Here is a 144,179-nt window from a genome sequence, read left to right on the forward strand (position 1 = left end):
TAAAAATCTTAAAACATTATTGGTGAAATGATAAAACAGAGCTGTTTGTCACACGATACTTGAATATTTCAAGAGAAATTGATGTGTCGATATCTTGAGGCAGTTTGTTCCAGTCCTAGACAGTGTTTACGAAGAAGGACCATCTACAATCTTTTGTGGTTGACTGGAATACTAGTAAGTTTGTAAGATGTTCTGTCCGACTGGAGTTTCACGTTGATTTTTGTAGGTATTTTCTAATGTCTAATCCTACGAAGTCATTTGTTATTTGTAATATGTGATGAGTCGACCGCTTCTTATCGTCTTGTATTTAAGCATTTCCTAGCTCATTTAACATGTTGCTTAAAATTGATCTGTTTTATATGTTGATTTCATATCGTGCAGCTCGTCATTGTATTTTCTATGTGGTTTTGCTGGTATTGGTCACATAATGTCGAGGCATATTCTATTTGAGATCTATCTTATAAGCTTGATCTTTGAATTTTGTGCGACTGTCATACAAGTGAGAGGTCTGGATAGCTATAAAACCAATTTTAATCTAACGTTTTCTACATAAGAAATTGCCTGTTCCAAGTCAGGAATATGAAAGTTGTTATGGCAAGCCGTTCTCGTCAAAACTATGTTTAAACCATTTTTCGAGAAATTTACACACTGAGAATTATAAAAAAACACACTGAGATTTAAAAACTTCAAAACACACACTGAGAATTAAAAATTACACACTGAGATTTCATAACGACGCACTGAGATTACAAAAATGAAAAACACACACTGAGAATTGAAAATTACACACTGAGAATTGAAAATTACACACTGAGAATTGAAAATAACACACTGAGATTTCAAAAAGACACACTGAGAATAAATAAATTGAAAACACACACTGAGAATTTGAAATTACACACTGAGAATTTAAAATGACACACTGAGATTTGTGCGCACTTTTTATGCGCACATATCTAATTAGCATACTTAATCTGAATCTATTACAAGCTTAAAGCAACTAGGGGACAGAACTCGTTAGTCCTGCGATTTGGTTCCAAATTATTCATAAAAAAACTTTAGAAATACAAGGACAAGAAAAATACCTGCTTATTCTCATTACAAAATATTTATACCAAATGGTGAAAACTTTATATTAAAATTATAAGAAAACTTGGAACAATTTGCACTGAAAAACAAATAATGCAGTGAAGTTTTTACTCAAGTGTCTATAATAGCATATAAACGTAACAAAAATATAAAAGATTAACTTGCGAAATCAGGGTAACAGTTGGAAGACTTTTTAAAAGGGACCCATGCTAAAACGGTTTAAAGTCCCGATACACTGGTAGTAATGATATGAATTATAGGCAACAAACTTGTGAATATGAGCGATGTTAAGTCATGAAATTTATTACGAATGTTAATTGGTTGAAGGAATCGCATTTCACTATACAAGAGTTTTTGAGATCAAGATATTAATCTGTTGAATTATTCATCTCATGAATATTCATTAGTAATTTGCATATTAATCTCAGTGTGTATTTTTGAAATCTCAGTGTGTAATTAATAATTCTCAGTGTGTGTTTTTCAGTTTATTTATTCTCTGTGTCTTTTTGAAATCTCAGTGTGTTATTTTCAATTCTCAGTGTGTAATTTTCAATTCTCAGTGTGTAATTTTCAATTCTCAGTGTGTGTTTTTCATTTTTGTAATCTCAGTGCGTCTTTATGAAATCTCAGTGTGTAATTTTTAATTCTCAGTGTGTAATTTTTAATTCTCAGTGTGTGTTTTGAAGTTTTTAAATCTCAATGTGTTTTTTTGTAATTCTCGGTGTGTAAATTTCTCGAAAAATGGTTTAAACATAGTTTTGACGAGAACGGCTTGCCATAAGTTGTCATCCATTCGTTTGATGTATTTGAGCTTTTGATTTTGCCATTTGATTACAGACTTTTCGTTATAAATCTATCGTTTTCTATCTTCTATATTTTTTTTTAGTTGTTTAAATCGTAATATCAGTAGCATTGTTTGATTTCTGTTTCTTTTTGTGAGATATGTCTCTTTGTCTAAGTATTTCTATTTCATGGGTTAACCGAGGTATTAAGTCCTTGGTCTTGCATATTTTGGAAGGCATATACATGTTAATACTGCCTTAAAATCTTTATTAAACATACTCTAGAGTATATTTATGTTCAGATTTTTCTTTCGTTTTGATATTTAATATAAAGCAAATTCGAATCTTCGATCTTTCATGCTGTCCCATTAAACTACTAGTATTCTATAAAGTTGGATTTTTCTTAATTTTAGGTTGTTTGTCTTCGATTCGATGTGCATTTCTGCATATACAATTTCATTGTCTGATATTCCTGGTATGACATCTAGGTTCATCATTTTACTTAGACAGTTGGTAATATGGAGGCCAAGTGTGTGGGTATTTCTCGTTGGCTCTCGTACTATTTGAGTTATTCAATGTCGCCAAGAATTGCTGTAAGCTGGTAATGTTGTTCTGCATGTTGATTCCTTTGGCTTCGGTTTTAGTCACCCCGATCTTTGAACATGCATAGCTTTGCGGACCTCTATTGACAGCTTTTTCATGCAAATTCAAAGTGAGTGGCTGTCTTTGTTTTAATCAATATATGAGAAATCTACAGGCCTTTTGTGACGTTTTGCTTGATTCGTGACAATATTTTTTTTTCACAATTTATGTCTAGTTTCTGTATTTAAGTGCTTATGGCTATACGGACTCAATCCTTTGTGTTTTTTGCCCTTTCTGTCGATGAGATAATCCTAGTTAAATACTTAGTTGTTTGTGTAAATGAATTCAACCATGCAAGTTTATGTTATTAGAGAGATTGTGGATACATGTTGAACATATCTGGGATCCATCATGTGACACAGTTATCTCTCTTCTATTTAATAGCGTTCGTGATTGCATCAATTAAATTTCGGATGATGTTTTCAACAAGGAAATTCTTGATTTGAAAGCGTCTTACAACCAGGAAATCTCTATAAAGGATAATACATGTAGTGAAAGAAAACGCAAGACTGTTATAACCAAATTAATCAAAACTAATTGAAATATTGCCTTGTCTGTCTTCAATTAGCATTATTTGTGTTTAACATAACAGAAATAAACTGTATTTAAAAATCAAACCATTTTAGAATTCATGTTTTAAAAAAACAAGTTCTCAATCAATTTATTTACTGTCAGTTCATACAGCAAATATCAGTTTTAGCTGACTAATCAACATCAATCATGTCTGTTTACTTTCTGAGAATGGAACATGTTGCATAATTCCCATGTTTTAATCTGTATTCCTTGTAACTCTATGTACAACAGTTTTCCTGCTTGTGCAATAATGAAGAAGATAACAATATTAACATTACATACATTTGTGATGTTCATTTATACTCTAGCCATTACAAAAGTAAGAGTTTTTCCATGCTTTTACCATTAATGCCGTAGAAAGTATGATAACTCAATATTGATTGGTCAGATAAGATAACATTTCCAACAGCATTATTTGTAACAAAACTTCTCCAAGGATAAACTACATTAACAAATTACCTTATAGGATTGTAGTACTGTCAAGTAAACATGATTAATCAGATTAACAAATTACCTTATAGGATTGTAGTACTGTCAAGCAAACATGATTAACCAGATTAACAACGTCCTGACTCCAAACAATATAACTTTCACAAGTTTAATCTGGTCAAGATCCAGAATTTTAAATTGATTTTTTTTATGGATAAAACTGTCAAATAAAAGGCGATAAGGGTAAAAATTCTCAATCGAGGGAAATAACTCCAATAAGAGGTAAAACTAATGATTTTGGTCATGATGATTACTTATTTGAAGATCTTATTTAGCTAGAAATTTTTTCCAATTGACAGTTTCTTTCTATGACAGTTTAGTCTATGTGCTAAAGTTTCTGCACAAAATTACCTTTGGTCAAAAGCTACTGATATATAAATATTCAAGTAGTTATTCATTCTTGCTTTCAAAATGTTTTGGTTGAATGTCCTAAAAGGTAAATCGAGAAGAGAGCTTCAGATGCACCAAATTTAACATTTTAATTTCTACCTTTTTTGTTCTTCAGACAATTTGATATATGGTTGATAGATTTTCATTTGAAATGCAAAGAGTCATCAAATTTTATATATATCACTGTTCTAGCACTTCAAGGAACAGGTGTCAAAAGCAAATTTCTCTGATAAAAAAAATCTGTGATTTTTACTTTACAATGCATTTAACTTTTGTTTTGACATTTAGATAAATTCCAGAAAATTTGGTATAAGGAACACATAAAAAAGTAATTCTTTCATCCATTTATTTTTAAGTGCATAAAAAAAACCTGATTGATTGATGGCTGTTGAATGAAAAAAAAAATCCAATCTAGCATCATTTTCATACATGAATGCAAATAATCAAAACTGAATAAATCCAAACAATTTCTGAAAACCTTTTTCACTTCTTGCATAGCCTCCAAATTAATGACGAATCTAAATGAATATGACCTCATGACTTCAGACCTTATCTGATCTTGATTCTAATTTATTTTCTATATACAACGATTCAAATGGATGATATTTTAATTGTAATGAAGTAATAACAAGTATAAACATAAAATAAAAATAATGTGAAAGGCTTATACAAAGTTAAAAGCAAATAGAAATATTTATAAAACAAAGTGTGTTAATTAAAATAATGAGAATGGAACTTTGACATTTTAAACTGATGGAAAATGAACTATCAATATTTACACAGAATCACAATCACAGTATATACTTCTGGTGTGGATCAATTAAATACAAACAATCAGCTTCAATTAGTCAGAATAATACTTGATTATCTTTTTTATGCAAATAGTAAAAAGAATCATTACAAATATTTGTCGTTACGGAATATAGCCACTGTGTTTGTTTTCCACCGTGGTGCACATGTTCGTCAGAAGTCAATTTGCTTCCATTCTAAAATGATTGCACTGATTCTCAATAAAAAGTTAAAAAACATTTTAATGATCTGGAATATTTCAAGGAAATGTTTCTAAAATATTTCATCATCCTTCATTCTGGCATGCATCTGCTGTTAACATCTGATAGAGAAATTGATCTTTCATGCATCCTTCTACGAACTCCTTCTTCGTTAGAACACCGTCATTGTTTATGTCCATTTTTTCAAATATTTTTTCTGTGCGTTCTGCTGGTGTATCTAGTTCGTTATTTGACAAATTTGATCCCAGCATATGGTATATAGCCTATAATAGAAAATCATTTTTCATTTCAAATGAAAATTCAAAAGATTGTTCTACTCTAAAGTCTAGACATACTGTGAATTCATTATTATTGGTTGGATATTAATTTTCATGGATTTCATGGGTACAGATGAACCACAAAATTGAATGTTCAACGAATAACAAATTTCCTATAAATTTGTATGCAGACTTTTGCAAACCCAAGAAATCAAATAGCCAAGAAAAGGCCTATTTTCCTCATTCCACAAAAATTGGTACCCACAAAAATAAATTATCCACAATACTGAGATTTGTTGAAAATGTATATTGCTTGCTAATGTCTTTTAATTTTTGTATGTTATTGGGTTGCTGACTCATTGCCATGTACTCCATTTTCTCTAATTTTCATAATTGAACCTTAATTTATTGTGAATTTAGGAATTGATAGTTTCTTTCAACACTAGCAACAGAATTAGATCTTTCTTTAACAATCCTTATTATGACTTGGCAATGGAATATAAGCTTTAAGTTTATCCATCAAATGAACTTGACAATCAAGCAACCACTTTGATGCCTAAACAACTTCCTGGTAGGTTTGTTTTGTTAAGTAAATTTAATCTCTGCTAGAGACAGTTATGGTCATTATTGACCCGTCCAGTAATAAAATATGTAACCCTGGTGGCCTCAATATTCATATAAAACCAATCTAGTTATTATTTATTGTTGGTTCTTGACACATTATCAGGATGATGTAAATAAGTTTCCGTGGACTTAACCAAACAAAGCAGATATACTACACAATGACATGATTCATAATACAGTGTCTTAAATTATAAAATCCGATATCATCATCAGCATCAGAAACTTAAGCCATTTCTGTTACTGTAAATAACCCATAAAGTAGTCAAATGAATCATTCAAGAGATAGGTACTGACAAAGACAAATAAAAATATAGATTCGTTGACTTTAATAATAAACCAGGTTATTTATATCTTTCTGATCAAATTGGTTTCTGGATGTTTTGTCATACGGTAAGCAATATTTTAGCTGTATTATAGGCAATAAGATAAACGAACAATTTATAATTACAAAAAAAAAAGATCCAAAGGGTGGATTGTGATATCTGATATCTAGAGAGGAGTGGGTTGATATATTTGATTTAAATTTGAAAGGGAGGCAAGATAAAACTGAGAATGAAAACAGAGAATATGTCAAAGAGAAAACAATAAAAGAGCAGAAAACAGTCACCAATGGGTTTTCAACACAGCCAGAAAATCCTGCACCAGAAGGTGGTCTTAAACTAGTCCCTCAACAAAAATGTTCACTAGAAAAAAATGGACATCACACTTAAATCAGAAACATATAAATGAACCAAAATTTAAAAAAACATACAAGACTAACAAAGGTCAGAGGTTCCTGACTTGGGATAGGAGCAAAAATGTGGCAGAATTAAACTCAGCCCCCTATACCTCTAGCCAATGTAAAAATGTTTCCTAACAACAGACAACTTGTAGGTCCCTTATAGAGAGTGGCCAAACATCACAGAGACATTGCTCATCACAATCTAGTCAGACAGTTGAATAATTTTACAGACAAAAGGGTTTGAAAATGGAAACTTAATCTTATCCTTAAAAAATACTTTTTGTATTCCTGCCATTGATGGAACATATAATTTTATACAGTTGTGTGTATGTCCATCCATCAAAACAATGTACAAAATACAAGAGTTCTGAGAGAAGTGGGATCAAATACCATGAAACTTTTATGGACTATTTGAACTGGTTCTTGAAAACAATTTCAATACAATCAGCATATCATAAATTTCGTTTGGAATATTGTTTTCTTTTAAGTTTGTTTTTGGTAGATGATTTTGTATGCATGTGATTATTTATAGTAACCAGTAATTTTTTCCTCATAAGTCTATAGTTTAATTCTACGACTATAATACTTACAGCTATAATTTCTACCATCTCTTTCTTCTCAATGGTCCCATTTCCATCTATATCATACATACTAAAGGCCCAATTCAATTTATCCTGTGGGTTACCACCTGACGTTATATTAATTGCTAACAAAAATTCTTTGAAGTCAATTTTACCACTGTTGTCTTCATCAAATGATCTAAACACATGTTCACAAAATTTGTCCGGATTTCCTGTTGGAAAGAATGTTGTGTACACTTCTAAAAATTTGTTCTTTGATAGAAGACCTTCTGGGCAATCTCGCTGAAATGGAATGAAAAATCAAAATTAAAATTCCTCAAAATCAATAGTTCAAGCAGCTTTTTGTAGTCTTTTTAGACAGTAATATAGAAGCCAGTTATTCAAATGCAGAATATTGCTACTCTGTGTGTTAGATACAATTTTCTTTTTTTTCCATCATCAATTTCTAGTTTTTCAATTTCATTGACTTGTTTATAATGCTAATGTAGTTTTTAAAGTATTCCTATTCTTGGCTAAATGAAATATATGAACTAATTTCTTAGAATATATGTACCTGTTGTGCAATCAAGACATTCAAAACGAAAATATATTATATTTGTTAACAAATGCAGTGTTCCATCGGCCTTTATTAATCTTGGTTGACATAGTCAAATTTATGTCTGATTAAAAAAACCTTATATAACACAAAATCTGTAAAGGGATACATAAAAGATGAATTGTTAAGTACCAAAAACGTCTGCCCTAGTTATTAGATTTGATGCTTAGTGCTGACAAGTCAAAATTTTATAAAATCCTGAAACTATGCATACAATCAGATCAAATTGTCTGGGAATCCATATTTCCTATTGAATTTTGTTTTAAATTTCAAATCATGAAAAACAATGCTATTATGCAGACAGTCTGAAAAACATAACAAATATTTATTTAGATTAAAAACGGAAGCATTCAGCTAGAATGTCACTGTGATAACAGATCTTGGTCTGAATACAGCAAATTGACATTAGATCGTCCCAGATCTTGCTCAAATGAGAAGATTGAACTGATCTTGATATTTATAAGTTATAATCAAATACATTTCAATGGCATCCAGCATTTGTAGGTCAGACCAATCTAAATTCTTAACACTTTATTTGACGGTTTTAAAATTGTCATTCTCATTTCAATTCCGACAAAGTCTTTCAAATGATATTTGTTTGCCGTTACTTGTTTTGATGTCATGCATCTCAAACCCCAATAGATGTCAAAAGAAACCTCAAGTTAGAGCATAGCATGTTTACATGGGACTGATAAATGTCAACCAATTTTACGAGGAAAACCATACACAAGCTAATTAAGTTTCTTGATATTTGTTCCCAATGATTGTTAAAAACAGCTATAGATTGTATTTAATTCAAACCGACCAGTTGTTAGAATATTGGTTTTGATCATACTACTATGTCCAGGAACTCCGTCACTCTTTTCAATTTGGTCTTAAAAATGTTTGACAAAACCTTTTGTGTTGTGGCTTTTAATGAGTTTCTTTGGAATAATTGATATATTCCATTTTGGTATATCTATTCTGTCTGATGTTGATTAAATAATACATCAGGGTTTCTTTTGTTAGAACAACCAGGCTAACGAAAATGTGTCTATAATTAGAATTTATCCGATGGAGCAAACCACTAGCTATCAAACATTGGTCTGGTGATTCAGGAAGTTTCTTCTAAATATAAGGTTAACGTATTGATGTCATCTTTTTTGAAAAATATACTGTAAGCCAAAGCCTTAAGGCTTTTAAAATATCAATCAATTACATCTGGTATTTTTCTTTTCTTTAAAAGTAATGGTCACTGTCTTGATAAAGATTTAATTCCTGATTCCTTATTATTATCTGGAAGTCTTGATCATATGACATTAACTAGAGGCTCTAAAGAACCTGTGTCGCTCACCTTGATCTATGTGAATATTAAACAAAGAACGCTGATGGATTCATGACAAAATTGTGTTTTGGTGATGGTGATGTGTTTGTACTGAACATTCTTGCTGCTTACAATTATCTCTATCTATAATGAACTTGGCCCAGTAGTTTCAGTGGAAAATATTAGTAAAAATTTACAAATCTTATGAAAAGTGTTAAAAATTGACTATAAAAAGGACAATAACTCCTTAGAGGGTCGATTGACCATTTTGGTCATGTTGACTTATTTTTAGTTCTTACTTTGCTGTACATTAATGCTGTTTAGAGTTTATCTCTATCTATAATAATATTCAAGATAATAACAAAATACGGCAAAATTTCCTTAAAATTACAAATTCAGGGGAAGCAACCTAACAACGGGTTGTCTGATTCATCTGAAAATGTCAGGGCAGATAGATCTTGATCTGATAAACAATTTAACCCCTGTCAGATTTGCTCTAAATGCTTTGGTTTTTGAGTTATAAGCCAAAAACTGCATTTTACCCCTATGTTTTATTTTTAGCCGTGGCAGCCATCTTGGTTGGATGGCCGGGTCACCCGACATTTTTTTTAAACTAGATACCCCAAAGATGATTGTGGCCAAATTTGGATTAATTTGGCCCAGTAGTTTAGAGGAGAAGATTTTTGTAAAAGATTACTAAGATTTACGAAAAATGGTTAAAAATTGACAATAAAGGGCAATACCTCCTAAAGGGTTCAACTGACCATTTCGGTCATGTTGACTTATTTATAGGTCTTACTTTGCTGAACATTATTGCTGTTTACAGTTTATCTCTATCTATAATAATATTCAAGATAATAACCCAAAACAGCAAAATTTCCTTAAAAATACCAATTCAGGGGCAGCAACCCAACAACGGGTTGTCCAATTCATCTGAAAATTTCAGGGCAGATAGATCTTGACCTTATGAACAATTTAACCCAGTCAGATTTGCTCTAAATGCTTTGGTTTTTGAGTTATAAGCCAAAAACTGCATTTTACCCCTGTGTTTTATTTCTAGCCGTGGCAGCCATCTTGGTTAGATGGCCGGGTCACCCGACATTTTTTAAAACTAGATACCCCAAAGATGATTGTGGCCAAATTTGGATTAATTTGGCCAAGTAGTTTAGAGGAGAAGATTTTTGTAAAAGATTACTAAGATTTACGAAAAATGGTTAAAAATTGACAATAAAGGGCAATACCTCCTAAAGGGTTCAACTGACCATTTCGGTCATGTTGACTTATTTATAGGTCTTACTTTGCTGAACATTATTGCTGTTTACAGTTTATCTCTATCTATAATAATATTCAAGATAATAACCCAAAACAGCAAAATTTCCTTAAAAATACCAATTCAGGGGCAGCAACCCAACAACGGGTTGTCCAATTCATCTGAAAATTTCAGGGCAGATAGATCTTGACCTTATGAACAATTTAACCCAGTCAGATTTGCTCTAAATGCTTTGGTTTCAGAGATATAACTTCAAATGGCTTATAGTCACAGAGAAAGGATACTACTGTTCTGTGTGCCAAAAATACGGCAGAAAAGCAAGAAACAGGACAAAAACCTGGATCGAAAGGCCTTGCATTCGCAGGAGGAGGGAGTCCTGCAAGAGCCAACTGAAGTCTGTTGTTGTTAAATCCATGCTGATGCATAAAATTGTAAATGAAAGAAGAGAGATAAGAGATAAATTGTTGAAAAAAATCAAATCAAAGAATATTTGACAATTAATATGACTCCTTCTATTTAAGTTTGTTCAACTCAATTAAATACGAATATTATACTAATCTTTATTTTTGTGACCCCCACGTGCACCTACAGTAAATAAAATAAAAAACAGTTGGACATTTAAAAAAAAAACCACCCGGTTGTAAGTGAATTTTTAAAAACACCCACCTTACCCTAGTGAAAAAAGGAAAACACTGTATAAGCCAACATCTACATTTTACCCCTATGTTCTATTTTTAGTCATGGCGGCCATCTTGGTTGGTTGGCCGGGTCACCAGACACATTTCTTAAACTAAATACCCTAATGATGATTGTGGCCAAGTTTGGTTAAATTTGACCCAGTAGTTTCAGAGGGGAAGATTTTTGTAAAAGTTAACAGACGACGCAGGACGACGACAGACGTAAAGTGATGAGAAAAGCTCATTTGGCCCTTTGGGCCAGGTGAGCTAAAAAATCAACTTTGTTGTGAAATTTACATAAAATGAGTTAATTAACAGATACATGTACAGCTTTTTTTCCAATGAAATCCGTAAAATAATGAATTTTCAGTCTTGCTTTCTATATATTTTGTGATGTCTTTAACTGCAGGCCTATTCAAAGTAAGTATTTTGTGGTGTCTTTAACTGCAGATTAATAAATAAGTACTGCTAGAGTCCTTTGATACAATATTGTTCATTATTGTTTAACATGTGTTTTTGTTATGTTTATGAGTTATAATTGCTTTTCCAGTACTGTTTTTATAGTATGTTATTTTATGTTATTTTATGTATCTTTTTTGTTATTTCAATTATGATGATTAAAGAGAGGACGGGTAAAGATGAAGAAAACCCCATTCAGGAACCAAGTAAGATGTTGTCTCTTCTTGTATCTTCTTGTTTTCATTTCTCATTTGTCATTTGGTGAATTTGTAAATGAATTATTTTAGACTTTGGGAAATTTACAAAACTGCAATTGTTACAAAGATCTACATTTTGGATGCTTTTTATCCTATTGATTGGTCATTTTACTCATCATAAAATCACCCATGTCAAATACATGTTAAAGCACAGTACAAGTGTCTTATTATAATCAATTTTACATGTACAGTTTATGAAATAGGAAACTTTTCCTTGATAAGCCAAGAACGTATCATTCCCTAATCCATGTCAGTTTCAATTTTCCATAATTGGATGAAATTTACGCATAGGGACTTCACAGTTTACAAATTAAACATCCCTTGACAAATAGCAGTTGTTACCAATAATGATTATTCTGCAACAAAGGATTGTCTTTCTCAAGGTGATGAAAACAAATCTAAGAAACAATATCTTCTATAGGAAAATGTAATCATAAATGCTTTTTTACCGACTTATGCACAAAAAGATAAAACACTACATCAATATTGACGTTTCATTCCAATACTGCTTTGTAACTTAGACCAGATAAAAGAGGTTTCATATTAACTTCTAATAACTAAAGATATGAGGGCAATGCCTTTATCAAACTTGTGACTAACATAGTGTAACCACAATTATCTTTTTATCCCAGCTTCTCCGCGCTCAATAATTAATCACTGTAATGATTCATGAGGAAACTAGAAGTGATATGGAGAAAATCTTTAGAAGAGTTTAACATGCAACTTGTACAAATGCTTACTAGTGTGTGTCTGAGGATTTCTGAAAGTTTATTTTCCTTTATCTAATTAAATACCTGTTCGAAAATCTAAAAGAATTAACACTCAATTTTTTTGATTTTCAAATGTCGAATATAATTATTTACACTTTTACCCTAAAATGATTTTCTATCAGAATTTTCATTATATTTTACTTTCTCCGCATGTTATTTTGAGTTGGTTCAATGTGAGAAAAGGTTAATCCACACAGAAATGGACGAAACCACTATTCAATTGCAGACTGTTGGCAAAGGGAAATGTTGGACTTGGGAATTTGGGACCCGTCTACAAGTGGTAAAGGGAAACAACTTGTATTAAAGAGTAAAATAAAAGAATCAAATTGGTGATTGGCAAACAGACTATAGGTAACCAAACATCCAATGAAATTTATAAAATAAATTTGCACTTTTAACAAAATGTTGAATATAACCTGCAAATAACTTTGAGTATGGGCTGTTTTTATAATTGTAAACTGCTACAACAAGTTCACATTACAAATGAAAAACCATGAGTTTATCTAACAAAAACTTGGATTAAAACTTGATGATGTCTAGCACTTTAAACATAACACTAAGATTCAAAATGAAAACAATAATCTCTGGAATAATCATTAAGTATAGATTTAATCAATAACAAAGAGCCTTAAAGCTCTGTACATGTCTAACACTTTAGCATATATAGTGCAGATGACTTTTCTATTTTCTTCAATAATCATTTATCTCCAACTTCTAATTTCCTTTTTTCAATGCTGAAACTAAAAGTCATTAAAAATCATGGAAAAGTATAAAGTACAAAAGTGAAACAACCTATTATTTTGAAAAACATTCATTTCTATTTTTTTTTCTAGTAATCAATGATAAGATTAATCTTAAGTATAAGAATTCCATCAATTGTCAAAATGCTTTAATATATGGTAGTTTCTATGGAAATATATAGTAGTTCCAATGGAAAATTGTCAGACTGAATATATGGTGGTTCCCATAGAAAATTGTCAGACTTAAGAATGGTTTAAAATTTATAGCAATGAAGGCAGATAACACGCTCATCAGAGTTTGGTTGTAATTATGTGGAGTAGGACTATCTTTAGGGTTCCTGATTCCCCTTAATTTTATAATTCATGCAGTGGTTTTGTTTTTATGGAATGTTTTGGCACTTTCAATGTTTCAATTTCTGTTGATTAAATGTTGGTTGTATCTGTTAAAAAGTTAGCATAAAATCTTCTATACCTGTCTTATCCCCCCTCCCCCTTCACACACATGTTGGACAAACTGTATCAGTTAAAACATTACCATAAATCCTCTATACCAGTCTTTGATTTCAGTTTTTGTAAACTTTGTATTGTTAACAAGATAATCTAAATCTTCTTTCGATAACTTCTTTTTTGTCTGTTTATTTCCCATGATGCAGTTGTGACGTCAATCTAAAAAATAAAAATTCCAAAGATGATAATTTGACAAAGTAAACATCTGTGGCTGCTGAATGATGATATTAGATACATATCAATTAATTTATTTATGTTCATATTTATTGGCAGAACACTTCAGATTTTCTTCATCATTACAAAAAAGAATCACCATCATATGTATAGAAAGATAATGTATCAGATTCTTTAACAAAATAGCCACTCCTATCTTCTACATATTTCTTGAGCTGGACAATGAACTAGGTATGATCAATCACCTAAAAATTATTTTATAGGAAGGTTTTTTTGAACTGCTTGTCCAACCAAAAAATGCAAGGCATTTTGTTCAAGGTTATGGTTATTTTTTCAGAAATTGTTTAACATCTAACCCCTTGTTTTATTGATTTTGTAATTACATTGAGTCATAGATCAAATTTATTCATTCAGTATATGTTCACTTGTGTTAATATGTCTTTTGAATGAATTAAGCCATTTCAATTGATATTTTATAGAGTGCCTTCTATGTTTTGAAGTAACACTATTGTTTCAGATAAGGGTGAAGATTGGTACCTATTAAAATGTTTATACCCACTGCATTTGTTTGCACCTGTCCAAAGTCAGGAATCCGATGTTCAGTAGTTGTCGTTTGTTGATGTGGTTCATAAGTGTTTCTTGTTTCTAGTTTTTATAAAGATTAGACTGTTGGCTTTCCTGTTTGCATGGTTTCACACTAGTCAATTTTGGGACCCTTTATAACTTGCTGTTTGGTGTGAGCCAAGTTTCCAAGTTGATGACCGCACTTTGACCTATATATTTATGGTTTACCATAACAAATTGTGACTTGGATGGAGAGTTGTCTCATAGGCACTTATACCACATCTTCTTATATCTATTTAGTTGTATAACAATATAAAACTAAGTTTATAAAAGATAGAACTTTTTTTTACTAGTCTTGATTCCTTGTAAATATAAGTAGTAATTAAATGAGAGTGAGACCATAAACATAGAACAGTCCATAGATGTCTTATGATGATGGAATTTTTTAACAACCTTGACGGCTATACAGCCCTCGCACGGTCGGTCATAGATGTCTCAGACGATTTATTGCTTCCGTATGTTTACAAACAAACCAGTCAAATATTCAGATTATCATTTCAAATATTTGTTTTCTCTCTTTAACCAATCATTTGTTAAAATCATAACTGGAGGCTTGATGTATTGTATTTGTACAAATGTAGTTCACTCTACTACTTCTTTTGATCAATAACATAGCCAAGGGACATAACTGTGTCTTCCTATTCTTAATAAATAAAAACTGCCCACAAGACATGAATATTCAATTTACAGAATTTTTATGACAATAATAAAATAAAATGTGTGTTTCCTAGCAACCATACTTTTATTTCAGTGATAAAAACCAACAATTAATTTATTTTCAGGTAGGAACAGTGACCTGTATTAGTGAATCAAGTAGAGTATAATTTTCATAAAGAAAATAGACTATAATATAATAAATCCACTACTTATTTTTTTAAGGTTTTCATTTCCATCAGAAAATAAAACACATTAAAGAATAGATACTCAGGTGCATTCAATTAACTCGAAATTCTATAAAGCAGAATAAATTTACACTTTCAATATCTTAGGTTCAAACAAAATAACTTGTTTATTGTACTAAGATGACCTTTTTTGGACATTGAACTTTCAAAAATTCCATTATTATTATTATTGACTTTATTTCCTCTTATACAGAGATTATGTCATAACATATATATATATATACACATTAGAACAAAACACAAAAAACACATATTTAGACAGTCCAAAACCATAAGATAATATTCTTTCTGAATTAATACCAAATAAAAAATCATGGTCAATACATGCTTTAAGAAAAATACTATACAGTTACAGTCTTTAGATGAGGTAAATGTGTGGTTTTATTGACTTTTGAAAAACTGATATTTACAGAGGCTAATGACCGAGAATGGCAGAAATAAAAAATAGTTTTTAAAAAGTCAATAAAACCATATATTTACCGAAACAAAAAAACAATGTATGTGGACACAAAGTAGTCATCAGTTAGAAAACATGTGACTGTAACAATCCATCGATCATATAAGAGTGGGAAGTCACAGGAGTTTCTCCATATCCTTACAATAGCTTCAAATGATATAACATTTGAATAGAATTAAATGGTTTATTCAAAATAAATATGTATGAATTTGTCAATAATTTAACAAATTACAATTTTATTGAGGAAACATGTCAAAATAATATTTTTGAATACAAGAGATATTGTAACTATTGCCTTTGAAGAAATCATAATTTTAGCAGATAGATAATACAAGGAATTTCATTTATAGCAATAAATTCAGCAAAATATCTGCAAATGTAATAACATCATTTTCTAATGTAAGATAATGTTTTAAAAATGTAGTGTAATGCCTTGTGTAATAACATGCACTGTTTTCTAAATATTGAGAATAAAAAAAAAATAAAAAATAAAAATATCTACTTACATAAGTAACAGTCTTTCTCAACAAGTAAATAAAATAAAATTGAAGGGTCTAGTTGCCTGCAGGTTAAGACACAATCACTATTAAATAGTTGATAATGACGAATAATTTGTGAGAATACAGGTGTATGAATGCCTGTAGGACTAACATACCATTTAGTAAAATATTTCCCATTTAGATCTGATGATGTAATAATTGTCAATTTCTCTAATTAGGTTATACATAGATATTTTTGGAAATAGTGTCAATTGTTTTTCAAACTGTAGAGATTAAAAGATTATATAAAGTAATTAGGATTGGAGACTGTAAATTGAGACAATACTAATTATATTTAGAGGTTTCCTCAGCTTTCATTGAGATTTATAACAATACCTGGAAAATCAATCTATTTGATCCCTCAGTAAGTCAGTTACACAAATCCTGGATTAATAGTTATCTAAAATAAATATTTTCTCTGCATGTTATTATATAAATCCTGGATTAAGGGTTATTTTAAATAAATATCTTCTCTGCATGTAAAGATTACTTTCCAAAATCCTAGAAAAAATATGGGAACATGTTAAAATAGGATACTGATTCCCTACATTCCCTACTTGCAATGCACTATCTTTTTCTATGTTCAGTGGACCTTGAAATTGGGGTAAAAACTCTAATTTGACATTAAATTAGAACGATTATATCATAGGTAACATGTGTACTAAATTTCAAGTTGATTGGACTTTTAACTATATCAAAAACTTCCTGGACCAAAACATTAACCTGAAGTGGGACAGAAACGATGAACAAGCAAATGGACGAATGGACACACAAACTGGAAAACATAATGCCCCTAGATTGGGCATAAAAACATGAACCATTTATTGATTGTTGTTGAAAAACCCTATTTTCAGCACACTCAGAAATATTGTGGCGCCTAGTATTCAGAAGTGGAGAAAGCTGTATTACTTTGACAGAACCACAACCTTTGGTAGGAAAACCGGCAAACCCCAAATCAACTAAGATAGTAACTGAAAACAATTGTCAAATGCAGGGTAACTGGGTTTAAAATCATAACCTCAGCTGAATTGAGAATAACAGTTAACAAATTCTGGATTGACTTTCATCATGACAGCAGTTCAAAATACATAAAAGGAAAAGGAATCAACAAACATATTGAGAACTTTAACCAAAAGACCACACCACCATCAATGGACATTACATTGTATTGTGTTGGTTGTTTGCTGTCCGATTATCATTTACTTCACATCATTATTTATTCTAATACAGGAAATTGTAATTTTCACACCAACATTGAGTAAAATTTACCGTTAAATTACCTTATTTATTCTGATACAGTTATTGTAATTTTCAAGGCCACATTGAGTAAAATTTACCGTTAAATTACCTTATTTATTCTGATACAGTAATTGTAATTTTCAAGGCCACATTGAGTAAAATTTACCGTTAAATTAAACAGAACAGTACCCTTTACTGATCATCGGTTGTTAGATGTGCAGACAGGAATAATGTCACATTTTATTTATTGGAAAACTCCGATTATTAATCTGTTTATAAACCCAACAGAGACTTTAATGCATTCTTAAAGGGTGAAAGGAACAACTTAATAATAGTTGCTAAAGTTAATTATTTTCAAGCAGCTTATGTCACATACTTTGATGAATGGAAGAATTTAACTTTAAACAAATTATTCAAAATAAATTGGTTAATTTACTCCAAAAACAGTTAAGTTGGTGTTATTAAATTTTATCTAAATGGTTTTTGCTTAAAAGGATTTTAATCAGATCTTCCACACTTTGATTAGATATACATATGACTAAAAGAACAAAAAGATCTTGTCATAAAACCATTTTGTTTTTCATTATGTTTTTAGTATGCTGTTGTTTAATAAAACAAATTATGTATAGTCAGGATTGTTATAGATGCCCCAAAACCATTAAATGCAAATCATTTTTACAATAATTATTTTAGAAGCAATACAAGTTGAACTAATGTGTTACAAATTTATACAATATTCCTAAATACAGCTTTTGTTCAATTTTTGTTGATTTTTTTTAAAACCTCATTACTTTTTAAAGTTTTAGGACTTCCTGGCTAGTGGGTACTAAATGTGTGAAATTTACATTGGCATGTCTCATAAAGTAAAATGCAGATTCTCTTGTTCTATATAAGTATTAAGATAATCCAATTCAGTAATGTCAAAATATTATTTATATACCACTGTCACTTAAGATTGCATGTTTAAAAAAAAAGAGACTGTTCTTAAATGGCAAGAAGATTGTTGTGAAGAGTTTTTTATTCACTTTAATAGAGCATTTTTCAATTCAATATGTTAGGCCTTAACTTGTTCCTGGAAAAATATCCCCCCCCCCTTTTTTTTTTTTTTTTTTTAATTATTTTAACATCATCTTAAAACCTGGATTGAGACCCTCCCAGTTACAAACTTATATCCCTTAACATTGCACTCGCTCACTGGGGATTGTGTACCTATTGGTTACAGACTAAGTGTATTTCCTTAGTTTTGAGGCTTATATCCCCCTTATATATTAAGTTCTAAGGCTTGTTATATTAAAACAGTATAAATACTTTTGAATTAAACTTCACTCAAGTTGTTGGAGACTGAATAAAAATCTATTTCTACTCAACAAAAGAACTGTATTACAATGAATTCTTTTACCATAAATATCTCATCCAGTTTGGAAGCTTATCCTAGGACATTATTTTCCAAACCAATTCTATACTGAGGATAGTAACAAAGAATAAAATGCATCACATCAATTTTTCCATTACTTGTACATTAGTAAAATTGGAAACTTCATATCAGGAATACATTCTACTAGATGCCTGTCTATAAGACTGTTCAATATCATGTTAGCTATAAGCATGTATATAAATGATATAGAATGACAGACTATATATACAGATTTGGAAAACTACTGGATAGCTGACATGCAGTAGACATGAAAGCACCTGCTTTTCAGATCATCAATTAAACCACAAGATCTCTGGGTTAATTGAATTTCTGTTCTTTCAAACAAAAAAATAATCACAGATTTTGTGTTTTTATCAAATATTCTACCAAACAGGTTGATATCTCTTTAACTTAGATAAAATTTAAACTGCAAAGTCAGTCTTTTACTATAGATGGTAGTTAAAGTAAAATCTAGCCAACTGTTTAACAATGTTTTTTTCATTTTTAGATTGCAATGCATTTAACATTACGAAGAAGTTACATAACTCCAGAGTTTGTGACTATCAACTAGGAAATAAAATTTATATTTTTACAAGCCATTTGATTCATCAATCAAATTCTTGCAACCAGAAACATATAATACAATTATAATTATATTATATGTCTCTGTTGCAACTTTTCAATAAAACAATAACCATCCAAATCTATTACTGGTTTGATGCAAAACTTATATAATAAAGTCCCATAACTCTGCAATCAAGAGGTCAAAGGTTCAAGGAACAGAAGAATGGAGAGCCATGGTTTAGTGGTTAGCGCATCAGACTACAAACACAAAGGTTCCTTATGTTCAATCCCCGTTCTGGGGAGAAAATTTAAGGGACTGAATTTTCCGCTCTCCCTTGATACCATTTTTGAGTATGGTCTTTAGAAACTATTATAGTCCATAGGAAGTGGACGATAAAGGGCTGACCTGTGGTAAGAGAGATCAATATCATTGCTAGTAAAAGACATCATTGTAGATTTTGAAAAAGTGCAGGTTATTGCTGCTAACAAGGCAGCAATCACACATTTCAAAGCATATTCTGCGAAGTAAGTGAAACCTTCCACGTGGCTTGTACTCCAGACTGTTCATTTATTTATAAGTAAAGCATAATAATCACATTTGACCAATTACTCATATGCATCATGCTTTCATTACATAAATTATTCTATCTTATTTATAATCTTTTGCAACTTCTAATTGTGTAGCTTCTAATTATATCATCCTTTCTCATCAGTTCTTGTGTAAGACATATGGTTCTGTAAATAAATTATCTGATCGGTTCCAACATAAAAGTTCAGTCCACTTTGATTAGATCATACACAATCTACAAGGAAATCATTCCGACATATTTGTCTAATAGATTGAATTGTTTTATTTCGATAGTGGGCAATTTTACCCACAATCCATTACAAATAAATACCTTGTTTTGTCATGATACAGATATCTTAATTGAATTTTCTGTATTAAATGGAGTAACATTGTTATACTTTGTTGTTCAATTACAAGGAAGATGAAAGAGAACGGTATTATGTGATACCAAATGTTATTTGTTTCATTACTTTTCCCAATTTTTTTTCATTTACTTCTGAAAATCATTTTGTTCATAACAGATATCTGCAAGCTTTTTACTCTTTATATTGTCTCAAGATTTTTGTGAATATTATTGAATATTATTAGATGAAATGTTGCTGATTTTAAAAGGTCAGCATGTTATCTATTAACCATATTCACAATCAAATCATGAACTTAAACCCAACTTTGCATTACACTCTTACTTCTGATATATAATGTGCTATGATTCATAAACAAACAGTCAATAATAATTAAAGATGAAGTACATTTCAACCAATTCAGTCATAAGTTATTCTGACTTTGAGCCAGCAAGTCTTTGCTCTGATTCTGAAAACCTCAAGAATCAGTAAAGCAACAGTCTTTGAATTGATTTACATTTGTGAGGTTGTTTTTTTTTACATGTAGCTTAGTATTATAAGTTGTATAAGTTAAGTACTCATCGGTGAAAGCTGTACATCCTATCAGTTGCTAACTTTTACATCCTTAGTTCTAAATTAGCCGACTCATTTAGCAATCATACCTCATCATCTTCTTATTTTAAAACTAATGAAAAGTTTTATTTTTCTTTAATGAGGACCGGACTAAATCTTCTTCAATGGAGGCACTAAAGAGTACCATAAGTAGACCAAAGTTGGTGATATCTTTAGATGGTATACATGGTTCTGCAGAAAATCAATGAAGTTACAAGCCAATTGCTTCGCTGAATCAACTGAACAAGTTCTCTGAATCAACTAAACAAGTAGAAATAAGACAGATTTTATGCAAGGACACAAATGTGTACTTTAGGCCAAGGCCAAGCAAAAACTAGACATTCAACTTACAGCAGATGGATAACCCAGGATTACAAAACGATAAAATTTATGTACGAAAGTTAAAAGCTAATAAATTGCTTTCACATAATAGATTTTCTATACAATGAAGAGATAATTTGCATGAAAACTTTCAAATTATGTCCATTTTATGATATTACCTGTAACATGCATTTACAAGATCCTACAAAGGCAACAATCTATGTTTCTCATTCTGAACATACCTGTCAACCTGTGACGATGAAAATGCAGGTTGAAGAATCAAATCTCAGGTCATAACGCGTACAAACTTTTTCGAGCTGAATTTCAGTATTTATGGTACATTTTCTTATAATGTATATCAAAGATACCAAAACATCAATGCATGTTCACTTGGTTAAGTCATTTTAAATCTTATTTATTATTATTTCATTACACTTTTAAAGATTTTTATTATCTTGTGTATCACAGTCTTATGTCTTTTACTGTTGTCATCATCTAAAATTTATTTTTCAAATGAGTGTACTAGCCTTTAATCTTACCATGTAGAGGAATTACATGAATGAACATTCATCTATCAATTTACGAGGAAATTAGACTATGATAAAATATAGTAATACAGTTAAAGGAAGTATAAATGTAAAAAATAATTTTCAACTTTTTAAAAAAAATTGTATAAAGGTATAAAAATAATGAAAAATTATTTTTCAATATGTATTTGAATTTTATATTATTATGATTTAATCTTTTTCACCCATAAAACGTAAATATAAGGAATAATTTTGAATTGTGACAAATAAGGGGAAGTAACTCTTAGTTGAAATATCTTTGTAAAACAACAGGGCAATTTATTTACGACCTAAAGCTAAGGTAATTGGTGTTAATCAACAGTGTGTTTGACACCAAAGCTGTCAAGTGAAGCCATGCACTTTAATGGGTCACTTAATTTAACAGTTTACATAGCTAGATGAACTGCATGTTCATGGAAGAATTACGAATTTGCCGGTATTTCAAAGGAATATTACTTATGTCATGAAAATCAATCTCAAGGCTAAGAAATACGGGTGAAATCGGGTCATTTTCGGAATTTCCGGGTTATTTCAATGACCCGGCGGGTGATCCGGGTGATCCCTCAGAATTGTGAAAATCTCGGGTCACACCCGCAGAATCCGGGTCAGTTGACAGGTATGCATTCAGAACAATAATCATCAATATCCAAGAGCCATCATTACGACCACTGATTCAACTATAAAAAGTTATACATTTCACTTTCACCTTTCAATTAAATCCTAATTATATTAGGTATTTATCGGCACTGAAATAATGAGTAAGCTACTGTGATTCATTATGCCTTAGTTTTTTTTTTATTTAACCCCTTGGCAGCTAAGTTTAACAGCTATCTTATAATTACATTGTGTTATCCCCTGCTTCTATAGCTGTATCAAATATTATATAGTTTTTGCATGTTATTGAGTGGTCACTGAGGGCTGCTATACTGTAAGGTCCATTGGTTGTCAAATTCAGAGGCAGATTTAGGGGGCCCTGTAACCTTTTTGGAGAAAAAATTGGTTGATTATATAGGGAATCACGGAAGCATGACAGAAGCAAACCCCTCTTTGGCAGTCAGCGAGCCTTTTAACTTATGAAAATTTCTGGATCCCCCACTGAAATTCATGCACACTAAAATGACTCATCTTCTCAAATCTGATTAATAACATACTTAGAGGAATACCATTATTATAAAAGTTTCTCCACTTTTTCAGATGACATTATTTGAATTAAACTGAAAATGCTGAGCACATTCACAATTAATCATCAGATGTTAAATGCAATTCAGGTCCAAACATAGAGGGATTTTAATGTCCTAATTTGGTGATCACTTTTTATAAGATGACATCATTATGAGCTATTTTCTTGTTATTTTTCTATTTTAATTATTTGAGAATCAACAAAATAAATGCATAATTTAAATAACATGAATTTGATTAAAGATATTATGTTTGTATCTTTTTAGATAACAACAAAACTAATTGCATTATTTAAAATATCTCTGATTAAAGATATTTAAGTTTCATCAAATGCCTTTAAGGTAGTACCTAACACTACAGGGAGATAACTCTGTAATATCAGCTAAACGTTTTAATTACGTTGCGTTGTGAAGGCAATATAAAGCTTCTCAATGATCAAAATTAGTGTTTGTCAAACTGCTATATAACCAGTGTATTTTTTCTGATAAAACGCTTGGTTCAAATTTTTTGAATTTTTTATATTTTTGTAAAAGGGTCAAAGTAAATACTTTGTCAAAATTTTAGGAAAATTAAACGAGCCAAATGAATTTTAGTGAAAGTGTTGGGTACCACCTTAAGAAGTATAAAATATTCCTAAATGTGAATTTGTCAAACTAAATGTCATTTGTCAACATGCTTTTCAAGGTCAGACATAATGGATAAAATCAAAATGAACTGCATCCATTTACAGCTTTGAACTTATTATCACATTTTCCTATATCAAATGGTAATAAAGACCATTATAGACAATTATAAATAAATCAATCGGTCAAAAAACATGATTTCTACAATCCATTGATGTATACCCATTTACAAAATTTGCAAGGCTATTATGACAAACTGTAAATAAATGAATTTTCTATTTTGAAGTAAAAGAGCAAAAAGAGCTCATTACAACTATCATACAGATTTGGTTGCTAGACGATGTTTAATATTGATGTTAATACCTGTCAAACCCTAATCAAACTCCCTTTCTTCATTTCTGTATTTATAAAACTTGACCTGCCTAATGGCTGTATTTTACTTTACCATCCACATACCTATCTAAAAATTAACCATCATCTGTATCATATTTGACCTTCCTTATTGTTTCAATTTGACATTTTTCATACCAGTATTAAATTTGACCTTCCTCATACCTGTATCAAACTTGATCTTCGATAAACTTTTTATCAAATTTGACCTTTCACGTACCTGAATCAAACTCATGCTTCTTTATTTCTGTGTCAAACTTGACCTTTCTTATATCTGCATCAAAGTTGAGTTTCCTCAAACCTGTATCAATTTTGACCTTCAACAAACCTGTACCAAATTGAACCTTCCTCATACCTGTATGAAACTTGAGCTTCCTCATACAGACTCATACCTGTATCAAACTTGACCATCATTATATCTGTATCAAACTTGAGCTTATGCATACCTGTATCAAATTTGACTTTCCTTTTATTGGAAATGAATTTGACCTTCCTCATGCCTGTATCAAATTGATCATCATCAAACCTGTATCAAATCTGACCTTCCTTATATTTGTATCATATTAAATGTGACTTTCAATACACCTGTATCAAACTTGGCTGTCATTAAAAACACATAAGTTCCTGAATCAACTTGACCTTTTATGCCAATGAATTTATGCAAAGAGTAATTATCCAATAAATGAAAGACCCTGAAGATGACAAAAACAGTAGACTCTAAAACTGACACAAGTCAGGAGATCTTGAAACTTATCTTTATTCCCCTCGGAATTTCCTATTTTATTTTGTTTCAATAATCAAAAAATATTTCTCTGAATGTAAAGTATAAGCCAAGAAGACCCGTATAAAGTAATCCTAAATAACCCAATTCATAGATTTAACCTGATAAAGAACATGTTTTTCTGATAAAATAACTAGATTTTTAGGATAGGTAGACACAATTACTCCTGGGAAATCATACAGATTCTTATAAACATCTTATAATGTCTCAGCACAATCAGATATCTATCCTCTATATGGTTGTATCTTGGTTAAAACATAGATAATATACCAAGACGTCATAGTAATTTACTCCAGATTTATTCGGATTTATTTTGTGGAAATAATTTATTCATAAGCTTAAAATGAGAGTTTACATGTATATCTAATTATATAGACCAAAAACACAATAAATGTTTCAACTATTTATGAATGTATGATGATTGGAAAACCCATGAAAATATTTATTGATAAACATACAGATAACTCAAAAGAGTCAAGAATATAATAAATTTGCAATGGAATGAACCTCATTTTTTCCATTTTCACATAGAATAGAAAAAGAGAAAACAAATCAAGGGAGATTACTTTTTCAAATAAAGAATTAATTGAGATAACTTGTTCCAATCAAAATATCAAGAAAGATAACTCATTCTAATAAGAATAAAGGGAGATAACTTATTCTAATAACAAAATTCAAGGGAGATAAATCAATCAAATTCAATTTACCAGTAAATAACCTAATAGATAACACTGTAATGAAGATCTCAAAAACAATTAAACTTTTCTGGCTAATAAAAACTGCCAAAACTAAAGTGTATAGCTAGCTACTGATTGTAAGATACCACTGTGGCACATCATTAAAACTAGTAGTACAAACCCAGGAGTAGAGTAAAATAGAAGTCACCACTCAGTATCATGTTACAAAGGTTTTAAAAATGCAACAGATTTTCCTTAATTATTTGAGATTATGGAAAATTATTCTTAAACTGCAACATAAAACATAAGTGATACTTAGTTAAATAAGAAAATCTTACTTTTACAACTTTTTAGACAGGTTTTATGTGTTTCTATACATTTTGGATTTCCATCATTATAATCAGCTTACAAATATTATGAACCCTTTACAGAACAAGAAAAGTGGAAGACATTTACTGTCAAACCTTTCCATTTTGTCATAAGACATTTACTGTAAAACCTTTCCATTTTGTCATGATGTTATTATGTTAACCCATATGAACATGAAATAATGGCCTACCAGTACAATGGTAATACTATCTGCCTCATGATGTACCGTACCATGTATATGTGTATGAACGTAGATAATGAATGTATCCCCAAACTTATTCCAAATCACACATTTTTGTATTAAAATTTGGGTATACTGGTAACGTGAAAACCAAGTTTTTCCTTATTTAAAGTGTTTTATAGGAATTTGGCAATACATGTATAACACATTTTTTACGGAGTGTAGGTTACATAGAACCATATAGGTGGTTATATATAAGACATTACAATGGAGATACAAGGGAATCTAGAATACGTCAAATTTGATACTGAATGTTCCAATTATTATGTCACAGCCAGATATCAATGTTGGTCATTTTCATCACTAGGTCAGTACTGTAGTCCTGTTCATTGACCACTAGGTCAGTACTGTAGTCCTGTTCATTGACCACTAGGTCAGTACTGTAGTCCTGTTCATTGACCACATAGTATCTAAGCGATGCATTTACTGAAATTAATGCCAATGATTGGCATAATAGCATTAAATCGTGGATAACATATTCATTTATAGACATCATGTATAACCATAAGCCATGGATAATTAAATATATACTGCTTTTTAACCCTTAACCTTATTAGCAGTAAATTATCAACCTCGTTACACCTTCGTGTTTAAATCCTATTTTTGCAGTAAAAACCCTATAAATGGCATATAATTCCATATTAAGACTAATATGATTTCTGTGTAATTAACAGTTAGAATTAACAGGCTCATGTTGGAAATCAATGGATAATAAACTGATTGAACTTAAAAAAAACCTCATGCATTACAAAGTAGGGATGCAGTTACGCAACAGATCAACTTTAGTGTCAGTTCATCAAGTTTAATTCTATTAAGTGAGATCTCCCTGTTAACATTTATTCTATTGGTATGGTTACTGTAAAAATTAGTTGAAAATTATTGACAAATTAATGCAAATGGACCTATAATCTGAGTGAGAATACAATCAACAGTCAGCTTTAGGTAAGAAAATCTCTTTGAAGGAGTGCAATTAAGCAATCACCGTGACATTTGATAACAATAAGTGTTAATGAATAAAAGCAAAAACGACTAATGGGCAAACATAATGATTCTATGCTGAGTAAATTCAAGATTCATATTTCATATCATAAGTTATGATGGATTTTTTTTCTCTGAATGCCAGTTTGAATGTCAAATGAATTTTCTTTTTATTGCTGTCTTGAATCAGCTCTCCAATAATTCCTTTATATACTATTATTTTATTCATTTATGCAGTTAAGTATAGCAGTTAAGTGCATGCTGATTAATATTTATCAATATTTATCGGAATTCATTTGGAAACAATATATTTAACTTAATTCATAAGGCAAGCAATCAAAACTTTTATATTTCATAAAGGTATGAAAATGTCAAGGTCATTTTAATGGTCCATTCTATTATTTCATGATGTTAACCTATTTCTATTCAGTAAATTCCGTAAATTATTTCTTTAATTCCTTACAATGTTCTTGTTGACTGATTTAAACATTCAATTCTGATTTTTTCAAAGAATAAAATCCTTCCTCTATTATGAAATTTTCTGCAGAAATTAAAATAAGAAAAAACAAAACAAAAGGGCAATAAAACTCTTACAGAGATGAAATGACAGATAAAATCTGACAATAGTACACTATTCTAATGCAACACAAAGCATATTCACAAATGTTCATAAAGAAAGGGGGCACTGACTGCCCTTAGAGGGGGACAACTCTAGTCATGCTTCAGTGATTCCCTATATGATCATGATCAATCAACCAATTTTTTTCCATGGTAGAGGGAAACAATACTTTGCAATGGGACTGTGCATATAGGACAGGAGTTGAATCAAAAAAATTACGAGCTACATCTCAATAAATGAGAACTTCATTATTCATACTGCTTATATGGACTGCAGAGCTAGTAAGAAAAAGTCAAAATTAGACAATCTCCAATGACAAATAAGTTACAATTCATTGGTTAGAGCTATAATTTGTCTTACTGGACGCATGAACAAAAAGTTTCTATAGGAAGCTACAACAGTAGACAAACAAATCATACACATACATGTTTATATGTAAAGCCGAAAAAAAGCAGTCATATATAAACTGAAGTTTCTGCTTGGAATTGAACAACTTTGATTACAACGTGATAGGAATAAAGCACATCCAACTTATATATATATGTCTAAATAATGTATAAAATTTCAGTTTTAACATTTAAAAACAGATGCCCTGACATGAACTACATCAGCAGAAACATATCCAAAATAAATAAATAGTTCACAATCATGTTGTTAAGTTTAAATATCAATTTGTATAATCATAAACAAGTGTGCAGATACTGTTATAGATCATCACAAAGCATGATTAAGATTGTCTAGAGTGATTCATCCTAACCCCCATTTATTTTTAGTGAAAGAAATTGCAAAAGATACATGCCAAATCATTTTGTGGGACACATTCAAATTCCCCCGTCTAGCTATTTGTTACAGTTTAGATAAGGTGATGACCTAAAGCTATTAATAGCTCATATACTGAGAATTTTCAGCTACTATAAATATATATCATGGACATTAAAAATGTTTACTGTTTAGTCATAATATCTTAAAGCATAAAACAGGTTTATTTTTTATTATCCCATTGTTAAATCATATATTATAATATATATTTTAGGTTTAATTCAGAAAGACAAAAAAGAAGAAAAAATACAGGAGTGTACTATAGTCAGTATTTAAGACAAAAGTGAAATTTCCTAAATATACCTGTGTCAGATACATTCAAAGCAAATAAAAAACACTAGGAAATAAACTAAGCGACAAGTCAAATAAGCAATAATTGAATATTATTGTAAATATTTCATAAAAACCTGTTTCCACAGTTTTTTATCGAGAAAGTTACAAATAAAAAAGGTGTTAAAAAACTTGATCAACTTACCTGAGTTATAAGTTAAGAAAGAAGACACTCCCAAATATTACGTCTTTAATACAGACAAAACCACAGATCGTTTACTTTAAAACATCTCTTCTTTTTAACATATATAATCCCACATAAAACTTCACGTTCATATCACATCAGTCAAAACCCATTTAAATTCATCCTTTTTGTACTAAACGACTAGTACACAGTCCGTCTAATACCCACACAATCAAACAAGAGTAAATTCTTGATACATATTGATTAGGCCAAGCCAGTCAATCATTCCCTGATGCATTACTTCAATTGTAACTGCAGATTTAATAAGCTTCTAAAATCTCTTAACAAGTCTTATAATTAATTCCAACCATATTTGTACAAATTATTAGGTTTTTGTCAGAATGATTTTGAGTAATGAATAAGTAAGTGATGTAACACCTGACCTGTATCTAATGAAACATTCTGATTTAATTAAACAACAGGAGCAGATTCATTCCTACAAATTTCAATTTCTACATTGATAGCATTACCATAAAGGTTGAAATTAATTTGCCTCACCAAAGATCCCAAAAAAGCCGGTTTTATTGTTTGATAAATTGTTACCCCCCCCCCCCCCCCCTTTTTTTTTATCATGTGTAACATTTCTCCTTCATGTGATGCCAAAAAAGCAGGTTTTATTGTTGGAAAAATTGTCATCCTTTTTTAAAATTCATCATGTGGAACAAATCCAACCATGATTTTGAAAGAGTTAATATCAAAAGAATAATTTACATTACCTTTGAAGTTTGATGTGAGAGCACTTATTGCTGATAAAAACTTTACAAATGTTTATTAATATATAGATACAAAGATACAAAGTTATATATACTTTATTTCGTGCAGGCCATACTTGTTATTGCATAGATTTTGAAATACAAGAAAGAAGAGAAAATTGAACTTTTTAACAAACAGATCAATTTAGGGAAAAAGTCATTGACATTTACTGACGTCCCTTATCAATTTCCGTGATACATTAGTAAAAATCGTAGAAAAATGAATTGATAATGCAGAAATTAAGGAACTGAAAATTTTCCTACGTGCAAGAGCATTTATATTTCAGTGAAATTTCAAATACATGTATAACTTTTGATGTGGCAGGGACGAGGACCAACAATAACCTATCATTGAACAGAACAAGTCTGATATATCCCAGTACCTTCCTAATGTTAGTTGCATGTCAGTCTCAACATCTTTTTATTTTTTATGTCCCCACTATTTTTTCAGTGTAACTAGAAATGAATCAAGAATACTGTTGCATGATTTACAGTGAGGGATTCAGAAGATATGTGATCCCCCAAATTTTATCATCATCTACAATTCACAAAGAAAGACCGAAGTTACTGAAACTTTTATCATTTCATTTGGTACTCACAATATCTTTACCATCTTAATTTTAAAGTAAATATAGAATACTGGTACGGCAGTACTATCAATTCAATTTTTGGTATAGAGATGATATTTCTTTCTTAGACAAGTGCTGGTGATCATCCACCAGAACTTGTGGTCATCATATGTTCAGTACTTCAGTACTTTTGATTTTTAGTTTGTATCAATTTATTTAAAGATTCATCATGTTATTTACATGTATATGATAAGGTGTGTGGATAAACATGTGATTTCATGGCAAATACACGCCCACCTTGAAATTTGCATGTTACAATATTGATTGATCACACACAGCAAGTACTTTCACACCAGGATCTTGTGGTGTGAACTTTCATTTATTAAGTTAAACTGAAATGCTGGACACAAAATTCTTCATAGTTGATTAAATAACAACCCAATTAAACCTTATAAATAGCTGCATGCATTTATTAATTTCAAACTGCTGTACCGTTTGCTATAAAATTATTAATATGACTATCACTCGGTACATCAGTACTTTTATGATCTTTTATATCAATCTATAATTTAACCTGCTGTTATTTAAGAAAGCCTATTGACACAGGGTTTTAGGGGAAATAATTAAGGAATTAAGTAATAAACTGTTATGGTAATAGTTAATCTTTTTCCAGTAGTGTACTCAATCCTTCTTGATTTGATTATTTTGATTTTTTGTGTTTTAACGCCACTTTAAGCACTGCTTTTTGGCTATTTCGTGGCAGCCCAGTTTTAATTGTGGTTGAGGAAGCCAGAGTGCCAGGAGAAACCCACCAACCTTCAATAGGAAAATTGACAACCCTGGTCAATAAAGGTCGAGTTGAGTGCACCTGCACAAGCAGGGTTTCGTCCTCACAACCTCAATGTTGACTGGCTAGTGATTACAGATGTAACTACTTATACCACTGAGCCACTGGAAGCAGTATATCATAATCAGTGTAAAAATTCAATGATACCAATTTTCATAGATTATTTGGTTTTCGTGAACTACAAATTTCCATGTAGGCTTGCATGTAAACTTTTGCAAAAACCACAAAATCAAATATCCAAGAAAAAGGAATTTGAGAACTCCCATCCTCTATAGTGAAAACCATGTACTGGGAAAACCTATATAAAAGTATGCTTACACTACTGACGAGAATCAGTTAGACAGTTTGATATAATATCAATCCCAATCCTGTGTGAGCTCTAATTCTTTTCTCAGCCTCAATAACTATAATTTGATTGTCTTTTTTGTCATGATTTATCTTAATTTTTGTTCAATAGTAGACCTCCCTAATATATCTGATCTGTCTTGTGCTACCCTATAATTTCTGGAGATAATCAAATAAAAATAATATATCTCACATGAAACTGGTAGAAAATCTATACTTATCTGGAAACTACAAGGTTTACTCAACCTTTTATTTAGCCTTGCTAAAAATGGGAGAATTGCTATAGTCTTCAAGAAACTGAAAATTTTCTCAGAATTTTCATTTTATTTTGTAAGATAGAAAGTCAATTGCTATTTTCCATTTAATCAGCAGGTAATTCAAGTTTATATAATATATGGTCTATGGATCAAAAGTGCACACTGAATCAAAAGCAAAACTGTTTTTAAAAAGTAACATATGAGGTATGTCATCATCAAACTAATTCTATGATGCAAATTTTAAAGTTTTCCCTTAGTTTGATAGTTTTGTATTGTTCATTATCGTAATAGTAAATGCAAGTAAAAAGTTAACACAGCCAACCTATACCCCTTAAACCTCACATTGATGGATGATACCTTAGCCATTCCCAACATTGCTAAAAAATAAAGTTTTATAAAAACCAATCTTATTAGAATAGTTTCTCCATGCCCTAATATACAGAAAATGTTTTTTTGAGGAAGGCCTTCAACTATCAGATTGGGGTTATCACAGTAACCCTGACCCTGATTTAATGCCCATAACATTGCTGGAAAATAAAATAGTTCTATGTCAAGTGATTTCATCAAGATATCTGCTACTATATATAGCAGGGCAGATCCAGGGAATGGTTCCAGGGTTGGAACCCCCCTTTTTTTGGATGATCAATGCATTTGAATGGGGACATATAGTTGAAACCCCCCATTTATCCTGGGTTGGGAACCCCCTTTTTTAAATGGCTGGACCCCCCTGTATAGCTGTCTTAAACTTTCATTTGATGAAAACTTTTTCTTTATAAGAGTCCATAATGGAGTACCACCTTTTTTTGGGGGGGGACAAATTGGCGGATGTTTCCTTGATCCCGTCTTTAATAAAAATATATCTCAAAGTCTTCAAGAACAGACATGTCTATATATTATATCTAGCTTTAAACTGCAACCAGAAAGCAAGGTTGTAGATATATTCAGCAGACGACCACTTTTAAAGATCTGCCATCAACTCTTTACTTCAAAATTAATTTCATTGATAAAATCACCAAGCATGTTACTTAAGGCTAAAAACAAATTAAAATATACATGTAGGCTGAAGAGTAATTATTAAAACCCCTATTTTTATTAGTGGAAAAATGTATAATTGATATACTAAGTGACTATACATTGAACTAATAGACAAACAGACACAAATCAGCATTATATAAAAACTACATCAGTTCAAACAACCAGATAATGGACATTAAGCAATATATTTTGTTCTTTGAGCCAAATGAATTAAACCGATTTACGCATGAAAAACTCCCATAATTCTTCAGACATGGTACAGAGTTTCCTGGAGAAAATTAATGCCGTGGTATACAGGAATTATCTATATCTCCAATCTAAAAATCCTATGCATGTGTAATCCTTCAAAACTTAGTTGTTTATCAAAATGGTGTGCATTCCATTTAAGGTACTGAGTATATCTGCCAACATTATATCATTCTAAATAGAAAGCATGTCGATTACGTCCCAAGAGACTTGAAAATTGTTCTCGTTAAACAAAAATATAACATCCCTAACAAAACATCGTAGATTTAATGAAACCATTCTCAGGATGGAGTTGATATTGTATTACTTCTATTTTATGATATAATTCTCGCCACTATATCCTGAACAAGGATACTGCGTATGATGAATTCTATTCAAAGTTCGACTAGAAAAAAGATAAATGCTTTAATTAAATCTCTCTTTTTCATCACCAATATTCTGCAGTTTTATAATAATGGAACTAACGGCTTCTGTCCGTAAATTGTTACACAGTTCAATTGATAGTTAAATGATTTACATTCCTATTCCAAAATTTATTAAAACTTCAACAAATTGATCCATAGCCTATTTACATCAAGTTTCTATTAACAAATAGCTGTATCTGACATATTTATGTGGACACTAAAAGTTCCATGTACTAGTTAGCTATGGTCTGGGAAATCTAATGTTGCACATGCCATTTTAAAAGCTACTGCTATAATTCTGTGGATAGACATCGTTATTCACTGTAATTTGAAATATACATAGAAGTTAAAGCATGAACGACGAGTGCCACATGTGGAGCAGGGTCTGCTAAATACCCCTTCCAGAGCATCCCTGTTTTTGGTGGGGTTGTGTTGCTTAGTCTTTAGTTTTCTATGTTGTGTCTTCTGTACTATTATTTGTCTGTTTGTCTTAATTTTTTAACCATGGCGTTGTCAGTTTTTTTTCCATCTATGATTAGATATAAAAAGATGTGGTGTGAGTGCCAATGAGACAACTCTCCATCCAAATAACAATTCATAAAAGTAAACCATTATAGGTCAATGTACAGCCTTCAACACAGAGCCTTGACTCTACGAGTTTGAATGTCCCTCTGATATCTTTCGTCCCTCTTTTATGTAGCAATCAAGGGAATGAGAAAAGTCATAAATACAATCGATATAATTTAAACCAAGTTCTGGTCAAATAGTGTTAGGTCAAATGATATTTTGTTTTTAGTTTTATATTATGACTTGCTAAACCGTCTACATTTAGAAAACTGAATAATTTATTACAGTAGGATTTAGTAAAACTTGCTGTTTGATATATTCTAAAATTAAGCTGACACCTCAATGGACTATTCTGTCAAATAGATTCTATAGTATATTCAATATACTGTGAACTAACTTATTTTTCCAGAATACTTTTCTCCTCTTTATTTCTTGCTTGTAAGGTACCAATCTATTTTGTTGATAAATTCATATAAAGAGAAGATCCACATCTACTGTTTTTAAACACATGAAAGTTGCACACTGTGTTTGTTTACCTTGTGGATACAAAATTTAGCAGATTGTGGAAAACTTGTAACTTCATGGATATTTGATTTTGAAGTTTTACCTTTATTTGGCATACAAGATTAAACTTTTTTTTTTTATCTTTATTAATTATTTGAATTTGTTGTTAAACTTTAACCCAAGAATCTACAAAAATTGGTATTCCACAAATGAATCCACAGTGAATGTGTGATGGTTTACAGTATCCAAGAATGTTAACTTTCACCACAGCTGTAGGTTAAAAATATGACAGCTGTTTTTTGTAATTCTCTGTGTAAGTCTTTATTCAACCAGATAAGGACATATAACCTATTGACTTTTGACTTTTGATCCCTAAAATTATGTCACCAGTACATCTCTGCATGTATTTAAAAATACTAATTTACAAACCAAATTACAACCTTTATAATTATTTCCCTTTATTCATTGGTAAACTAATACAACAATTATTATTAATAACCAATGCTTCATTAGTGACAAAGATGCCTGGGGTTAAGTCTCCACGGCTTCAGATTATGTAAGAAACTTATCAATTTGTCCACATGGATTGGTGGATTTCAATAAAGGAGACTTGTGTTACATATTAATAATGAAATTTCTCATTAACTTTTCAGTAAATTATTTATCACAATGAGTAAGCTTTTCAAAGCAATTTTCACCATTCTCTCAAAACAGTAACAGTAATGGCTGTTCTGGCAGAAATTCATTATGACCTAGATGACATGATGCTTTATGGCTCATTTAAAATGGATGGAAGCCAAATAAAAATAATTTAATGTCAAATGTGGTTTAAGATTTTAAATTGATATATTCAGTATCTAATACAATATAAAGACTTGAAGCTGCAAGCAGTTTCTGTCCTTGACCTAGATTATAATGTTCTACCTACAAGATTATTATTATATTGATGTTTTGGGAGCCGGCTTTCCTGGTATAGAACTATCTACAAGAGGAGGATACATCTCCTTTTATCTGGATTATAATGCACTACTTTCAAGAGTAGGGATACATCTAATCACGTCTGGTACCAATCCACAATGCAGCAAAACCATGCATCACAGGGACTTCATGGATAAAGCCTTCTATTCTTATTTGCTGTTGTTTTTCTGATTGTAAGCCATCTCATGTTTGGAAAGCACAAAGACCATTAATTTTTAAGCATAGTTTCAATAGGGAAAATGAATTATTGATTGATTGATTATTGGTGTTCAACCCACTGTCATATTGTTGTGGTCATTCTTTATCAGTGGAAGTAGCCTGAGTGCAAGGAGAGAACCTGTGACTGACCTTTGTCAGGAAAACTGACAAGCCTAGTCAATTGCAATGTATTAAGATTGGAATCAAGCGCACCCTCAATGTGCAATTTCTAGTTACAACCTTAGCATTGATATGCTATTTTTTTTTTTTACATAAGGAATGATTTTATTTCCTAAAATTTTCAAAGGGCCATCTAAGAAATGAGCAATTTAACATCTGGAATTTAAAGACTTTTAAACTAATCCAATAAGTAAAATCTTCTGATCAATGTCAAATTGAGCAGTTAATGTATATAGTAATTTTCAATTCACCAAATGTGCATCTCGTTTGAATTTTGTCAATCTGTGAAATTCATCAAAGGCAATTGCACAAAAAATACAGTATACTTTTCTATAAAATATCCTTTACAAATCTATTTAATGGAAAAAATCTCATTTATTCTGAAACAGGTTGTTTTTATTAAATTAGAGATAATTTCATTTTACAGGTCTATCTGCGAAAAACTAAACCACAATAAATAGAAAATCAAATTCACATTACATCTAAAGAGCCTTGATTATGATTTTTTTCAATTGAAATCCACTTACAGCTTGTTACAGTGAAATAACAGATATAAGTTGTCTATCCTCCTTTGAACAGATATTGGCAAGTCCGTTATTTGTTACAGAAACCTCACAAATCATCTGATAATATAATGAAATATGAAGCAAACATTATTTAATTAGATTATGAACTTCTTCTGGAGGTTTCAAGAAAATCTAGTCATTAAGGTTTAGAAGCAGTTGCAGATACATTGCAAAAACTGACAAACAAACAAACAGACCGCAGACAACAGAGCTCCACATTCAGAGTGTCTAGTGCTATATTCACCCATTAATTGTGGACCTCTAAATATTGGGTTGCTCAGTCTATTTGACATAATCAAAACATCTCCATGTATATAAAATAATGAAGAATGACTTGTTTAATGTAGCATACCAATAGTACCCAAGTACAAAAGAAAATACACTTTCAAAATGAGTACAATTATATTTTTAAGCTTTAGTCATCAACAATTTGTCATAAGGATTCTAGTTCTATATGATATTTGCCCTAGGGTCACCTAAAGAAGGAAGTTATATGATGAATGTAGACCTTGCTTAACCCGTTATAATAGTATGTCTGGAAGATTCTCTTTAATTAAGGAGCAGCTATTTAACTTTAGATGGGGTTATATTTATGAGTTGACAGTCTAGACACGTTTTTTCTTGCTATATTATATATATCTTTCAATTTTTAACACAATTAGGATTCTTATATTTTTTATGGAATTGTTTGTCTCACGCGTCCTATTGGTATTTTGAATTGCTTTGAAATAAATATGTTTTCTGCTCTTAGTCTCTGGTCAGATTTGTTGTCTCTTTGACACATTTGCTATTTCCATTCTCAATTTTATTGTGTCAAATTATATAAATTATATTTCTGTACATACTATCCAGGAGACCTGTAACACATATAAAATAAAGAAAAAACAAGAGTGCACTAGCTGAAATGTCTCGCCTTCTATACTAATCATTGATATTATGTTGATAGTCCTTAGTAAAAAGCTAAGCTTTATAACAACTGTACCATAAACTTAACATTAACCAAGATAACTAAACAAAGACCAATGAACCTTGAAAATAAGGTCACGGTCAGATGAACCATGCCAGGCAGACATGTACAGCTAACAATGCTTCTATACAACATATATAGTTGACCTATTACTTATAGTTTAAGAAAAATAGACCAAAACACAAAAACTTAACACTGTGCAATGAACCGTGAAAATGAGGTCACGGTCAAATAAAGCCTGCGCGACTGACATAAAGATCATTAAATATTTCCATACACCAAATATAGTTGACCTATGCCATATAGTATTAGATAAAAAGCCCAAAACTCAAAAACTTAACTTTGACTACTGAACCATGAAAATGAGGTCAAGGTCACATGACATCTGCCCGCTAGACATGTACACCTTACAATCATTCCATACAACAAATATAGTAGACCTATTGCATATAGTATGAGAACAACAGACCAAAACACAAAAATTTAACTATAACCACTGAACCATGAAAATGAGGTCAAGGTCAGATGACACCTGCCAGTTGGACATGTACACCTTACAGTCCTTCCATACACCGAATATACTAGCCCTATTGCTTATAGTATCTGAGATATGGACTTGACCACCAAAACTTAACCTTGTTCACTGATCCATGAAATGAGGTCGAGGTCAAGTGAAAACTGTCTGACAGACATGAGGACCTTGCAAGGTACGCACATATCATATATAGTTATCCTATTACTTATAATAAGAGAGAATTCAACATTACAAAAAATTTGAACTTTTTTTTCAAGTGGTCACTGAACCATGAAAATGAGGTCAAGGACATTGGACATGTGACTGACGGAAACTTCGTAACATGAGGCATCTATATACAAAGTATGAAGCATCCAGGTCTTCCACCTTCTAAAATATAAAGCTTTTAAGAAGTTAGCTAACGCCGCCGCCGTAGCCGCCGCCGCCGGATCACTATCCCTATGTCGAGCTTTCTGCAACAAAAGTTGCAGGCTCGACAATAAAAACATGTCAGAATCGAAAAAATTTGAGAGATTGGTTATAATTGTGCAACTTGTTATATCAATGAAACAAAGATTAATCAAAAATAACTTAAATGTAGGCTGAATATAATCCTAACTTGGCAGGCTTATGAACTCATAAAGTAGTTATTGTACAATACACATGCAGTGATATAGGTACATTGTTACTGATCATTGCTTAGAAAAGGACAATTCACTATTTTGAAATTACATGTACTCCTTACTCTTTTGATAAGTTATTGGGTTTCTCAGGTTTTATTCCCACAATTACAAATTAATCCTTGAAAAATAATATAAAATTTGTGAGCTACTCAGAAATTTTATTTCTTACATTTTAAACTTAACAAATTAAAAACAGAAGTGCATGGTTTTCTTTAAAAACTAACCATAGTGACACAGTACATTGACAGTCTTAATGTGTTCTGAGTTGCTTGGATCAACTTTAATGAAATTGACTCCCTGTTTTTCTTCTATACAATGCAGTCAGATTAAATGAAGGATAGTTAATTGATATTATATAACTATATTTTTTTGTATTGATTACGAAGTTTGATAAATTCTACATACAATAGTAAACGACACTTTGTTTTTCCTGTCAGTGCACAAGAAAATTGACTTAATGGAAGGCAGTCCTCGTGAGGAACAATCTCTAATTGCTTGGAAAAGGACACTTCACCTTTGGGAATAGTTTATATAGTTTGCATTATCCTACAAAATACCTCTTTACAAAAGGAACATGCTTATTCCATTCTAATGTTTTCACCCTAGCAATTACATAATTGACATGATAAAACTGTTTGCTATTCAGTATGCATCTTTATCATATCAATTCAACTACATGTACTTCTGATTCATCAATAATTTATCAATTAATGATTAGTTTTTCAAGGGAAAATGTAGTTTCAATGCACAATATCCACAATAGCTATTGTATTTATTCAAATGGAGGCAGTCCACTTTCTAAGAATTTAAATACCGGGTACACTGATCAGCAACAACTGATTCTGTGAAAGATTTTATACCCTACCCAATAACTAACAAGAATTAAATGTGTCAATAGAACATGGATGCCCCACTCCACTATCATTTTCTATGTTCAATGGACCATGAAACTGAGGTTTAAACTTTAACTTGGCAGTAAAATTAGAAAGATCATATCATAGGGAACATGTGTTCTAAGTTTCAAGTTGATTGGACTTCAACTTCACCAAAAACTACCTTGACCAAAGGCTTTAACCTGTAACAAGACAGACAGATAAACAGACAAACAGACCAAAAAACATAATAGTTAATACCCCTAAGTGGGGCATAAGAAACAAGTAAGATTATAAATATACCAGCTCACAGACTGGTGATAAAAAAGATCAGTTCTAAATTATCAGAATCTTGTAACTCTTGAAGAAAAGAAAATAGAACCTGTCACATAGCTTTAATACCTTACAATTAATAGTCACAAGTTTAGGGTAAATTACTACGGTCTCTAAAAACACTGCAAAGGACCTCCTGTGTGCACAGAAGAGCACATAGGAGCACTAAGGACACCAAAGAAGTTTGATAAGAGCACAAAGGACCTGAAATTCCCTATAAAGCATAAAAATATTATGAAAATGTTAAAAAAAATTAAATAGTTTCAATAAAAATTGCGATTATTTATGTACGATTTGGTGTTATAACAGGTATCGGTTTGGAACCGACTTTATATCAGGGCTATGTGAAAGGGCCTGTGTAACACTTACCAATTAAAAGTTTTAAAAAGTTTTGAAATTTTATATATATCTTTTGAATTTTGATCAAAGTTTTAAAAATATCAAAATTCAATTTTGTGTAAAAGTTTTGAAGTTTTGAAATTTTAATCAAATAATTAAAATATTAAAATTCTAAATATAGTTTTTCAATTTGATAATATAGAAATTTGATCAAACTTTAAAAATACTAAACCTAAAGTGCAATTTTGATTATTTCACTTTTTGAAAGTTTGATTTTTAAAATTTTGATTAAAATATCAAATCTGAGAAACGAAATAACAGTGGAAAGAAATGAAAACATACTGATGCTTTAATGTATGTAAGTATTAGCTACATGTAGCACAAAGGACCAAAGTGCACAAGGGAACTGAAATTGTTCATAGAATTGGGGGAAAGTGAAAGTTTCTTTCGAAAAAATAATTATCTAATTAATATATTTAAAAAACAAAAGAAAACTTCAGACATATGCATAATTATAATATACCAGTTTTCTAAATACATATCTCACAAGCGGCAATCAAAGACATCGTCTATTGAAGTATAAAAAATAATAAATGAGAAAACCATTTTACTCAAAATTTTAAAAGAAATATAAGAATAAAAAATCAGAGAGTTCTTCATTGAAACATTCAAAGCTGTACAAATTCAACATGATTCATACTCAATACAACTACTTTGCTTTGTGCAGAATAAAATTTGATAAAACAAAGTGTGTATTGAAATTTCTGAAAAACGGATTGAAAAATTCAAACCAATTTCCTACCTTTAGAATAAATCTCATACTGTTCCCTTTCTGTCTTTTTTTTAAAACTTGGTTGATTATATAGGGAATCACTGATGCATGTTATGAGCACCCGTCCCCCCTCAGTTCAGTCAGTCAGTCAGCTGCCCCACTCCCCCTTATAAATAGTTCTGGATCCACCACTGCAGAAGTGAAAGGTGTTATAGAACTATTCTGTGATGATATGTAGTGCCACTTGAATTATGGGTAGGCTAGAAAAATTGGAGGTACCTATGAATGTTATCTTTATCATTCCTTAACAATAACTAACTGTTGAAAGTGAATGTTGGTGTTCAAAAACTTTTAATCATGTCTATACAAATTAAATCTGTATTTTCTCTTCTATTCTTTTTAACCTCATGCATGAAACATTTTTTTTCTACTGTAAAATCCACTCAGGTTATTACATTTTAATTTGTGTGATCTGACTAAAAGAACATAAAAGTATCAAATTCAAAATCACAACCAGGCAATACATGTACAATCACTTCTGAATATACTGTACAATTGTGCAGAGTTATTTCACTTAACCAAATGTAAGTTTCTGTCTGTTCAGTGTTAAATTCATGTAATGTTTAATGAAAATATTCTGTATTCTAATATTTCAGACAAAAAAAATTACTACACAACTTGACAAAACTCTTAAGTATAAAAAAAGTGCTTTTATTGCTACTCTTCATCACTAAGTCACAGTGAGGTCTTCAACATGGAGCTTCATCAAAACTCAGACCTTAATGAAAGTTCTCAAGATGGCCTTTAGTCCCTTTGCTTGATCTTAATAGAGGTACATATGTCCAATGAAGACAGATAAGATTTTGGTAATACTAAAATGAGATACATAAAAAGAAATAGATGCACAGGCGCGGATCCAGAAGGGGGGGGGGGGAGGGGGGTTCCGGGGGGGGGAACCCCCCTTTTTTTTGGACGATCTATGCATTTGAATGGGGACATATAGTTGGAACCCCCCCTTTGTCCTGGGTTAGGAACCCCCCCTTTTTAAAATGGCTGGATCCGCCCCTGATGCAGTTATATAGTTATTAAAAAGTAACAACAATAATAGCTTAAGTATGGAATATATACTGTAATAATTAGTCCAATGATCTCATTGCAAGTTATATATATATATACTCTTGTGGGTGTTAACCAATTGGGTGTATCCAATTTACACCAAGTTATTATGATTGGATCTTATTTTAGGTAAAGCATGATAAGTGCAGGATTTCCGATTACATTTAATAACATCTTGGTGTAAAATATGGAAAAATGTTAACATTTTCATATGAAAAATGCAGTCAATTAAAACATGATAATTTTTTTAGGTTATTTAAATTTTAATGGATCAATGATTAATGCTTCTAAAAAAACTGATAATTTTTTAAAGTTATTTTTAGCATGTAAGGTCAAATAACAGATATACGATTCTTTAGATTCTAATCTTAATTTGAGAATGTGTTTATTTGTGTTGTTATTTAATCATATACTATAGTAACATTACGTAACTTTAAAAAAAAAAAGGTGTTTAATTTTGACACGAATATGGAAATTGTCCAACAAATATATATAAAAGCATGTAAAACACATCAATTGTCTTTTTGTTTTTCTGTTAGTATGATAAATATCAAATTATTAAACTACAATTTGACAAATGACTAAAATAGTTCATATATAATTATCCATTCTGTTTTTTAAATGGAACTTTTTGTCATTTCCTGTATAGTCTCTTTGTTACTTTATGACTTAGAAAAAAAGTTGTTTCTCATTATGTTCGATAACTGACATTTTGGAATGTAAAATCATTGTATTTCATTATTTTATATTTTGATTTCGATCACATTTAAAATACTGAATTTTAACGGACATGTTTGGATGTGTTACTGTGCCTAACCGATCACCTTTGGGGTATTATAATACCTACAGTGTTACCTGGATAAAAAATTGTCAACACAACTTGTCCATTTAAATTGTATGATAGGTATTGTGAGAGCTCGTCAACAGGTGGTCATTTAACATCCCAGTGAAAAAAAATCACTAAAAGGTAAAATTTAAATGACTGATAGCTAGCTTGCTTTCCTCATGTATCATGACCAATGTCCTGAATAGACTATTCTATTTAGAGATGGGACATTTTAAGCCATTTCTTTTTGTGTCTCTTTACAGTGAAGATGGAAATTCAAGCAGTGAATTTAGTTTATAAAAAATGGAGAAATATGTTTGCTTCATGGTGTTTTAATGTGGGATATATTTTAAGTTTCTGATTCCTGATATATGGAATTAAGTGTTTGTGAAATGGATTTTTTTGGATAGCCCATCTAATTGTGAATTATTCTACAAGATGAATTATGTGTGGCTTGGTGTTCTCTAATGGGATATATTTTCATGTTATATTTAATATGATTCCTGAAATGGAATAGTAGTGATGCTAAGTTTCATTTAATATTCAGGATCTTCTTCAATTGGAATTACTGTGAAAAAATTATTTTCAATATATCAAAAAAAGTACAAATGGCTTAGTGAATAGAAGTTTCAGTGCTTTATTCTTCATTATGAAAGTGGGATTTACCAGCAACGATTTATTTGTGATTGTTAGCAAAACAAAAATTTTACAATAATTATCTTTATTAGTAAGAACAAATTGTGTATTAAATGTAAAATGTCCCAGACCTAAATAGAATAGTCCATTCAGGACATTGGACATGAGGAAAGCAAGCTAGCTATCAGTCATTTAAATTAACTCTGTCAATTTAAACAACCAGGTAAATCTACAGGTAGTTAAATGACCACCTGTTGATTATAGCTCTCACAATACCTATTGTATAATTTAAATGGACAAATTGTGTTGACAATTTTTTATCCAGGTAACACTGTAGGTATTATAATACCCCAAAGGTGATCGGTTAGGCACAGTAATTATTTTCAAATTTTAAGTTTGGACAATACATAATGAGTTTCAATCTGATATCTAAAAAGTAAAATCACAAAAATACTGAACTTAGAGGAAGATCAATTGGGAAAGTCCATAATCACATGGCAAAATCAAATAACAAAACGCATCAAAAACGAATGGACAAGAACTGTCATATTCCTGACTTGGTACAGGCATTTTTAAATGTAGAAAATGGTGGATTAAACCTGGTTCTATAGCGCTAACCCTCTCACTTTAATGACAGTCTCATCAATTTCCGATATTTTTACATTGATGCGTTAAATAAACAGACACAATAAATAAAATAGTCAAAATATGGGTACATCAGTCATCATCGTTTAACAATTTTAAAAGGAACAATTTAACAGAACACAAAAACATCTACTATCTACGAACACATTTATTAATTTGAGTGTCAGAAAATTTTATACGTCACATAAATTTGTCGTTCAATGTGCGTACAAACAATTTTAAAATTTTCATGGGAATGTTAGCATACATTAAACGACATGTTGCCTTTTCCTTATTTGTTGTGTATTTGTGCACCTACTCAATGGAGCTTTTGTTAAACAATCTTAATCAGCACCAGACAAACCCCTCAGGCTAACTATACAAATGGATATTTTAATGCTATATTCACAACACATAAGTTTAACTGGAAGTCACATTGTTGTTATTAGTCAACGACTCTGTATGTGGTTTCTTTGCTCAATTTGTTTGCCAATTTAAGAAATTGATGCTGATGGAAGATCTTGTCTGCCTCTTACCCTAGCTGTTAAAATCATTTGAAACCTGTCATGAGTTGTGAAGGCCAAAGTGGACCTAACTTTTTCTGTTTGAGTTTCTGTTTCATTGAGATTTACCTCTAAACTTATTGAAATGATGGACAGATGTAAGATTGTACAGAAGAGACATATATGTCAACAATGCAATCAGATCTATACATTTGTTAGGTATTATCAGATCAATTCATTCAAGAAATATATTCCTTTAACTCAAAAGACCACCAAGAATTTATTTTAATAAGTTGTTAAAAATGCTACATTTCCAAATACAGCACAGGACTTAAATTTTCTTGTTAAATGAATAAAAGCTTTCAAACTTAATAAAAATATCTTATATGCGTCACATGATTCTGTTTTCTGTCGTGATAGAATAACAGCACTTATTTTTGCTTCACGGTGAAATTTTCCTCTAAATATATAATTTGTGTTTGATTGAATTCCGGTGAGATTCTAAGTAAGATGCTATAGAACTCCCATTATCATCTTTAAAATCAAATTTGTCAGACTTAAAATTTCACCAGTAAGGATAATAAAATTCCCTGGACTTTTCAAATCCTATATACATGTGAAAATTGCAGAATTATTATACATAATGTATTCATATTGTTACTGTAAACACGATTTATTGTAAAACTTATCCGATTTAGCCTGAACGAATGATCAGAACTGAACTAAGGGATAGAAGTTTATCATATTAGAAAGAAATAAAGGCCGTTTATATTGGAAATTCAGAGACAACATTATGCAATAGAAACAATGCCTACAGACTTTTCACTGAGATCAAGGCTTTTTATGGTGAAATCTATTCATTTGCATAAATAATGCATGTTCATTTACACGATCTGCCTAAACACCATATGGAAAAATACTCTGGGAATATTTCAAAACCATATGTGTACTAAAATACCTGTCATTATTAAGAAATCCATGATAAAAGTCATAACCCTTGAGTAAAATACTTCTTATATAGGTATACATCTTTACATGATTTTTTATTAAAACTGAAAATTGGAGAATATATGAGTTATACATTCTGCAAACATGGGAGATTACTCTTAAAAAAGTTTATAAAATACCTGTCATTATTAAGAAATCCATGATAAAAGTCATAACCCTCGAGTAAAATACTTCTTATATAGGTATACATCTTTACATGATTTTGATTAAAACTGAAAATTGGAGAATATATGAGTTATACATTCTATATGAACTAATCAGCAAACAAGGGAGATTACTCTTAAAAAAAGTTTAAACAAATTACTATAATGTTGACATTCATGGCTCAATTAAATTAAAATTGTTCCAATTAGAAAGTTTATTTAAATCAAAATAATGGCAATCACTCAAATTTATTTCACTTTGCTTTCTTCCAGTGGCAAATATCTCGGGCATATTGTATACGAGCCATGGCATGGTCTGCTTAATTGCAACTGCATCTATCACATCCTTATCAAAATTGTAGTATATCATTATTTCAAAATCTTTCTAAGGTTTTTTTCACATTCTTAGTCTATGACTTTTTTCATACAAGTATGATGTCATTTTCCAATATTTAACCTTCCTTTAGCAAGATTTTCTCCTGATGCATTGATTTATTTATCTGTTTCTGTTAATCCTGTTAATTAGGTAGAGACCCTCTTCCTCAAGATACATGTAACTAATATTACCAAGACAATAATTAAAATCTAAATTATTCACCATAACCTTCATACCAAATCCAATAATTACGTAAAAAGCAGAAATCAGGGAAAATAATATAGAACTTATACATAACTAATTACTTTTCCTGTCTTAACTGACACTCTCAAATACCTTTCACCTTTATTTGTAGCTGTTAGGACTAATGCTTAAACATTAACCAAAACAAATAGAAAATAGTTATTTTAGATTTGAATTATTCATCAACATACAGAATACCTAGATAGATCAAACAAACACAATAAAAACTGATTAAAGATACAATTCCAAAGAGAATTATTGAAAGGATTCAATTAAACAAAGACATTTTTTTTCCGTTCATATATTTTTATGAGAAAAACCACTCTTTAACAAATGATGGTCTTCAGACAAAAGCAAAAGATGTACTTCAAAAAATATACTCCAATAATAATGGAGGCTATGTAAAGGGAATGGTATATATATAATACCAAGACAGGTATGCATTAAAAATAGCAGAGGTAACCAAAAGAGAAATGAAAAAATGCTTTGTTGAAGAAAAGGTGACATCACCATGGTCAACTGAAAGATAGGCAGACAAACAACAGTCCACAAAAACACTAAATAGAAAACTAAAGACTAAATAACAGGAATCTTACCAAAGTTCTGAAGTCAGTTTTACAAAAAAACTTACAACTAACATTGATCATTAGTACATGTATACTGAAATGTTCATGACCTACGATCAATCTCAGTCGTAAAGTTTTTTGATGACACTGGGTGCTGGTGCTCAGAAAGGAAAAGCAGTTCTTATTCCACAGATCTTCAAGATTTTTTAAGCTACGGCTTTACATAAATAATATTTTGAGGATTTAAAACCTTCTTCAAATCAAGTAAAAATGTGTAATAACATTTTGAAAATTTATATACTACGGGTCCGTGACTGAATTAAAGTATATAACTATGCCTAAGCCATATTTTAGTAATTGGTATTGTCATCTGATAAAGTCATGTCGATTATAAGATACACAGTTTTCTCTACTTTCAAATCTTTCTGTTTGAACCCGTCGAACTGGAACTTATCAATTATTGGAAATATTAATTATTTGGAAAACAAAAGGTCCAGGCTATCCAGTATAAATGGGGTATTTTTTAATCAACAGCATTGTCCTATATTAGTTATCTTAGAAAGTCTTGCTGATTGCTGAATAAAGCTACAACAGGGAACAATTTGACAATGATTGAATTTAGTAGTGTCAGCCCTTTGATTATGACTCGTGTATATAGCAAAATCCTAAATACACCGTTTGGTGGTGCGCCTGTCAAATGCAGAACGTACAGATAAGGTAATGGCTAACAGGTGAATATACTATTGGTATCAGTATCGGATTAGACCCGGAACTTGTTAATTATTGGCAATATTAATTATTTGGAAAACAAAAGGGTCTGGAGTGGTGTAATTTTTAATCTACACCATTGTCCTATATTAGTTATATATAGAGTTGAATTCTTTGATTTGTCGTTTTTACCCGATGACGGCTGACAAATTGGACCTCGTAATTTTAGTATTATAGATTTTTTATGAAAACTCCAAGTTGATAGCCCATCCCTAGATTTTCCATGCAGTTCAACTTTTTTCATGATAAAATGATGGAAAATGATGGAAATTGTGTTTTTTTCCATGAATTTCCATGGAATTTCATGGAAAAATAATCCATCTCAGATGGAAAAGTTATATGTGTTACTTATTTCATCATTTTCCATGATAAGATGGAAAACTTTCCATGGAATTCCATGGAAAAATACTTTTTGGATGGAAAATGGGATGGAAAGTAGACTAATAAAACTTTGTAGATGGAAAAGAGGATGGAAAGTGGACTTAGAATATTTTTGAGATGGAAAAGAGGATGGAATCTTGACTTAGAATATTTTTAACATGGACAAATTATAGAATCTTAACTTAGAATATTTTTGAGATGGAAAGTCATGGAAAAAATGTACACAAATTACATACATTAATTCTTTATCATCAATTAGACTGTGAAAGAAATGTAAAGTGCCATCTGGTTTTCATTGGTCTTTGTGTAGAAGACAAGAAGTGATATGACCATACAGTGTGAGGCCAAATGTAGGGTAGAACATGAATTTATACATTTTTGTGCAATTATTATTTCTTTAAACATAAAAATGGTAAATAAACAATAAATGGATAATCTTTTATTAAAATATATATAAAATATCCAAGATATAGGTAAATAACAGTATTCAATTGGGGCTCTTTTAAAAGAAATCAGATATCTCCTCATACATCCCCCAACACATTGAAAATTTGAACTTGCAACGGATATGCAGGCAACAAACAAATATGTCTTCTCTCCTGAACAAAATGCAAAATTTATATTGGATTTAGATTAAATAGTTCCATATAGTTCTTGACATCGAATAGTGCAGATTTATTCTCTGATGACTTGCATTGACTGTTGGATTTAGGAGCATATTTTTTGGTAAGTACACTGAATTAGATTCTACCATTTTGAGTGTGTGCAAGCTCCTTTAGTTCAACATAACAACATCATGAAAACACCTATAGTAGATTTTTCACTTATATTTATAATGATTGGGTATTAAGACAAGACAAACTGTATATGGTGTATTATAATAAATAATAATCCACTAATGCATTAATTTGGTTATAAAATTTAAGATCCGTTGAAATTGTTTGCCAATGAGAAATAGATCCATTAAAGTAAAAAAAAGTGTATCTTTACAGCAAACTGCAGATCAACACTAAGTTCTAAATATATATGGAAAATACCAATGAAGACATTTATATACAATAATTATGAAAAAAAATTATTTAGGACAAAGACTAAAGTGGTTAACCATTATTAATAATGTCATTATTTAAAGAATATCTCTTTATTTATAACAGTAAAATTATTTTTAGGTATCATGAGGAAGAAATGAAACTCCAGAAAATGGTTAATGCTGTTCTACGAGATGGAGCTACTGAAGCCTGGTGTTGACATAAGTGACATTTATAACCTTAATTTCTTGATATAAAGGCAGTGCAAACATATACCAATATTGAAAGTTTTTGCTTGTTTATTGTATTTATCATAATACATCAAATGAGTTTGAATTAAAGGTTAAAATGATGGTTGAGTCTATTGCTTATTACTGACCATTGCAAGACTCAAAAGACCTTACCAAACCAAAAAAAGCATGGAATCTAGTTTTTTTTACCTTCATTATTACAGATACGGTTAAACAGGGTACATGTATATTATCAAAAGGTTAATTTGGGCAATTCATTTTAAATGAAAACGATGAAAATATTTCCATGGAATTCCATGGAAAAAGAAATTCTATGTAATATATTTCCATGGAATTCCATGGAAAAACATCATGGAAAATATTTTCCATGGAATTCCATGGAAAATGTTTCAGATGGAAATATTATTAATTCCTTTTTTTCTCTTTTTATTTTCCATGGATTTCCATGGAAAACAGGTTCCAATACTCCATGGAATTATATTCCATGGAATTCCATGAAGTTTTCCATGATAGATGATGGAAAATCTAGGGATGGGAGGTCATTGGACTAGGAAATGTTTTTATATTCTCAAATAATTATTCTTATGTAAATCATTGTAGGTATACTGTCACATTTATGTATACTTAATATTCTTCTAATAAACTCCATCATAATGATCAAGCATGAAAAACATTGTATAAATCTATATATGTGACAAGATATATATTTTAATGTATTTCATATGTTTTGTGTTGTTAGGATTGACAGATTTTATGATGACACATCTTCCCACATCAAACCTTAGAAAATTACTATACTATCATTGAACATAATGTTTACTACTTTACTATTATTTTTTTTTTCATTAAATTTTGCTGTTGGCCTTGGCTCATGTACTAATAGTTTGTAGAACAACAAACAAGTTATGTAAAAAGGCCTATGGGCCCTGTTCGGTGTGAACTAAAACTCTGTGTTGAAGGCTGTACCTTGACCTATAATAGTTTATTTTTATAAATTGTTACTTGGATGGAGAGTTGTCTCATTTGCACTCATACCACATCTTCCAATATCTACCTACTAGAAAACAAGTGATAAGTAGATATGGGAAAATACTTTTAAGGTAATGATGGTTTTAAACCTCATGGCTTTAGCTGAATGCTTTAGATGATAATATTATTATCAGGCCTTATTTGGTTTCAAGACCTTGTTTCACAGTAATACAAATTATGACCATGTTCCTGTTCTTTCTTACTCAATGTATCAAAGCCAACATATTCCAACAAATAAGTTCAGACATTGAGAGATAAGAAAATTCCAAAAGTTGAGATGGAGACAGTAATTACCGTCCGTTAAAACCTTTATCGATTTATCACAATCATTGAATTCCTAGGATTAGCAAAAACTGGTGTTAGGGTTAGAACTCAAATGATAATCTACAAAATTTAAAAAAATGTAAGTACATTGAATAGTTAATATACTGATAATCACAAGAGAGGACAGACTTGAGTTGTAAAATTGAGGATAATTACACATTAAAGAGGATCTCAAGTTTGCATTGCATTTCTTAGAGTGCATTTGTTTCTAACCCGAAATTTTGTCATCGATGACTATCGTTTAGTAAACGTTAAGTTGCTAGAAACAAATACATCGTTTAATAAACTTTATCGACCCCACGTAGTCAGACAGAAATAGATTACACTCACGCACTGTAAACAAACAGGTAAAAGTGCGGGAAATAAATAACCAGGACTTTGCGAAAACAACACGTGCTCGTAATTATTTAAACGACAGATGCAGAACAAATTTATCGTTTACACGTCTCAACGATAAACGATCACGACTACGCCACTATTTTGTGCGTACATCATTTATGTGAACGATGTCAACGTTGACCAAAATATGTAAGTAACAAATGGATTAAACGACTACGCGCGTAATCGTTTACATCGTTTAGGTTAGAAACAAATGCGCTCTTACTGTCTTCGAATCTTAACGTTGTGAAGTCAAGAAAAGACCATCATGCCTGATAATGTCTCAGAGAAAGAATTTGAATTATGAATATCAATAATTAAAAATAAAATTGAAGTTCAATGCCAACATATTGTGTACAAATCATTAAACTATCAAGATTCCATCAATGATCTCATGGGATATTTCTCATCCCTGGATTGTTAATCTCAAATATTTAAAATGTTCAACTGTCTGAATTATCACTCAATACAGTGGTAGAATCTATAGAATGCAAGATCACTAACTTTTTAAGGAACTTAACATGCACGATAAGTATCAGGGGGTCTCATTATGAGGAATTTCTTTATCATTTCTTCAGCATGTCTTAATATATGTTTAAATGAAATATCATCAAACTATAGCTAATCTAGTATGTTTTAATACATGTATACATGAAATATCATCCAACTATGGCTGATCCAGCATGTCTTGATACACATATAAATGTATTAAATATTGTCAAACTATGCCTAATCCATGTTAAAATTAGATTACATAACATTTATTTATTTCAACAGTACCACCCTCTGTAATAGCTTCTTCCAGTCAAAAACTTAATTCAGGCATGAAACTAAAATTCAAAAACCTCTTAATATTTTATGTGTAGCATTTGAATTTATTTCTCTTTCAAGAAATTTAATGTGATACATAATCTTTCATGCTTTAATAGATGCTCATAAATATCTCAAATCTATTCAAAATATGAAACTTTAAAATTTATTTGATTGATATGAATCGTTTCCGGTATTTTTCAATATAGTTTTGTATTGAATTTATTACTGCAAACAAATTAAGTTCTAATAGAATAATTATCATAACAAAACCAACTTACCTTTAATTAATAAATTATCAACTAGCTGATAATTAAATCTCAGAGAAATCAGCCCTATTGTTATCGAACATGCAGTGAAACAGCTCTAACAAGATGTACAGGTGAGAGAATTACAGGTAAATCACAAATTTTCCACATCAACGGCTACAACTCTCTCTTCTATCTGTGCTAACAATAGATTATGGTTTTACATCAGACTGAAATGGAAAAAGAAAAAGATGAAAAACTAGCATTAAGAACCTGTTTATCACGTTTTTCTGGAATCAGAAATATACCGCTAATAAAATGATATGATCGTCATATTTTGTTGCTGTAAAAATACATTACAGGTTTTATTTCTTAAGAAATATTTCATTTTATTATGAATTTTTAAGATTTACTACAATTTTATTTGATAGTTTTAGGCAGGTTTTACAAGCTTATTTCATTAGATAGCCGAAATTTTTACATTAACAACAGACGATCAGGTTTTTTAACATCCCAATAATATCAGACTCATTTAATATCAAGTGGTGTGTCACCAAGGATTTGTACAGTATACTTTACAAATCCTTAGTGTCACAAATCTCATTTGACATATTTTTTTTAAAAGTCAGCTCATGCAAAATTGTTAGAGTAAAAAAGAAAAAGACTAATCATTAATGTATAATATATGATCATATATGCAAGACCTTTAAACCACGCAAAGTTTAAATTGGACAGGCTTCCCAATTCCCAGACTAAATAGTCTAGGCTAAAGGGAAATCACCCAATAACAGTAAAAACAAGTATAAAGACTTTAAATGTTAAAAGCAGACAACTCAACCTCAAGATGAAGCATATAATAAAGAACACTAGAGGCTCCTATGCAGTATGAGCCTCAGTGTTGCTAACCTGGATCAATTTGAATCACATTAAATACCCACTCTTCAACATTGGAGAAGACGTTACTAAGTTGTAAAACTTGTGTCTGATCCTTTTGTCATTTTGAACAATAAAATATGTTTAAACTAAAACTAACATTGTAGACTTAAAAGTATAATTCAAGACTAAAATAGCTTCTGTTAAACTTGTTTTGATTTACAGTTTCTCCCCATCAAATATGTTTCTTTTTACCAAAATGCAACAAAATTGGTACAAAAAACCTCATTAAAGGGCAATAACTCCTAAGAATGTACTGACAATTTAGGCAATGTTGACCTAAAATAAAATTTTGTTTGATGATCATTTTTGCTTTTTGCATCTCCATTTTTTTTAAAGACATATATTTAAGAATTGAATGTTTCCTTTTGTAACTTCATTGGGGTGTAAAAGCGTTTACCGAAGTACATTTTGTATGAAGTGCGGAAGCGCTTCATTCTAAAAATGTGCGTACGGTCAACGCTTTTACAACCCTATGAAGTTACAAAAAGAAGCATTCAATACTTATAATTACATTTTTTACCTAAGATCATGAAAACATGAATTTTAAATTTTTTCTATTTAATATACCTGTGCACTTTATTGTGGGACCATGTGTTATCATAAATGATAAGTTTTATTGAGTAATGCAATTGCTTAAGGAATAACACGTGATGTGCAGTTAGCCAATCAGAATAAAGTATTATAATGAAACATACATCTAATGTAATTATATAGTGATATTGAGTATGTGTACATTGTTAAAAATTGTATGTTACATCTTTTGAATATTTGTGCTGATATTCTGTCTCATTAACATGTATACTAGTCTGGTAAAATCATTATTTATGCACAACATGAATTCATATCTTATGCAATCAATTAATCTCCTACAATACAACAAAATACTTTCCAGTCTCATTCAGGAAAAACTGAGTTGTCCTCACCATTTTAACCATTATTTACGTGAAATTGAACAGTTAAACATAAAATTTGCTAAATTAAATAACAATTAATAAATTACTACCAACCGCCCAAGTGTGCAAGCTTTGTGTTTGTTAGGTTGCAGGCTTGATCCCTAGCAAATCACCTACTCACTAGTCAAACTAATGACTTTGAAATTTTAAATGAATGCTTTACAGACTCTGCCAATGATTGCAGCATTTAAGACTAAGAACATATATAGACCGGACAGCTTGCAGAAAGATAAATGTCTCTCTGTGTAGGCTATGACTCCAGTGTAACTTTTGTACAAGTTAAATGTTAGAAATCAAAACCAATCCCATTAACAAAGCAGATCATACCATGAGGTAAAACTGTAAACATTTTTATTCAAATGATAACAGCATTCTGTCAAATTATTTGAGTTTATAAGAATTGAGAAGAGATTTCCTTGTTTTAATACTTCATGTCTTAAGGGACCCTTCACAACCCGGTCAGCTTTGTTGAAGATGTGCTTTGTCCAGTGTGTTTGTAACATTACAATAGTTCCTCATCATTACAGTCATTACTCCAATATTATCATGCTTGATTACACATTATCCCTTACTTAAGGGACACATTTTTAATAGCCATGTCTTGACCACTAAGTAGCAAGGACATCTAAAAATCAAGAGACTAGAAAAAAAAATATGTCAACCATGTAATTTACCATTAACTTTGATTTCACAGAAATAGATTAAATAGTCTGGGAGGATTGGTTTATGTAAGATAAAAACAATGAATGTTTTTGAGAAGGGAAATAACTCTTTTGATTAATGCCAAAGGGAAGTAAGTCTATTAATTAATGTCAAAGTGAAATGCAATGTCAATTACTGGAATTCAAAACAATTCCTCTGATTTTCTATTTTATCTACAAACCCTGGTCATTAATCTTGTTTCATGGTAAAAACACTTTATAATGAATGTTTGATACCAGAATTGAATCCTGAAAATAGAGAGCAGAGATAAAAGCATCATATGTTAAAAATCTAGACCAATCTTACAGCTGGACAATTATATCCTGATGTACAATGAATGATTCTACAAACCATTCAATACAGCAGACGTTACTGATCATGACCATCATATAAAACACATCTTCTCAGTGTTTTAAAAGCATGTCAAGTCAAACTATAAGGAAAGAATAATATTGATATAGACAGTTGTACTTTAACAGTGTTATATACCATGAAATTTAATTTTCTAAAGTACAGCTCTATTTTCTATTATTTTTTAATAGCTATTTGCACATCAAGTATGTTCTTTAAAATGTAATAACATTAACTGAATTTTTCACGGTAATGTCATAATCTTCCAAACTGATTTATTCTGACAAATCATAGTTTTCGATAGACTGAAGGAGGAAGTTTTAGGAACAATCCTTTGAGGAAATGTTTCTTTTTTTTCTATTCATGTCTCAATCAAACAACATTTGACTGGCATCTTGCATAAACATATTTGATTTCAGTCATATTTGTTGGAATTGTTTTTGAAATTGAATATGTCAGATTATTTTGTTTGTTTACCATTATGGTAAACTTCAGTCATTAGTCTAGAGTGTAATCAATTTTCGAATAAAAGGGACAACAACTCTTTTGGTAAAAACTCATTCACATGTAATCAAATTGTTGGTAAGTTATAGTTGCCATACAATGATGTGACAATAATGATACATAAAGTCAAAGAAAACTACCTTTGAAGTTGACAAAACTTTTAAAGATATATATCCCTGCAAGTCATAGCCTTGGAAAACCCTATGCACATGCAAATCAGTATATTCTGACTTGACAATTTATCTTTTCCAAATTAAACATTCAAAACAATTTATATTGTCAAATATTTCTAAAATAAGATGGGGCGTAACAAATTCTAAATGGTTAAGAAATTTCTAATCCCATCCAGATCTTTGCACCTAGGTACAATAAACCATCTAGGAGGACATTTTCATATAGGGCTTGGTGAGTGCTTGGCTGATGATTTAAATTATATCATCTAGGGCAGATTTCGGTATATTATGTGCTACTGAGACCTAGACCTTTAACCAAGGGACCTAAAAATCAATAATTGTCTTCAATCTTCATCAAATGGGACATTATCACACCATATTTTGTCAGAATAAGACACAAGTTTCAAAAATACATCAATGTGAAACAAAACTTTTGACAAAATTTCAGTCTTTCAACAGCTGTGACCTTGACAATGAACGTATTTATGCCTGAAATAATTAAGAGGGACCTTCCTCACCTCATGAGGCATTATCAAAACAAGTTGCCAGGTAAAATTTATTTGCGACGGTAAAACTACTGACTGTATGCCGTGTCTAAAAAGGTCTGTAGCCCTTTTCACAAAAAATCTTAAGTGTAAAGTTAATCCTACGATAACAATATTTAGTGGAATTGTTAAGAAATATTTTAGACTTACGATAAATTTTACTCTTAAGATTTTTTGTGAAAAGGGCTACTGGTGTTTACATTTGACTCAGGAAGTCTACCAGTACAAATGTACATGCAAAGTGATGCAATGCTTATATTCAAAAGGTAGGCACAAAGTTTCACAGATTTTTTGATGTTTGACAATTTAGAAGCCAAATTAATTTTAAAAAGTTGGACATATTGATTAGCTGTAATAGAATGGAGGTAACAGTATTAAGTTTTAAGCTTGGCCTACATTAAACTTGGTTTTACTATCTGAATTAACTGTTTACTTCATCATCTCTGCTACTTGTCACTAGGTAAACTCAATTTGACACAGTAAAACCTGAATTGGTTTTTTGTAGGCCAAGCTTAAAATATAATATAGTTACCTAAAGGAAGAATAATATTATAGCTAAATAAATTAACTCTTCTTGGTGTTAAATTTAATCAGAATCTCCATTATGGTTTTAATACTGATTTCTCTTTCTTTCACAAATGATAATTGTTAATGAATCGGAGAGGTGGGAGTATAATATTAATGAAACACGTAACCAAAAATCAGAAGTTTAGATGTCGAAAATAGATATCTCATTATAGACCTAATGTCCATATCCCAATACTGACCACTTGAATAATTAAGAAAAGAAGAACTGGCATGATATCGGGTATCACCAGTGAGATAGCAGTATACAACTGTATTTGTGCAAGACAGAAATAATTATAGAATTATTTTTTTAAATTGAATTATAACATGTTACAATACAATACAAAAGTAATTTGCTCTAGACACCCTCCATGAAACAAAATTAATCTTGGTGAAACAGTTTAACATATGAATTATTTATCAACTTGTTACATCACTGTCAAATAACACAAAAACGTGATTCCCTTAGGGTCCTCATTGATAATCATTTCTCAAATTTCATCAATTTATATTCATTAAAAACAGCATACATATGCGATATAGATATATAAAAAAAAAAAAAAAACACCAGATAGTAGTGATCCTATAAAAAAGATGATGTGGTATGATTGCCAATGAGACAACTATCCACAAAAGACCAAAATGACACAGACATTAACAACTATAGGTCACCGTACGGCCTTCAACAATGAGCAAAGCCCATACCGCATAGTCAGCTATAAAAGGCCCAGTTAAGACAATGTAAAACAATTCAAACGAGAAAACTAGCGGCCTTATCTATGTAAAAAAATTAATGAAAAACAAATATGTAACACATAAACAAACGACAACCACTGAATTACAGGCTCCTGACTTGGGACAGGCACATACATAAATAATGTGGCGGGGTTAAACATGTTAGCTGCCTGTTTAATAATTGGAATTTAATTTTAAAAACAATATTTCATTAATACAAAAACACTTTAGTGAGGTGATAACAATCTTTACTTTAGGGCAACATCACTCAGTTTAGGTTTATTAAAAGTTCACTCTAGTAAGAGGGTCACTTCGGGGATTTAACAAAAAAAATAGAACCAATTACCACAATAATTTTTCAAAATACACCATACCTGAAAAAAAAAAAAATGCCTGAAATACTGCTTTAAACTGAGATATAAAGATGAAAGTAAAACAGCATGCTAAATAACTGATATATATAGTAGATATTTCTCTACCCTTTGTAAAGTTTACCAGCAGTCATTGGAGAATAAAGCACCAGTGAACTGGTCTATACTGAGATGCCAGTGGCGTAGCTGGGTAATTTTTACGTGTACCCCCGAACCTTGGCGAGGGATCAATGTTAAAGCACTTGCTGGTAGTGTGTTTGAAAGAGACGAAGCCCCAGAAAGCTATCGAGAATGAAATACCGTAATGATTCCTGTCAGTAAAAAATCATTGATAGCAACATACTTTTGAATCTAAATGGTTTATTTGTTTTGGTTAAATTTTGTAATATGTTAACTTATTCATCGTGTTAAACTGGAAGGTAGCCTAATATGGTCATTGGTTTTAGAGAAAACGTCCAAACCAATATTACTTTTAAATATATATAAGTTTAAAGGGTGCCGTGAGTGAGCATACAATCAAAAAAGCACCTTTTAATGAACACGAAAAAAATTATAAAACAATTCTGGAACACCTAGGATTTCTTCCCACAAAAAGTGAATCAATTTTTCATTCCTTTAAAGGGATTTGAAAAAAAATCTAAAATTTTCTTTAGATATTTTTTTCTTGATCTGGATAATTTCACGACAATCTATGAAGGTTTATGAATTGAGCATGTAAAACAATTAATTGTGTAAAGAAGAGTCTGGCTATCTGTCTATCAGAAAAGAACAGAAAAATGAACGAAAACAAATGCTTTCAAAATTTTAGATTTAGACATTTGTCATAGAAAAAGCTTCTTCGGAATTTTCATAAAATTCGATGAAGGTTCGTCAAGTAGTTAATGTAATTGAGAAATAACAAAATGTAGGCCCAAACTGCGACCACTTATTAATTGCAGAAAGAAATACATTTTGTCCTTAAAATGCGGGAAAATTTAAGATATAATTGCATTATTATATTGCTCTGAATACTCTTTTGATCATAAACAGTTTCTGTCCAACTTTCGCAAACATTTAACGGAGAGTCATTCAAAAGACTTTATCCACATTCGGAATCTAAATATTGACGCCGCTTTTGAGACATAAATCACAGGCTCGACAAAAATACAAACAGCATATCGAATCTGAGCAGATAGTGAATTGCTTTAAATATAAGAAAAGTACGTAGAATTCATAGTAGATTCAGACTTTTATAAAAGATTATAACAAATATATTAAATAATCTATTTGAGTAAATTTAGTCCTTTTTTATTCAAAATTACAATCCATTGAAAACAGAAGCACAAGGCTGATATTTTCAAAATTCAAGTGTACGCCCGGGCGTTTTGACGTAAACGTAGCTACGCGCATGGATGCAAGGATGCTAATGAAATATTTTTGGTCTATCACAAGGTTGGGGTGACATGGGATGAGAAGGGAAATGGGGACTGTGTCAAAGAGACAACAACCTTACCAAAGAGCAGAAAACAGCATAAGGCCACCGAAGGGTCTTCAATACAGGTAGAGAATGAAGTATTAAAGCATGATGGAGAAAAATGTGGAAAACTGATTATTTGCATAAATTTTCTAAGTCAGAGGACTATGTCTCTGCAATATAATCATCTGAAATGAACAAAATTCTGTAACTTGTCATGGTTAAAACTTAAACCAAATATTAAATCAACATCTTCAAGGCTCAAGCATGAATAAAAAAGTGTGGAAAACTGATTATTTGCATGCAGACACACAGACAGACAGATGGAGCAAAATCCACCATGCCCCCTTCGACTTCATCGCTTCATCAATAGGGACTTATACCTCAACATGTAAGTAAAACATATTATGTATCAACTCTTCCAACAATCAATCAGTTCTTTAAAAGTGAAGCAATGCATTTGAGTTTGGTTTTTTGGTGGCTTTTAACAAGGACATGATATAAATATTGTATACACCTAGAACAAAACAAACAAAAATATCAGCTTATTAACTGTAAACAAGTCTGCAATACTAACTAACTATCTGTCTGTTGGTACAAAACTAATTTAATAAACTGAAGAATCTATTTTAACAATTAATTTCCTAGTGTCAATCTTTATGAATGGCTGAAACTATCAATCTTCTCTCTGACTATATACTGTAAAAACAGAGACAACTACAAGATGAATGATTCCAACCTCTATAACATTTGTTAAAGAAATTAACCATAAATGTTTTACAAGTTAGAAGATGCATGGTTTTGTGGTATGTTCAAAAACATGATATGCATAAACAGCTATGGTCTAGAAAATAACCATAAGTTCAGAAATCGTTAAAAATTATTGGTATTTGATTAATTACAAAGAGTTATAGAAAGTTGCTAAATTAGAAACAGCATTAGAAAGAGATATCTTATCTCATATTGTTATGATATCCATGTCAATAATCCATCCCATGTTTTGATGTATTCCTATTTGATGGGTAAGATGATAGACAGGAAAATATTACTTTTACTAAACTCAATTATAAACCAGTGTATCCTTGAAATACACATCAAAATAAAATGTCAATAGTCTAAAATGGAAATACAACAAAGGCCAAAGCAATTTTTCTGGCAAAAATGAAGTCACTTTTTCCAAACTCTTTTAATAGACACAGAAGATATCAGCTTTACTCCCCTCAATCTCTTCAAAATTTTATCCTGGTATATAACTATGATGAGTTTATTTCCAAAGATTACTGACTTTTTTTCTGTGATTCCTCACCAACATAGGATTTGCTATAAGATCTCTTACTAAAATCTACTTGAAGTAACTATCTCTTCGTCCCTTTTAAATAATTCTTTCCTTAGGCCTCCAATATTGCAGTTGTGTAAACAAATTTGTCATAAACTAAGAAAACAGAAATATCAGCAAGGAAAACCAACAAACCATGTAATCATACCACATCTTCTTTTTTATAAATATTAGAAAACAACTAATAAAAAAACAGATATAAAATGTGTGTGTGGGTTTTTTTTAGGACAGAGAAATAAGTCTTAATTTGTTGTAAATAGAAAAGATGAGGCCTGTTTGATCAGTTTTTATTACTCCTAGTGTATCTTCTATTTACAGACCATTTGAGAAAGTTGATCGGTTAATGGATGTATTTATACAAACACCATTTTCTGAATTTAAATAAAAGAAACCATGCTGTGTTTTATCAATCATAATTCTTATCTGTGAAAAACAAAGGATTGTAGCCTTGATTCTTTAATTAATTTCAGTATACTGTTAGTTCATTGTTCAGTAGATTTTTATTTGGAAGAAATATCGATGAAATCAAAGGATAATGATTGAAACTGGAAAGTATTAAAATACTGGAAATATTGAAGGCAGCGAGTTTGTTAAAAATATATTGCTCACCTGGTATTAGATAAATTGAATGTGCCAAGGAGATAACAAATTTGCTCACTTGGTATTACTACTTTTTTTTTTTAAGAAAAACTGAACATATGCATGAAGTTTACAGATTCATTTCATTGTGTAGGAGAATGGATTCATCATGTTCTGGGCAATTTCTTTTCATTTTATGTCATTACAAGTAAAAAGTTCCTGCAGATGTTCAATACTAAAATAAAAATTCCTTTTCTATCAGAAGATCTTTTATAAATCTTGTAATGACAAAATGCAATGATTTGACAAGACGAGTAATTCCTAATCTTACAAATCTTAATGTAAATCTCTCCTTTTCATTGCCATATTTAAATATAAGGAAATGTGGTAATAGTGATTGCCAATGAGACACTGGCAGCAATATAGAAATGACGTGGATGTAAGCAACTGTTCTAACTTCAAGAGCAGCCTTCAACAATGAGGAGTTTACATTTGTATAAAATTTGCATTTTGTAATTTGTTATGATAATGAAGTACTCCAAAACAATGAGACCTATGAGTTAAATAATGTCACCAAGAAACCAATAGTGTACGTACTCCAAAACAATGAGTCCTATGAGTTTGTCACCAAGAAACAAATAGCATACTCCAAAACAATGAGTCCTATGAGTTTGTCACCAAGAAACCAACAGTACGTACTCCAAAACAATGAGTCCTATGAGTTTGTCACCAAGAAACCAACAGTACGTACTCCAAAACAATGAGTCCTATGAGTTTGTCACCAAGAAACCAATAGCATACTCCAAAACAATGAGTCCTATGAGTTTGTCACCAAGAAACCAACAGTGTACGTACTCCAAAACAATGAGTCCTATGAGTTTGTCACCAAGAAACCAATAGCATACTCCAAAACAATGAGTCCTATGAGTTTGTCACCAAGAAACCAATAGCATACTCCAAAACAATGAGTCCTATGAGTTTGTCACCAAGAAACCAATAGCATACTCCAAAACAATGAGTCCTATGAGTTTGTCACCAAGAAACCAATAACTTTGGTAAACATTAAACTGATGGTGGTTATATATATTGACCTTACATTAATCACTTCTGTAAACAAGCAATTCCTCTCTTATCCATCAAGAGATATAAAATCCTAGCATGTAAACTTTATATAAAATATATCCATTAATTTGAATAATTAAAGTTTGTAATTAAACTTGAAAGAAAATGTTCAATAAGACTTAACTCCTGTTTTAATATTTACTATGTGAAGTATTTGAATTCTGTAACAATTGAATATCAGATCGTGATGAGAGAATTGAATTTCTGTCAGCAGCATCAGTGATTTACAATTGCTGAATGTGGAAACAAATGTGGACTTAAATTAGAAATTTTGAAGACATATTATTAAACATTCCTTGCAATTGAAAAGCAAGAGCAAACTCAGAGGTTAATCCAAGCTAAATTTTACTGGAAATTCGAACACAATTTGCTTAAACAATGAACACATCAAGTTGAATGATATTGAATGATATTATGATCATTCAATACAAATTCACGAGTTCATTTGGCTACAAAAAGTTTTTTTGGTTTTTTTTATGTAATTAAGTATATTGAGTCTTTTATTGTCCACAGCTTTTTTTTTTTTTTTGACTTGCCTTTAAGTTTCTATAATTATACGCACTTGAATTCATCCTGTTTTAGGTTGGGATTGTATAAAGCTGAATATGTGATACATTTTGGTGAACTATTGTCAGCCCCATAACTGAGGGCCTGGAGGATTTCATACATTCCCTCTTTGAACTGTGACTATTTTTTTGAAAAAATTTCCCATGAAAATTCCTGGCTATGGGCCTTATTGTTTTCTATCTGAAATATATCTGCTGATATCATAAACAAGCATAGACAATACAAAACATTTGAAATGGTAATAACATTTTATAATGACTATTAAAGTTAGTGAGTTAAGAATGACTCAAGATAGCTTTTTCAAATTTATCTTCATCAGGAACATTTAAATCTAAAAAAATTGAAAGCCAAAGATGTATAATTACTTGACTACATGAGGAGTTTATGACCAAAAGGGACATAAAAAAGAATAGACCAATCAAATCAAAATCAAAGGTCACCTTCACTTGAGGGAAATCAATGACATGGCAACAGGATATCTAGCTTAATGTGTCACTGTGGACAAAATGGTAGTACACTGAAGTAGCAACTGATGAAAAATGATATAACCCAAAACAATTCACAAAAGTATTACATTTGTTAGAGTACAAATTTTTTTTTCCAAAAATATTTCAGAGTTCAAAAAGTAAGTGCATAAATATCTCTAATGAAAATCCTGAGGAAACTAATTCAGAATTAATTAACATCTTCCTACATGCGAAAGATAAATCAACCTGGAATCCATGTTACCACTAAATGAATTATAATTAAATTGCTTTTATCTAATCGTTTAAGTTCTTAATTTCCTTTCGTGAACTGATGTAATTTTTTCCATCCTTGCATGTTATTCAAAAGTTATGCTTTTTATGAAAATTTGGGATTTTTGTTTAAGCAATCGAAAGTTTAATACAGATGTTATGAAAACTGGGATTTTAGATACATATATTGTTTGCATAGCCAGAACTTGCATAAACTAGAACACCTGTGATAATACTAGTAAGAGCTTACAAATACACCCCCACCCCCCAAGAGCTGAATGTCAACTCAGGAAGCCCTAAACTTTATCAGAAAAATAATAATCTTAAACAGGAGATGGCATTAATCTAACTTTTAGATTTTTCTTCTCATTCTATAACTAACTTATTCACGATTCAGACATTTCTATCTATTAACTAATGGACGTATTATAATTCATGTCTTTTATACACAAAAATGAAACCAAAGATCAAAGGGTAATAGAACACAAAATGCCACAAACAATATGGCATTACACATAAACTGCAGTGCAGTGAAAAGAAAGATAGATTGGTGCAGGATACAAATCTTTCTTGCTAATAAATATAGAAAGAATGTGATGGCAAAACACTGTGTACCTCATTCCAATTGGCAAAATTTAGTCTATCAATAGCTGGTTTGACCTGGATCCTTGACTTAATTATTGACCCACAAATTGGGAAATTCTCAATCCCATAGAGCTCTTCTAAAATAAAATTTATAATAGCAACAATATGGTGCAAAAGAAAACATCCGGAAACCAAAATGTTTCCAAAATTTTAGTCATCCAATAGCTGCTGTGAATTTGACTTTTAACCTATTGAACCCTAAACTAATAGCTGAGCAGAGTGATAAATGCACAGAGAAGATCAATTAAAGACTACCCTATTTATCAAATAATTTGGAATTAATGATCTATTACTTTTCATATTATCCCAATTTCTTTTCTTTTCTATCAAAAGATGCTGTATGTGTACTTGACTTTTAACCTATTGAATCCTAAATTAATAGCTGAGCAGAGGGATACAGACACAGCAAAGATCCATTAGAGTACTTATCAAATCATTCAAATCAGCGATATAGCAATTTTCATAATATACAAATTTCTTTTCTTTTCAATTAACACAGCCCAGTAAAATCAATTTAGGTTGAAATAAGCAAGTTTAGTATAGGTACTCAAAAATATATTATCAAGCCATAAAAATACAAAAAAAACATTGAAGATTCATTGAGTTAATTAATGCTTCCGACTTTTCTGGGTCAAGTATTTCGTGAAGAATGCTGATTCCTGCTAAAGGCATCAATCTTGAAGTTGAGTTGCTAGTATAAGTCTTAATAAGAGCGATCAACTCACTTATAGGTGGTCAGTTGGAATTGTTTGTCAAAAGCAAATTAATTAGAGGAGAATCCATTGTTGACCTACTAGAGCACCAAAGGAAACTGAAGTTGGTGTTTTCTTCACCTTTTGGTAAAAATCAAATTTATCAGAGGGACAATCCATTATTTGTTGACCTACTAGAGCATTAAGCAAATAATGATTTGTGACTAACTGTATAATGTCTCCAATTTTCTTTTTCATGGCAGACAAGTTAAACAAATTCAATTAAGGCTTAATCACATAAAGCAACTGCTGTACCAACAAATACACTATGACACCATGCAGGAGACCAAATTCTTCACACAACAAGTGACATGTTGGAAGCAAAAATTTTAAAAAATCAATTAATCTTTTACAATTTGAAAGAGAAATACTTCTATATTGTTCATGACGAATTTACCAATCATCAATCTTAAGAATTGATGATCAGGAATATGAATTATTCAGTTTAAACTCTATTTGTAAGAGTAAATTCATTGACTATAGCCGACTATTAATCAAATTCCTACAATCTCTTGAGTATATTTGTTACTTTTTTTTTTTTTAAAGCTCTCAGACATCCATAAATTTCTCACAAAACGCTTGGAAATTAATGAAAATTATTACAGTTAATAGTTATATAAACTCTATTTGAACCCCTTCTTCCTGCTAACCCCTTTCAACTTTAATTTTATAACAGCTAGTTTTGCATCAGTAGTTCACACTCCAGTCCAAAAAATAATTTGCACAAATGTTTGCATCAAAAATTTAATTATGACATAAACATTTGATATTTGTTGCTAGAGATGAGAGTTTATAAAAGTGTTTAAATCAAATTACCTTCGATAATAGCTTTCCTAATCCAATTTCAAGTAAAAGAGCTTTATTATTGTGTTAAATTCACCAATATAATATCAATTTCCTCACCAAAATCCATAGTTCATAAAAAAAAAATATAGATATTTTAATTCTATTACCTTTCACAATTTTCCCCTTATCCAATTTCAATCCAAAAGAACTTCTATTGTAACACTCAACAAAACAGCATCCAACTAGCATCAAACAGCAGGATTATAATCATCACATTCAAATCCAGTAAAAACAATCAGAAATAACTTGTCCTTAATGGACGCTTAACAACTAAAATCATTTGCCTCCTTTTCTACAAATGATCTTTTACGTCTTTAAATGGCAATGGATAATGAGGAAACGCGCCAATCTTCGACTCTGCCGTTATCTACAAGTTTTAAACTAAACGGTATCTAATCAATATGAACGTATTCCCATTGTTAGCATGTATATTTCTACGAATGATTTGCTCACATATTTAGGGAGACATATTAGCAATTGTAATTTTTCATTCTTCCTGTTGTATTGTAGGACAAACCACTAAAATAAATCAATTCTTCATGACCAAATGACAATTTCTCAGCATCTCGTTCCTTAACAGATTTTCACATAAGAGTGACAAAATAAGAAGTCACTTTCCTGCCTAATGTCACTTAAGTATGAAATATGATTCTTCGTACAATCAGTCAAAGAGCTCCTTAGAAAATATGTAAGGATAAAGGGGAAAAAAATTCTTTTGATGATTTTACTGATAGAGAAACAAAAAAAACAAGACGTAATATGAGCTATTGGCTCAACAAAGATACCCTTCTTATGAGTTTTTTTTGGTAAAAAGGAATTTGATGAGTGAAAGTTATGAAAACACATCACTCACTCTGTATAGCATGCTCATATAAGCTTGATACCAAATACAGGAGCATTTATTTGTAATTCTTGAGAAAAATGCAATGAAAACTTTATGAGATTGATTAACCAAAAGAGGTAAAGCAATCTAATGAATTTTCTAACAATTCGTATGATTTCTGACAACTGATCCAGAAAACGAGCACAAAACTCCATGATACATTTTTTTGTTTGTTCATAAACATTACATGCAAATCTGATTTGATGTACATAATATCATATATAAATACTGTATTCATGTTAATTCATTCATTAAGTGTCTGAGTAACTCCATCAAAGCACATACAGACTGAGTTTAAATATGGCAATTCCTGATGTTTTCAAATCATATCTGCCGTTGATTTCATGATTTTAGACCATTTTGAATTATATTCCCTTTAATCTTAATCACAGGAAGGCGTTTCATATAACAAAAGTACAAATGACATTACATCATTTAATCAAATCGGAAACAATACGGATAAAAAAATATATAATAACTGCTAATTAAAAATTTCCTGAATACAAAATGTGGGTAGATAATTACTTAAGCTTAGAAAGATCGTGTAACATATAGACTGTCTCTAATCAGTTCCTGTAGCGTATTATTTATAATGCTGCAGGTATACATTAACTCTAAATTTATAGAAGTAATAGACATAGATAAAGTCAATGAGAAAGAGCTTAATAATGCCTTAATAATCACTCAAGTCATAATTTACCCAGCATGCCCCACTATCATTGCTTCTAAAAAGTTCTTGTTTTTGTAAAAGTGACATTTGTTTTCTATTTCAGAGCAACTTGATGTCCATATAATACATGATAATATACAACTGATCATGTAATGGAAAAAAGTGTGCATACATTGAAAATCTGAAATTTCCTGCTTTGATAATAACATGTTTATGACTATATCACAAGCTGTTACATGCATTTATATGACAATAAAGATTATCCTATAAATGAAAAAATAGATAGAAGAATAAAATAGCAGGTATGATAAATGTTTCTTTACCTATAGAGAGTAGTCTATATAATATACTATACATTTACATACAACAAGAGTGGGCACTATAGAGAATAGTCAGTAAATATACATTGTAGTATATATTTATATACAAAATAAAGTGTACACACCCTGAAATGTCTGAACTGCTTTACTTATCATGATTGAAATGTATATCATAATCCTAATATAGTTAGGATATTGCTTACTGCATCTCAGAAACAAACCCTAATAACAACAAATTAACATTGATCAATGAACCATGAAAATGAGGTCAAGGACAGATGAACCCTTCCCTATGTCATGTATGTTTTAAAATAATTGCCAAAAATGTGATGCAAGGTCAAACTCATCAATTAAGGGCATTAACTCCTATAAGGAGTCCACTGATGATTTCAGTTATGTTGACTTATATGAAAATCTTGGTTTGATGATCATTTTTGCTGCGGATTCAGATTAACTCTGTTTTTAACTAGTTAACCCTCAAAAAAAGAAGAAAAATCATCTTATAACAAAAATTATTCCTTAAACGGTGTGATTGATGACTATAATGGATTTTTACTTACTTATGTAGATCTAATTTTGGTAATGAGTTTCTCTTAATATCCTATAATCAAGAAAAATGCAAAAAAAAAACACACCAAAAAAATATTGTTAAACTTGTAATTTCCTAAGGGACTCTGAATTAACAATTTTGGTCATGTTTGACTATTTGTAGATCTTGATTTGATGATCATATTCATTGTTCAGTTTTTTCTCTATTTGATAACATCTTTAGAAATCGCCATATGCCAAAAATGGGTAAACCATTGTCATATAAGGGCAATAACTCCTATTAGGAATAGTCAGATAATTTGTATGGAAAAATAACCTAGAAAATATCTTGTCGTTCTGAGAATTTTTGCCTGTCAGCTTTTCTTCATTTATTATGGTTTTTAAGATATTAGACAATTTGTTGTCAACGGACTGAGGTTTGTAGAAGGATAATCTAATTTATATAACGATATCTAATACAAAAAGGCAATACCAAGACCTAGTGACCAGAAGTGTAAGATTCTAATCTATATTCCTTTTTCTTGGGTGTAATGGTCTGTATGTTAATCAATAGGAGATACACATTAAATAATATTGACATATGCTTTCCAGAAGTGTTCAAGTTTTGTCCATCTATCAGAATTATGTCAAAACCAAGGATTTACTGACTGATGAAGCATTAAGTACAAGTCATATATGCTTCAAAATCGTTATCATTAGCCTGAATAGGGCACATACAAAAATAAAATTGTCATTCCTCTTTTCATTGCACAAAAAAACATGAAAATGGGGGCAAAGATTGAAAATTCTTCTTTTTCTCAATGTATCAACTTTATTGGTTTGACTTATACACTTATTTTTAGGTGGATAGTTGACTATTTTGCAATCACACCACATTTACTGATTTCATATCAATGTTTTGAAAACAATGAAGTTTATGAAAAATGAATTTGTTTGCACCTGTCCTAAGTCATGAACCTGTTGTTCAGTGGTTGTCTACATTGAATTGGTTTCTAAAATGTTTCAAATTATTTTTTTATATAGATTAGACCGTTGGTTTTCCTGTTTGAAAGGTTTTACACTAGTCAATTTTAGGGCCCTTTATAGCTTTCTGTTTGGTGTGACCCAAGGCTCCGTGTTGAAGGCCCTACTTTGGTTAATGATTAACTTTTACAAATTGTAACTTGAATGAAGAGTTGCCACATCTACTGGTATGGCATGTATCTTTGAACTGACACAATTACAAGATAGTATGTAAAAGTCTGATATGTGACTTACATTTTTTCTCCTCTTTTGTTGACTGGAAAATATTCCCAAGCTGCTTGCTGATATGTACCGGTAGACTGTAAACATAAAACACAGCAAAATTAACAGTTTTATACAGGGAAGAATAAATGAATTAGTGGTTGCCCCCTTCTGTAGCTGATGATCAGTGCAGGTTTTCTTGATCATGCTATTGTGTTTTTCCTCTTGTTTATAAACCTATCTAAACCTTACATGAAAAAAAATTAAATAATTGTGATCCAATTGACAAACTGTCACAATGTAATATTGGGAAAATTATCATATCTATTAATAAAATACCAAACAAAAAAGCATGTATTTATGTACTTTCATAATTGTGATTTACAGACAGCAGACATTTCAACAGCTTAAACTACAGCCTAAACTACACCAGATTGTCAGTTACATATGTTTGTCTGTGTCCATTTTCAAAGCTGACTGCATATTCTTATGTTAGATTGCTGACAACTTAAGTCATAACATTTATGCAGGGATCAATTTGTCAACATGAATATAAACAAAACATTAAAAAACAAGACTGTCTTTTTTAAGCAATAATGTGAAAGGTCCATTACACACAATTATATAAATGGTTTTAGTTTTTGAATATTTTATATACATGATTGTGTTTTTAGTATTCTGATGTTATATGAAGCATCAAAACAGAAGCGTTTTTTCTGAAGGACATTCTTGATTTGTTCTGTGATTCTGCAATAATCAAGATTTTATGAACTGCACTGTGGCGGTAATATTCTTCCTGTAGAATTAAACATTCAGACGTACCCTTTTAAAAAAGCATTTCACTGTAACAAGAGTGTGCACGCTGAAATGTCTCGCCTTCTATACCAATCATTGATATTATGTTGATAGTCCTAAGTATAAAGCTAAGCTTTATTACAACTATCACATAAACTGAACATTAACCAAGATAACTAAACAAAGACAAATGAACCTTGAAAATGAGGTCAAGGTCAGATGAACCATGCCAAGCAGACATGTACAGCTAACAATGCTTCTATACAACATATATAGTTGACCTATTACTTATATATATATAGTTTAAGAAAAATAGACCAAAACACAAATACTTAACACTGTGCAATGAACCGTGAAATTGAGGTCACGGTCAAATAAAACCTGCGCGACTGACATAAAGATCATAAAATATTTCCATACACCAAATATAGTTGACCTATGGCATATAGAATTAGATAAAAAGACCAAAACTCAAAAACTTAACTTTGACCTCTGAACCATGAAAATGAGGTCAAGGTCAAATGACATCTGCCCACTAGATATGTACACCTTACAATCATTCCATACAACAAATATAGTAGACCTATTGCAGATAGTATGAGAAAAACAGACCAAAACACAAAAATTTAACTATAACCACTGAACCATGAAATTGAGGTCAAGGTCAGATGACACCTGCCAGTTGGACATGTACACCTTACAGTCCTTCCATACACCGAATATACTAGCCCTATTGCTTATAGTATCTGAGATATGGACTTGACCACCAAAACTTAACCTTGTTCACTGATCCATGAAATTAGGTAAAGGTCAAGTGAAAACTGTCTGACAGACATGAGGACCTTGCAAGGTACGCACATATCAAATATAGTTATCCTATTACTTATAATAAGAGAGAATTCAACATTACAAAAAATCTGAACTTTTTTTTCAAGTGGTCACTGAACCATGAAAATGAGGTCAAGGACATTGGACATGTGACTGACGGAAACTTCGTAACATGAGGCATCTATATACAAAGCATGAAGCATCCAGGTCTTCCACCTTCTAAAATATAAAGCTTTTAAGAATTTAGCTAATGCCGCCGCCGCCGTAGCCGCCGCCGGATCACTATCCCTATGTCGAGCTTTCTGCAACAAAAGTTGCAGGCTCGACAAAATGAAATGTCTAGATTTTTTGGTGTGCTTTTAATGTATATCAGTAGTTCATGAATAAGTACATTTTGAATGTGTGAAAAATGGATTGAATTCCCTCAATCAAATCAGCCTTGGGCTGTTTTCTGCTCTTTGGCCTTGTTGTTGTCTCTTTGACACATTCCCCATTTCCATTCTAAAAATCCTAATGTAAAAACTCTTAAATTTGTTGACACTGCTGAAGCTGAAATTGGAAATAGCATGCAATCATAAGTCTTGCTTCTCAGACTTTATGTTCTGTAGAAACAAAACAAAAACACTACCAATGAGTGCAGATAATTTTGTACACCTACCACTGATCTTGATTTGCCCTCAAACAATAAATTAATCAATTACAATTAATTAATGACTTTGTTTCCCTTAGTAAATAAGTTGAATGGATAGGAAGTGTTTCCCGAAGGGAGTATTTTACCTGACATGATAGCTCAAGGATTTTCTACTTCTATTTGTGGATAGATTTAGTAAAAAGAACTTCAAAGCAGTTAAATGTTCTCAAAAACAATTTAATTATTGATATCCAGTTACAAAACATATAGTAAAGTTTTAGATATGTATACTATAAAGGAATAATCACATAAGATTGGCAACCATAATACTCTCATTAGAAATTCACATTTTATTGTACTAAATGATTTTATTTATCAATTTCCATCATAAAAAGTCTCAGAAACCTTTGAAATAAAATTGACTTGATTTATCAGAAGTGATCTTTCTGACTTTAGTTTATAATTCCTTAATTGCTCACATGTATAGAGCCAACATTCTGTCTCGAATATAATTTTATTCTATGACAAAGGAGTAGGTCCGGTAAGGGCTGATTTTGGCTTCAAATTTCAGGTTCGTCTAACGAACGTTTTTCGCCACTTTTTAAACACTTAAGTGTATATTTCAATTGATTCGATTAGTTTATGTGAAAGATTTTAACTGATTTAGTCATTAAAAACTCTCTGATTCAAGCTTAAATACGAAAAATCTATCAAACATGCCAAAAAACGTCACTTTTCAGATGGTTTTTGTCAAAAATGAAAGTGGCCGCATCCGTGTTCATCCTCAACCTTTATATATGTTTTGCATTATCATCAAATACATCTAACATTTCAATATTATGAATGAACATGAATGCGGCCACTTTCATTTTAGACGGAAACCGTCTAAAAATTAACCAAAATGCTAAAATTTTGAAGATTTTAGTAATTTAGCATGACTTAATGATGCTAGAACGCGATATTTGTGCATTGTATCGTCAAAAACAGCTCATATTTATGTAGCAGAAGCATTTTACTTTCCAAAATATAGCTTACAGATTACATTTTAAAATTTTCTAAAACTGCTATATTTTGGGGCTAAAAAGGGGTCTTTAACTGAACCTACTCCTTTAATGTGAGTGTCTGAGCAATCTGATATACATTCAACCATGACCTAGTTTGACCTAGTGTCTAAGTCATTTTTTTATCACTAATGAGGCTATTGTTATATTGTATGAAGTTAGCCTTGGAATACTTTTTCAGCATTAGATCACTCTTTCACCTCTTATAATGAAGTGTACAAAAAAAAATCCAGAAAATTAATTAAAGGTGCAAGAGAGCCAACTTCCATTTGTTTCCAATGATTACAACTCCACAAATGTACATAATTGTTAGATAGGACTGTGTTCTATATAAACTGGTAATGAAATTGGATAGGTAGGCTTATTGAACATGTGCCTCAATCTCCGGTGCAGAGGTCATATCTGTTCCATTCAATACTTTGTAACACAACACTCCTATTAAGTGCAGTACTGCGGCACATGTATGGAACAGAAATGAGCTCTGCACCAGAGATTGCATGTGCCTATGGGATCAAGTCACTTTGTGTGTGTGTGCCAAACTGTTATCACCTTTAAGCCTTCAAACTTTCAAACTTTAATGTTGCTTAAAAACCCTATTTGCCAAAACTAATCAGTATTTGTTGGGTGATAAACCTTGAAGATATAAGGTCTTCAAGAAATAATGATAACAAGCTTCATCAATCATATTAGATACTACTCTTTACAGATGAACACAAATACATACAATATTTCAGGAGTGTGCAGCCAAAGGACCTGCATGGGAACTTACCAAGATGGACTGTCAACTAAAGGAATTAAGCCAAATAACAAGACTAACTGGTACTGACTATCATACATCAACAGCCACACAGCTTTCTGACAAATCCTACTTTAACTTTTCCTTAATCAATGATGCTTGATCTCCACAATTATCAGAAGCAATTTTGTGAAGGTAATTATAGTATCTTTCTCCAGACAGTTTAGATAATAGCGCCCTCTAAGTGGTAATTTTTTTAAGTATTAAATGTGGGATTTATTGAAGTGCATACAAAATTACCATCATTAAGTTTGGTCTACCAGCTAACCAGAGAGAATAATTGTAAACAGCTTTCTATGGATCATAAATAACGTTGGTTCTATTTTAGTGAATAATTAATTAAAGATATCACCCCAACAATTAGAAGACATTTAATTAATGATACACGTTTACTTGTATAAGTGGAGCATGAAGATGTTGTATAAATCAGCTTGCACTTGACTTTCCACTGGTTTATGTGAGGAATATTCAATAAACTATGTAAATTTATTTTATTATTATCTGTATCTACTAAAGAAATGATTAGCACTTGTTCTTGTGATAATAAAAAATAAAAAAATGGAGGTTAATTATTAATTGATTGATGTTTTTCAAGAAATAGGTATACAGTTATAGATTGGTTGTTGGTATTTTTAAATGGCACTTCCAGTATATTTGTCTATCTAATGGAGGCTAGCTATAATTGGTGAAAGCAAGAGTGATACCAAGAGAGAACCTAATAATCCACCTTCTGGTAGAAAACTGCAGTCCTAGTTAATTATGATTGGAGATGAAAGGACCTTAAATTGCCATAAGCAAGTAATAGAACTCAAAACTTGTGCAGTGATAACAGGCTAACCAGCTATCACTGAAAAATTGTCAATAATAGGTTGATTTTAAAGATTTTACTTTTGTTTGAAACATCATGAGATAATGTTAATCAGTTGTCATTATAAAAATTAAAATTGGTCAAAGAAAAATGTGACGTGGTAAACTTGGTCTTAGCCATCTGTTGTCACTATCAAAGTTTTTCAAAGCTTGGTCAAAGAATAAACTGTACTTGTAACAAAAATGGTAAATTTTCCTTTGATCTTCTGGTGAGTTAACTCAGTTATTTTTAGTAGAGTGTGTTTACTGAATGATTTGTTAGTTATTTCACTGTCCAATCCTGCCGTAGAGAACTTCTCATTTGATAAGCAATGAATAGGAGGAGCTTAAACCAGTGCTTTAACTTCAATCTCAAAAGTTGTTTATGCACAGTCTAGCTCTGCCTCCTTGGGGTAGTAATAGAGGAGCAACCATTTGAACTTCAAGGGAGCTATGTTGTTTTTTTTGTCTCAGTCGGAATTTTTTTTTTGGCACAAAGCGCAATCAATCTTATCTAGTTTTTCAACGCTATCAATCAATTAAATTATTCAATATCTAACACTACAAGGTATGGCCAATAGACAGGAAATAATAAAAAATAAATTAAAAACATTGATTTACAAAATTTTAATCTACTAACCGAGTCCCTGTGGAATAAATATATGTACAAATAAGTTTTATCATGGGGTACAAATATACAATTATTTTCTATAAGTATATGATAAACTTCTGTATCATATTTAAATAATAAGTTTGAAATATTGAGACTCACATTGGGTTTAGTTTGAAAAGTAATTTAGAGGCTGACTGACCTAATTAAAAAAAAAATCAATGTGCCGAAATATTGTTCGATATGAGAATCTAGTTACATGCAAAACCTTAATGTAGTTGATTTTTTTTTACAATTACAAATCAAAGTGCTTGTGATCACTGAAGGGTATAGATTGCTTTCATTTTGAAATTTTATTCATTTTTAAATAAATCATTAAAACAATTTTGAGAGGCAAATAAAAAATTTGAGTTGGAGTTATCTTCCTTTGTTAATGATTGCATTTGTAGCTCAACTATCTTTATATCAGATTCATACACCATGCATCACTTATGAAATTTTTGATAAAAAAAAAAATGTTTTCTTGACAAATATTGTAATTCAAATACACATCATATTGAAACTGAAATATCAAAGTATAACATATCATCAATAAATTGCATGACATTGCAAAATAGACTGTATAGGAGATAAATAATGATCCCTTCACTGCACTATTTTTTTAATCTATCAAAGGAAGTGATAAACCTTGAAAAATATAGATATTATGTCTGTACCATAGGGATATGATGGCATTTCATGCAATCTCTACCCCAAAAAAATAACCTTTAACAAAATTTAGTCCACCAACCATGAGATCACATCAAGTAAGATACATTTGTTCTTAATAAAGATACTCTTTGCTCTACTTTTCTAAATATACCGAACATCAAGCCTACCAAGAGTTTTTAAAATACCTCTTCTAAAATACTATTCTAACTACAAAAACTTTACTTGAACCATTGAACCCTGAAATTTACATCAAGCTCAATTGATTTCTGTCAACAAGCATGTGCAAACCAAATATAGTTACTTAATAAAACAAAATATAATTCCTTATAAAGAAGCACTCAATGCAACTTTCCTATGAAACAAAATGTAATATACATAATCCAAACAATTTTGGTACCATTATAAGCAGATATATATGATGGTATCAATTATGGCAGTTGCTATTTGTCCAGCTAGCCGAACGAATAGTACCAGGACTATTTGTCCAGCCAATACAATGCCCATGTCACTATTTGTGTGTGTGTGTAATATTATCTTCAGCAGCACCAGGGGCTGGCAAATGTTTGTTATCTTTATTGTTAGGGCCCAATCTTGTTACTGGTAATTGAAATTGTTGTTTTCTTCATATTACTATTATATAATAGTCATTATTATATATTCCATATTTATTACTTCATCTATGGTTTACATTGTAAGAAGAGCGAAGAAATTACTTGTAAAACAAACTCGGGTCATGTTTGACTCGTGCATTTTTTTTTGTATTTCATTACCCCACCGTGGCTTTTTATTATCCTATATCCACTTTTTTTTAACCTAGCCGGACAAATAGCCACTCCGATCAATTATATAACAGTAGTTGCATATTCATATTAAAGTGTTTATTTTTGCTAAAATAAAATACTTAAAAATGGCAAAAATCTAAAAAATTGCAACTTTCAACTAGAATCAATCAATAACTTTTAAAACCGAGATTGAAATAAAACGGTACCAAACTGAATTTAAGCTGCGTAACTGTCAGTGTGTTGGAAAGTGAATTTTACCAATCAACTATAATTGAATTAATTGTGGAAGTAAAGGGAAAGATATACATCTACTGACAAGGTAATTACAGTTCTACTCTGACAGATGATCCCGACATCAGTTAAGCACCAGTTAATAATAGGTTGATTTATGGACGGCTTTACTTTACCGATTCTCTCAAGACCAAATTTGGAGTATCCTGATAATGACTTTTGTCTACAAGTGTCTTAATATATCAGTGTTGTGTTGCAGCTCCATACATCAAATTCAAAAGTGGAAAAAACAGAACAGGGAAGGAAACAGGGGGGCCACTTTCCTATAATTCATCATCAATTTCATGATAAATCATCTATCGTTAACTTATTGTAAAATTATAATCAAATTTCGTATTGTTCCAACACTCATTTAATTTTGCAATTATACATGTAGTAACGGTTACAATTATCAGTTACTCGATCAGGCATTGTTATATAATGTCAAAAGAATTGGCATATTGGATTTTATACAAATATTATTAGTTATGAATTTCTTTACTAATGTCCTTCTTGAAAGATGGCAACTAATATGTCATTTGTTCTCTGGTGTAGAGTTGTCTCATTGGTAATCAGACCACATCTTCTTAATTTAATCTATATAAACATTTTCTTAAAGCCCAAATTGTTTCAATAAATTTACAGGGAACAAATTAACACAAAAATATGAAAAAAACAGGCTATTATTTCAACTTGGAATTATTTTTAATTATGGAATGAGCAAAATTTCTTGTGGTTAAATTTTTTAATAAATTCCAAGTTAGTTATGTATTTTGATGTTCTGTGCAGCGCACAACACTTTCTATTACAAAGAAGATTGCACATTTTCAATAGAGTAAACTGTGCTTAATTTATGTTTCGCTTTTAGCAGTCAATTTGGTTCAATTTGGTCAATATAAGTTTAAAACAGTGACAATGTATTATAGACTTGCAAGTCAATAATTGTATGTTTATCTATATCTATGTTTTTCTTTATAGATGGTGCTATGATTATCCACATTATTCAGAGGACATCTTCAAGTTTAATTAGCATTGGTGTCTAGTCTATATTATGCATAAAAAGCTGATACATTATAACGAGTCCATGCCTTGTTAATTGTTTCTTTTACTTTTTGTGAATTGGATATACCTTTTAGTATGGTATTATTAAATAGAGAATTTGATTCAAATTGGTGAACTTGAATTTGACAACTTATGCCGTTTTAACATAGAACCTGCATTGTATGGTAGAATCAAATATGATAATTTGATTCCAATCGGTGAACTTGAATTTGACATCTAATCCCTTTAAACATAGAACCTGTAATAATCAAAACCCAAGACTACACAGCCAAGGTCTATGAATTACAATAATGTGAAGTTCAATAATTAACTGAGATATTGCAGTACCTTCATATATCAATATAATAATACTGCTGGGAAAATCACTAATTGACGGTTTTTAATTTTTGATCTTGAATAATTCATTGACAAAACATAAATTTCAATTTATCAAAAGTGTTAAATTCCAATAAATTTAATCCAGTCGGAATAATTTTCAAATCTTTCATTAAAAATGGTGAAAAGTTAATAGACTAATCATGAAAGTTTTTTCTTTTTTTGTCATAACTACCGTAGTCTAAATAGATTCAAAGTCAATGTGATGAACTCTTATGAATTCCTTTGAAACAAGTTAAATCAAAATAGAAAGTGAGGTAATTCCTATAATTTTATGGTGGTTACATTCCTCATTTTCAATCAACACTGCCAATTAATCTCAATTTGTGTCTCCATTTTTGACTCGTTAGTTGTCTATTATCCCAGGGTCTTTTATTGCTACAATTTTGCTATACTATTGCTGACTAAAAACTCCATGGGTTGAACCGGTTCTGCTCATTGTTGAAGGCTGTACAGTGACTTATAGTTGCTTACACCAACATCAGTTGGTCTTTGGTGGAGATATGTCTCATTGGTGCTTACTCCTACATAAGTTGGTCTTTGGCGGAGAGATGTCTCATTGGTGCTTACTCCTACATCAGTTGGTCTTTGGTAGAGGGATGTCTCATTGGTGCTTACACCTACATCAGTTGGTCTTTGGTAGAGAGATGTCTCATTGGTCCTTACACCTACATCAGTTGGTCTTTGGTAGAGAGATGTCTCATTGGTGCTTACACCTACATCAGTTGGTCTTTGGTGGAGAGATGTCTCATTGGTGCTTACACCTACATCAGTTGGTCTTTGGTGGAGAGATGTCTCATTGGTGCTTACACCTACATCAGTTGGTCTTTGGTGGAGAGATGTCTCATTGGTGCTTACACCTACATCAGTTGGTCTTTGGTGGAGAGATGTCTCATTGGTGCTTACACCTACATCAGTTGGTCTTTGGTGGAGAGATGTCTCATTGGTGCTTACACCTACATCAGTTGGTCTTTGGTGGAGAGATGTCTCATTGGTGCTTACACCTACATCAGTTGGTCTTTGGTAGAGAGATGTCTCATTGGTGCTTACACCTACATCAGTTGGTCTTTGGTGGAGAGATGTCTCATTGGTGCTTACACCTACATCAGTTGGTCTTCGGTAGAGAGATGTCTCATTGGTCCTTACACCTACATCAGTTGGTCTTTGGTGCTTACACCTACATCAGTTGGTCTTTGGTAGAGAGATGTCTCATTGGTGCTTACACCTACATCAGTTGGTCTTTGGTGGAGAGATGTCTCATTGGTGCTTACTCCTACATCAGTTGGTCTTTGGTAGAGAGATGTCTCATTGCCTACACCTACATCAATTGGTCTTTGGTAGAGAGATGTCTCATTGGTGCTTACACCTACATCAGTTGGTCTTTGGTAGAGGGATGTCTCATTGGTGCTTACACCTACATCAGTTGGTCTTTGGTAGAGAGATGTCTCATTGGTCCTTACACCTACATCAGTTGGTCTTTGGTAGAGAGATGTCTCATTGGTCCTTATACCTACATCAGTTGGTCTTCGGTAGAGAGATGTCTCATTGGTGCTTACACCTACATCAGTTGGTCTTTGGTGGAGAGATGTCTCATTGGTGCTTACACCTACATCAGTTGGTCTTCGGTGGAGAGATGTCTCATTGGTGCTTACACCTACATCAGTTGGTCTTTGGTAGAGAGATGTCTCATTGGTGCTTACACCTACATCAGTTGGTCTTTGGTGGAGAGATGTCTCATTGGTGCTTACACCTACATCAGTTGGTCTTTGGTGGAGAGATGTCTCATTGGTGCTTACACCTACATCAGTTGGTCTTTGGTGGAGAGATGTCTTATTGGTGCTTACACCTACATCAGTTGGTCTTTGGTGGAGAGATGTTTCATTGGCAATCAAGCCACATCTCTTTATTTCTATCTTCTATGTTCAAGATACATGTATTATTAATGAATTCATTACAGGAACTTTTTTTTAATTCTACGAGAACACAGACAGCAGCATTCATCATTTATAATGCAGGTTCTAGTCATTTCCAAATAACCTCAATGACCTTGCATCGAACCAAAACCTGCTGCTGAAATTGTCTACAAATGAATTGTTTGGTTTCAACTGAAACTAAGCATGTATTGAAATCCTATCCCAGGAGCCTCCTCTGTTTAATTCAATATAATGTAAGATTCAATTGTCTGTAACTCCATTAAGAAAGGGCATCAAGTGAACCTCCAGAAATCTCAAAAGAAATGATATAGTATTAAACAGTAAGTCTGTACTTTACAAAGAAATTAAAGATCTATCCTGTACCTACAAACTCAGTCAAGTTTCACTTTTACACACACGAAATTTATGATGTGTCTGAATGTCCAGTATAATTATCATGGAGACTAGACTCTGGAGATATTCTCTGTAAATAGTTCACACTGGTGACCTACCCATGGGATACACTAAAGTCAATTACTGAACTACTACACTGATGAACCCAAACATATAATCCAGTTTTTATTGTATATTGTAATAATTAAGACATAATTCTGATAATGGCCATATGTCATAAAGAAATTAAAGATTGACTGACTAACTCTATGGTTCATATAGACAATAAACGTATTATTTTTTTGCTTTATTCTTATATATGCTAACAAGATTATAATATTCCAATCTCAAGTTGTTTTTTATGAATGAGTTACATTGGTTGACCAGAGGTCAATCCATGCAAAAGACATCATTCAACAATCGTAATAACATTTATGTTCTGACATACAAAAATGTATGGGAAAGTCATCAATAGTATTTCAATATAGTGATTTTAATTTGATAGGTAAAATCAAGTTGACTTAAATCTCAACTTTAATTACATCAATGCAACAATTGATATCCATAAATTTCAAAAATATTTTTTTCAATATAAAAAAATCAAATTTTCATAAATGAATCGGTTATGCTTCCTCATTCCTAGAGTATTCTTTCATTGATTTGTTCCTTATGTCGCTACAATACAACATCATTGTCAACAAACTGACATTTTATTTTAATTCCCAACATGCTTGATAAAATGTGTAAAATAATTTAATTCCCTGCTGTAAAGTCTGGTATCAATTCAAACACAATAGATTGTATCAAAAAAAACATTTATGATGACAAAAATTATTGTCAAAGCATGTTTACAAAAGTTGTTGAAGGCCTGAATCAGTAAAATATTAGGTATTTAAAAAAGTACTTACTGTCCTTTAATGTCAAGACCACAGATTAGAATATCAGATAGTTCATTCTATTTTACAAATATCTGAAAAATATTTAAAGTAAGCATTTGTCTAAGATGCATGTTTTAATTTATTAGATGTTATTAGCTTTAAACTATCAGTCAGTACCCCTGAGATCTGTACTTAGTGTCTGTTTTGTTGAGGGAGTGTATAAATACCCCCTGAGATCTGTACTTAGTGTCTGTTTTGTTGAGGGAATGTATAAATACCCCCTGAGATCTGTACTTAGTGTCTGTTTTGTTGAGGGAGTGTATAAATACCCTACAAAGTTTAGTCTGTGTTTTATTACATATTTTTCTGCTTTGTATCATCATATAAGTTAAGCCATTTCAACTGATGTTAATTGATTGTTCTTATGTTGTACTGTTACAGTCCACTGTCCCAGGTTAGGGGAAGGGTTTGGTGCCAACAAACTAGTGAAACTAGAAAATGTGTATGTGCCTGTCCCATGTCAGGAGCCTGTAATTGAGTTGATGTTTTTTGCTGTATATCATTTTCTTTTTCGTTCATTGTTTAGTACCCAGATTAGGCCGTTAGTTTTCTTGCTTAAATTGGTATATTTTCTCTCACATTCCTTCTCTTTCTCTCTCTCTCTCTCCGGTGTTCAAACAGCTTTACTCTTTATCTTATATTTATACATTTAAAAAAAAAATGCTTCCAAATAGAAAGATGTATTGATTAGATAATATCTATAGATTTATGTATTATATATTGCTAGTATATTTGTGTATATTATGTTGTAAATTGGAAGTTATAAATAAAAAAAATTAAAAATAAAAATTTAAAAAATTGGTATATTTGTCATTTGTCATTTTGGGGTCTTTTATCGCCGACTATCAATATAGGTTTTGCTCATTGTTGAAGGCCATACAGTAACCTATAGTTGTTAACTTTTATGTCATGTAGTCTCTTGTGAAGTTGTCTCATTGGCAATCATGCCTCATCTTCTTATTCTTATTTATAGTATAACTAATCGCCGTATTTGAATATCAAAAATAAGACAACGCGTGACCGAACGATGCATGGATTAAACGAGTGTGCAGAATGTTTTGGTTTGCGGTTATGATTTCTTTCGTCTGAAAACAGCACGTAACCAAAGACTCATACCAAACAGAATTTTTCCTGCTTAATAAAATGGTCTTTAGATAAATCTAAGTGTATATTTCTATTTGTTTAGATGATGAAGAATACTGCCAAGTGAGTTGTATTCTGATGTAGAATATCTCTTAATAGTTTTCTTATAGATGTAATGTATACTATAAAATTGTTACGAAGACATTAACCAAAATAAATAGAATGACCACAAATATGCAATATTCTATTTATTTTACTTCAAAGTGTCAGTGTGTAAGGGGAACTTGCTGGAAAGCTAAAGATGTCATTCTTTATAATTGGCTTAACTTCTTATGGGTTATTAATTAAAAATAAATATATCAAAAATACATTTTGGTGTTAAATCAATCATTTTGTTTCATTGCTGTTCAATAAATCATTTTGTTGAATCAATTTTACTATTTATATTTGAAAACAATCTATAATTTCTGCAGCTAAAACAATAATTCATGTCTTGCCTGGGGAATCAACTTGATAATTTGCAATGACATAAGGGATCCATTACTTTTCCATTACAATTCTAACACCATAGGAATTTTATGACATGTTAAAGTGTGAAAATAGACATTGCAATTCCCCATATGAACTGCTTTTACACTTAAATCTGCGTCAGTTTTACTTTAAACTTTAACATACATTAAATTTTTGAATGAAGATTAGTAGTGGTGCAAAACTTTTATGATTAAGGTGGATTTTTTCTACATTTAAATCTTAAACTTAGGAAAAATTTAAAGCTAACAAAAAGATGTGCTACCCCCCCCCCCCCGCCCCCCCCCCCCCCTCCCCCCCATTACTTTGAAACTGACAACTTAAATCTCCATAAGTCCAAAGCAAATAAAAAGATGTGGTCAATACACTGTTGTTAAATGAGATTTTTTTGTATCTTTTGATTAGACCACATTTAAAAGAATGTCTGTTCCACCCCCCCCCCCCCCCCCCCCCCCCCTGGTCTACCCTTTGTAAACGGACCAGGGGGCTTATTTTTGACATGTATGGGGGAGGGGAAACAAACATATTTTCCATTTTGGCATTACTGGTAAATAATTTCACCTGAAACAGCAATCTGGTATCGTACATATACTTATGGGTTTTCAAGAGGATAAGGCACCAATACACAAAGTTTATTTAACACCAATAAGTTCCATTGATTAGGTAAAAGTAAACATAAACACTTCTGAACACTTTGAAATATATATTTGCATATTTCATGAAATGACTATGCACACATGCTTCATCTAAATGTATATAACATTTGTACCTCTTCCGAGTGTTTAATTTCTACTAATAATACTTTAAACTAAATGATTGTTAATTAACTATGAGTATTGACATCAGTTTTTGTTTATATTGTTTATGAGAGCCTTAGGGAAGATTATTTATTTTAACTAACTGTGTTTACCCTCTTTAAATTAAGAATCAATTATTAATTATCCTTATTATCTCTTGATGAACAGACTGACAGACAGACAACTCATATATTCCATTACTTTGTTGGGCGGGCTATAAAAAATAGAATTAAAATAATCTTTTGTAAACTGACTTTCCATTAGTTTTTCCAATAAATAATCTGCTATTTCTGTAGTTTTTGTTTGTTTTTATTATGTATGTTGTCTACTAAATCAAGGAAAAAATTACCATCAATTCATCAAGTAATTAATTTTTAAAGATTTCCACATTATCACCTGACTATTTTTACCGATTTCTGTCGTAATCGTCCAGCTTAGTTCATTAACTTTCTATATCTGTCAGTCTTTTGCCTAAAAGTCTTTTAACAAACTACCCATGACATTCGATTGGCTGTCACAACTTCCCCTCGTAAAGCCTTTAACAACTATCTATAACCATCCTAAAGTAATCAAAGCTGATACACGGAATCAATAAGTTAGGATACATGATCAATCAGCAATATGTTTGGTCCCGTCAATTCACTAGAAAGATATATTGATTCCAGCGCCTAAATTCTAAAGAGAAACCAATTCAATGATGTACTTCAACAAACTGTGTTATTGCCATACAAATTGTTAGACTTATTGAATAGAAATTGAACTGTATATAAAGTATGTACAACTTCATCACTTCGTCAAGGAGGAAATTAACCTAATGTAATTGGTTTATGTAATTGTAGCAAACATTTAGTTGTAATTACAACAGCTATATTAAAGATCCCTCATTTAATTTTTTAATTGTTTATAGAATATCTGATCAAAATAGTTCATTTAATTTCTATAGAAAGCTGTTTTGTTTTTAATTTTATGCTATTTATTTATACGGCTAATCAGATTTGAGAATTCATTTTTATGGCTTATCAGATATGAGTATTTCTAGAAAATTACATCACAACAAAGAAGAGAACTTTGTGCTTTTTTGCCATATAAATTCTATTATCCCTCTAAACATTAGAGTTGTAGTAGAGATATAGATTTTTAGAAATTTAAGCCCTAGATAAATTACATTTTGACAGGCAACAGAGCTTAAACAAATAATAAAGAACAATTTAAGGATCAAGTGGTCACAAATACTCCTGGCTGAAACTTCCATAACAAAGTACTTTTTCTTTTAGCTGTCTAATGTCATCTTCAAGTTATGGTATTTTATTTCCCCCAAGCATCTTCTCTCCTCCATTTATATATTAATTAGTGAAGCACAATAGAAAAATATATGAATAATTAAGCCATATACTTAGTCTGCTTTACTAATGATTATCTCTCCTCATCCTGTATTATTGTAAATTCAGTAATTATACATTTACAGTATTTACAGTACTCTAAATAATCTTCTAATTTGACTTTCTTCTTATCCTTTGATTGATTGTTGGTGTTTTAACACCATTTTTTTTCACCACTTTTTAGGCTATTTCGTGGCAGCCAGTTTTTATGGGTGGAGGGAGCCAGAGTGCCCGGGGAAAACCACTGACCTTTGATAGGAAAACTGATGATCGTAGTCAATTAAGATTGGAGTCACGTTAACATGCACGAGCACCTCAGTGTTGACTAGCTAGTGATTACAGTAGTAAAACTACTTAGACCACTTTGTCACTGAGGCCCTTCTTCTTTCACTGTGAAAACAAAGCCATCTTCTATTTGCAATAGGACATTTGACATCTGGATTACGCTAGGTACAAAAGATAGTGACATATAATATGCCTCCCCGAGTCAAATGAATCATAGAGCATGGCAATAAAGAATTATTTCTTATATATATGACATGAGTAGTAATAAGTTCTTCCGACAAAAGTCAAAATAAAAAGCTGCCAAAAATGTTGAAATATCATATAGTATAGTACTACTAGCAGTCAGGGGACTTACTTAAATAAGTGATTTTCTAAATCACTGACTCAAGTAACATTATGTTCATAAAGGTTGGAAGTAAGGGTTGTCTTTCTTTAATAATCACTTATTTAAGTAGTACAATTTTATCACTAGACTGTAATAATTTAATTTTATTGTAGTTTTAAATATAGAATACTAATGATCCAGGGACTAATTATGTTGCTAAAATTATCAGAACCAACATCTGTGTTGTCTAGGATGACCAGGTCATGTCAGGTGATGACCTTGTACTGAATCTAGGATAATGACATAAAAATCACTTGTTTAAGTATCATACCTCAATTTCTTTCCAAAAAATAACTTCTTTAAGTATCATTATTCTAATAACCCCTACTAATTTCAACACCCCCGAACAGTGAAATTTTTATCGTGAACAGTAAGAATTTTATTACATAATCTGGAAGATGAAACCTTGAACTTTACAGGAAAAATACTCCCACTGCTGGGGAAAATCTGTCAGGAAAGTATCAGTTCATTAAGTTAGACCTTTATTATAGCATTTTATCCACAAGAATAGAATTAGCAGCTAAATTATTGCACCAAAGGCATAAACCTTTCTACTTAAAAGAAGCAAAAAGTTCATTTTTTTCAATTTTACTAATGAAAAGATATTATCTAAACCTATGTGTTTAAAATTTTGGTAAAACTACAAAATCACAATTTAGGACAAAATTTCCAATTTGCTACTTAAATAACTACATCATTATTTGTCATATATAGGTTGTTTCCAAATATACTGTCTAGAGTATTTTGCAATGAAAAATTGTTGTTATAATTCTCACTTCTATGAATCATAATACACAATATAGATACACTGCATAAATACATAAATAACTAGATATCATTGAGATGGGAGTCATCTCTGTGGGCCCCGCTGTGAATAATGTGCATTAAAAAATTGTATCTTTACCATAGGACATGGGTTTGTCAACTGAAATCAAAGTTTTTGACCGTGACCTTTGACCTAGGAAGTTGTAAATAAATTATGACACACCCTTTGGTGTTGTTTTATAAACATGTCAAGTATAAACTTTGAAATGATAACGGTTCTCAAGATATAGAGCGGACACGATCTTTACCATAGGACATGGGGTTGTCAACTGAAACCAAAGTTTTTGACCTTGACCTTTGACCTAGGAAGTTGCACATAAATTATGACACACCCTTTGGTGTTGGTTTATAAACATGTCAAGTATAAACTTTGAAATGATAACGGTTCTCAAGATATAGAGCGGACACGATCTTTACCATAGGACATGGGGTTGTCAACTGAAACCAAAGTTTTTGACCTTGAACTTTGTCCTAGGCAGTCGTTCATAAATTATGACACACCCTCTGGTGTTGGTTCATATACATGTCAAGTATAAACTTTGAAATCATAACGGTTCTCAAGATATAGAGCGGACACGATCTTCACCACAGGACACAGGGTTGTCAACTGAAACCAAAGTTTTTTTACCTTGACCTTTGACCTAGGAAGTTGTACATACATCATGACACGCCCTCTGGTGGTGGTTAATAAACATGTAAAGTATAAAGTATGAAATCATAATGGTTCTCTAGATATGAGGCGGACACAAAGTTAAAGTGTTACAGACGGACGGACGGACGGACGGACAGACTGATCACTATAGGGCGACCTGCCTATGGCAGGGCCCTAATAAAATCATTTTGTCTCAAATATTCATCTAAATGCAAATAAATTTAAAAATTTATGCCTTTTACAAGAAAACTTGTGAAAAATCTAGCTTTTACTGGTTGAGAAAAAAAATATACCTCATGTAACAGACCTCACGAAGTGTTCTCAGAATGGATATTGCTAGCAGAAACACAACAGCAACAAAAAACAACATATAAAATAATTGCTCACAGCAAATTTAATGATCTAGAAATAATCTAAAATAAGTCAAAGAGCAGAATTCTGTCATGTCTGCAAAGGTAAATTAAAATTGTACTTGAATTGGGCTTATCTTTATAGATAGTTATATAACATTATTATGTGATCAAAGCTCTAAACAAAATATCAAAATCTGAAAATTGTTTTTAACTTTTCTGAAACAACTAAAGGGGCATAACTCTAGATGGATAACTGTACCACCAGAGAAAATCTAATTTGACCTGCAGTATATGACATTGATTCAAGGGACATCCTATAACTCGGGAATAGTAATGGAAAATCAAACTAGGCAAGCAATATTTCTCTACTATCTTTAATTGGTTTATTATATAAAAAACTCAGCTTTTTTAAAAATATGAGTTCTTATGCTTACTGTCTTATTGACAAACACAACACAAGCTACTTTTAATCATTACATGTATTATATGGTAAAAAAGCAAGGACAAGGAATGTGTTGGTTTATTCTAATAATTCTTTTAAGAGGGTGGTAAAGGGTTATTTTCGTGCAATGTGTTTTGCCATTTTTATTTCATGTGCAGCCGTGAAAAGGTTCGTTATTCACCGTGTTTCATGAAATCGGTAAAAAGATCAACCTTCAAGACATTTTTATTGTTTGTTCATCGTGAAATAGCAATTTTATTTCACGTTCAACGGTGCAAATACCCCCCCCTTTTTACTCCCCTTTTTTAAGCAGTAAGAAAGTCCAGCCAAATATTAATGACCCTTGTTGCTAATGCAATATTAAATGAATGTAATTGTCAGAATTGATGTTTGTTGAACTTGGTCATGTTAAGTTAATAAGTAGATATTCTACAGCACGATTAGATCTATTTCATTTACATCAATACCTAGGCTCATCTTTATTTAGAATAATGATGACATTGTCATTTATTCCTCACAGACTCTGACATTATCAGATCATGTTCTATTACATGTATGAGGTCAGTATAAACATAGAACTAGGTTTATACAGTATCATGAATAGTATAAGAAAATTCTAATTAACTGAGGATATATCATATAAAACATGAAAACAATGTTATTAAAAATCAGATATTAAGGGCATACAATACAGTTTTGATCTGTATTTAAATTTTATTGAAAATTTCCATATAGGCTATTTGTTACCTGATTAAATCAAATATGTAATAAAAAATATGCCTTCATGTGTTACTTTTTGAGTAAAATGAGGTCGAAATTTCAGATATTTACTAAAAATTAGGATTTGTTGACATATTTTTCTCTTCTACAGAAATACATAACTTTTTTATTTTAAAGATAAACACAAGCTGTTTTTTGCTAAATTACTTGTAATTTCTGTTTTATATAAATGGCCTATTATGCATTTATTTTTTACAGATAACTCATATTAAAATATTCATGAATGTAGAAAAAAAACGTCAATTTTTTCTGCCCTTATTATCTTTGCTTTATTTTGCGTTTTTCAAAGAAATGTGACATGTTATGTTCATGCACAATTTCTGGCCTCATCAGTATTCAACAATTTGTGGGAAATCTATTGCTTGATTAATTGTATGTAGATTAACATCATTTATTATTGTAGAGACAGTGAAAATAAAACTTTGAATGTTTAAAAATCTGATTGAAACTCCTAACAACCAAACAAATTTTCTGTATGTAACCTGCTTTTCCTGGATGGATTTGAATTTAAATGGTTTTGTTTCACCTTAGATTAAAGTAGCAAAATCAGTAGAAATCCAGAAAGTTGGATGTCAAAATTGACTTCTGGTCAATGTAGACCTGAGATTATTTGAGCCACATGTTGATAAAAATATATGTAATTAAGTATAACTTGCTTAATATCCAGTGATAAATATTTCTTTCGGGCAAGAACAAATGTATCAATGCATCAATTAGGTTCTTCAATACGGGTGCATGGACAAGGATGAGGTCATGACATTTGAAGTGGCACTGAGAATTAAGACATTATTTTTGGGAGAGTGGCAGAAATAACATCTTGCAAGAGTGCACCTATGACCCTCAAAGTTACAGAATGAACAATGAACACACAGGCCCATAGACACAATAGCCCAGACTAATCTTAGCAGGGAATAAAAATCCATTCAAAATTTTTGTTCAGATTGTCAAACTGTAAACACCTTCATAGATCTGAGTTTTGATTATTACAAATATTTGGCAAGCATTCTACCATTAACCAAACCTAGCTGCACCTGGCTTTACATTTTTATGTTTTTATGTGTTTTTTTATTATTGGTATATTACTTTTCCCTTCATCCCAAGATAATAATCATGCTTATTTAATTTACACAAACCTAAAACCACTTCTTAAATATGCAATAAAAGAATAAACATTCAAAAGATTATCCACAAAAATCCATGCAAACAATGCAAAAACGAAAAAGAAAAAGATCATAATTGAACTCCAAGGTAAACTAAGATACCAAGACACCCACAATGCATCTCACAAGAATGTTATCATCTTCACTAATTGCATGACTCTGATGTTTTTTTTCTGATGGGAAATTCATCTACTGTTATGAAAAGCCTAATCTTTATGTTTTGACAAGTACCTTGATCGGTAATAAACAATAAGTGTTATGTGAGAGAAATCAATGGTGAAACATGATGTTAAGATATGGTTACTGCTCGACAGACATAGCATATGTACTACAAGATGAGTTACTCTAGTATCTGATTGACTTTATAAACTGTACTACAGGGTTACATGGTCTTGACAATATGATTACTCATGTATCTGTCAGACTAACCAACTGTACTACAAGGTTACCCAGTCTTGAAAATTTAGTTTCTATTCCAGGTATTCAGATCTGATTCTATTCCATGTATTCAGATCTGATTCTATTCCAGGTATTCAGATCTGAATCTATTCCGTGTATTCAGATCTGATTCTATTCCAGGTATTCAGATCTGATTCTATTCCATATATTCAGATCTGAATCTCTTCCGTGTATTCAGATCTGATTCTATTCCAGGTATTCAGATCTGATTCTATTCCATGTATTCAGATCTGAATCTATTTCGTGTATTCAGATCTGATTCTATTCCATGTATTCAGATCTGATTCTATTCCATGTATTCAGATCTGATTCTATTCCATGTATTCAGATCTGATTCTATTCCAGGTATTCAGATCCGATTCTATTCCAGGTATTCTGATCTGTTTCTATTCCAGGTATTCAGATCTGTTTCTATTCCAGGTATTCAGATCTGTTTCTATTCCAGGTATTTGGATCTGATTCTGTTGTCAAAGGTTTCTGCATTGATTGATTTATTTGTTCAATGTGTAAAATTTATAAAAAGGTCACAAAACAAAACTGAAAGTTTTATATCAGATCTAATTAGAAGAGTTCATTAAATTTAGTGAATCAAAATTGTCTTTTCCATTTTTTGCCTGCAATTGATGAAATTAACGTTACATTTCTTGTTGATACTGGATTACATTTCTTAAGATACTTTTGAGAAATTAAAATTAAATTCTGAGTTGATATGCCTAGATGGTACATTGACAACTGTTAATGGCAATGCTTTAAGTGTTAAAGGCAAATGCATTTTAAATATAGCTATAGGTTCCTTATTAGTTAAACAAGAAGTCATTGTAGCTAATATAAAAGTGTCATATGGATCTTAGAAATGAATTTCTTTGAAGAGAATGAAATTAATACTCAAATCAAAGACAATGTTTTTAAAAGTGTCAAAGGTCAGAGTATTCCTTTATTCAAAGACAATAGTTCCCAGTGTTCAAGATTTCAGATAGCTAGACAAGTTTCAATTTCTGTAAATAGAGAAATTATTATTGATGCTTCTGAAAGAGATTCATTTCAGGGACCTGATTGTTCTCTTTGGGGAACTGATGCAAACTATATAAATATCACCACTGAGAGTAGCTTTAAAACAAACAGATGTTCTTGAGGAAGAATTGTAAAACATTTTTTTATTGACAAAAATTGAATTGAACCCAGTTGTAGTTCATGAACAGTCCAAGTGTGCCTTGTGAAGAAAAGGAAAGGTTCTATTTGTTATTGTTTGGACTTCAGAAAATTAAATGACAGTACAGTAAAAGACACCTATCCTTTACCATGAATTGATCACATTCTTGCTACCTTAAGCTGGGGAAAGGGGTTTTCATGTGTAGATTTAGCCAGTGGTTGTTTTCAGGTAGAGGTTGCTTAAGAAAATACACACAAAACTGCCTTTTCAACACATAAGGTCATATATCAGTTTCTTGTAATGCCGATGGGTGTAACATCCTTCTCCCACTACTTTTAGTTGCCTCATGATTAATGTTTTATGTTTTACAATGGCAACACTGTCTTTGCTTTGCACACAAAAGCCATGAACTAATACCAAAAATAACATAGGGATTTCCTTTTTACCATGCCTTATAGAACAACTTTGAAAGAAAAATGTTCTAAATTTCCATATTTGAATGGAGCTTTCTCTTTGCTAATTTTAACATGGGTAGGCCTAACAATTATTGACATTTTACAACTCTCTTACTGTATGCATTTGTAAAGATATCAACAAAGATAATGCTAACCCATGCTAGAGCATACAGCATGACATGAAACAATACCTTGTTCAATATTCTTGAATAATACCTATTTATACATATTTTTGTGTGATTCTTATCCCTGTTTCTTTGATAAACAATTGATGCATAAAACCTTGGTAACATATTACACCTTTGTGCGTTCATAAGTAAAACAGCAGTTGTAAAACTAATATGAATGCTTCAGTAAAAACCAGAAATACAACTAATTGGGCACTTTTTTTTGGATTCTATGAAATTTATTATGAATTTAGAACCAATTTAGCTGCATCTTGAATGATAAATTTAGATTTGATACATTTTATCCATTAAGTCAATTTTGCATGTGGTTCTTCAGTTGTTCTTACATAATCTAATTTAATAAAGTTAATTAGTTTTTGACTTACACAATAAACTTTGTGTAAGCTTCTTTTCAAATGTATTGCCCAATATAATCTATTGTTTTTGAAGGAGACATTTACATACTATGTGCATGAATAAAATGAAATACCGGTATATAGGAATCTAAGATATATGTCAATGAAATAGCAACCTAATAACTTAAAAGGGCTATGTTGCATAGTTACCATATCAAAGCAAACTCAAAACAGAAAAAGGCTTACTAAAAACAAGAGTGCACACGCTGAAATGACACCTACTTTTCAAACCATTGATATTATATTGATAGTCCTAAATATAAAGCTTTACTACATCTATCACATAAACTCATCATGACCCAAGAACATACCTATAGGTATATATATATATATATATATATATATATATATATATATATATATATATATATATATATATATATATATATATATATATATATCAAGGTCTATACCAAGTGGGAATTACATGCACACCTTACAATCATTTAATACACTAAGTATAGTTGACCTATTTTTTATAGTTTCTAAGAAAAATAAACCAAAGCACAAAAAATAACTATAACCAGTTTACTATGAAAATGAGGTACCTGCAGATGACACCTGCCACTCGGACATGCACACTTTGAATTCCTTCCATACACCAAATATACTAGACCTATTGCTTTCAGTATCTGAGATATGGACTTGACCACCAATACATTACCTTGTTCACTGATCCATAAAATGAGGTCAAGGTCAATTGAAAACTGTCCGACCTTGCAAGGTACGCAAACACCAAATATAGGTATTCTGTTACTCATAATAAGAGAGAAATTAAATCAACTTTTTTTCAAGTAGTCACTGAACCATGAAAATGAGGTCAAGGACAAAGGACATGTAATAGACGGAAATTTTGTATCACAAGGCATCTATATACAGGCATCTATATACAAAGTATAACCCATCCAGGCCTTTGACCTTCTTAAATATAAAGATTTTAAGAAGTTAGTTAATGTTGCCAACGCTGGAATACTATCCCTATGTTGAGCTGATAAAAAACTATCCCATACAGAAAAAATGATCACTAGGCCAGTTGAGGGCCAGTTGAGGGCTAGCTGGATTTTTGCCATGCAAATTAGGTAGCCCTCAACTATCAATGCTCAACTTTATGCAGATTAGTTGAGCAACGTTGAGAAAATATCATAGTTGAGGGCTAGGTGTCCAACAGTTGAGCAATTAGAGTTGAGGGCTACCTGGCCAACAGTTGAGGACCAGGTCATTAAAAGTTGAGGGCTAGGTGGCCAATAGATGAGGGCCAGGTCATTAAAAGTTGAGGGCTAGGTCTTTAAAAGTTGAGCATTGTGTGGTAATTGCACACTGATGACTACACATTGTAGAAAAATAATTTTAAATTGTGTATTTTTATAGCCAAAATACTGCTGAAAAACCTCAACTCACAACAGACTACATGAATGCTTTATCCTAGCTTTTTAGAAGTTATCTAGCAAATAAGAATAGATCTCTAGTTTTATACCAAATTCATTATATTAGAATATTCTTATTTTATTAGTAATACTTTTTTAAACAAATTGTCTTAATAATAAGATAAACATGTCTCCTGTCTTACACATTTTGACAATACATAAATTAATGCATAAATACATTGTCTCATTTTTTTCTTCACTCTTTAAAGTTTATAAAGAAAACACTTTACATATCACTATTTTGAACTAAAAGAGCATAATTATACACTTATTCAAAATGGTGGAAATCAAATCTAATCCAACATTTTGTCCAATGTACTTACCAAAAGATGTTTCCAGATATGTGTTAAAACATCAATCTTCCTAAATCCAAGAGTCATATGTCATCAGAAGAATACACTGCACTTATCAATGTCAATACAGTTATTTGTAACTTTTTTAATCTACATTCATTGTAAAATTCATATTTTATTCATGATAGCTAGAAGACATCTTTGCTTGCCATGTGCATGCTCAAACCCAGTTCAAATTTTAAATGTTTGAGGTTTTTTGGGGTATTGTGACAGTGTGACCACTTTGAGATTTGCCCCTAATAATAACTGTTAATTACCTCAATCTTGAATATTTGATATATCTTATAATAAAAGAAATACTGTTTGTTTTTTATCTTTATGTCAAAGATTTAGTTAAGTTAAAATACAGAAAAATGTATAAAAACATGTGCTTCCCTTAATTTTGCCTCAAACTTTGTGTACATTTATAATAATACTTCCTGTCCATTTGCACTAAAGACAGATAAAACAGATGGCCCATAACATTTATATCACCAGGTCATATTTCTAATTGCTCAACTATAAAAAAAAAAATCAAAGTCTGAACGCTCAACTTTTCCTCAACTACAAAAATTTCAAAGTCTGAATGCTCAACTATTGCTCAACTACAAAAATTTCAAAGTCTGAATGCTCAACTTTATGAAAACCAAACATCAATTGCTCAACTTTTCCTCAACTTAATGGCCAGCTTAAGTTGAGGGCCAGTTGAGCGACATCTATCCAACATACACTGCTTGGCCAGGTTTGAGTTGAGCTAAGATGCTCAACACCTAGCCCTCAACTATTTTGCTTAAAACAGCTAGCCCTCAACTGTCCGCCACATGGCAATCAACTGGCCCTCAACTTTTTTTTCTGTAAGGGATGATATATCTGGCTGATTTCATAATAAACTGTTATCACAGACATATGTCTCGCTTTTTTTTCCCTTAATTTAGATAATGCAAATGTTGAAATTAAAATAGCAACACTTTAACATGTAAGTTTTGCTAATATTCAAAGTTAAAGCACCAAAACTGAAGGTACATGGCTAAACAATCTCCATGGAAATGAGAAGTGCCATTGCTCATACGACTGCATACCAAATACCATTGACTTATCATAGATAGTTTCCTTTAAACGAACCTAAACACAAATAATTACATGTAAACTAGGCAAAATTTCAAAGTCAATAAACCATAACTGAGGGGCGGGATCAAATAATGTCCATGGAAATAAAATATGCCAATGCTTATACAACTGCATATCAAATATCATTGACCTACCACTAGTGGTTCCCAATAAACCGACCTTATCACAAACTAATACATGAAAACTAAGCAAAAGTTTCTAGTCAATAGAACATGACTGAGGGGACAGGGTCAAATAATCTCCATGGAAATGAGATATGCCAATGCTTATGCAACTGTATACTAATTATCATTAACTTACAACTAGTGATTCCTCATAAACTGACTTTATCACAAACTAATACGTGAAAAATAAGCAAAATTTCAAAGTCAATAGGCCATAACTGAGGGGACGGGGCCAAACAATTTCCATGGTAATGCGGTGCGCTATACTAATACAATCTTTGGCTTAATACCACTAGTGGTTCACCATAAACTAGACCTTACTACAAACTACTACATTGTTGATGCTGCCGTCGCCACTGCCTGTGTCAAGTATTTGCCGCTGTACAATTGCTTAGTAACTAACGTCACTAACGTTACCTATTGTTTTACGTTGCCTATTGTTTACGTAACGTTGCCTTGTACATAACTTGAATACAATTTGATATGAACACAACGCCTTTCATTACTAACCCTAAAGCGAAGTACTAACCACAAGAAACACGATACACGATATTGGTGCCGTGACCCATGGAGAAATTGAAAGCAATTCGTGGTGGTCATCGTAGTGCAATTACAAGATTAATTAATAGAACGAAGGAAAGAATTTCGCAAGAAGATATTGGACATGAAGAACTTTCGGCTGCCGCAGACAACCTTACAAAGAAGAGGAACCTGCTTGAATCTTTAGACTCACAGATCTTAGATGGAACCGAATTAGAAGACATGGAACAAGAAATTCTTGACGCGGACGATTATGCAATGAATATGGAAGTCGCCATTCGCCGATTCAAGGACATAGTTTCTGGAAACAAAACAACCCCATTTCAGCAAACGGTGAGTGAAACAACTTATGTTCCAATAGCCAATACACTTGATTCATCAAATTTTCCGTCAACAAGTATTGCAAATCATAATTCAAACCATTCAGAAAATGTATTTTCCGTAGATAACAACTCCGTTTATACGAATGCAAACCCAACAACAGCAACAAACTTCTATCACAAGCTACCGAAGCTTGATCTACCAAACTTTACGGGAGACATATTAACATGGCAGACATTTTGGGAATCGTTTGAGACAACCATTCATCACAATCCCTCTTTGACAAATATACAAAAGTTCAGCTATCTCAAATCTCAGGTACACAGTGAAGCCGCACAATGCATATCCGGTTTATCTCTATCAAACGCCAACTATGAACACGCAATTATATTGTTAAAGGAGAGGTATGGACAGACACAAACAATTATAAACGCGTACATGCAGAATCTACTAGAACTTTCGCATCCGTCACTTACACCACAAAGCATAAGAGCATTTTACGATAAAATGGAATCGTGCATAAGGGGATTAGAGTCGCTCGGACAATCGCAAGACACATTCGGATCACTTTTAGTACCAATAATATTTGGAAAACTACCCGATGAAATGAGAAAACTTATGACCAGAGAACATGGGAAAAAGAATTGGGATATTAGGTCACTGAGGGAAGCGATTGGTAAAGAAATGCACGTACAGGAAACTGGTTTTTCGAATCAATCAGATAACTTTACTCCCACTGCATCATTTTACACAGCAGCTAAACCCAAAAGCTATTCAAGACCCCAGTCCGGAAGCTATCAGACCAAGCCCAAAACATGTATTTATTGCAAACAATCACATTCTTCCCTAGAATGCACAACTGTTGTAGACAGAGAAAAACGCTTTTCTATAATTAAACAGAAAAAAGTATGCTACAATTGCTTTGGAAGTCATAAAGTTTCAGAATGCCGCTCGCGTTTTAGATGTAGAAAATGTGATAAAAAGCACCACACTAGTCTTTGAGACAGTAATAAGAATCAAGAAAAAGAAAGCGTAAGTACAGCAAAACCCTTACCGCAAAATGCCATAGTCAATACAGTAGAGAGCGAAAATGATGCATTAACATGTTACACGTCGACATCGAACATTAAACCAAGGACAGACGTTTTGTTAAAGACAGCCATCTCACCAGTATGGGTAGATGACAGGTCAGTTACAGCTTATATACTATTAGATGAAGGATCTCAGAAGTCATTTATTAGCCAAGAATTAGCCGCTGAATTGCAGTTAAAGCCAAATGGAATTTCAACAGTTAGCCTAGCAGCATTTGGAGATGCAACCAGAAATACACGAAATTTAAACACTGCCGTCATAGATTTACGCTCTCTGGTCTCTGTGGCTGGCATTGTTGATGGCACTGTCGAGTCGGAAACCTCTAACGGATAAAGTTTTAACTGTCTAACAATAGATGAACGTTTATTTGGTTTATCGCCGAAATTATACGTAGTGTTCTGTGTGTTCCGAATCCAAACTAACACTGAATGGCGAATCTCATTGGTAGATAAACAAGAAAATGTCTTTCTGTTTGTCTCGCTCCTACAGTTATGAATAAACCTAAATATATATGCTGTTACTCTCAACAGTCTTTTTAAATTACTGAACCTTTCCAAATTTATAATTATGTGCTTACCTAGTGAACGGGGACCAGTCAGTTATTGCAATGGCAAAAAATAGAGTATCCCCTTTGAAAGAGATAACACTGCCTAGATTAGAACTGATGGGAGCATTATTGGGAGCCCGACTTGCTAAACATTTACTTGAAAACATAGGAGAAATGGATGTGAATTTTTGGTGTGATAGCCAAATCGTGATTAGCTGGATATATTCAACAAAGCCACTTAAAAATTTCATTGCTAATCGTATTAAAGAAATTAAAGAAAATGTAAGAAATCAACAATGGAAATATTGCCCAACACTTGATAATCCGGCAGATCAATTAACTCGTGGAACATCAGCTGAAAAATTTGTACAAAATAAGTTATGGATGCATGGACCGGAATGGATTACAAATGAACTTCAGTGGCCCTCATGGCACGGAAACATGACAACAACATCATTAATCGTAAATGAAGAGGACGAGGAACCAGTAGCTTCTCTTGTATTACCGGCACAGACAGAGAATACAGGTATACACATAATTATAAATTTGGAAAGGTTCAGTAATTTAAAAAGACTGTTGAGAGTAACAGCATATATATTTAGGTTTATTCATAACTGTAGGAGCGAGACAAACAGAAAGACATTTTCTTGTTTATCTACCAATGAGATTCGCCATTCAGTGTTAGTTTGGATTCGGAACACACAGAACACTACGTATAATTTCGGCGATAAACCAAATAAACGTTCATCTATTGTTAGACAGTTAAAACTTTTCAAAGACGACAATGAAATATTCAGATGTGGAGGAAGGATACACAATGCTTCTTTGAGTGAAAATACGAAATTTCCGTACTTGTTACCTGCCAAACACAATTTCACAAATCTAGTGATTAGGGATTCGCATGTTAACCATTTACATTCAGGACTGAATAGTACAGTTACACATTTACGCCAAAGTTATTGGATACCAAGAATTCGACAATGCGTAAAAACAGTTTTACGGAAATGTGTGACTTGTCGTAAAGTAACGGGAAAACCTTATCTGAAACCAGACCCTCCGCCGTTACCGAAAGACCGAGTTGATGAACCCGTACCGTTTACTGTGACCGGAGTCGATTTCGCAGGACCGTTATATGTAAAGAATTGTGAAAATACCAAGATTAAGGTATACATTTGTCTATTCACGTGTGCTTCAACAAGAGCCGTTCATCTGGAGATTGTCACTAACTTGACAGAAAAATTCTTTATGTTAGCATTCAGAAGATTTTGTAGCCGTAAATCCGTTCCGAAAACGATGATTTCAGATAATGCGTTAACTTTTATTACAGCTAGTAAAGAGTTCAAACTATTAACCAATTCGTTATCTTTAAAGGACAAACTCAATGATTATGGAGCAGAATGGAAATTTATTCCGAGTAGAGCGCCATGGTATGGCGGATTTTGGGAAAGAATGATTGGACTTACAAAAAACATTTTGCGGAAAATATTAGGAACTAACTGTGTTAATCTTGAAATACTCCAAACAGTCATTTCGGAGATTGAAGCAATATTGAACGATAGACCATTAACGTATGTATCGTCCGAATCGTGTGATCCTGAACCGTTGACACCATCTCACCTTCTATACGGCCGGAGAATAACCCGTCTACCATATCCGTCAGACATTACCGAAAATATCGACAAGCTTACCGTACCTACTTCTACTACTTTTATCCGTCAAGCAGATATTAAACATGAACTTATTAGACAATTCCAAATCAGATGGAAAAATGAATATCTGACTGCATTAAGAGAATTTCACAAGACCATCGGTACAAACAGTCATATTATCAAGATGGGCGATGTAGTCCAGATTCACGATGATTCTCCTAGGATAACATGGAAGCTAGGAGTCGTAGATGAACTTTGCCAAGGAAAAGATGGATATACTAGATCAGTGAAAATTAGAACCAAGCACGGATTGACTAGTCGTCCTATTTCAAAACTTTATCCGTTAGAGGTTTCCGACTCGACAGTGCCATCAACAATGCCAGCCACAGAGACCAGAGAGCGTAAATCGAAAACAGAAGCCAAACTTAAGATTAAAAAATGGACTTCTTAATTAATTTTGTTATAATACAAGAGACTGTAAATAGTGCGCCGTAATTTTGATATATAGTGAATAGACAGTTCAATGATTTCTATTTTATTACATGGACTTTAAATGAATAATTATCATTTTCACTTTTTGTAACTTAATTTCATCTTGATAATATTTTAATAATTTTCACTTCTCGGCGCCCCCAGTGTCAAGTATTTGCCGCTGTACAATTGCTTAGTAACTAACGTCACTAACGTTACCTATTGTTTTACGTTGCCTATTGTTTACGTAACGTTGCCTTGTACATAACTTGAATACAATTTGATATGAACACAACGCCTTTCATTACTAACCCTAAAGCGAAGTACTAACCACAAGAAACACGATACACGATAGCCTGAAACAGCATACCAATGTCTCGCTTTTTGACTCAGTCAAGTGAGACAAAAACTAAGAAATGCAAAAACATGGATTTCTTTAATAAAACTAGTTTTGAATATTATGGAATTGAAATATGAACATAAAAATACCACCAAAGAACCCACAGTATCATCTGCTAAAATCTTTATAACATTTAACAAAATATAATATCAATACAGAAACTACTTCCTTATTACTGGTAAATAAAATAAAACCAATGTTACAGTGTTTTTGTAAGTGCAGTAAATGAAATATTTACCAAGATAAATGTTTATGTGATATTTTTCAAACACTAACTTGATTGGAAGATGGAGCATGGATGATATACATCAAAACTTCAAAGAAACGTACAAAGAATACTAATTAAATCTTATACATTCAATAGCTATTGCTGAAAGAGTTCATCTGTACTCAATATTTCAATTTTCAGAATAAAACCTATCACAGGATTACATAATCATTCATTAAAAATTATATGATATAATTTTTGGTTTTAGTATTCACCACAGGAGCATGATTAAATTTTGCAGAAGATTCCCAAATGTTTTATCACGATATGAATTTATTTATTAAAAATCAATTTAGTACATGTATAGGTAATGATGGGTAGCTTAAATCCACCAAATAATGAAGTTCTAGTTTTCAGTGATAATTAGTTGTCTGACATCCGATGACAAATATTACAGGCAATATCTTACTCGTAACAGAGTTTAACAATAATACAGTCCTTAGGAACTTCATAAGCATGTGAAAAATTATGGAAAGAAAGATGTCAGATAAGGTTAACTGCCATTGACAAATTAGAGAATGTTGAAGATTAATTCTGACTGACACATACACAAACAATCTATGGACCCTAAAAGGCAGCCTTCTCATGGATAGGACATAACATTTCATTTGACATTAGTCTGCTTTAAGAATATAAATCAATTCAGACTGGGAGTTAAAGAACCTTTAACTTTAGCTAGTAAGCTCATATACCCAATGCTCCAATCCCCCCTCCCCAAATATAAGAGAAGAAAGCTTTAAGTGACCTCAAGCATAACATCAAAACATGGGGTTAAACAAGTAACAATGCAATGTCATATGATTTGATGTATCATTGATCAGCAATCAACTTTTCTTCACAAATTTTACACTATTTTCAGTAACTTTGCTATTGACCTTGGAAATGTGACCTCAAAATCAAAAGGGATCATCCCCTCATTATAGTTCACCATATATCCAAGTAAGTTTGCAATCTGATATAAAATATTTAAATAAGCATCTAGAAATGAAAATGACTGACAGATCAATAGGTAAAACACTTTTAAAATATCCCTCTTCTTCATACCTTTGGGTATAAATAAGATATATATATATATCTAACCATGATTGTAGATTTTTTTCTTTTCAAAGCACAAGGGATAAAGGCTAAAAGCATCAGTAATTAAAACAAGTGTCAAATTCAGTATCAAAAGCAACTTATCTGGGGTATATTCCTTTACATGTTAGTAAGCAAATTTTTATCATAAAAACATTATTTAATCCAGAAAGGAGTAGGTCCAGTAAGACCCCTTTTTGGCCCCAAAATATAGCAGTTTTACAAAATTGTTAAAATGCAAACTTTTAGTTATTTATTGGACAGTAGAATGCTTCTGCTACATAGCATGACATGCTGACAATACAATGCACATATATTGGGCAATAGCACCATTAAGTCATGCTCACTTACTGAAATCTTCACAATTCTAGCATTTAAGTTAAATTTTAGATGGTTTTCGTGTAAAACGAAAGTGGCCGCATTCGTGTTCATCCTTAATATTGAAATGTAAGTTGTATTTGATGATAACACATAACATATCTAAAGTTTGAGGATGAACACGGATGCGGCCACTTTCATTTTTGACAAAAAAACTTCTAAAAAGTGACATTTTTCGGCATATTTGGTAGCTTTTTCATATTTGAGCTTGAATCAGATCGTTTTTAATGACTTAATAAGTCAAAATCGTTCATATAAACTAATTGAATCAAATGAAATAGACACTTAAGTGTTTAAAAAGTGGTCAAAATCTTTCGTCAGATGAACCTGAAATTTGAGGCCAAAATCGGTCCTTACCGGACCTACCCCTTTCCCCCCTTAATATTCAAAACTGTTGTCTTTCTTCATAAGAAAAGTCATGAAAGGCTAGACATAAGGACACCAACATTAACTATGACATTAACTTCATACACTCAACTTATGACAGACATCAGGTTGGATATTTGCATAGTGTGACATTATCACATTAGAATACAAATTTATATGTATAGTAAGTAAAGTCTCCAGTAGTATACCACTGTTCGAAATTCATAAATCGATTAAGAAAAAAACAAATCCGGGTCACAAACTAAAACTGAGGGAAACACATCAAATATAAGAGGAATACTATGACACAACAGAAACACAACATTAAAATGTAACACGCACATGTTATATAACTATGGCCATTTTCCTGACTTGGTACAGGACAAAACACCTCACTGCAAATTTAATGAAAAAACTGTGGATTCGTTTGTATTCATTGATCATAGAAAAGTTGGTTTTTTGTGGGTACTCCTATGTAGTGTATTGGTCTTGACATTTTTGCATGCATGGCTATGGTCTTGTAATGTGTTGAACACTTTAATTTAAATGGTTCACCTATAACTAAAAAATTTAAAAAAAAACTTAAAAGTATTTAACAAGTAGTAGTGAATCCACAGTATTCTTTAGTACAAGTATTACAAAATTTATCAGCTGTGCATCCATCTAATCAATAAATAAGTAAATAAAATAGTATATAATTTAAGCTTACCTTGATATCACCTGATAATTTAGGAGAGTCTTTAGTAAAGATCTGTTCCAATGCACTGTAATTGATGAATAGACTAATAAAATTTTGTTTCTCAGTCAGTAGTCGTGTGCCAAAAAATTTACTTTATAAACAAGTTATACATGATGTTAACATTGGAAAGTCAATGTACAATGAAAGCTGTCAAAATTTACATTAGGGTAATATATGAAAGATCAGCAGAGGTGAAAGCTGTTAACAGCAGCAGAGAGTAAAATCTAACGGAACAGCTTGTTAGTAAAGTTAATATAATACCCCCCTGGAAACTACTATCTCTCTAACACAACATGAACAAGTGTGAAGATTACTAATGATGATTTATAGCATATATTTTCAAACTATATATATATTTTTTTTATCATTGGTAATACGTTTAAAGAAATTTGTGTTGGATTATAATTATGTTTGTGATGCTATTTTTGTCAGTGTATAAAGTTAATAATATTCTCAACTAAACCTTTGAAACTGGTACAGTAGTATACATGGCCAAAATTCTTAGTTAACAGTAGCATAGTTCCTAGAAATAAATGGGACATGTGTCCATGGGACAAAAATTATGCCAAGGTTGCAAATAACATTATAAAGTGACATAACTCAAGAACTATAAAAGTGATCCTACCAAAATTTGTACTTGATCTGATTTTTGTGGTAATAAGCATTCTGTATGTTTCATAACATTTAGCATGTGCTGAATAGATTTGTAGGATAACAAGAAGTTCATATTTTTATTAGACCTACAACTTCAGTTTTCTGGTTTGATGGTTGAAAAGTTTGCAATATTCATAATTATTTACAATGTCCTGCTCGAACAGACAGTGGCTGATCCAGAACTTTTCCTAAGGGGGAGCCCCCTGACTGACCTAAGGGGGGGGCCCGCTCCAGTCATGCTTTAGTGATTCCCTATATAATCAACCAAATTTTTCCAACAAAAGGGGGCCCGGGCCCGGAACCCCCCCCCCCCCCCCCCCCCCCCCCTAGTTCCGCCTATGGCAGAAGTCTAGGATATGGATTAAATTACATCATACCCACATGTAGTAAATTTTATTAGACCTACAACTTCAGTTTTCTAGTTTGATGGTTGGAAAGTTTGCAATATTTATAACCCTTTTTTGTCATCAATGAAATATAATATACTGATTTATCATTGAACACATCATTAACCATGTTAACTTTCAATTTGTAGTGAATCGAAATCATAAAATATTAAAATAAACTGATGACATCTAGAAGAAAATGTCTCCCTTGTGTGTGATAGCATATTGAAAATGTTGAAAATTAAAATTCAACACTTTAACATGTAAACAATGTAAAAGTTTTAAGTTAAGAGATATTGACTGAGGAGGCAGGCCTAAAATCTTCATGGGAATGTGATGTGCCAATGTCTAACACAACTGACTACCAAATATCATTGACTTACATTGTGATGTCACTCAAAGACGTCTACAAGAATTATGGAGCAACTGAGCACAATGGTATAGACAAAGGAAGGACAATAGTCACTGGTATCTAGGAGAAACTTAAAACAGTTACAAAACAAGAATGTGTCCATAATACACGGATTCCCCACACACACTATCATTTTCTTTGTTCATAGGACCGTGAAATTTGGGTCAAAACTCTAATTTGGCATTAACATTAGAAAGATCATATCATAGAAAACATGTGTTGTAAGTTTCAAGTTGATTGGACTTCAACTTCATCAAAAACTACATTTTACCAAAAACTTTAACTTGAAGCAGGACACATGCAGGACAGACGAACTGAAGAACAGAGGCACAGACCATCCCAGGTGGCCGTGGGGCATAAAAAATCTATTCCAAGACTCTTTAATTCTATAAAAGTGTGTTTCTAACTTTCCATTTCAACTGATTTTATGGCATTTACATTTTAAAGTAGCATTTCCCATGTTATTGATGTCAGCCCTCCCATTTCAACAAGAATATTAATAAGGAGACGAGATACCATTGTAAATGACAGTTTATGGCAGATTGCATATAACATTATAAAGGGACAAGACACAAGATTTTTAAAAGCGATGCTACCAAAATTTGTACTTGATCTGTGTTTTGTGGTAAAAAGCATTCTGTTGTTTCATAACATTTAGCATGTGTTGAATTATATTTGTAGGATTAGAAGACGTTAATAATTTAATTAGACGTACAACTTGAGTTTTCTGGTTTGATGGTTGGAAACTTTGCAGTCTCTTTATTCTTAACAATTTCCTATTTGAGCAAAAGTCTCAGATATGGAATTAATTACATCGCACCCAAATATAGTAACGTTTACAACCCTTTTTTGTCATCAATTAAAATATATAATATACTGATTTATCATTGATCACCTCATTAACTTTCAATATGTAGTGAATCTAAATAATGAAATATTAAAATAAACTGATGACATCTAGAAGAAAATGTCTCCCTTGTGTGTGTGATAGCATATTGAAAATGTTGAAAATTAAATGGCAACACTTTAACATGTAAACAATGTAAAAGTTATAATGTGAATAGATATTGACTGACCAGGTAGGCCTAAAATCTTCATGGGAAAAAGTAAAATCACAAAAATACTGAACTTACAGGAAAATCAATTCGGAAAGTCCATAATCACATGGCAAAATCAAATAACAAAACGCATCAAAACAAATGGACAAGAACTGTCATATTCCTGACTTGGTACAGGCATTTCAAATGTAGAAAATGGTGGATTAAACCTGGTTTTATAGCGCTAACCCTCTCACTTTGATGACAGTCTCATCAAATTCTGTTATATTTACATTGATGCGTTAACTAAACAGACACAATAAATAAAATAGTCAGAATATGGGTACATCAGTCATCATCGTATAACAATTTTAAAAGGAACAATTTAACAGAACACAAAAACATCTATCTACAAACACATTCATTGAATGTGATGTGCAAATGCTAATACAACTGACTACCAAATATTATTGACTTATACTGTGATTTCACTCATAATTTTTTCTCACATTTTAAAGATGTCTACAAGAATAACTGAGCAACTGAGCACTGTGGTATAGACAAAGAGAAGGACATTTAACATTTGTATGATTTTTAATTTTAGTTTATTATATGTTTTGTCTCGCTGTGTTGGCCTTTGGCTGTTTTCTGCTTTTTTGTCGGGGTTGTTGTCTCTTTGACACATTCACCATTTCCAATGTCAATTTTCCTGGTTTCTAGGAGAAAAACAACAGTTACAGAAAAAGCTATTCAAGACCCTCTTGAACTCTACAAAAGTGTATTTGTAACTTTCCATTTCAACTGATGTTATCTAATTAACATTATTAAGTAGCATTACCCATGTTATTGATGTCAGCCCTGCCATTTGAACAACAATATAAATAAGGAGATATGTGATACAATTGTCAAAAAAAGCTTCCCATCAGTGACCAAAAGACTGCAATGCAAAGAACCTATAGGGCACTGTACACCATTTTGAAATGATCAAAACCAATACTGTAGTTCTTCACATATCTCCAACTTCCTCCAGGAAAGGAGGCAATACTGTTCCAACTTGCATTATTAATCATTACGTATAATTCTATACCTTCATATTTAGGCTTTCTGAAACATTATCTTAAATAATCACTATTCAAATAATTTTCTGAATTTCATCTAGATTGTTTAATATTTTTCATATCAAACTACTTACCATAATATATCACTTTTATTATATTGTGCTATAGCTCTCTGTCCCTCTGAAATACTTCTGCCTTCTTTTCTTGTAATTCATCATACCGGTAAGTTCTTTGTTCATAATGCAGCCAAATTTCTGTTCAGATATAAATATAAAACAACTTGACACTTATAAATGGTTAGCAATATCATAATTTTACTCTTTAAAATATATGTAGATCATTGAATTTTTTTTTTTCTTTAAAATTTTGAAAATGATGTTTATTCTATCTATCTGTATTGAACTGTGAAACCCCTCTGAAAAAAGATTCGCTCAAAATTCATTAGTAATATTGTGAGTATTCTTTAAAGTTATAAATTTTAAGGTTAATCATAACATTTTCTTTGAACTTCTTAACATTTATTCACAAGTTAAAATGCAGATCTGTCCATGATTACTTCAAGTTGGTATAGTGTACTATCCAATTTATTGTTATTAATGGTACATGTATTTGAAGAGAATGTCCTGATCTGAAATGGTCAGATTGTCATTCGAACCACAAGTTGCAGTTGCATCCTTTTTGGTTTGGTTGCACAGATTTGTTGTCAGCAATTTTAAAGATAATTTCACTACTTTTTGTTTTAAAATCATTGATATATAAATTCCAATATACTTTGGCAATAACAGAACATATGTAGTGGACGTTCACTGATGATTATATGTCCATCAACCCATCCTAAAGGTTTCAACTATTTTAAACTCACTAATTATTTTTCAAAAGCATACAGGATCAGGACTTTTCTTTGTGAAACACAATGTATTTTTTTTTAAATCTTAATGCTCAGCAGAAACAATTTTTTCACTTCCCTTATAATAGTCAACTCAATGGAAGAGTTTTGACTTCGATTCTGAACGGTTGCACACATGCACATTATCACTGATCTTTTAACTCGAGTCAACCAGAGTTGGACGAATCGAAGTAGGCCCAAGAATTTGAATACTGGTAACAACAATTACAGCACAATTTTCTTCTATTGTATAATATTGTAATAATATCGTATATCATCATATTAAAAAACTTTTTTTTTTCGACAATAATGTTTCAGTTTTTATAATAGGTTTATTCAATATTTCATAATCTCCAATAAGATCTTCAGAATATTGAACTTAAATGGTAACAAACATCAAGTTGGATGTTGCAAGATAACTATACTTTGCACAGCAGCAAGATTTATATAACTATACTTTGCACAGCAGCAAGATAACTATACTTTGCACAGCAGCAATAACTTATTATTGTAGAGGGGGATAGGACCTTTATCGGGACTCCAGGATCGGGTGTTTTTAAGCTCAAGATTTCGGGAGTGACCCTTTCGGGATCCGGGAATTCATTTCTCGAATTTCGGGATGTCGGGATTTAAATTTATTTAAATTCGGGACCTCAGGATTTGGTGTTTTTAAGCCCGTGTTTTCAGGATCAGGACCACTCCTAACCCCCCTCATTGTAGATGTACAATAAAGAATCTTGTCACCCCTGGATTGTATAGACACCTCACGATCTGTCTTTTGTTGAAGACAGTACATTGACCTCTAACATCTTTTGATACTTTGCTTCTTTAGTCTTATTTTGTTCCTATAAAACAACATCCAAAAATAAGGGTAAAAGATAGTTTCCATTTTCATGTCAATTATTTAATCAGTCTTTAAAAGAAGTTTTACTGTATATTAAACAATGTAACATGTATTGTAACGATTATTGATTACAAATTTGTACTTTTGTTCTTTACAATCTTTAAGAATTATTAACAATATTATCTCCAATAACGAGACATTTTATCGACGAGGTAATCAAAGTGCAACAGCTTACTAATCAATTTCTTGTAATTAACACCTTTACAATGTGAACTGGATGCAGCTGTTTGTTTATCGGTTCTGCACTTTTATTCTTATCAAAAATAATTTCCCCTTCCCATGAATAGTAATTACTCTCAATCACATAACCCATCCTGATTATTGTTGGGAGTAGTATTTTTTAATTACTGTAAATTACCCTATCTAAATAGATATAGGCAATCAAAAACAGAAGTACCGGTATAGTTATTTGTTACTCGTACTTGGAAAATCGAAGAAGAAAAATATCTTTCTTGCAAAACTCTTCAGTGTCTTTCCTTTGTCTGCAAGGATGCTACAGATTATAAAACTATAATATGGACAGTAATTTCTTACAAGGTGGATCATCAGTATATTTTTTTCTAAGATAGAAATTTTCTTACACAAAATGTCAGAATGAAGATTTTTCTATGCTTTTTTTCAAAATTATAATAATGGGCCTCGGTGGCCAAGTGTCTAAGTAGTTACTACTCTACTGTATGACTGTAATCACAATCCAGTCAACACTGACGTTGTGAGTACGAACCCCGCTCGTTTTGACTCCCAATCTTAATTGCCTAGGATTGTCAGTTTTTCTATAAAAGGTTGGTGGTTTTCTCTGGCATCCGGCTTCCTCCACCAATTTCAGCTGACCCAACAAAATAGCACAAAATGGTGCATAAAAATAGTGTTAAAACATCAAAAAATCTAAAATCAAAATTATAATAAAGAGTATGAGTCAACAACTTATTTTTTTGGTACAATTAAATTGCAGTATACAGTGACTGTGGTGTGCAGGTTGAATTTATGTGTTTTACTTTTCAGAAATATATGATTTAGATCTAGGTAAAGGGGGAGATGGTGCTACACAGGTAAAGGTGGTTTTACACCACATTACTTTGTACAAAAATGTACCTTAAGTCAAGTTACATGTACCTGGACTATTTCTGGTTCTTGTTCTTTGTGTCTGTTGTACAAATGTAATTGACATCTATTTTATGAGTCTAGTATTGGTGGTTGGTGCCGACTGTTGTAATGTCCAATATTTTTGGTACTGCCTGTTAAAATATTAATTATGTACAACACAAAACTAGTTAAAGTTAAATATTATTATATATTAATGTGTCTGTCAAGAATGTTATCTGTGGGTGTTGTTGCCATTGTAATTGTTTGTCTATTGCAAATTAGGTACCATTGTTAGAGATTTAGATTTCACAGCTAGTAAAGGATTTTTTATGTCAAGTATGGTCAATGTTTGAAATCCAGATGGCAATCTTTAATAATATTTTACATATCATACTCAAATGTCTACACACAAATATTTCATGAGCTACTTTCAAGGTAAATAATGAAATGATCATGAGCTTTGCCTCATACAAAACTGGCATATTCATCTAAATGTTAACAGTTCAAAGCATAAACATGCTAACAACCAAAACAGCTTATTTGGCTACAATCTAACCATAATTTGAACATTTGACAATTATTTGCTTTTGTTTCAAATACTGCATGATAAGAACAAAATAGCAAATACCCATATATATATTCAAACTGTTTTGGTAAAACTAAGCTGTAGTCCAGTACCAATAACTAATTACATAGGGCTAGATTAGGGGTGCTTCAATCTATTTCAATATTTCTATTGGTTAACTAGCTGTTTCATTTCCTTCTATCAGAAGAGTCTGAAGTAACAGTATTAAATAGCCAACATAGCCCTTTTAAAGATATATTCTCAAATGAATGCAGTGATATTTTGATAAATTTGCTTGTCAAACAATTTTCCAGATTTGGCTCTTGTAGGAATTCTACTGTAAACAATCTTTGGGACATTTGAAAATAAACTTACCAAAATAGCACATCCCACTTTGCTTGCATTTTTTAGAGTGGAGTTATCTTTCTTTCATCCAGCTGAAATTCAAAATACTTTAACTATTGTTGCAACGTCTTTTCAAAAGTAAATATAATTTTTTATAGTTCCAGCTGAAAATATTGTAGGAAATGAAAAAAAATATCTTTAATGCACAGCTGAGAAATAAAGTGTAAATGAGTTTGCTTGTTTTAATTTGATTTTATACAATAATGTGATGTCAGAAAATTTACAAAAGAAAACATTTGTGTTTATACTGTCTGCCAAAATCAGCCGTAAATGCATATTTTACTTCTAAGAAAAGTTTGGATTTTCAAACTGAAATTCTTATTATTTTGGTAGAGGTCATCAGTAGTCAGCTGAGGGAGGAAAAACTTTAGAAATCGATTATCAAGAAACTTTGATAGAGTATGATCCACTTTTTCGAAATTAAAATTGAAGTAAAAAAATATTTTGTTTGAAGTTACATTTATGGTAGTTTAACGGCAGGTCTCATTAAAAAGGATCATGCATGGTGAATTGTTTAAACAGGGTCCCAGATAGCTTCAACTGGATGAAAAAGTTGTGTAATTTGAGGTGGGTCTCATTGGGGTCTAAGCGTGATGCGGGATTGCCGATTTTTCGTAAGCGTGACACGGGAAAGTCAAATTATTGTGCCGTGAAAACGGGAATTAAGGTCTAGCGGGACACGGGAAATTACAAAAAAAATGAGAATTGCTTAGGTACATAGCATAAACGGGATACGGGAATCTGACAAAACAGTAAGCGGGATCCGGGATCAGAACCCCCCAATGAGACCCCCTTTGAGAACTTATCCAGAATGGAATAAATAGTGATTAGGTGTATTAAGTGCCTTCATTGTGATCAATTTCATCATTTCTTTCTGAAATATTTAATGCCCATAATGTTGTAATTTGAAATTAGTTTCATAGAGAACATTCACACAATATTTCAGACCTGCTGAATATTGTTAGGGATTGTGTAGACGATATGACCGTAAATTCACTGTAATTCATTTGAGTGTTTATTTTCACCAATCATTGCCAATGAAAAATATTAGGGATATTAGGCCACATGCAACTATTTATAAGTGAAACCATATTTTCTTACATATACATATATACACGGCGCAATCGTATGAACTTGAAGGACTTCAAGGAGCGAACAGACACAGAATCAAGAAAAGAGATTGTTTCTGTATATGAATATTCATGAAATATTTGCCACTGGGCGTTTACAAGGTTATAAACAACAATTTTATAAACTTTACTTTTAAAATTGATAAGTCTTGTTTATAATCTGCGAGGGCCCTCATGGGGTTTTTGATTATGTGATTACTTGGCTTTTTTTTTAATGATTATTTGATTATTAAGCCTCAGGGTTGTCAATAAGATTTAAAGTAGGAGGTTAAATAATAAAAGTAGCAGGCAACAGTGGCGGACGGCGTAGCCGTTCGGCGCGACGAGCTTGCTCGTTGCCCTTCACGGCGAGGGGTCTGGGGGCCGCTCAAGGCCCCCAGAATTTTTTTTTTAAATGGTGCAAATTCCTGCACCCTGGGGGGCTCCTGAACTCTAATTTTGTTCTTCGCAAACACCATTTTTTTTAATGATGATAAGGTAAATGAGCAGCAAGATGGTCATATTTTCTATAAAGTTGATCACATATCATCAAGACTTTCAGCTAACAAGTTATTGAAGTTGTTTGCGGATTTTTGAGGAAAATAATGAAGGCATGACTCTGTAAGACATGGTGATCATTCAGGAAAAGATTTAAATTTGATTTTATTAGTTGAAAATATTTTTAATTTAACTGTAGACATGCAATTATTCAAATAGTTCTAACCCATAGAAAACATTTTTCAGTATTGATGTATTAATAATTTCAAATACTTATCACATAAAATCAAATGATGAATTCAATGGACTGTTGTTTAAAGGCAAAAAGGATGCACTTTGGTGAAATTACAATAATCTAGAATTTAAAATTGATACCATAATTCAGAAGAGCATTAGTTAAGAAGCAAACAAAAGGAAAGAAAGAAATCTAAGATCTGCTTAAATGTTGGTATTAAAATGACTTTTTGTGAGTTATTAATTGAAGTCTTATATTTAAGAAAGGAAAAATGGGGTCATCATGGTCATGGGTCAAAATATTTTATAGGGAAAAAAAACAGATTAAACACCTGACAGAAATTCCAGAACCTGGCCAAAGTACATCCTTGAATGCATAATGCAAGACTCACACTTCTTTATAATCATAGGGAGACATCATCCTCATCCTCATTTTTTATTATTATTACTTGGATCAGATGAGTCAGGGCATGATTGTGTGAGATTTCTTTTTTAATAGCATTGTGTCATGTTAGTTTGGGGAATGTTAAGCAAGACCTGTCATGTGTGATAATAGTATATCCTCCTTTACACAATATATCTCTTGGTGTCAGGTGGTGGCATGCTCCTAGTATTTATGACTCTATTTGAAGCTACCGACAATGACATGCAGCTATCTCTACATTTTTTTCTTTCATTTCAAAAGAAAGGCCATGGGACAGGTATACATATGATTTATGATTTATGGTAAAAATAAAGAGTCTGCTGTTAAGAGGCTCTATCACTTGAAAACAAGAAAGTGAAAATCACTTAATGAAAATAATGTGATGTCTGCTTTTACGAGACAAGACATTGCTCTTTTTTTCATTTCATGGCAGCCTGTAGGACGACGATCATGCAATTTCATGAACATTACCAAGAAGGGTGTCTCAATTATTTGAATGCAAATGTCATAGAACAAACCTTTTTTCACTTTGTTTTTGATTGAAAAAAATCTGAAATTCTTTTCATTTCTCTGACTGTGCTATTGACTGGTTACAAAATCTCTTATTACTATGAATGCATACTTTTCGTGGTTTCAGTACAAAATCTTATAGTACTTTGCAGCGAAATCAAGTAGCTAGGTCAAGAATTTTAACCACCATAGAATATATTTTCCTGAATTTATAAGATATATCTTACTAATTATGGATCAGAATTGAACAATTTCAGTAAAATCATTGGCCAGATCATATCCGATGTTGGTCATGTTTCACAACCGCAAGCTTTCAATACGTTTTTTTTTTCTATATTTTTCTTATATGATGTGCAAAATGGTCTTAATTGTCATTTATATATAATATTTCAAATTTGAGAGGAATATTCTGACAAATGTTATGCATAATTAGCATTTTTATTTGGTCCTGTCATTTATTGTCGAGGATTGTCCTGTTATTGACAACGTTAACCAGATCACATTTCAGCAAGCTTTTTATACCTTTTTCTTATATTTATGTATAAAATGGTATAATCTTCACAAATTTTAATTTTCAGAGAAATATTCTGCGAAATAAAAGAATAATTAGCAATTTCATTTGTTCAGGTCATTGTCGAGCTTGGTCATGTCAGTCAGCGATGGGATCATGTCACGATTTTGAAAGTTTTTGAAAATAAATCTTTATTTTTTATAACATAAATGTTTCAAAATGTGACATATCATTTCATGTTTCAAATCTGAGATCATAATTCTTTTGTAAAATAAAAAAGTTATTAGCATTTTTATTTGGTCCTGTTATTGTCGAAGTTGGTCCTGTCATTATCAGAGTTGGTCATGTCACGTTTTCTAAAGTTTCTTACATATTTTTTGTGTATTTTTTTAAAAATTTATTTGATAAATGATGAAATCTTATTATATTTCAAATTTCAGAAAAATATTTTGAGAAATAAAAGAGAAATTAGCAATTTCATCTGGTCCGGTCATTGTCGATGTTGGTCCTGTCAATCAGCGATGGTCATGTCACGTTTTCGAAAGTTTTTGAAAATAAATCTATAATTTTTATAACATTTTGGTTTCAAAATATGACATACCATTTTATATTTCAAATCTGAAATAATTCCTTTGAAAAACAAAAAAGTTATTAGCAATTTGATTTGGTCCTGTCATTCTCGATGTTGGTCCTGTCATTATCAGAGTTGGTCATGTCACGTTTTCTAAAGTTTCTTACAAAACTTTTTAATTTTTTTCTTAAATCTATTTATCAAATGATGAAATCTTATTATATTTCAAATTTCAGATCAATCCTTTGAGAAATGAAAAAGTTATTAGCATTTTTCATTCGGTCCTGTCATTCGGTCCTGTCATTCGGTCCAGTCATTAGTGTAACCCACAACCAGCATCTATTTTACCGGAAATTCAATTTTATTAACCAATCAGAAATGCCGTTATATATCTCTCTAGATTGTCCTAGATAGTGACCGACGATCTAAAGCTAAAAGTACGATTTATATTTTTTTGACATCAGAAACAACCGATGGGAATTTGATTATAAACGACCATTTCAATCGGCAATCGGTTCTTAATGAATACGCTGTTAAGCCAAATATTTCATGATTATTTGATTACCTAGGACTGTATTTTTAGTTTGTGATTATTTGATTACTAAAGATAAGCAAAAATTTAATGATTATGTGATTATATTGGCAAAAAAATGGTGATTATGTGATTACTAGGACCCCCCCCATGAGGGGCCTCATCTGCTTCATTCTGACAGTGACAGTCAAGTTACCCAGTGTAAAACCTTTTGTCCTTTTTTTGGTTGTGATGTCTACATAACAACTTAATCATGCTAACGTATAAGTAATGATTCAGTGCTTTCTGTCTTCTCAAATATATTTGATATAAATTTCAATTTCATAGCCAAGTGCAGAATTTCCCGCTGTTTTAACATCAATTATCTCCCTTTGATTGCTTCGGAACTTCTCTGGACTTTTCTCTATTGCTCAGGCGTGACAGACGTGTAGTATGTAAATAAGGTTTTCAAATGAAAAAAATGCAACATCCACGATTCACCCATCCAATATAATCATTGTCTAATTCCTGAACCATGTCTTTTGTACACAGGTTCTTGTCAGGATAAAAAATATATCCACGATAAAATAAGGTTTTTAGGTTAAAAAAATTTAGACAAGACTAGTGCCTGTGTGATCTCTGTGATTCTGTGTTTTTAATATTGATTTATATGTACAGATTTTCTAGCTATTGACACATTAATATTGTAGAATATAATTTGCAGTCCATAATGTGAACCTTTTCTGGTGAGTGACCAAAGAGCGGAAAAGCTTTATGTTGCGTCGACTCCAGGGGTTACAGGAGGTATCCGGTCGTTCCGGCCCCAAACCGATCCGGCCCCAAGTCAATCCGGCCCAAAGTCGATCCGGCCCAAGTCGATCCGTCCCACGTCGATCCGGCCCCAAGTCGATCCGGCCCCATAATAAAATAAGAAAAACTATATTGATCTTGGAGGAATTTGTGACTGACACAGTATAAATGGAATTTGCAAAAAGTGTCCGATGATGGATGACAACAGGTAAGTGAAGTATTGGAGTACCAGTTAAAGAACTATTTTAAATTGATACGAAAATGATTGTTATTGTGTCGTTGGTTGTATAGCAGCTTCAACATATTTTAAAATATGAAGTTATTTTCCATGATAACTTTAACTTTAACTCATGGCGATTTCATTTTCTTTTTGTTCATACTCAGAATATCTAAATAAATATTTTCTGTCCACTGGAACCTATTAAATTTAACTCATCATAATGACTTGATTAATCAAATCATTAATCTATAATTGGATTGTTTATTCAACAATTGTCTGATGATTGTGAACTAAGGTAATGCCACTTGTAATCACTTAATTAAATCAAATCCTGATTAATTGATCTTCTGGTTTAGGTTGGTGAACGTTCTACTTTGAATTTTTTCTGTGGAAGTCCGGCATAGTTTAGTGTATGTAGATTCATACAAATATTTAGGTATTTGGTTCAGTGAACATGTAACATGGAATAAAGCCGTCAAAGAACTCTCTAAATCTGCCAGCCGAGCTTTGAGCTGTTTGACTGTGAAATTTTACGCTTATGGTGGTATGACATATCAAGTGTTCACAAAACTGTATGAAAGTTTGGTACAACCAATATTGTTATATGGTGCATCGATATGGGGACTTACTGAACATAGACTCATTAATAACGTTCAAAACAGGGCTAGTAAAATATTCCTTGGAGTGACTAAATTGACTTGCTGTTATTGAAAAGGGTTTTCGTTTAACGTTTTTGGAGTAATAATCAAAAATGAAAGTGTCATTTACCGCGGCTTTAGCTGGGTGTGAGTTATCAAAACTAGTCATATTTAAAAAAGCTTTTGCTATTAGACTTTGTCTTCTTATTTCTAAAGGCGGATCTCCCATTTCAACTTGCAAAGCTTTCAAGGAAGCTGATCTCATTGAACCAGTACATATACGTAATGCCTGATTTTGAATTTTATCTAGACATTTTTTAGTACTAAAAGAAGCTGAATTATGAATTTCACATCCATAATCAAGTTTTGATCTAATCAAGGAAATATAAATAGTTCTAAGGGTATTGCTGGTTGCACCCCATCTTGTTCCTGTAAGAACTCTCATACAGTTAATAACTTTTAGACACTTTGTTTGTAAACTTTGGATATGTTTTTGCCAGGTTAAATTTCTGTCAAAAATTAATCCTAAAAATTTAATTTCTTTAACTATTTCTAATGTGTGATTACCAAGTTTTAAAGATATATTTATATTGTTTCTTCTTGTAAATATCATAGCAACAGTTTTACTTGGAGAAATTTTAAAGCCCCATTGTAGAGCACCATTTACAAATATTATCCAAGTCTAGTTGGATTTTCTTCTGTAAGAACTTAATACATGAACCTGATTTCCATATAGCACCGTCATCTGCAAATTGTCAAATCTGACAGTCTTGTAAACATGTTGATAAATCATTAACCATAATATTAAATAAAGTGGGACTTATACAACTCCCTTGTGGGGTAACATTTTCAACAAAATAAGTTTCTGAAAAAGTATTATTTATTTTAACTTGTAGTGTTCTTGATGTTAAATAATTATTGACATAAGCTAGCAAATTTCCTTTAATACCAAAATTAACCATTTTCTTTAATAATCCGTGTTTCCATAGCATATCAAAAGCCTTTTGAAAATCTATGAAAACGCCAACAGTAATATATTTCTTAGCAAAAGTTTTATGTGTTTCATTATCAAGTCTAATACATTGCTGTAAAGTATTTTTATTTTTTCGAAATCCACTTTGGTTTGGATTATATAAATTATTTTTTTCTAAAAATCAATCGCATTCTGTCTTCTCTTTTATAGATAGGATTCGGTAAATCAAACAACATTTCTCAATTTGAGAAATTTCAAGAACTTAAAAGAAAAACAAAGTTTGTATGTATCAGCTTGGGGATCGGCTTGTACCGTTGTGTATGTAACTATTTGTTATTACACAAGATGAGAGACTTGTTAGGATCACAGTCAATTGAAAGAAAACGCTAATTACTGCTGATTAATGTTGATGTCTGAATTGTTTTAATATAATTATACCCAATAATCTTAAAAACTTGTAATAAAAACATAATCAACCTAGTTGTTTTATACTCATCTGAAGAAAATATTTTTTAATTCCTTATAAATATATTTTTTTATTGGGGCCGGATCGACTTTACATTTGGGCCGGATCGACGTGGGGCCGGATCGACGTGGGACGGATCGACTTGGGCCGGATCGACGTGGGGCCGGATCGACGCGAAAGCTAATTTGCAGTCCATAATGTGAACCTTTTCTGGTGAGTGACCAAAGAGCGGAAAAGCTTTATGTTGCGTCGACTCCAGGGGTTACAGGATATCTCCATACCTGCCAACTTTTCAAAATGCCCATGGGGGTTTTGCGTGCAAGATGGCTGGCATAATCTTAAAAAACCTTCAAGGGGGCCTTCAAATATATTTTAATGATGTTTTTTGACTTCTTCAAGCTTTTATAAGCCTAAAGTCATTGTAAAATTAATTGTTTTGTTTAAAATTGTGGACAAAATTGCTCTTTCAAAATTTCAATTTGGGAGCCTCCATGGGGGAAATCCCCCGCAAATAGTGACAGTTGGCAGGTATGTATCTCTAGACTCTACACACAGGCACTTGTAGTCCGAGAATACACTGACGTCCCACAGCCCCAGCTTGCCTGACAAACCAGTGGTTGGATGTCAGAGTAATCTGGGACTAAGGAACTTTTTTCTATCCATAGGAAGGTTGACTATCCTTATGCAATACATGTGTACATGGATAGTAGTCCAAATAATTATGACGTCTGGCAAGGCTATTATAGTAGGAAGGTGTCCAAGGAAGAAGAAAAAAATAGCCTTGCCAGACGTCATAATTATTTGGACTATATGCATGATATGTTTATTCTCTTACCGAAAAAAAGCCCTGTGGCAAACATTTGCCGCAACCATTTTACCATACTTTATTGTAATTCTAACATGGTTAGCATGGTTAGGCATTATATTCGTGTCATTTTAGCCCTCACTATCGCTCATGAAAAAATAATAACAAATATAGTGCCTACCCATGTTAAAACTTCAAGTATAGCTTGCATCAATTATTTCTTAATTAATCTACTTTTTGGCTCAAATGCTTGAATATTTTCTTAAAAAGTTCCTAAAGCAGTTTGCTGCTAACATGGTAAATAACATCTAATTTTATCATGATCTAATATTTTTTCAGCAGTAGATGGGCTGACTGTGCTATTTGAGAATATATACACAAATGTTATGTGGTATAAAGAAACAATGGAAGATGAAATTGGTCACAAAATAGAGACCAGAGATGTCAGGTATGTTGATTATCTTGGACATGTTGGATGTTAGTGAAACTGGTTTATCAAACTTATTAATAAGGCAATACACAAGATTAATAATAAATAGCAGATTGTAAAGAGTTGTGGATTGATATATAATGTACATGTATGTGGTATGATTGCAAATGACACCACTTTAGCCACCAAGCAGAGTCCAAATGATGTACATGTATATAATGTACATGTAGGCTACTATGGGTAAATCTACAGCCTTCAACAATGAGAAAAACCCATACCATTTAATCAGATTTAAAATGTCCCAACATGAAAAATGTGATTAAATTAAATTAATGTGTTTGGGTATGCTTAGAACAAGTTGCAACAATGCATACAACTTCTTTTTTTTCATTTACAGATTATTTTAAATGAATATATATGAGAATTAAGAATATAATTTTTTCTCCTCTTAATTCTACAGCTTGAACTTGTGAGTAAGGATAAATACTTTTTAATTCACTGGTAGAGGCTAGTGTAATTTGGATGTAGAGTTATCTCCCTTAGTCATTCAAATATGTACATGTATATTTATATGTTTTCTGGTTGTCATTTTGAAAATCTGTTTGTTCTTCTTGTTTAAGGTTAAAAATTTTGGTCAAGAAAGTTTACTGTGAAATTGAAAGCTCATACACATGAATCTCTAGTACGCATGTCAATTATGATTTTAAGCCCTAGAAATCGTCTGTATGTCCGTCTGTCCCACTTCAGGTTAAAGTTTTTGGTCATGGTAGTTTTTGATGAAATTGAAGTCAAATCAACTTGAAACTTAGTACTTATGTTCCCAATGATATAATCTTTCTAATTTTAATGCCAGATTAGCATATCAACTTTCACTGTCCAATGAACATAGAAATGATAGTGTGAGAAGGGCATCAGTGTAGTATGGACACATTCTTGTTAACTATATGGTAAATTATAGTTTCAACCCCAATTTCAGTGTTCACTAAATGTGATAGTGTGAAACCAGTACTTTTCATCTACATCATTAACGAGGAAAATGATAGTGCAAGCTAGGCATGGTTTTCTATGGAAATTGTTTTTTTACTACATTTTGTACCTGATATCACTAAAAATTTGAAACTCAATGCAATTATTTTTTTTGAAAGGAATCTACATATATGTAGTGCATTTTTGTCATTTTAATCTTGTGATTCAGTTATTTTATTGGGTAACAATTTTTATGAATTGATGCAAAAATTGTATTTTTAGATATAGGAAGATGTGGTGCGAGTGCCAATGAGACAACTCTCCATCCAAATAAAAATTAAAAGTAAACCACTATAGGTCTATGTACTGCCGTCAACACAGAGCCTTGGCTCACACCGAACAACAAGCTATAAAGGGCCCCAAAATTACTAGTGTAAAACAATTCAAATGGGAAAACCAACGGTCTAGTCTATACAAAAAATATTTGATTGGATATTTTTGATTTAATTGCTTTGACAAATCATTCAAACAATCCTGAAGAAAATTGTTAAACATACAAATCTGTGGTTTAAATGTACTTACAGAATCCAAAGAAATGATTAATCTACAGTATATGTTTCTTTGTCATGTTAACATTTTTTATTACCAGACAAGCTACAGTTTCATTGGCAATCAAGTTTGTTACTTACATAATGAATTTCTTATATTTTACAGGTTAGAATATGAGGCTTACAGAAAAGAATTCTCCAAAAAATTACACCAGTTGAGATCTAATGATGAATTTTGTGATATTGATATTCAAGTTGGAAGTCAGACGTTCAGAGCACATAAAATCATTTTAGCTGCTGGTAGTTCTTATTTCAGTGCTATGTTTTGCAGCGGAATGATGGAAGACCATGCTGATGTAGTAACACTTTATGACATTGATCCTAAAATATTTTCTGTTTTACTAGATTTCATATATCTTGGTATGTAATATGTTAAATTACACAATATATTATTAATAGAAAATGAAATAAGAATGTGTAAGAAACCAGTCTTCTTGAATTGTGGTAATATTTGGAATCTTGGCACAATTGTGAATTATACATGTGTTTCTTTGAAAACACAAATGCAAGTGGCAGCCAAAAAACATAAGTTTATGAAAAATCTAACATCATTGTCAAAAGATTTACATAATAACATTGATCCACTAACCACTGCACAGAATAGAGATAATAAGATGTGGTATGAGTGTCAATGAGACAACTCTCCATCCAAGTCACAATTTTGAAAAGTAAATCATTATAGTTCAAAGTACAGCCTTCAACACAGAGTATTGGCTTACACGGAAACAGCAAGCTATAAAAGGCATATTGAACAACACCAACCCTGCCAAAAAAACCAAGAGTGAATGAACATATTCACTATTGACACTGTTTAATGTATATTTATTCTTTGATTAGGTATCATACACAAGTAAATTGGTAAATTTATCTTGTCCTATTGTAAATAATCTTTAAATTTCTAATCTAGTATAGAGGATCATTTTACATATTTTAGGAGAAATAGATGTGACAGAAGAGAACTGCCAAGATCTGATGTATGTAGCAGACATGATTGATTTACTTCCTGTTGTAACAGCATGTGTGACCTTCTTGAAGGACAATATACAGCCATACAATTGTATAGGTAGGAACACAAAACTTTCAATGTAAAAAAAGAAGATGTGTTATGATTGCCAATGACACAACTCTCTGCAAGAGACTAAAATGACACAGAAATTAACAACTTTATGTCTGTGTGGCCTTCAACAACATGCAAAGCCCATTACCCATAGTCAGCAATAAAAGGCCAAGAAATGACAATGTAAAACAATTCAAACGAGAAAACTAACCGCCGATTTATGTACAAAAAATGAACGAAAAACAAATATGTAACACATAAACAAACAACAACCACTGAAGTACAGGCTCCCGACTTGGGACAGGCACATACATAGCGAATGTGGCGGGGTTAAACATGTTAACGGGATCCAAACCCTCTCCCTAACCTGGCACAGTGGTGTAACAGTACAACATTAGAACAAACTATAAAAATCAGTTGAAAAAGGCTTAACTCATCAGATGGATAAAATACAAATAATACAAATACAAGTGGACTTGGCCAGGTACTTAGACATCCCAACAACAAAAAGACACTCTAAGTACAGATATGAGAACACTCGCAGTTACTGACAGCTAGTTCAAATCCACTAACTAATAAAAAAAATAAATAAAAAAAACATGCATCTAAGACTTAATTATCAATAAATACACATCCAACATCCAATTGATTTAGTGTAAAGACATCATAAACAGTCAGAGAAAAACATGACCTTGTGCAATGCCAAGATACAGGTATCGACAGATTGTAGATCCATGAATGTATTATATGTATATAACATAATAACAATATTTAGTTTGCTTTTAATTTACTGATAATGTCTGTCTTAAGCAGACAAAAGGAAAATGTATACCTCCATTTATTTGATGTTTACACTTCTAGGAAATAATTTTGAAGAAACATGTTGGTTTTTATATTTTGATTAATGTCTCTTTCTGCATGTCTTATTTTTATTTGGGAGCTTACTACTTTTTTGACAAGTTACTGAAAAATAAAAAAGTGATTATTAAAATAGGTTGCAGAGGCTGTTGTTGTCAATATACCAACTACTTAAGTTCCTTTAGATTTGTTTTCAAAACTTTGTAAAAAATCTGGGTATGGATGTTGGTTTTTTTAGTCACAATTTATACTTTTGCTGAATTCAGAATTATGTTTCCTCTTTTAACTTAAATGTGTGACCAAGCTGAAGAACTACTTTTGAAGAAGTTGAAGTCAAATCAACTTGAAACTTAGTACACATGTTCCCTATGATATGATCTTTCTAATTTTAAATGCTAAATTAGACTTTTGACCCCAATTTCACGGTCTACTGTGCATAAATAATGATAGTGCCTGTGGGGCATCAGTGTACTATGGAAACATTCTTGTTTTTTCCTATAAAGATTGCATATTGATTATTGACGATTTTCTTTAAACAAAAAGGACTTTTTTTTCAATTTTCTAGGAATTCACAGATGTGCAGACACACCAAATCTTCAAGAACTTAGATTGTTTGCTGAAGATTACGTAGAGACAAATTTTAGCAAAGTCACAAAAGAAGAAGAATTTTTAGAACTACCATCGACAGAAGTGATGACATGGCTTGAACGTGAAACTATAAATATCATTAGTGAAATTGAAGTATTAGATGCAGCATTGTATTGGACAGAACAAAATATTGACGACAGACTTACAATTTTACCAAAGTTATTAGACTATGTTAGGTTTCCTGTTCTTAACCACAGTCAAATGCAGGAATTGTTTAGTAAACATGTTAAAAGTAGAATGGTCGTATCTGCCGTCAGAACTTATCTTAGAACTTGTGATATTTTGTCAAACGATATTCGATCATTTCCAAGAAAATCCTCAAACAGAAGTATTTATGTAATAGGTGGATTTAATCGTTCTAAAAATGGAAGATGGAGTGATGCTATATCGTTAAAAACTGTAGTAAAATATGACACATTTAAAAAACAATGGGAAAGTGTTTGTAGTATTTCATGCCCCCGTAGCAAACATGCTGCTGTGTCATTAAATAGAAAAATATATGTGGTAGGTGGGGAGGATGATCTATTGATGTATAACAATCTTGAAATATATCATCTACAAACAGGAAATTGGACGGAGGGACCACCAATGAGTGTTCCACGGTCTGGATTTGGTCTGTGTGCCTGTGATGGGAAGATTTATGCCTTTGGAGGATGGGTAGGAAGTGTTTTAGGGGATAATGTAGAAGTGTTAGATGAGAATGTAGGACCCTGGATCACAGATTCTGTTATACCACACCCTAAATTTGCATGTGGGGTTGCGGAAATGGATGGTAGGTACAAATGTACCAATATAGAAAATGCTGTTTGATGTAAAATTTACAGAAACAAAACACTATTTCTTCTTTCACTTTCTATGGAATGACCTGATTATGAGTGAACTATGGTGTATGTTTTGCTGTTGCACACTTATTCTTGAAGTTATGTTTCTTTCTAGTGGTCAACACATGGTCTTTAATAATAAATTAGTGATCTCATCATGTGACAAGCTCTTTATCACTTTGACAACTGTTCATTAAATTACAAAGCATAACCATTGGTAGTCTTTGGCTGTTTGATTCTGTTGTTTTCTTTGACACATTCCCTGTTTCCAGTCTCAATTTTATTATCAATCTCAAATTTCTTAATAAGGATAAAAAATAAAAAATCAATTATGCAAACACACAGAAAGAAATTTCCTTACTTGGGACATGTACATTAATGTATGACATGGTTAAAATCTGTCAGTACTGAGCCTGGGGAAATGTCTGTATTAACACACTTTACCATCAACTGGTCGTTATAAAATCATAATGACTAATTTTTTTTAAATTCTGATAGATAAAATTCAGAATGATTTTTTTATTTGACAAGAATAATTTATTAGAGTTTTTATTTTTTGACAGGAATGATTTATATAGTTGGCGGGACTGAAACAGAAAGTTCAACAGAAATGTTCACTTGTGATGGCTTTAATCCTGTAACAAGGGAATGGACGGAACTACAGAATATGAATGTTAGACGTTCAGATTTAGCCCTTGTGGCTCTAGATGGCTATATTTATGCTATTGGAGGTTTTAATGAAAATGACAGAGAACTTAGCACTGTAGAGAGGTATTCACCTGAGGAGGTTAGTTAACATACACTGGTTTTGTTTGAAATCAAAGGTTTCCTGTAATCATAAAATGTGGAGAGTTCCATGTCATTTCAACTAAATAATAACAATAAACATTTTTCTTTGTAATCCAAAAGGACAAAGATCATTAAAACACATTTGGTTCAAAATAATACTTTTTTTTTTAAATGTACACATGTACTAAAAAATTGGTATAAAAGACAGTTAGATTTTAATATTAAAAGTGTGAGGCTAGCTGAGCTTTTTAAATAATTAAAATTAACTGTTGAGAGTGGAGAAATATTGTAATACAAGAGTTATAGTGGTGGAATATTGTTTTTCTTATATTTATTATTCTTCCTTTTCAAAAATTTGCAGAAAGTTGTGTTCTTTATATGTGACTTCATATGACATGGTCACTTTTTTTCACGACATCACAATAGGAAATTAAGAAGAAATCCACAAAATTAACGTCATAATTAGATTTCAACCAATCGTTTGCCTAATCATTGGATTAGTTAAACCAGGTGCTCCACAGGGCGAAGCTTTATAAGACCGCAGAGGTCTAACCCTGAACATTTGGGGCAAGTATGGACACAACATGCAAGCTTGATACAGCTCTGAATTTGGATTGTGATCATATTTTTGACAAAATATGGGTTTCTGACACAAAACAAATGTCAAGATCTTACAAATCTATTGTGCAATATTGTGCAATTAAAGATTACTTTTTCAAACTTTTCAAAAATTTGTAATTTGAGAAATTTGGAGATAAAAAATTTGAAAACTACTACCACCTCCCAAACCCCCCCCCCTTTTTTTTTTTAGCAATTAGTCCAAAACCTGACATTTCTTTATACATAATTTACAAGTAGTGTAAGGGAGGTAGATCTGAACATACCTAACATTGTATGTTAAATGTTTTTGAATTACCTCCCTTACACTGCTTTTAAATTGTCTTAATTATCCATTGACCAGAAAAACCTAGTTTTCCCCATTTCTTTGCTCCTAATTCTATAACATTTTGAGCCACAACCCCTCAAAGTGAATACTAACCATCCCTTCATGGTATGGAAACTTTTGGTATAATTTCAGAGAGATTCATACATTTAAACACACAAGTAATTGTCCGGAAACCAAATGTGTTTTAGAACGAAGATGCAGACGACATGATAGCATTATACAACGCCAAAAAAATTTTGCGGTCGTATAAAAATTGGAAAATTAATAAGGGTTTCATAAGTTAGTGTAATATTTATCAAATAAGTGACAATTTACAAAGTATAGATAACATACATTAAGAGAAAATATCTTTAATATTTTTCAGAATACATGGACTATGATTTCACCAATGTCAGAAAGAAGAACAGCACCAAGTGCTGTTGGCTTGAATGGACAATTATATGTAATCGGTGGAAGTAAACGATTGGTGGATAACCCATACACTGCTCCTGTTACACTAGAATCTGTAGAATGTTATGATCCACTAACTGATTTATGGACAGAGTTGCCTCCCTTACCTATAGGCAGAAGCGAAGCTGCTGCTGTAGTATTATGAAAATTAATTTATTTGAAATCTTTCTCTGTGACATTAAATGTACTTATTAATATTTATTTATTTTTTGAGAGTTTTTATCTTCAGAGTGAAAAACAAACTGTCTATGAACTGTAATGTGAGTCACACTTTGAAATAAAATTATATCCTAAAGCTTTACAAAATTTTAAAGTTTTTAATGTATGGATATTTTTATATACAAATATATAAATCCAGCCTCTTGTTTTCCTCTAATGAATTCTTGTCCATTTTGTTATTTTGGGCCTTCTAGAGTTTTCCTACTATTTAGGTTTTGCACTTTTTTATACCCCCGCTTTACCTCTGTCTGTCCATTTATTGGTCCATCCGCAAGTCCGTCCATCTCATGAATATTTATCGTTGCATCTTACTCAGGAACTACATCTAAAGGATTTCTGAAATTTGGTTTCAGGTTCTATATAAGTCAGCTATACTGTGTGGTGCATTTTCAGATTCATCACTCAACAACTAACTGTTTACTGAACACTTGTTTCATTTTCACATAATAGCCAAGTTGAAAATTTTTGTCACATTTTTCTCAGGGAGTACAATACAAGGATTTCTAAAATTTAATTTCAGGGTTTATATAAGTCAGCTTTACTGTGTGATGCGTTTTCAGATTCATCACTCAACAACTGCCTGTTTACTGAAATATTTGGGCAGAGGTATCATCAGTGAGCAGTAGCTCATGCTTTCTCTTGCTGTCCCAGACATATGAAAAAGAAGATGTGATATGATTGCCAATGATGAGCCGACCGTGCAAGGGCTGTATAGCCAGTCAAGGTTGTTAAAAACTTCCATTTGTATTGCCAATGACACAACTCTCCACAAGAGACCAAATTACACAAAAATTAACAACTTTAGGTCAATGGACGGCCTTCAACAATGAACAAGCCCATACTGCATAGTCAGCTATAAAAGGACCCGAAATCACATATGTAAATCAATTCAAACAAGAAAACTAACAACCAAATTTATGTACAAAAAATGAACTAAAAACAAATATGTAACAAATCAACAAACGACAACCATTGAATTACAGGCTCCTGACTTGGGACAGGCACATTGTTATTGTTATGCGTTTACTTTTCTACATTGGCTAGAGGTATAGGGGGAGGGTTGAGATCTCACAAACATGTTTAACCCCGCCGCATTTTTGCGCCTGTCCAAAGTCAGAAGCCTCTGGCCTTTCTAAGTCTTGTATTATTTTAATTTTAGTTTCTTGTGTACAATTTGGAAATTAGTATGGCGTTCATTATCACTGAACTAGTATATATTTGTTTAGGGGCCAGTTGAAGGACGCCTCCAGGTGCGGGAATTTCTCGCTACATTGAAGACCTGTTGGTGACCTTCTGCTGTTGTTTTTTTCTATGGTCGGGTTGTTGTCTCTTTGGCACATTCCCCATTTCCATTCTCAATTTTACATACATACAGAATGTGGCAGGGTTAAACATGTTAGCGGGATCCCAACCCTCCCTGCTAATGCATGCCACATCTGCTTGTTTATTTTTATTTCATTAAACATATAATAAAGGTTGGATTTCAATGAGACAACATTCAACCAAAAAATGTGTAATCAAAATTGATAAAATTCGTTTTTAATAAGTATTCATACCTTATGTCAAATGCCAATTGATTTTATTGAAAGGCACCAAGAGCTGACAAACACCTTTTTTTTTTAAAGAACTGTCAAAAAATACTTAAACGTAAATAAAAACATTTGTTACAATTCTTGACTTTGGACAGGCACATTAACCTTTGACAATTGTTAACTAGTTTTATGGTTACTCTGACTTCCATTATTTATCTCGGTCAGAATAATAACAAAACAAAAGTAGAAAGGCATATCAAAAATCATTAAATAATATGTAATAAATCATTGGTAGGTTCATATAGGACTTGAGGACTGATTTTAAGAGATGCAATTTATTTTTATTTCATACTTAGTTTCACATAAAAACTTGACCCTTTATAATAAAATAATGTATTTTGACTCAGACATCTTTACTATTGTTGCACAATCTTTATTTGTCTTATAACCAACTGTGATTAAGGGAAGATACCATGTGGCCAATCAAAAACCATACAAAAATATGAAAAGACAATCTATTGTTTACAAAACATTAAAAGATTGAGGAACTTTTAACTCCATTTGTAATCAGCAAAGTAATCATAATGTAATCAATATGGTGGTAAACTCCCATACTAACTTTTAGAACTTAAAAAAAATCTCAAGAATTTTAGTTGTCATTGTCTTTGGGAGACACATTTGGTTTCCAGACAATAACTTTAGTTTATGAGAATGGATCTCTATGAAATTTTACCAGAAGGTTAAATACAACAAAAGAAAGGTTTGGATTGATTTTTGAGGTATATGGTACCAACAGTTAAGGAGAAAGAGGCTAAAAACAACCATGTTTGTAGTTTCTGGACAATAACTTGTGTGCAAGTGTATGGATCTCTCTGTAATTGTACCACAAGGTTCCATATCACAAAGGGAAGGGTGGGATTGTTGCCCTAAACGGTCAGGAATAAGGTGCAAAAAACAAGATTTTTTTCTAGTTTCCAATTTCCAGACAATAACTTGTGTTTTAGTGTAAGGAGTTGAAGGTGATTGCCCCAATCATTTAGAAATTGGGGTCTAAAACAAGCATTTTTCTAGTTTCCAGACAATTACTTGCGTTTAAGTTTATGGAGCTCTCTGAAATTTTACACTTTTTTCTGAAAAGAAACATTCTTCGAAAAAAAATTAAAAATTGGTGTGGGGGTGACAATTTTTAAATTTCAAATTTTTGGATTATTTTTTAGGGTCTTAGGGGGGGTGCACAGCAGGGGTTCATACTTTTTGTCTTGATTTTCCCAAAGATTTATCAACTTTTAAATTTTGAAAAGAAAAAAATAGGGGAAGAGGTCTGTTTTTTCATATTGTTTGGTTTTTTTTTTAAAGATCTTTGACCACAATCATTTTGTTTCAGAAACCTATATTATGTAAAAAGTTTGATCACAGGTCAGTTCAAATTTTAGACAGTATCAGGCTTGAATATTGTGTCCAAACTTGCCCCTGCTGTTTAGTGTTTGACCTCTGCGATCATATCAAGCTGCGCTCTGCAAAGCATTTTATTATATTTGTTTAAGATATCTTTTAATGTAAATAATTCCATCTTGTAAATTTTTTGGCATTTCATACAAGAACTTCTTTTTTCTTTCCAATTTTGTTACTAGTTAGTAGCAAAGAGGTAGGGCCAATATGCCGAGGATTTTTTTCACAGAAGGGCCAATTTCAAAAAGTGCCAACAGAGTAAAATTTCCTATAAAAACCAAAAATAAAAATGCTTTTTGATCAATATCTCGATTTACATATAGTATGATATGTGTGATCAATAGTTAATTTAACCCTAAAAAAGGATGAAAGTCCAATATCCGGATTTTCGGGTGGTTTTATGTGGAAAAAACAGGGAATCCCCCAAGAAGGACATTTCAAACCAAAGAAAAGTTATGCTTTTTATGACTGTTGTTATTCATGCTACTTTTTACTTCAAAAATGAAATTGGTTTAGTGTGTCCTTATTACATAAAAAACAACTTTTTAAAGAAAAAATTGTAACATCGATAAATTGTACCAATATAGTTTCTAAATAAGAGTCACAATGATAAGAATCGCCGTAGCTCCACCAGTAGAGCTTTACTTTTTGCTGTGAAACGTTGAGGTAATTTAAAGGGAAATCATTATGGAAAAATTACCAAAGCCCTTAGTTGCGTTAATTAACAGTGTTATAGATGATTATGAACAATTAACATGGAATTCCAATTACCTTGGTGACAAAATGAGAATTTCATTGGTTTGGACAAGGGGTGATGCACTACATGTAAATAGAGGAATCAAGCATAAGTCCAGATCTAATAGAGACAGAGACAATAAAAGAATGAAAACATTGAAAGAAAGAATAAACAATACAGAAGACGACGTTAATAAGACACTTAACATTAATATCGATAATTCAGAAGTGGAAATGGAATCGGGTGATGATATGCTACACGATGAAACGATAGATCTCCCATCAGTAGCCCCAGCAGAAAAGGTAAACATTAAACCTGTAGTGAAAGTTGTTCAGCCGGTTTGTGTGTGCATCGATAGACAAAACAATCCATTTAAAGGACAATGTATTAACGGAAAGTATAGTGTGTCAAGGTTCGCGAACTGAACGGAATTTACACACGGATGTTAAAGAAAAAGAAAATAAAGAAATAGACAAAATAAAAACTATCGCTCCGAAGTTAATAATTACAGGGAAGAGTCCGTGTACAGATAGTCATTTTCAGAAAATTGTATACAGCCAACGATCAGACGGAAGTTGTTTGATAGGAAAATTAAAAAAGAAAGAAATGGTAGTTATATGGACATTAGGGAAGCGCGGTGAATTTCGTCATGTAAATTTAGAAACTGACAAAATCGAATATGAAAACGCAATGGTACGTACTGAAACCCGGACCGGACCGGACTCCGGACCCGGACTTTGGTATGAAACCCGGACCCGGACTGGACGCCGGACCCGGACTAAATGCCGGACCCGGACTGGGTCAAAATTATGAATTTTCTTAGAATCACCTTTTCTTTTTTTAATCAGAAGGAAGATAATTTTTTGAGAACTGTAACACAGTACATTATAATATTGATAAGATAATCAAATTTTGCTCTTACTTTTGTATAGTCTAGAAGAGAAGACAAGCATGCATGTCAGCCTTGCAATGATTCTGTATCTTCAATTTACGGTTGTGCAATTACTTAAAAAAATAATAACTGAAGAAAAAGAGAAATGAATGAAGGAAAAGTAAAAAGCAAAAAGGGAAAAAAAATCTTTCAATTAAACACTTAATACAGTATATATAACTCGTATACTCCCAGTCCGGGGTTATTTCGGGTCACGGTCCGGACTCGCCTAGTATTATTTCGTTGCTTCTCGTATAAAAGCCTTTTGGGGTTTTTTTCGATGACAATACAATAAGGAAAAAGTTGAATGAATAAAAATGAATAAGTTCGTCTCATCAAATAATGTGTGAAGTTTTATATCTCTATCGATGTCTATAGTTTGCGAATACACCTAGTCCAGGGTTACTTCAGGTCACCATCCGGACTCGCCTATTACATTTAATTTTTTCGTTAAATGTCGGATAAATATCTTATAACTTTCTTATGTATTACATGCTTGATCAAATGTCCCGTCAATATACTTTACGACAATAAACAGTTTACATACAATTAGTCGTCGTAATGCAATACACGCAGGTATAGTAAACTTCAAGCTAGTCCGGGGTCATGTCAGGTCACAGTCCGGACTCACCTGTTCAAGAGTGTGTATTACATGGATGATCGATCGCTGCTTAAATTTTATTGGAGCAATCCAACTTAGTGTCATCCAATCAGGAGCCGCAGAAGATTTTATTCAGAGTACCATCTTGGGGTAAAAAATATCCCGGTTAACGTATACGGCCTTGTAAACTTTTGCCACTCGTTATATATAACACAAGATTATTTCTGTATTTCTTACCAAATGAATACTACTGATACGGAGATTACGAGTGAATAATTCATAAGCGATGTATCTTAGTTTATTTTGACAATGGCTGCTGAAATAAAATTATTTCACTATATTGAACATTTTTATTTATTATTTCATTATATCTCGGACCTAATGCCCCTTTAAATCTAACTTATATACATGCTTGATTATGATTGATAGTGTAGTCTTTGACACCTTTTGTGTGAAACATTGGATTGTTGAATTATTTTAATAGACTTTGTGATGACAATCAAATGAGCAAGTAAATCTTTTTTATTATTATTTTACGGCAGAAAAAAATGGAGTAATTAAAATAACACGTTATTGACAAGTGAAGCGTTATTTGCGATGTTGGTATAAGAATAAGAATTATGTGATGTGATGTGATTGCCAATGAGACAGCTGACAAAGAAGACCAAATGACACAGACATTTACAACTATAGTTCACCGTATGACCTTCAAAAATGAGCAAATTCCATACCGGAAAGTCAGATATAAAAGGCTCCATATAATGACAAATGGAAAAAAAAATCGCAATACTGAAAGATAAACAAATGTATTACACATCAACAACGACAACCACTAAATTGCAGGCTCCTGACTTGGGACAGGCACATCCTTAATGTTGCCAGTTTTAACTCGTTTGAAGGCGCCAACCCTCCCCTAACCTGGAACAGTGATGTAAAATAAGAATAAACTATAAAAATCAGTTGAAAAAATATTAACTCATCAGATGGATACAAATAGATTTACAAAAAAACAGAGTATACTTGGGTTGGTACTTATACTTGGATGGGTACTTATACAACTGATACAGCCACACAACAGAACGACACCAACTATAGATATGAGAATACTCGCAGTTACTGATCACAGCTAGTACAAAAAAGCAATCCATCATAGTTTATACTTTGGTTAGGGAGCTACCATTTGATGTTTATGGGGGTTAGGATGAAATTTGAAAAAAAGGCAGGACAGGAGTTTTGAGTAAAAAAAAAAGGCAGGATGACAATTTATGTAAAAATTTCTAAAGCACAAGTTAAGGCTAAATTCGTAAATTTCGATAAATGTTTATGAAGAGGGAGAAATTAACCGTCATATACTATTGATAGAAGTAAGACATTAAGTCATAAGACAAAAAAGTCGCAATAATTTCAAAATCTATTTATACAGTTTCTTAGAGAAATATAAACACACCGGCGAATTATTTAGAAAAGTAGGAATTCTAGTTTCCCTTAATGTCTAGAAGAAGAAAACAATACACAAAAAAATATAACCTCGAATGTTTCAAACTATTGCGCTTTACTCTTCCTATGAAAAAAAAAATATATATAATTAATTTGCTTTCATTGATAATAAAAAGATTTTATTAATTTCCATAAAACAATAACGACAAAGGAATTATTATATATCTCTTCCTTACTTTATAAATGTGTTCGTAGATAGTAGATGTTTTTGTGTTCTGTTAAATTGTTCCTTTTAAAATTGTTAAACGATGATGACTAATGTACCCATATTTTGATTATTATATTTATTGTGTCTGTTTATTTAACGCATCAATGTAAAAATATCGGAAATTGATGAGACTGTCATTAAAGTGAGAGGGTTAGCGCTATAGAACCAGGTTTAATCCACCATTTTCTACATTTGAAAATGCCTGTACCAAGTCAGGAATATGACAGTTTTTGTCCATTCGTTTTTGATGCGTTTTGTTATTTGATTTTGCCATGTGATTATGGACTTTCCCAATTGATCTTCCTCTAAGTTCAGTATTTTTGTGTTTTACTTTTTACTTTACTCTTTTTTGTCCAATTTTGCGTTCGGAATGTGGATTTTTTTTAATCTATATTATATACTGTAACTTATCATATGACAGTAATCTTAAAAAAATCAGTGGTAAAAAAAACATAGTCCGGGTCCGGCATTCAGTCCGGGTCCGGCGGCCAGTCCGGGTCCGGGTCCGGAGTCCGGTCCGGTCCGGGTTTCAGTGCGTACCAAACGCAATGTCTTCCGTCTACAAATTTAGAGACATTAGAAAATCGGACAATGATGAAATTAAGTGTTATGTTCGTGCTATTCCAAGGATTGAAAGATATGCAGAGATGCACAGACTTTGTTTGTGGTGTTTTGATGAATAAACTGTTATTAGGGAGGGGGATATTAGATGTTGAATATGTTAAATAATTCTAAAATAATTTTTGTGGTGTATCAAAATTCTGGTCTGGAAACCAACCGTTTTTTTAAAACAACCAACATTAATTAAAATAGATCATTTGCGTATTTTTTAACATTTCCGATTGTTTTTCTCCTTGTAATAGTTGAACTGTTGTTTTTATTATTTTATTTAAAATTGAGAAAAAGTAAAAAAAAAAAAAAAAAAAAGAGAGTAGAAGATTAAAGTATAAGCAAGTTACCAGAGAGTCATTACAGGGTGAAATAAAATAAGAAAATATATAGATTGTATAATACTTAGAATATTTTCCATTTCAGAGAAAGGACAATAAATATTTACAATGTTTTCATTTATGTGTAATTGTAATTGTGAACTGTGATATGTATAAAATTGAGAAAGGAAATGGTGAATATGTCAAAGCGACAACCACCCGACCATAGAGCAAACAACAGCCGAAGGCATATAGATTGTGAATATAATTAAGAATAAAAAAAAAAAAAGAGCACAGAACTATTAATAAATGACGGTTTTGAAGAAAGGGTTCGAACCTCGCTCAGAACTTTTGCATTTTTTTGTGTTGTTATATTAAATTTTAAAGTTTCTATCATATTTTTTCGGTTGTTTGCTTGATTCATGGAGTCATTTTGGTTCATTTTGACTATTCAGTTAGTGTACTAGTAAATAATTTTACGTGTATCAAAGAAAAAACAATGTATCGCTTATTGTGTGCAATCCTATGACTGTCCATACTCTTGAATTACTTTCTATTCATGTGTTTACGTTATTACATATATCCAAGGGACAACTGCCGTCAAACTGATGTAGGTGCCTGTACATAACCAATAACACGAGAATTAATTCTATAGAAATTAAGCCTACATCTTGCGGGTGTAATATACACATAACTTAAAATAAGGCCATTGTATACAATTTTCATAACAACAAAACACATTTCGTCGAAACCTTTTTTGAACATGGTATTATATGTAACAAATGCAGTCAACAACAATTTTGTCGCCAAATCACAAACTGTAAAGATACTAGTACTGAAATGTTTACCACCGTCTATACACGGGTACATAACTCATCAGAAAAATAAAACAACATAACAGAACAAATCAATTACACTACAAATCGTGATTGTAGGCAAAAACTCAAGAAGCTGTTGCATCTGTATCACAACGAAGGGCCGATTTGTTAAAATTACAGAAAAGGCAATACAACATGAAGTAGTAACACAGGGTGATCTATGACCAACTGATGTAAGATGTTCTGCGGTTAAAATATATACATGCACATGTATTTTCTTGTCTAATCTTATAGACGATAAAACCTTAAAAGACCAGGACAAATACTGTGTAACAGATATACATATTCAGAATGAGAAAATCACGATTTGAATTAGTTCGATATCATTTGGCTCCTTGAGAAGTTACATGGTATGGCACCTTGCATAAAGGATGTTAATAATAAAATAAAATCAATATTAAAAAATCAATAGTCATGGCCTTGTTTTTGTAGGAATACCTGTTCAAGGTATGAAAATAAATGATGTGACGTATTTTTATGTACTATAAATAGCATCTATCGGGCTATTTAAAACATTATTTACCTATCTTATCGAATGAAACAAATTGCCGACAAATTGTCCCTACCTCTTTTTTAAAGTGATATTATGAATAAAAATTCATTGTGTAGGAACTTTTATATTACGATACACATTACAGCTGATTTCCTACTGCTTGCAAAGTAAAACTTTGTTTTGCTTGCTTGCTTTGTTTGTATAATTGTTAATACAAGCTTTGTAAATAAGATTGAAATCTTTTTATACTTGTATACTTGTAAACAAACTCATCATAAATATCAGGACTAAATTTTCTATATACGCCAGATGCATGTTTCGTCTACAAAAGACTCATCAGTGACGCTCGAATCCAAAAAAGATAAAAAGGCCAAATAAAATACGAAGTTGAAGAGCATTGAGGACCAAAATGTAAAACATTTTAAGTTAACCAGGGGACACTTCATTTAGGACAATTTAATGCATATATGTACGTAACACTCACCAGGGACTTTCTATACTAGAAATTCCCTGTGCTCATGCACTTCAAAAAAAAAAAGCAAATTGGGATAAGATGAGGGAAGATATAAATAATATTAAGAATGAAGTTGAAACAATGATAACCAGCAAAAGTAACATCAATGACATATGGTTAGTATTTAAAACAAGTTTAGAGAAAAGCGTTAATTTGAATATCCCGCACAAACAGGCTAGAACCAAGGACAGCCCACCATGGATATCCAGAGATCTCAAAAGACTCATCAGAAAGAGAGATCGGCTGTATAAGAAAAAGAAGAAATCTCATGACAAGAAAGACTCTGAGAAATACAAAACAATCAAACGCCAGGTACAACAAGGTCTGAGGAGGTCATACTGGAAGTATGTGGAATCTATCGTAACACCACCAGAAGATAACATCATAGAAAATCGTAGCTGTATGAAGAGATTCTGGACATTCATAAAGCACAAACGAAGTGATGGAAATGAAGTCTCACCACTGAAAAAGGATGGCCTTCTATATTCAGATCCTTTGGATAAAGCAAATATACTAAACCAACAGTTCCAGTCTGCTTTTACTGAAAAAACAAGCTTCTCAAATCAGGAATTCCAAGACAGATGTGGATCTTTAAACAAAATTTATCCATCTATGCCAGAAATCAAAATCACAGATAATGGAATATTGAAAATACTGAAAAACCTCAATCCACACAAGGCAGCTGGCCCAGACCAAATTACATCGAAGGTTCTAAACGAATTAGCCACCGAAATAGCACCAATACTTAGCATCATCTTTCAACAGTCATATGAGTCTGGAGATTTACCAATAGACTGGAAATCAGCCAACGTCTGTCCAATCTTAAAAAAAGGCCAAAAATACCAAGCAGAAAACTACCGCCCTGTATCTTTAACGTGTATAGCATGCAAAATCATGGAACACATAATTACCAGCAACATCATGGCTCACTCGGACAAACATAATATCCTACATCCTATGCAGCATGGGTTCCGCAAAAAATTATCATGCGAAACTCAACTCATCGAATTCATAGATGATATCACGCAAAACCTGGACGAAGGAAAGCAAACTGATTGCTTAATCATGGACTTCTCCAAGGCTTTTGACAAAGTAAGCCATTCACTACTGATCCATAAACTACATAGATACGGGATTGATGGAAAAACCAACAGATGGATCCAGAGTTTCCTAAGTGGTAGACAACAGTCAGTAGTGGTTGAAGGTGTAAGCTCTGGCTTCATTGATGTAGAATCAGGTGTACCACAAGGTTCAGTCCTTGGACCAGCACTCTTCCTCTACTACATTAATGATATGCCAGAGGTGGTTCGATCTAGAACACGATTGTTTGCCGACGACACAATCATCTATCTAAAATTAACATCAGATGCAGATACAACAACACTGCAAGAGGATCTGAACAAATTATCAGACTGGGAACAACGATGGCTCATGAAATTCAACGCAGACAAATGCAATGTCATGACCATCAGCAAGAAAAGAAATCCAATCTCAAAAGATTATATCCTTCATGGCCATGTACTGGAGAGAGTATCGGATGCAAAATATCTTGGAGTTACAATCAGCTCAGATTTAAATTGGAGTACTCATGTACATAACATCTGCCAAAAAGCAAATAAAACTATTGGGTTCTTAAAAAGAAATCTGAACATCAGTAACAAACAACTGAAAGAAAATGCATACAAGTCATTAGTCAGACCAACACTTGAATATGCAAGCGCAGTTTGGGACCCCCATCAACAGAACAACAAGAAAAAAATTGAGATGGTACAACGCAGAGGGGCTAGGTATGTTACCAACAAATACCGTAACACATCATCAGTAGACGCCATGATAAATCAACTCGAGTGGCAACAACTAGAAGAGAGGAGATCAACAACAAGGATGTGCATGATGTACAAAATAACTAACTGCCTAGTTAATATAGATGCAACATCTAGGCTTATTCCAACAAACCGAGCATCAAGAACAACTCGGACTGGATGTTTCCAGGTTCCTCTTTGTAGAACGGATATAAGGAAAATGTCATTCTATCCAAAATCAATACGGGAATGGAATGCCTTACCACTTTCCACTATCACCGCCCCGAGTCTTGAATGCTTCAAGGCTCGGCTAACAAAATAGACATAAACACTTGTTTTTAATGAGCACCTGTATATAGGATTTTAACTTTCACAAAATGTAAATATAACTAAATTTTCTTTGGACTTTCATGCGCAACACACAGTGGCAGAATAATCAGAGAGTTGATTGCGGCCGCTTAACTGGAAGAAGAAGAAAGACTTTTGTATACCTGAAAGATTTTTCAAGTTATGGTTTATGTAGCTGTGATCCGTTAAGAATTTACTAAAGTTCAAGTCACTATCCCTGTAAAACTTGCATAATCAAGGATTTTCAATAAAATCTAGAACTAATGTATGATAGTGAATTTAAGTGGATCTTTGCTCGTAATACGTATATAAAAATTGCAATTAAGGTGGCTCGGGACTATTCGACTGCGCATAATTTCACGCATGAATTACAAAAGTATTTGTTGTAAATTCGATATAATTTTTTTAAATATTTTGATTGATTAGAAATGCTAAATCATTGTAGTTATGTGAATAATAGAATATTTTCGTTATAATCCGTATTTGTTAAAGGGTCAAAATGACATTTCACCCATTTTTACCATTTTCCCGCCAAAATTTGGATTTTAAGGCAAAATATATTTTTTTCCTTATCGGTGACCTATTTTTTTTATTTGCTCATTCTTTGAAGCTATATTTCAGCTTTTTATTTTACAGTTTTGGACCAAGTGTCATAGAACGTTTTTTTTTTTATAATCCTATAAAATTATGTCAACACCTCTATTTTCCCTATCATTTCATTGAAAAAAGGTCCCTTTTACATACCTGTTTAAAAGTAAAATTTTGAGCTTCAATGGTCCGTGACCCCCTATTTATTTCGACCAATTTGATTTAATTTCTGTAAAGAATAAAATATAAAAAAATACGGCACTTCTGATAGAAACTTTTAATAGGCCCCGAGCCACCTTAATACATATAGTTAGGGTTCATAAAATTTAGATAAGATCTGCAATAAAAAACTAATCGAACCGTTCATTTTGGCAAAAGTGCAAAAGAAGTTAACGAACTGATATTTTAAAGATAAATAGATATAGGAGTCATTACATAGGCTTCATTTTAAATAAAACCAATAAGTAAAATCATCCTTAAACTAGTAACATTTTAAACATAACTGCTTTGTCATAATCAACTCTCTAATCGTTTAAAATTTCCACTTTGATAACAATCAATCAATTGAAACCGAACAAATTTAAAAACTTGTAGCTCGGATCCGGTGGCATTTTGTCACTTTTATTAAGTATACCTTTAATATAGTTCAATACAATTTAATTTTGTACTCTCGACTCCTCGGCATTCATTTTTTAGCTCACCGGGACCCGAAGCTTATGTTATCACTTGGCGTCCGTCGTCGTTTGTCGTCGTAAATTATTTCAAAAATCTTCTCTGAAACTACTGGGCCAAATACCTTCAAAAATTTAACTAAATGTTCCTTAGCCTAGGGTATCTAGTTTATAAATTGTATCCGAACTTTTGGTCCATTGACAAACATGGCCGCCATGGCTAAGAATAGAACATAGTGGTCAAATGCAGTTTTTGGCTTATAAAAAACTAAAGCTTTTAGAACAAATCTGACATGAGGTAAAATTGTTAAATAGGTCAAGATCTATTAGCCCTGAAATTTTCAGACGAATCGAACAATCCTTTGTTGCGTTGCTGCCACTGAATTGGTAGTTTTAACGAAATTTTGAAGTGTTCTGTTATTATTTTGAATATCATTATAGATATATATAAACTGTAAACAACAATAATATTCAGCAAATTGAGATCTACAAAAAAGTTAATATGACCAAAATTGACCATTTACCCTTTAAGGAGTTATTGCCCTTTAAAGACAATTTTACACAATTTGTTCATCAAGTTTGCTAACATTTAAAAATCTTCTCTGAAATACAGGTGAGCGATTCAGGCTCTTGAGAGCCTCTTGTTGGTAATCAAGACGTCTGAAGCTTAATAGTGAAGGTCGTACGTTGGCCTGTAGTATAGCCACAAGCATTATAATAAGGTATATAATGGCAAGCCGTTTTACTATTTATTCGAATTTCAAGATATCTCCTATAATATATAAAATATCTTATATAAGTGTAAGATATCTCCTTTAATATATAAGATATCTTATATAATATATAAGATATCTCCTTAAATACGGAAGCCTGGAGCTGCCTTGTGTAATTGTTTATAACTAAACCATATTTGATAATTATTGCGATGATGTTTTGTATATTGCAAAATGACGCCTTATTTATCACAGTAATTCGCTGTATCTAACAACAAGGCACTTTATTTAGCGCAATGATTTGTTAAATTTAACACTAAGAAGACTTAATTATCGCAATATTTGCTATATATATACCACAAGTCGCCTTATTTATGGCAATATTTCGTTATATCTAACAACAAGACGTCTTTGTTATTGCGATGATTTTATTGTGTAAAAACAGTACCACTTATTTAACACGATTTACAATTTTTTTCGCTTTAAATTTCGGAAGTTAAAGCTAAGTCATCATAATTATTGCGATAGCACATTTCAATTTACATATGTAGCGTGAGCAGCCATTCAACGGCCATTTTCGTTATGATCAACACCCGATCAACCAGACCATTTTCTCCCGTATGAATCATTTGTTTAATAATTTCTTCATTTGACTAGAGAAGACTTAGTGGACCTACATTCAAAGAAAGCTACCCCTCATTCTGAACAATGCTTTTGGTAAGTAAATATTTCATTGTATCAACATAATAGCTACTGTTTGTTCTTTTTATACCACCCACTTGAAACGTGGGGGTCATGATATAGTAATCGTTACCCCCGTCCGTCTTTCCGTCCGTTATGGAAGTCATGCAGGAGGTACTAATCTTTTATCTGCAACTCCGAGATCATCCTTGTCCATTGAACAAAACTTAATAAAACTTTCACAAATTCTTTATAATATAATGCCTCTGTGCTCCTTTTATTTCATATATTGATTGAAATTTATATTTTTTGGGGTTTGCCATAGCAAAACATGGACTTTTTCCATCCCTTATCAACGGGTATTCATTTCTTATTCGCAACTGCAAGATCAACCTAAACTACTGAACAAAACGGACGGACAGACGACAATTATATACCATAATAGGTCCGTCAAAATTTTGACAGGCGTATAAAAAACAGTTCAACTACTTTTACAAGGCGAAAAGGAAAATAGAATCGTGAAGCCAGTAAAACAATTTTTATTTTAATCTGAACATGCAAATTGAATATTATGTTATGTATTTTACATTAGACATATTCACAGAACAACACCATCTATTATGAGAGTCCGAGAAACTATAATAGTGGACAGTTTTCCTACTTATTTCACGTGTTTCCGAGTCATAGTAAACTCGAAGCAGCCTACAATGCATTGTAGTTCATTGAGTCGATTGGTCAGTACTTTAAGGCCATATTTATGCAAAATATTTTCACGTCAGAAAATCTAGAGTTCCCGACCTGTTTATAACAGGCATATATGGTTAATCATATCAAATCATATACAATTTTACATGTGTCATCAAAAAATAATTTTGAGTAGTGCATGCTTTCTGATCCAAAGGGAAATAGATTAAATAAATTGTTTAATTCCGATTCAGCCTGAAAGGAAGAAAGGAAAATAATCAACTTTAGTTTTTACACCTTGCATGCATATCAAAATGAGCAAAAATACAGTTTCTTTACATTTGAACTACTAAGAGCATGAATTATTTGAAATAGATTTGTACTGCTCATGACTTTCCGTGGTTTAATTTAAAATGTTTTAAATTATTACTTTTATGCCAAAAAACCTACCACAGAGGAAGTTAGAAATAAGCAAAAATAAAAAGGGGCGGATGTTAGTCTGGTCAACAAGGTAACTGTGATTAAGAAACGGTTGAAAGTACAATCCAAATTTTCCACACAAACCTTTCTTTAATCAACATTAACATCGTGATAGAATTTCAATATGATCTGTTTGGTAGAACAAAATTAACCTTAAGTCATTTCAATATTTCAACATTCATACACATAATCCAACATTAACCTCAAAATAAGACCTATAAAATTGGCATTGAAGAAAAAAAGTTTTTAGAAAGCTCGTACGAGTTCGCTAGCAACCCTTTGCGGGTTTTTAATTTGATAGGTGACTGTTTGTTAAATATTTGTTTGTTTTGAGATTGTGACACAAGTATGACTGCTATACCAAAATTGTGACTATTTGACCTATTATGTCTGTTTTGTTCATACATGTACATCGTTTTATATATAATGGAATTTGATACGACTGTCATACAAGTGAGAGGTTTAGCGCTATAAAACCAGGTTCAATCCTACATTTTCTTCATTTGAAAATGCCTGTACCAAGTCAGGAATATGGCAGTCGTTGTCCATCCGACTTTGCCATTTGCCATTTGATAAGGGACTTTCCGTCTTGAATTTTCATCGGAGTTCAGTATTTTAGTTCCATTTGATAGGATAACGTCATTAATTTTCATGGCATCAATTGACAAATGATGTTGTGATAATGTACACACAAGTGCATACGATGCATGGCAGATTTTAAATTGATGATTTGAGTTTTCTCTCAGTTTCATAAGAATGAAGATAACAATATTTATTTTAAGCTCCACGGCATCAATTGGTGATTTGAA

The 144,179-nt window shown here is 31.8% G+C and overlaps 4 protein-coding genes and 1 long non-coding RNA gene across 11 annotated transcripts; 2 read left to right on the forward strand and 3 right to left on the reverse strand.

Moving 5' to 3' along the window:
* Window positions 1-4,555: 4,555 nt before the first annotated feature.
* LOC139529492 (neuronal calcium sensor 2-like) lies at window positions 4,556-109,452 on the reverse strand. 6 transcript variants are annotated; one of them, XM_071325495.1, is made up of 9 exons: window positions 109,370-109,452; window positions 107,855-107,974; window positions 104,144-104,198; window positions 81,931-81,996; window positions 69,987-70,008; window positions 52,467-52,663; window positions 13,765-13,895; window positions 7,168-7,440; window positions 4,556-5,238 (listed from the first exon to the last, which is right to left on the reverse strand). In XM_071325495.1, exons 7-9 carry the CDS (start codon window positions 13,873-13,875, stop codon window positions 5,041-5,043), a joined length of 582 nt encoding a protein of 193 aa, XP_071181596.1. In that variant the 5' UTR covers window positions 13,876-13,895; window positions 52,467-52,663; window positions 69,987-70,008; window positions 81,931-81,996; window positions 104,144-104,198; window positions 107,855-107,974; window positions 109,370-109,452; the 3' UTR covers window positions 4,556-5,040. The 6 variants fall into 6 exon arrangements, with proteins under 6 accessions (XP_071181596.1, XP_071181593.1, XP_071181594.1 ...); XM_071325492.1 differs by lacking the exons at window positions 107,855-107,974; window positions 109,370-109,452 and having other exon boundaries at window positions 69,987-70,051; window positions 81,935-81,996; window positions 104,144-104,494; XM_071325493.1 differs by lacking the exons at window positions 107,855-107,974; window positions 109,370-109,452 and having other exon boundaries at window positions 104,144-104,463.
* Window positions 79,156-95,084, reverse strand: LOC139510792 (mucin-3A-like). Its single transcript, XM_071297354.1, has 3 exons — window positions 95,028-95,084; window positions 79,873-80,636; window positions 79,156-79,738 (listed from the first exon to the last, which is right to left on the reverse strand). Exons 1-3 carry the CDS (start codon window positions 95,082-95,084, stop codon window positions 79,156-79,158), a joined length of 1,404 nt encoding a protein of 467 aa, XP_071153455.1.
* On the forward strand, window positions 98,889-100,928 carry LOC139510872 (uncharacterized). Its single transcript, XM_071297447.1, has one exon. The coding sequence runs from the start codon at window positions 98,889-98,891 to the stop codon at window positions 100,926-100,928; it is 2,040 nt and encodes a 679-aa protein (XP_071153548.1).
* A 1,216-nt stretch (window positions 109,453-110,668) lies between the features above and the next one.
* On the reverse strand, window positions 110,669-116,326 carry LOC139529558 (uncharacterized). Its single transcript, XR_011665847.1, has 3 exons — window positions 116,149-116,326; window positions 111,530-111,595; window positions 110,669-110,741 (listed from the first exon to the last, which is right to left on the reverse strand). It is a non-coding gene; the product is annotated as an uncharacterized lncRNA (long non-coding RNA).
* Window positions 116,327-116,345: 19 nt separating this feature from the next.
* LOC139529465 (actin-binding protein IPP-like) lies at window positions 116,346-127,722 on the forward strand. 2 transcript variants are annotated; one of them, XM_071325491.1, is made up of 7 exons: window positions 116,346-116,382; window positions 120,183-120,291; window positions 121,954-122,207; window positions 122,782-122,910; window positions 124,328-125,182; window positions 125,795-126,018; window positions 127,331-127,722. In XM_071325491.1, the coding sequence occupies exons 2-7, from the start codon at window positions 120,230-120,232 to the stop codon at window positions 127,559-127,561; spliced, it is 1,755 nt and encodes a 584-aa protein (XP_071181592.1). In that variant the 5' UTR covers window positions 116,346-116,382; window positions 120,183-120,229; the 3' UTR covers window positions 127,562-127,722. The 2 variants fall into 2 exon arrangements, with proteins under 2 accessions (XP_071181592.1, XP_071181591.1); XM_071325490.1 differs by having other exon boundaries at window positions 116,377-116,523.
* The last annotated feature ends 16,457 nt before the right edge of the window (window positions 127,723-144,179 follow it).

Source organism: Mytilus edulis, chromosome 1 (assembly GCF_963676685.1).
Source record: "Mytilus edulis chromosome 1, xbMytEdul2.2, whole genome shotgun sequence".
Lineage (NCBI taxonomy): Eukaryota > Metazoa > Mollusca > Bivalvia > Mytilida > Mytilidae > Mytilus > Mytilus edulis.

Coding starts and splice junctions, on each gene's coding strand:
- LOC139529492 (XM_071325495.1), bottom strand. CDS start 13,875: ATGGGAAATAAACAGACAAAAAAGAAGTTATCGAAAGAAGATTTAGAT. Junction 7,441..13,764: donor ACTGGTATAGAGGATTTATG/GTAATGTTTTAA, acceptor ATTCCATTTCAG/CGAGATTGCCCAGAAGGTCT. Junction 5,239..7,167: donor AGATGGTAGAAATTATAGCT/GTAAGTATTATA, acceptor TTTCTATTATAG/GCTATATACCATATGCTGGG.
- LOC139510792 (XM_071297354.1), bottom strand. CDS start 95,084: ATGACTCTTGGATTTAGGAAGATTGATGTTTTAACACATATCTGGAAA. Junction 80,637..95,027: donor ATATCTGGAAACATCTTTTG/GTAAGTACATTG, acceptor TCTTGAACATAG/AAGATAGAAATAAAGAGATG. Junction 79,739..79,872: donor AGCACCAAAGACCAACTGAT/GTAGGTGTAAGG, acceptor TCTCTACCAAAG/ACCAACTGATGTAGGTGTAA.
- LOC139510872 (XM_071297447.1), top strand. CDS start 98,889: ATGGCAAAAAATAGAGTATCCCCTTTGAAAGAGATAACACTGCCTAGA.
- LOC139529465 (XM_071325491.1), top strand. CDS start 120,230: ATGTGGTATAAAGAAACAATGGAAGATGAAATTGGTCACAAAATAGAG. Junction 120,292..121,953: donor ATAGAGACCAGAGATGTCAG/GTATGTTGATTA, acceptor TATATTTTACAG/GTTAGAATATGAGGCTTACA. Junction 122,911..124,327: donor ACAGCCATACAATTGTATAG/GTAGGAACACAA, acceptor TCAATTTTCTAG/GAATTCACAGATGTGCAGAC.